A 144,179-nucleotide genomic window follows, 5' to 3' on the forward strand; every position below is an offset into this window, starting at 1 on the left:
CCCACGGGACATATATACATACATATACATATGTATATATATATACATATACATATATATATATATACATATATATATATATATATGTATATATATATATATACATATATATATATATATGTATATATACATACATATACATATATATATATATATATATACAGTGCAATAATTCTTTCATGCTAAATGAAGCTCTGTTGCTTGGATATCACTAGATCCTGTTACAGCGTAATATAAAAGTACATAACGATTGATGTGTAAATTAGCATAATTACTAGCTAACCGCTAGCTGCTAACTGCCGCCTCGTTAATATCAAATCTATCATAATAACAAACCATTACCATGCTGTCATGAACGTGCGGTGCTGTTACGAGTACGCAAATGGACGTGCTTGATGTGAACGAGCATTTTGGGGGGCATGGTTAAAGTTGCGCATACGCTATGAGCGCACATACGGGTACTTCTCAGGCATGCCGGGTAATCTGTGACGTTTCGCTCTCTCAAAAGTTGGGCCATTTTATCATCATGCGCGAATGAGCAACTCTCATAGGAATGAATGAGGCCCCGCCTCCCACGCTGTATCCAGTTCTTATTATACATCCATGCTTGGGACCCGTTATCGTTTGTGGGGTCCGTTTCTATCGTTTTGTTGCGGCCTCGTGTAAATAATAGGGCTATACGCAAGAGAAACTATGCAGATACAAGCCGTTTCGTTCTCGTGTAAAGGGGGTCTAATGGCGCGTTTCCACTACAGCGCGGAGCACGGTTTAAGAGGGCTGTGACGTCAGCGGCCCGTCTTTGGTTGCGTTTCCACTTGGCCTAGTACCGGCCGGCGGGTCCTAATTCACAGTTTTTCTGGCCTCATAAAATTGCGGGTCTAGGGCCAGAGACAACGAGGCTGAGTCGGGCTGAGTATGCTAAACTAGAGAGAGCATCGCTGGCAAGGGGGCTACAACTACAACAAGATGGACATATTTGACCGTGATTTAATTGTAATACACGTTTCAAAATGATGCCGAAGTAACAACATACTGATACCGGTTAATAAAAACCATGAATTAATGCTTTGTCAAGTCTGCAGACAGACGGCAGGCGAAAAACCTTTTAAAATGCGTGTTTTCTAAATGGAGATTGGCTAAGCTAACGCAGTATATGCTCCGACCGTCCACACTCACAACAACGGCCTATACAGACATAAATAAAGCAGCGACTGTATTCACCATGACACAGGCAGTCTGTGGTTTGTACTTGTTTAACTTTTGTCTAGTTTCTGAACATATATGAGGAGCTGTGAGCTCTGAGTGCTAACAGCTAACGGCTGTGTTGTTTTTCTGTGGTTCTCTGAAGATCACGTCACGGCTCCGCCTACACTGCGTTACTATAGATACTACCCCAGTTCCTAAACTGTAATGGAAATGCGCCATAAAGTGAGCCAGTCCTAACGAGGCCCAGCCATACCGAGCGGGGCCGAGCGAGGCCGTGTAGTGGAAACGCGCCATAAGTGACACAGGTCCACATCTTTCCAGCATTCATAAACACGTGGTAGGTGGCAGATGGAGCACGAGCAAGAGCCCAAGGGGGGAGGAGGTCGTCACACGTTTAAGAATAGGACACCCAGGACTAAACAAACGCTAGACTGTAATTAACTGGAAACTGTTGAACATGTCTTAATAGATGGAGAAAAATATGATGCGCTGACCTCCTGACCCCGTCGCATGCTCTGTCGGACCCACGTCATCCAGACCATGGCCTCGTTTCTCTGAAGCACCAGAGCAGAGAGGGAGGGAGGGCATGGACTAAGAGACCATCTACAGCTGCAGGGAAAGGATCTCCAACTATTTTAACGGATTGATAAAATAAATGTTTTTAATGCAGAATTTCTTTAACCCTCCTGTTGTCTTCGGGTCAAATCTGACCGATTTACTACTTTCATCAATCATAACTTTTTTGTTTTACATTCGATTGCATTAAGGCTTTATGATATCCTTCACAGTAGACATTTGAACATATCAAATTGCTGATCACCACTTTCATTGAATTTTGGATGATTTAGTCAACTTTGTAACACCCATGGTGTTCCCGGTCACAAATGACCGCCATAAAGAAATGGAATTAGTAAGCATCCGGATCAGATAAAACACACACACACACACACACACACACACACACACACACACACACACACACACACACACACACATACTCTAGATGTGTCCCCCCCCCTTTATGTGCCCATCCCCCCACATCGATCACACCTGGCACACGCAATATGTTCAGTGTCTGTTCTTTGTATATTTACTGCAGTTTTTCAAGTACACCAGTAGTTTGATACAGTTTGAAAGGGTGTTAAATGAAATGTGGTGATGATTAATGGTTTTTGTGTTAATGTAATAGCAGTGTAAACAGGACCGGACAAATTTGACCGCGAACACCAAAGTAAGGGGGGGGAAACGAAGACAATAGGAGGGTTAAAGACTGATTCCTACGGTGACCGACCGGTTCAAACGCGCTACACAGCCCCAAAGATTTGATTATGAGGAGAAATGCAGTGCAGCTTGAGAAACGATGCAGATGTTAAAAACAAATGTTCCAAAACACATGAAGAAACATCTTTAGGAACTTGAGGAAACATTCTTTTGTAGATTAAAATCATAATCATAATCAAAATGTTCCTTTATTTGTGATGTTTACTTTAACCAACATCTTAACAAAAAATTACACTCTCTTTTTATGGCCTTATTTGTTCTTTGATGTTTCCACTCAAACGTTTGCGATATTTTTTAGCAGTCATACACTTTATGTATGTCATCATTTATTCACAAAATATGTTATCCATAAATCAACTTTCACACCTCGGTTGAGAGGAAAAACCTAGACATGTCTTGTGTTTTTTTTTAGGATTTGTTAAATTGTTCTGCATTTCCTCCCAATTTAGTTTCCCTTTCCACTTTATCTTTTGTCAATTCCACTCAAACTTTTTCACTTTTTTCTTTGTCATTTTCATTCACTTTTTTTAGAAGACACATGCTTCATGTATGTCATCATTTATTGATTAAAACTTGTATTAATTCATCAACTCTTCAGAGATGAAAAGTATATAAGTAGATTAACTCATGTACTTACTTAAGTTACATTTTGATGTACTTATACTTTACTTGAGTATTTCCTTTTTCTGCTACATCCTTCACAGATCTGGATGAATGATGTGAAATATAACCAAGTGTTAAATCAGACTTTAGTTCCACCTGGAGTAAATCCACAAGCTACCCTGCAGTATACAAAGTCATTCAAACTAGCTGCACCTTTACCAGCTTTGAGAACACTTTCATGATCAATCATTATAAAACATATCATATATATTATTCTGAAATGGACCAATCTGCACAATGACTACTTTTACTGTCGCTACTTTCACTATATTTTGATGAGAATACTTTTCTACTTTTACTTGAGGAACATTTTGAATGCAGGACTTTTACTGTAACAGAGTATTACTACACTCTGGTACTTCTACTTTTACTCAAGTACAAGATCTGAGTACTTCTACTTTTACTCAAGAACAAGATCTGAGTACTTCTACTTTTACTCAAGTACAAGATTTTTCAAGGCTTTTATTGTCATGTGTACATTAGCTACAGTGTAGTTATGACAATGAAAATCTTACTGTAGGTCACAGGCTCCTCCAACAGTGCAACACAATAAACAGATAAAATATTACAAGTAAATACAAAAAAAATAGAATAAAATAGAATATAATAGAAACAGAATATGATAGAAACTGTGCAGAATAGTCTATATACAGTAATTGGAATATTCATATGATATAAGTTGCAGACAGATGAATGTTCTTTCAAAAGTGCAGGTGTTTAATAGTCTTATGGCCTGTGGGATGAAACTATCTCTGAGTCTGGTGGCTTTAGACCTCATGCTGCGGTACCGCCTGCCAGACGGCAGCAGACAGAACAGATCTGAGTACTTCTACTTTTACTGAAGTACAAGATCTGAGTACTTCTACTTTTACTGAAGTACAAGATCTGAGTACTTCTACTTTTACTCAAGTACAGATTTAAGTATTTTTCCCACCTCTGATATTTACTGACAGTGTTATTGCACACATCAGGGGTATTCCAGTCTATGTGTGGGGGGTCTGCAGGTCTATTAGTACACATATATTATCATATTATCATATAATAACGTTATATTATATTTTACAAGAAATGTAGAAATCTTGTCTGCATGAGAGATTTGACTTATTCTTATAAATGGAAAAGTGAAAATATACTATTCATATTGTTCAACTTGACAGATATCACCACATTTTCTGATATCTTTAAACCTAACATTGAGGTTTGAATATTCCTCAAAGCACAAGTGTTTTTTATTGATTCAACACTAGGAGGAAATACAAGTTAAAATGATCTGTATCTTATCTCTGAGGATGAAGATTAGCAGATTTGGTTTCTGGGAGATTTGAGATGAGACGCTGATTTCTGAGAAAGAGACACTTCTTTGTTTTCCGTCATGAACAGTTTGAGGTGTTGACGCTCGTCACGGTTAATTGGGTGTTCTCTAAGTGACGAACACACAACGTCAGCTAACCTGAGGCTCCATTAAACTCCAAGCACTCTGCGTTCACGTCGTTATAGTCCATCATCACTGAGAAACAAGGGAAATACTCTGCAGCTAAAAGAAAGTATTCATGGTCCGGTGAATATTTATCTTCCATTACACGTCTTCCTTCAGATTGGTGGAAGGAAAACATCCATTTACAGATTCAGGAGTTTATTTGACTAACTTAGTGTATCTACATTTCTTCTAAAACTGAATAACCCTCCACAATTGGTACATATTGTACTCTAACTTATAGAATTGTACACAGAAAATGTAAACAAATCATGAAATAACATTAAAAAAAGGAACCAAAAGTTGTATATGCATGTATATGTTCACTGTCTGTAAATATCAGAGGTAGTAGAAGTACTCAGATCTTGTACTTGAGTAAAAGTAGAAGTACTCAGATCGTGTACTTGAGTAAAAGTAGAAGTACTCAGATCTTGTACTTGAGTAAAAGTAGAAGTACTCAGATCTTGTACTTGAGTAAAAGTAGAAGTACTCAGATCTTGTACTTGAGTAAAAGTAAAAGTACTCAGGTCTTGTACTTGAGTAAAAGTAGAAGTACTGAGATATTGTACTTGAGTAAAAGTAGAAGTACTCAGATCTGGTACTTGAGTAAAAGTAGAAGTAGTCAGATCTTGTACTTGAGTAAAAGTAGAAGTACCAGAGTGTAGGAATACTCTGTTACAGTAAAAGTCCTGCATTCAATATGTTCCTCAAGTAAAAATAGAAAAGTATTCTCATCAAAATATACTTAAAGTACCAAAAGTAAAAGTAGTCATTGCAGATTTTTCCATTTTAGAATAATATATGATATGTTTTGACGAGTATCTCAACATTTTATTTAAGTACAGTACTTGAGTATTGTGTACTTGTACATATCTGCTATTTCTGTTTTGGTTTTTTACTTATTGTGTTATTAATAACGAGTGCATATTTAGCCATTTAAAAAAAATTGCACCTCACCTTATCTGCACTATTTGCTGTTGTTATCATGTGTATTTCCCCGCTGCGGGACAAATAAAGTGTTTTTGATTCTGATATATATCTTAACATAACTAATTTTGTCATGTATGCACATTTATGCAAAGTATTTTACAAACTTAAATATAACTTAGATCTGAAAAGCTCCTCAACTTTTAATTCAAATATACTCTAAACATTATTAACAGTAAATTGTTATAGTTCTATTGTTTTGATATTGTAGGATACATAGTTTTATAATAGTTGCATTGACAGCTAATATAAGATAAATAAAATATGAAATAAAGTTAAAAATCCAGTAAAACTATAGATATTGTTCCAACGTTTTGGAAATAGTTGACAGAACTTCTGCTAAAATAAATGAAGTCTAAATAAATAAATAAATGTCGTACTAGACGGATACACAGTTATATGCACGTTTTAAAAATGAAACATTAAATCTGTAATCCGCGGGTGAGAGTCGCTGAGCTCAGCAGCAGATTGGTGTTCAGTGTCCGTCAATAAGAGGCGATCACATCACACAGATCATTAACTGTGTGTGTTTAACTGAGTGCTGCACTCACACACACACACACACACACACACACACACACACACACACACACACACACACACACACACACACACACACACACACACACACACGCAGGTTGGAGGTGTATATAAGGAGGGGAGGCCTTCTTCTCTGCCTCACATCCAACAGCTCACCTCCTCCTCCTCTTCTTCATCACAGCATCTCCTCCTCCTCTACAGGTGAGATACATTTCTTTATTTTTTTAAATGTATTTTAATTATATTTTTTGAGAACATCATTTTACTTTAAATATTTTTCCTTTTTTCCAATATTTGTTCTTATTTATTCATTTGAATTCATACCAATTTAAATATAGTACTCAATAATAAAATGGTATGTACTGCTCAGGTCTTACTGCTGTAAAGTACTGTAGTAAAGTGCAGTAAAGTACTGTAGTAAAGTGCAGTAAAGTACTGTAGTAATACCACAGTGTAGAAATAATACTTTAAAATAAATAATAATAAACAGATTGTTATGGTTAGAAAAAATTCATAGATGTTTTTGAGAGACACAACAGCACTACTGCTAAATCAAATGAAACGTGTATGTATTAACAAAGTGTGTGTGTGTGTGTGTGTGTGTGTGTGTGTGTGTGTGTGTGTGTGTGTGTGTGTGTGTGTGTGTGTGTGTGTGTGTGTGTGTGTGTGTGTGTGTGTGTGTGTGTGTGTGTGTGTGTGTGTGTGTGTGTGTGTGTGTGTGTGTGTGTGTGGTGTGTGTGTGTGTGTGTGTGTGTGTGTGTGTGTGTGTGTGTGTGTGTGTGTGTGTGTGTGTGTGTGTGTGTGTGTGCAGCTCCTCCACCATGACGGCTCTGTGGCTCCAGTCCGTGTCCCTGCTGGTTCTGGTGCTGGTCTCTCTGCCGGGCTCCCGGGCCGCTCCGGGCCCTCAACACCTGTGTGGGTCTCACCTGGTGGACGCCCTGTACCTGGTCTGTGGGGAACGAGGCTTCTTCTACAACCCCAAGAGAGACGTGAACCCCCTGATGGGTGAGACCCCTGAAAACATCCTGTATCACTACAAATAAAAAGTGCATTATAATGAGTCACAGTGAGGATTGAAGTTGTTGTTTTAAGTTACTAATTTCTTTCAAAAAAGTGCCTTCTATTGAATAAAAGGTATTATTTTATTGGATTATAATGTGTAAGCAGTTGCTTTGAGTCTATTTTGTAGTAGTTTTGTGTATCTTAAGTACTATTACATATTTTTCGTGTGTCTCTGTAGACATTTGAACTCTTTTTAACTCCGATTTTTGGGACGATATAAGCTTTATGGAAAAAATCAAACCAGGATCAAAGTTGCACAGTGACAGGAACACAAAGGTTAAATCCCCGACCCCTCGTCTTTTTCCCGCCAGGTTTCCTCCCCCCGAAGGCGGCTGGAGAAAACGAGGTGGCAGAGTTCGGCTTCAAGGACCAGATGGAGCTGATGGTGAAGCGCGGCATCGTGGAGCAGTGCTGCCACCAGCCCTGCAACATCTTCGACCTGCAGAACTACTGCAACTGAACCACTCTGTGTAGCCTAGCTTAGCATCTCAGCTAACTCTCTGAAACCTAACCACCCCCTACCCCCACCCCCCGAAAAGGATGAAATTATTTTTCCTAGAAAATAAAGTTTTGTGAATTAAGAAAACTGTGTGTTTTTTATTAACGTGATTTTATTACTGTCTTCATTTTCATTGTATTATTATAATATTATTTTTTATGTTACATTTTAATTGAATTAAAATTAAAATTATTATATAATTTACCTATTTTTTTGTTACTGTTTGATATTAATATTTTCTTATCATTTGTATTTAACTTACTTTATATAGACCCTTTTATTATTATTAGAAGAAGGCTATTGATATTATATAATTACTTTATTTATACATTTTTATAGCAAAACATCTAAGCAAAATCAACTTTTTTTAATTAAAATGTAAATGTATTATCATCAAAATAAACTTAAAACTAAAAATACTCATGTAATTATATTAATGAAATCTAATTATTTAAATATTTATCTATGCATTAATGTCTTCAACACGCTAATGTTGCAGGTGGTAGGATAATACATAAAAAGCAAAAAATAATGAAATGTAATTAATTAATGAGCGATAAAAGTAAATACGTATAATACCTAATAAAAAACAACAAGCTAGATTAGTTTTAAATGCAATTAAAAAAAATCTTTGTTTTAAAAGGTGACGCTTACTTTAAATAAAAAAAAAATAAGCAATTAAAGTACTTTCAATAATACATTATATATTATTAGTTTAGTGTGGTTTGTATTATAAATCAGACGAGTTAACGTTACAAAAGGGGTTAAATAAATAGTAGAAAAATACAATATTTACCTCTTGGATGTAGTGGAATAAAAGTTAAAAAAAAATCCAGTTTAATATTTGTATAGAGTGGCGAAGTCCCTCCCCTTCCGGTTGAGCCCCATGGGACCTTATTTCGGAAAAGTTATGCATTGAAGTCAATGGAGAGAGAAAGATTATCTTTCGATCCCGTTTGAATTGTGCCACGAATTACACATATGATGTTTGTCAATTTAAAAGATAATTTTGCAAGTAAAAAAAAAAAAAATGTGTCGTAAAACTGTGAAGTAACACATTTGTTTGTGTGAAACGCTAAATGAACTACATCTCTGGTCAACCACACACGTCACCAAGATGGCCGTCACTACTGTCTTGTCAACAAACGATTGACTATCACCACAATGAAACACGTCCTGAAGAATGTCATGCAAAGCTGCCTGCCTGCCTTCCTTTGATTCTCTCTGAACTGCCTGGTCGTTTTAATGTTTAATGTCAACCATTTGTGCAGATAGCATGAAGTAGAAAAGATCGCCGATGCTAACGTGATGCTAGCATTTCTCCCCCGGAATTAAATGGTGTATTATAGAATGATCACACCGGTGACAGTACTATTCAAAGGGTTCACGAAATATGACTACTACTCTTACTGTTTAACATTTTGGGTTACTTAATGTTACTTCATGTTAAGGCTAATAAAAATGACAAGGCTGTAATGCTAACTAACGTGCTAGCTACTAGCTAGGTAGCTAACTTGATCAAGCCACTCCTGGTCGTTTCATCAGACGGGAAGCAAAAGAACGAGCAAGACCCATTGCTGGTATAATAACAACCTGGTACTAAGCACACAGGCATCTTGTTAAAGTTATCTTATCTTAGCCAGCGCCATATAGATAGATTATATCTATATTGCGCTGATCTTAGGTATCTGAATGGTGGAGGTAAACAATTGTGACATCACTTACGCGACTCTGGGATTTGTAGTCTTTCTAGTTACGTATTTTTCATAGTCTTATATTTCAACAGTTTTACGACAAACTGTGACTTTTTTGACATGGAAATTATTTTTTAAGATTGACAAACATCATATGTGTAATTCATGGCACAATTCAAACGGGATCGAAAGATACGTTTTCTCTCCCCATTGACTTCAATGCATAATTTTTCCGAAATAAGGTCCCATACCCCGGAAGTAAGTGGGAGGGACTTTGCCACTCTATAGAGTGGCGAAGTCCCTCCCCTTCCGGTTGAGCCCCATGGGACCTTATTTCGGAAAAGTTATGCATTGAAGTCAATGGAGAGAGAAAGATTATCTTTCGATCCCGTTTGAATTGTGCCACGAATTACACATATGATGTTTGTTAATTTAAAAGATAATTTTGCAAGTCAAAAAAAAAAAAATGTGTCGTAAAACTGTGAAGTAACACATTTGTTTGTGTGAAACGCTAAATGAACTACATCTCTGGTCAACCACACACGTCACCAAGATGGCCGTCACTACTGTCTTGTCAACAAACGATTGACTATCACCACAATGAAACACGTCCTGAAGAATGTCATGCAAAGCTGCCTGCCTGCCTTCCTTTGATTCTCTCTGAACTGCCTGGTCGTTTTAATGTTTAATGTCAACCATTTGTGCAGATAGCATGAAGTAGAAAAGATCGCCGATGCTAACGTTAGCGTTAGCATTTCTCCCCCGGAATTAAATGGTGTATTATAGAATGATCACACCGGTGACAGTACTATTCAAAGGGTTCACGAAATATGACTACTACTCTTACTGTTTAACATTTTGGGTTACTTAATGTTACTTCATGTTAAGGCTAATAAAAATGACAAGGCTGTAATGCTAACTAACGTGCTAGCTACTAGCTAGGTAGCTAACTTGATCAAGCCACTCCTGGTCGTTTCATCAGACGGGAAGCAAAAGAACGAGCAAGACCCATTGCTGGTATAATAACAACCTGGTACTAAGCACACAGGCATCTTGTTAAAGTTATCTTATCTTAGCCAGCGCCATATAGATAGATTATATCTATATTGCGCTGATCTTAGGTATCTGAATGGTGGAGGTAAACAATTGTGACATCACTTACGCGACTCTGGGATTTGTAGTCTTTCTAGTTACGTATTTTTCATAGTCTTATATTTCAACAGTTTTACGACAAACTGTGACTTTTTTGACATGGAAATTATTTTTTAAGATTGACAAACATCATATGTGTAATTCATGGCACAATTCAAACGGGATCGAAAGATAAGTTTTCTCTCCCCATTGACTTCAATGCATAATTTTTCCGAAATAAGGTCCCATACCCCGGAAGTAAGTGGGAGGGACTTCGCCACTCTATTACATTTTTTAATATAATGTTTCCCACCTGTAGGGGGCATTTGATTGTTTTCACCTGCTGCTCCCGGCGGGGCGGTGCAGGGCGGGGTCAGGTGTCGCTTTGTTTACTAATCCTCCTCTCTGCAGAATCACTTTTTTCCTCCGTGGAGAAGGAAACTCACCGGGACTAGAGAGCCTTTGAGTCTGGCGGAGAGCAGCCTCAGCCGGCCTCATGCACAGGAGCTGCTCGGTGCACTTCACGGTTCTTTCCCCCGGAGTTTCTGCGGAGAGTTTGCCCGGAAACAAGCAACGCGATGCGGGATGTTCACCTGGACAACGAGACCTGCAGGAACGGTACAACTCACTTCTCTTCTTTATCCGTTAATAGAGTTTCTGCCTCTTTATCTCACTAAGGGAACTGTTTGAGACCGTGTTTAAAGCTACATTTTCTCAGTTTAACATGTATTTCATTACTATTTAGAGTTATTAAATGCAGTGGCGTCATGTAATGAAGTGCATTTACTCAAGTACTGTACCTAAGTACAATTTAGAGGTATATTATATACTTTATACTTCTACTCCTCTACTTTTCTGTTGGTAGCCTACTATAAGTATATTTTGAGGCCAATACTTTTGTAGTTTTATTTCAGTAACATTTTGAATACAGGACTTTTACTGTAACAGAGCCTTTTTTATTTTACTAAGTCTGTGCACACACTGAAAACATTTTTCAGAAATTGTTCAAATACCCAGAGGCTGGCAATTCATTGGTTATATATAATAGGGAGAAGACTGAACATCAGTAGGAGAGGACTCTTTAAAGTAGAGACACTATATACTGATATACACCTGAACATCAGCAGGAGAGGACTCTTTAAAGTAAAGACACTACATACTGATATACACCTGAACATCAGCAGGAGAGGACTCTTTAAAATAGAGACACTACATACTGATATACACCTGAACATCAGCAGGAGAGGACTCTTTAAAGTAGAGACACTACATACTGATATACACCTGAACATCAGCAGGAGAGGACTCTTTAAAGTAGAGACACTACATACTGATATACACCAGAACATCAGCAGGAGAGGACTCTTTAAAGTAGAGTCACTAGATACTGATATACACCTGAACATCAGCAGGAGAGGACTCTTTAAAGTAGAGACACTACATACTGATATACACCTGAACATCAGCAGGAGAGGACTCTTTACAGTAGAGACACTACATACTGATATACACCTGAACATCATCAGGAGAGGACTCTTTAAAGTAGAGACACTACATACTGATATACACCTGAACATCAGCAGGAGAGGACTCTTTAAAGGCCCCTACACACCAGGCCGATATCGGCCGTCTTGCGTTGTTTGGCGACAACGGGTTCCTTGTCGCCCAAAGTCAATTTGGTGTGTCCCGAACCCTCGGCCGTGACACGCCTTATTTGGCCTTTCACGGTCGACACCCGGCCGATTCAACATGTTGAATCGGCCGGGTGTCGGACACAAGCTATCGGGCCAAGAAACCACTCTGATCAGCTGCTCAGCTAGCAAACGAGAAGCGAAACGGAAGTGAGGGACGTAAACAAACGATTAAAAAAGGCACAGGACAGCAGCTAAACCCCAGCAGGTGATACTTAAAAGACATCAAACATAGCCCTTAAATGTCCTCTCTTACCTCCCACACATAGCAGGGACATCTCTGATATCGGCGGGAGCGTCCCCGGCTGTCCTCTGCTGAGAGCTCCGTGATTTGTTTGGTCAAGTCCGGTTTTTCATCTCATCGTAAATTTAGCAAGAAGTGGCCATTATTACATTGCTGACTCAATAAACTACACACCCGCCAGAACACTGCGATCATCAGATGCAGGTCTATTAACTGTGATTTTATAGTATGTCTGCACTTTATGTGCTCATTTCATCATGCATGTATTTTTATATTCTAAAACATGTTTTCGATGGACCAGAGTGAAAATGGAACGCACACGCTATTTGTTTGTTTAGATCAGTCTGTTCTTCTTCTCTGTCTTCCGGTTGTTGCCTATTTTGAATGACGAATACACACACCACCGCCTGCTGGTAAGGAGAGTTATTGCCACTCACGCATGCGCAGTTCGTACGTGCTCGGCTGAAGTCTTTGCGGTGATTTCCAGTGCGACACACGGCCAAGACGCAGGAGAACTCGTCGATGGAACTGTCGGTGTCGGGTGTCGGCGAGTTCTCTGGTGACTGCCTGGTGTGTCAGGGCCTTAAAGGAGAGACACTACATACTGATATACACCTGAACATCATCAGGAGAGGACTCTTTACAGTAGATACACTACATACTGATATACACCTGAACATCAGCAGGAGAGGACTCTTTACAGTAGATACACTACATACTGATATACACCTGAACATCAGCAGGAGAGGACTCTTTAAAGTAGAGACACTACACACTGATATACACCTGAACATCAACAAAATAATAATAGTAGTTCATTACATTTATTAGAGCGCTTTTCCGAGTGCTCAAAGCGCTTGACATTACATTTGACACATACCAGACATGTAACAGTGAATACTATCGACAATACCCACAGGAGCAAATTAAAGCCCCTTTAATCGTATTCCCTCGATATCAAATTATTTATCAGACGTGAAACATTTCCCTCCGTCAGTGAGCACAGGGCCTCCGTGTTTGCAGAGTAAATATTGATTTTCTCCTCTTTGTTATGCCAGCTCTCCTCATCAGGTTACTCTGAGTCTGTGGTCAAACCAGTATTACTCAACTCTGCACACACACACACACACACACACATACATTCACGGGTCCACAGGGAGCAGAAACACACTCGGCAAACAACACTCACAGGAACATTTGAACACCGGTTTGTCTCCATGCTTTAATGTTCAAAAAGCTCTTTATTTTTCTCATACTGCCTGTATGAGAGAATGTGTATATCAGCACCTCTTTTCACCCTCTGTCTGAAACCAGATCGCATAATATGGCCCCTTTAACTTTATTTTGTCCTGTGTGCAAGGACTACACTGTTTTTTAGGGCTTTATGTGCATTAAACTGAATGTGAGAAGGACATCAACATCCAATATATTGTATTGTTTCTTCTATGGCTTTCTATGTATTTTTTTTTTTTGTATCTTGTGTTGGAATTGTCGTTGTTTAAGGAACTGTTTTAAGAGTCTTCTTAGGTGTAAACAGGATGTCAAAATTAAATTAAAAGCTTCTGCTCTGCAGGGTCGGGGGTGCGACTGTGGTGCGGCCCTCATTCTGTGGTGTGTTCAATCTCTGGAGATCAAACAACGCTACACACACACCTGGAGAACAGCACACTTACTACAGGTAACACACACACACACACACACACACCTCCTGCATACCTGTGTTCAGGATGGGAGGGGTCTTTGTTTAGGGTTAAAACTCTTCTCACTGCTTGTGTGTAAACATCCGTATTGTTCCAGGATCTCATTTAAAATCTGTTTATTCAAGAGGCAGGGTGTTTTTATAAAATCTAGTTATTGAATAGATTAAAGATTACAATTAGTATTATTATAATTATATTTATTCATTTTTTCCCCAGGTGTGATAAAGTGATTGTATTCTGTCTGCAGATGTGTATTCAGACAGCAGCTCTTACAGGCCGTGGCTCGGTCTCTCTCTGGCGCTGCTGTCGGCCGTCCTGATTGGTGGAAGCGTCATCCTGAAGAAGAAAGCTCTCCTCCGATTGGCCGACAGCGGAAACACCCGAGCAGGTGAGCAGAGGGAGGTCTCAAGTACAAGATCTGAGTTCTTCTACTTTTACTCAAGTACAAGATCTGAGTACTTCTACTTTTACTCAAGTACGTGCAGTAGTATACACCGAGTGCTGCCCTTAAAGGTCCCATGTCATGGCCATTTCTACTGATCATATTTCCATTGTTGAGGTATACTAAAATAGATTTTTATTGTGCAATTTTCCAAACTCACATTGGTTTCTCATACAGCATCTCTGTATAGTATGTGTATTCACTCTCTGTCCTAAACGGCTTGTTGGAGCTCCTGCCCCCCCCCCCTCCCTGTGAGCCCAGTGTGCTCTGATTGGTCGGGACGTTGCGAGGCTCGTTGCTGCGAGGAGCGGACAGGTTTCCGGGTCGGCGATACAGCGAGAACAAGCGAAACTCATCCTGAGCACACACAAACACTCACAGCCGAAGTAAAAACAATAAGTGTGGCTTGATATTGAGTAAGAAAAAGGTTTATAACGCTGTGAGAATGGGTCTGCGGAGAGCATTTCTCCGCCATCCCAACTCGTCTATTACCAGCGTTCAGGGAACTCTATGCAAGTCAATGGGGACTCCCTGTTAGTTAGCCAAGGGATCCTCGTGTGTGAGGTGCTCCACGGATTGGTCCATTTGGGCCTCCTCATCAGTCCACAGTTTCCCTAACAGGAAAAGGACCGGAGCTAGCTTTCGTTCCTGGGTGCGTTGTGCGAGGTGCATCCAACCCCCTGCAGCACATACTTTCCACAGCTGAGGCCATGGGCTGGCATTTCCCAAATTCCCAGACAAGCACCTATCAAACAAAACGTTTATCAGGAAACCGTATTACATCTCTCTCCCCCCCTTCGTTCCTCTCTCTCCCCCCCCTTCGCTCCTCTCTCTCTCCCCTCCGGTACACAGCACCGTAAGACGTAGTGTGGAGTTGCATTAGGTAACGCGAGATACGGCTGAAGCTTGCGCATTCGTTTCTGTTATGGATCAGTATCAACAGTCCTGCCAGTAACGTTACTATATTATCAATACTACTTTAGTTATAGCCTGATATATGATAGCTAACTTTACAATGTTGTGATGTGACCGACGTTAGCTAACATTAACTGTAGCTAATGCCGGTCACTCACCAAGACAGCTGCCCAGTTCTCCACTGATTCTCCTCACACCACAGCTCCATTTCTCTCCGATGGCCGTTATTTCTTCTAATCCTTGGCTGCTCCTGGTCTCTTGGCCGCCTAGCAGGCTCATAATTATAAGGTTGTGGTCCATCATATGCATACGAATATACATTTTCAACCTCTTCTTTGTCAAAACTAGCATTGTGATCCATGTTTATTAATACGGCCGCTCTCCCCCATGTGTCGTCACACGCCGGTGGTCTTTTTTTATGCGGAAGTAAAAATGTCTTACAAAAACGACGCCAGATGTCACTGTAGTGTATATTTCTGTATATTTTTTTGAAAATCTAGTGTATACATAATTTTCCTACACATTTATTCACTGGGGTCTCTAACCTGCAAGTTGCTCTTTAACCTGTTAAGCCCCATTCCCCCGAGGGCGGGGGGAAAATCGCAACATCTGCAAGAAACAGCGTCTGAGGGCTTCTTAACATTTAAAAACCTATTAATGTGTCATACCCACTTAACGGGAAGAAACTCAGCTATCAGACAATATTACCCATTTTTAGCAAAACGAAACATAAGGGTAATAACGAAGGCTCTGAATTAGCCCTGAGCGAAAACATGCTAACACACTTAGCACAGAACTCACGTTAAAATACCCTTATTACTTAGTGTATCTGCACAAACAAGATATCAATTAGCAAGCTGAGATTCCACAGATTCTACAGGTATTAGTATCATTACTGACCGATCCGAACTCGCGACATGAGAAGCTAACGCAGACATCACACCACGTAGCATTAGGTAGCCAACACGGCAATATGTCTTACCTTTGTTGTTTTCTGATCAAAAGTTGTCTTGGCAATGGCATTAAAATGATAAAAACGCTGCTGAAGGTTAATCCATAGGTTAATCCAATGTGTCTGTGTCACTTTGAAATGATTTCTGATAATCCATCAGCAATAAACCTAGTTTTCAGTTTTCAGATTTCAAAGCGTAAGATAGGTTTCGCTTTGGACAAACTGCGTGCGCATAGCTCTGACTTCTCAATGGTAACGTGTGTATGTGGAAATTCCCTTTCGATTCTATTGGCTCTAACGGTTCAAAAGAGTCAATCATCAAAATCGACCAATGGGTTCCCGAGAAACGGCAAATACACCCATTTCCACCCAAATGACCCCAGAGGTCTAAACCTTTCTAAAAAGGTCAAATGTCACTTGTTTTGCATCAATCTTGATACAGGGTACTTATTATATGTTATAGTTTGGATTCCTAAAGCTTTTTGTCTACTATCCCATCATTCAAGGGTGGTTTTCACTATAAGTAATGGTTTATCTTTGGACAGACACTATAATTTACATTTTTTTACTATGTTCAATCTGAATTTACTTTAAAATTTAAAAAAATCTATATTGATTCTGACTCTTCTACATCCAACTCACAGGTTTATCATTGCTTTGAGAAAAAAGATTATTAATTTACCCCTTTTAGAAGTGAAGATATAGTCATTTGTTCTGGGAATGTCATTTTCGAGCCTGAGACCTGAAAAACAGGCTCAGGGCTTAACAGGTTAAATTCCTCTGTGCTCAGGGGACGGAGGACACGGCTACCTGAAGGACTGGCTGTGGTGGGGAGGCCTGCTCACCAGTAAGACGTTTATTTTATTTGTATTTTAAATGTTTTTTTATGTGAGCTATTTCTGAGTGAGTTGTATTTGCTATGTTACGAAGAGTCCAATAATAAGATGGATTTATTAATGAAAAAAGTGGAGATCCCTGTAGCAAATGACCCACCTGAACATGTGATAAAATCCCAATTACTAGTTCAAATTATTTACAGATTATTTGTCAAGCTTTTACATAATTGAGATTTTTTAAAGACAGATTTATGATCAGTTCAAAAAGTTTAAAAATATCATGATATCCAGGGTTTTGTCTGCACCGGGTAACAGTAGCGCCCTCAAACCAAAAGGCAGATTTTCCCCGTCACGTTGTTGTTTACGTCAGGAGACATCTTGTTTACTGGCGTCATGTAATCGAGATAATTGATATATTTTATAAACAAGATCAGAGACACAGTAATCATACTATATCTTTCTAGAGAAACCCTGAAGTTATGACATTGTTGTTTGCTAAAAGCCGTTCTTTGAGCGCATCCTCGGCTGTAAATAAACCTTCTTTAAGCTTAACTAAATAAATGAAAGGTATATTAATGGTTCTGTGTATGTGTGTTTCTGCAGTGGGAGTTGGAGAGGTGTGTAACTTCGCCGCCTACATGTTCGCTCCGGCCACGCTGGTGACGCCGCTCGGAGCCCTGAGTGTCCTCATCAGGTAGCCGTAGCTCTCAAAATATATTCACATCTCAGTTAAAGTATTTTAGTTTCTAGAAATTATGTGTCATGATAGTTCCCCATTTTAGAAATTGAAAAATGAAAGAAAATGGAATAAAACAGACGTATATAAACAGTGAAAAGGTGAAATATAACAAACTGGAATACAAACATGTATACAACCATAAGAATGTATAGAAGAAATGTGCAATACAAAGATGTAATAGAATAAAAAATAGTAAGGTAAGAAGTTAATATATTGGACTAGAGATTTCTTTCCCCATGTTTTGATGATGAATAAATAAGCATATTTGCTGTGTTTCAGTGCAGTTCTGGCACCCTACCTGTTGGGGGAGCAGCTGAACGTGGTGGGGAAACTGGGCTGTTTGTTGTGTGTTTTGGGAAGCATCCTGTTGGTGATCCACGCCCCACAGGAACAGGAAGTGACATCACTACAGGACATGACCGACAAGCTGCTGGACCCCGGTGAGTTTTAGATGAGTTTTATAAACTAAAGTTCAGAGGATCCAATGTTGAGAAACCAAAGATGAAATGTTAAACCAAAGATCCAAGTTTGAGACACCTGTCGCGGCTTCCTTCCTCTGCTCTAATGCAGAATGTTGCTATTGTGAAGTGTTTACTCAAAATAAAATAAACTTTTCACACATTCAACAAAGGCCTTTAGTCAACACAAAATAATAAACAACTTGGGTGGTCTTTCTTTCTTTCTTTCTTTGGCGTCTTTGGGTCTGGTTGCCCATCTCAGTCTCTTTAGAGCAGGGGTGTCAAACTCAATTTCATCGCGGGCCACATCAGCATTATGGTTGCACTCAACGGGCCGGTTGTAACTTTAAGACTATATAAAAATACATATATAAATATTTAATATATTTTAAATAATGTATTATATTACATTATTGCCTCTGCATTGGATTATTATGGGATAGGGTAATAACTTCATAATTAACTATGTCTGAAAGCAGAAGTCTAGGGCAAATAATTGCAAGTCTCTTCAGTGCGCATGTCACAAAATGATTTAAAAAGAAAAGCCACATTCTGGAAAAAAAAGTCAAACTCAAAAAAAAGGAAATGAAATTTAAAAAAAAAAGTAACATTTTGAAAAAAAGTCTAATTTGAGATGCATTGTGGGAGATGTAGTTTATGGGCAACCTGCTTCTGTAAATCGGCATGTAACCGTATAATAAACATATTATATTCTTTGCAAGCTCTTGTGGGGCCACAGAAAATGAAGTCACGGGCCGGATTTGGCCCCCGGGCCTTGAGTTTGACACCCCTGCTTTAGAGCCTTGGAGTTGTAGTAATTTATACTATCTTGACTACATACGTCAATTAGCTTGCCCCTTTTATAAAACAAAACACCGGCTCTAACAAAACCAATTCAATGTTGAGAAACCAAAGCTAACTTACTTAGATTACAGACTTTAAAGTGGTATCATTCTGAACATGTGACTCCAAAATGTTGAATCTTAAAAAGGCTTTTATGTATTGTTAAATTACAACAAGTAAGTCTCTTACTAAATACATTTCCTGCGTCAAAACAAGAAACATGGTCAAATGTAACTCAACATTTGGCAAACAGAGAGTCACCGGCTGTTATATCAATAAAAGATTCACATATTTATTGTATTTAATAACACGTCTTAATTTCTCCTCGGCAGGTTTCCTGGTGTACTTGTCGGCGGTGCTGCTGCTGTGTTCTGTGCTCGTTTTCTATTTCTCTCCTCGGGTCGGTCGCTCCAACATCCTTGTCTACATCAGCGTCTGCTCGCTGCTCGGGGCGTTCACCATCGCCTCCGTGAAGGGCCTCGCCATCGCCATCAACACCGGTGAAATAACAGAATACAGAAACACCATCTCTCTGTTTCTGCTGCATCAATTTGAACTACGGTTTTATTGTCATATGCACAAAGCTACAGTGTAGAAATGGCAATGAAATTCTCCTGACCTGAGCTCCTCCAACAATGCAACATATATAATAACATACAAAATAAAAAGTAATGCAAGAAGTCTATGTACATATGTAAATAGAATATGGGATATACAAGAACAGAATATGAAATTAAATATTGTAAAATAAGACGAAATTAAATGCGATTCTTTGATTTTAAAACATGCGTCATCCTCTCTCTTCTCCTCTGTCGGTAGTGGTTGATGATGTTTCCGTGCTGGCGAACCCTCTCACGTGGATCCTGCTGGTGACGCTCATCGTCTCCATCGTAACACAGGTGAGCTCCAAAGTTAATTTGTGCATTTTCTGTATTGGAAACTTGTACTTGTTACAGAGTATTTTTACAATGTGTGTTAGAGCCATTTTCCTCTCATCATTATGAGAGCTGAGTTTTTGACCGTGTTCTTTTTGTTGTATTTTGATACGGAGAACTTTTAGTTACTTTGAAGCGAGGACGTTTGTCTTCATGTTTGTATGCCGCCATGATCATAGAATAAATCTGATGTGATTCAACGATACAACGATCTCCGCAAAATGTGTTTGAAAGCAAAGAGAGGCGCGTCATAACCCACAACCCCGATAGAGGAAAGAGATTATTAAATGTAGACACGGATTAAAACGCCACAACAATGTGGTATTAGTACTTTTACTTAACTAAAGGATCTAAATACTTCTTCCACCTCTGGCTATGCTCCGGATGTTTCTTCCCGCAGGTGAACTACCTGAACAAGTCTCTGGACACCTTCAACACGCTGCTGGTGTATCCCATCTACTACGTCCTCTTCACCTCCGTGGTGCTGTCCACCTCCATCATCCTCTTCCAGGAGTGGAGGAGCATGAAGCCCGTAGACGTGGTGACGACGCTGGGATCCTTCCTGGTGATCGTGGTGGGCGTCGCCATGCTCCACCTCTTCAAAGAGCTGAAGGTGTGTGTCCACGCCCCACATTCGCCACCTTTAGCTTAGCGGTGGTGACGTGAAGTCATGTGACCGTGCTATAGTTCCTTTATAGCCCAACATTAGCCACCTTTAGCTTAGCGGTGGTGACGTGAAGTCATGTGACCATGCTGTAGTTCCTTTATAGCCCAACATTAGCCACCTTTAGCTTAGCGGTGATGACGTGAAGTCATGTGACCGTGCTGTAGTTCCTTTATAGCCCAACATTAGCCACCTTTAGCTTAGCGGTGGTGACGTGAAGTCATGTGACGTGCTGTAGTTCCTTTATAGCCCAACATTAGCCGCCTTTAGCTTAGCGGGGGTGACGTGAAGTTATGTGACCGTGCTGTAGTTCCTTTATAGCCCAACATTAGCCACCTTTAGCTTAGCGGTGGTGACGTGAAGTCATGTGACGTGCTGTAGTTCCTTTATAGCCCAACATTAGCCGCCTTTAGCTTAGCGGGGGTGACGTGAAGTCATGTGACCGTGCTGTAGTTCCTTTATAGCCCAACATTAGCCACCTTTAGCTTAGCGGTGGTGACGTGAAGTCATGTGACGTGCTGTAGTTCCTTTATAGCCCAACATTAGCCGCCTTTAGCTTAGCGGTGGTGACGTGAAGTCATGTGACCGTGCTGTAGTTCCTTTATAGCCCAACATTAGCCACCTTTAGCTTAGCGGTGGTGACGTGAAGTCATGTGACGTGCTGTAGTTCCTTTATAGCCCAACATTAGCCGCCTTTAGCTTAGCGGTGGTGACGTGAAGTCATGTGACCGTGCTGTAGTTCCTTTATAGCCCAACATTAGCCGCCTTTAGCTTAGCGGTGGTGACGTGAAGTCATGTAACCGTGCTGTAGTTCCTTTATAGCCCAACATTAGCTGCCATGAGCAGAAACAATCCAAATGCCTATAGACAAATATTTAAAGTGAACACAACTAATGCGTTACTATTAGAAGAAAACAAATGTGTTTTGTTAATTTATGTCCTTTTAACCGCCTTCCAGTGCACCATGAAGCAGCTGACCAATCAGCTTTCGGCTCCGGTGGAGAGGGCGGGGCTTGCAGAGGAGGTTTCAGCCAATGGAGCAGCAGCAGCAGCAGCAGCAGCAGCAGCAGCAGCAGCAGCAGCAGCAGCAGCAGCAGCAGCAGCAGCAGCAGCAGCAGCAGCAGCAGTAAGCAGGAATAAGAAGGAGGATAAATACGGACTGATGGACAACATGGTGATCGAGAGTCTTCCTCCCATGAGAGAGGAAGGGCCGAGAGTCTTCATCATCAGCTGAAACTAAAGAAGAAGAAGAAGAAGAGACAGGTTTCGGTTTCCTGTCTAGACTTTGTAGTTCTCTTCTGACTGATTTAAATCTATGGGCACTTTTTATTTTAAATGTTTTTGGTAGGGCTGTAAGTCGATTAAAATAGTTAATCGCGATTAATTGCAAATGAATACCTACCTTAGACTTAGAGGAATATTTTTCAAGTTTTAAATCTTATCAACATATGAGTGGACAAATATGCTTTATGCAAATGTTTGTTTATTATCATTGGAACAATGACAAATATTCTCCTGAATATTCTCAACACAACAATCTCTTCACTCTCTCCCAACCCTGTGTACTTCTCTGCACTGAGCCAGTTGCTCAAACAGACGAGCCTGTTTACAGTTGTCGGCGAAATGCCGCTCCTCTGTCTTCATAACAGTCAAAGCATGAGACTGAAGTTCCCACTGTGGGTCAAAATAATGCGCTGTGATGTGCAGTCGACACGTTGGATGCGATCCGAATTATCTAACGCAGCCCCACGTCCTCCACAATGTTAAGCTGTAGCCACCCATTTAGCTATCGCTGTTGAAAGCTTGCTGCTCGTAGACGTGTCCAGGCGTCTCCCCGGCAAACTTTCAAGCGTGTTCTGCCGCAAGCGAGCGGCAGGTGCGGGGCTGTCAGCATCAGCTGTGTGCTTGGCTTGCTGTTTAAAACACCTTTTTTGTATCCATATCTCTCGCTAGAATCTCCCACCATCCAACTAACAACAACAACAACAACAACAACGTCAAGCCTTTGGGCTCTGAAACTACGGGGCGGGCCGAGGACAAATACACATGCGTTAATCGCACGTTAAAATAATTAGTTGCGTTAAAAAATGTTTGCGTTAACGCGTTATTAACGCGTTAACTTGAAAGCCCTAGTTTTTAGTCATAGTTCACCATTCATGTCCATTATGGAACAAATCACATGTACCTGGATGTCCTGAACCAGAGAGAAACTACTTCACACGGAGTCACTTAATGCGTCTAACGATGGGATGTTTAAACAAATATAATGTAAACGCATTCAAATCATATTAAAGACTGATTTAAATGTGACTCTGGAGGAGGTTTGAGAAATGTTCTGGTATAAATCTATTACTAAGGGGGCCAACCGGGTTACAAGAGACTTGAATAAATGAAATACATGAAAAACAACTACTTAACTACTAAACTGCCGCAAAGGCGCATACAACTCTGATCTGATAATGTGGAGCTATTTTTGTTTTTAGTTTTAACAGCAGCTGCTTTATAAGATGTCACCTGACACCTCTTTGTACAGGGATTATTGTAAATGACTAACAACCTGCAGGTATTTTTAGGACACACACACACACACGCACACACACACACACACACACACACACACCTGCTTCAGTGTAACCTGAGAGCTCAGACTTATAGTGAATGCTGAAGACACTACACCTTAAAAACTGTTTTATTTGTAAATATAATACCTCCTTTTATTACTTGTTTTTTTACTTCTAAAAACAAACAACAAATGATATTCTTAGTACGCAGACAGATGAAGTTGTTGGCAACTATTGTAATAGTAAATATAGTTTAATAAGTTATTTACGAATATTGTTCGTTCATCCTAAAATTCTTTTAGAGCTAAATCAAAATAAATTTGACTTTGTGTTTTCACACATTTTGGATTAAAATTTGATATTTTTTGGACTATTATTTAAAGGACCCATGTCATGCTTTTCTGGTTATTACCCGTCCCCTTGTGTGTTATGAAAGTTTTTCTGCATGTAAACGGTCTGCAGAGTCACAAACCCTCAAAGTGCACCCTGTAGAGAGTAAAACTCTAACACAGAAAAGACCTGTCTATGCTGCCCCAGAACGCCTCGTTGGGGATTTTCTTTTTCCATTGTTTACTTCTTGGGTATAGTGACGTATTTGGGTATAGTGACGGAGCGTAACGGCTCCGCAGATTGGTCCATTCCGCGGAGCCGTTACGTTTGGACCAATCCGCGGACTTCCTCACACACACACACACGGCGGGACGTTGCGAGGCTCGCTGCTGCGAGCAGCGGGACAGTGTGAGCTGGCTCACTGGTGTGGGGTCGGCGAGACAGCGAGACACCGCGGAACTCAGCCTGAGCACACACACAAACTCCCAGCCAGGCTGCGGGTGTGTGTGTGTGTTTCGGGCTGGGTTTCGCTGTGTCTTGCTGTCTCGCAGACGGCCACTGGGCTCACAGGGAGGGGGGGGGCAGGAGCTCCAACAAGCCGTTTAGGACAGAGAGTGAATACACATACTATACAGAGATGCTGTATGAGAAACCAATGTGAGTTTGGAACATTGAACAATATAAATCTATTTTAGTAGACCTCAACAATGGAATTATGATCAGTAGAAATGGCCATGACATGGGACCTTTAACACATTTTTGTCAGCACAACACGACTGAACATGCTTCAAATTTAAATGTAAATTATTTCTATAAAAACTGGTGAAGTCTTTGTATTTCTAAATGTTTTCAATGTTTTTTATTTTAATGCATCTTTATATATTTAATGCATATTGTTTCACTAAAGAAATTAATGTTACATTTAGACTTTTTTTCACTGTTTATTAATTTGGTCCTTTTTTTACAACACTCTTTGCTTTTAATCAGTGGTGATATTTTTAGTACAATTATTATGAGGTGTAATTTAAATATTTGCACCATTTGTATTCTAATTCTTTCTCGGAGGAAAATTACTTTTGATTACTTTTTTTCACTACATGTAGCTTTAATCATTGAACAAATGTAGTTTATAAGATCTGATGTGTTAAATATTAAATATATTAATTATTGTCAGCAGTTGTAACTATTGTCAAATTATAAATTGACATATTAACTGGAAACGTCATTATTAAATTAATTATAATGTCATTGCTCCAGCTTCATCTGAGGATTTGCAGCTGTTTTTAAAGGTTTTTTTGGGGTATGTTTCTCCATTTAAAAGTTACATTTTTGAAGTACTTTTACAAATATATTTTACAGCAGTCAAACGTTTTAAACCTTCATCTTCCTTTAAACCATCATTTATTATATAATTATTAAACGGGTTGTTTCAGCTCTTCTGAAGTGTTTCTAAATGTCCACTTGGTGTCGCTGTGATACAGAACATTAACTATAGTAGTGTTACTGTTACAGGAGCAGAATATGGATGTAGTGTCTCTACTTTAAAGAGTCCTCTCCTGCTGATGTTCAGGTGTATATCAGTATGTAGTGTCTCTACTTTAAAGAGTCCTCTCCTGCTGATGTTCAGGTGTATATCAGTATGTAGTGTCTCTACTTTAAAGAGTCCTCTCCTGCTGATGTTCAGGTGTATATCAGCATGTAGTGTCTCTACTTTAAAGAGTCCTCTCCTGCTGATGTTCAGGTGTATATCAGTATGTAGTGTCTCCATGCTTTAATGTTAAAAAAACAAGCACTATAACTCTGCTTATGATGGAATAACTCCTTTAACATCAAACTGAAAATAAGTATTTTTTATGAATTTCCTGTGAAATATTGAGTAAAAAGAGTGACGCAGGTTTTCCTCCCCATGATGGTCAGCTCCAATAATTGCAGTTATTATAGCGGCTATAATCGCAGCTCTATCTGCGGCGGCTGATAACGAGTCTCTCTGTCAACCAAAGGACCTTAATTACATTCTGCACACTTTGATTGGCTTTCCCTAATTCCCTGACAGCCAATCGGCTCCTCTCGTGATTGACGCTCACGTTAAACTCCCATAATCCTCTCTGAGAGCGTGAACTCCTTCTTCCTGTTAGTCTCTTCTCTTCTTATCTGACGGTTTTCAACAGATGTTTTCTGCATAAATCGTCCGTAAATCGTCCGTCATGTGAGATATTTATAATCCCTCGATACAAAGCGGAGCTCATCACATATACGAGAGTGGTTGATTAACATTAATGTGGTTATGTAAGTGTGTATTGTGACATTACATATGATTTCTGCTCCTCTGTGTTCCTCCCACACAGAATATCATGGGCTGTGAAACATGTCAGTAATGTGTTCAAAGAGGAATAAGTTGCTGTATTTAATGTGTAAATGAATCGTTGGAAACTCAATTTTTAAGGAAATAAAAGAGAAGATTTTGCTCTAAAAATATCTTTATAACTTTGGAAGATATAAACCAACAAAAATAACTGAAATTGTTATTCATCCACCCAAATTCAACTTTATTTTTCCATCTTTATTGTGTTCAAATCTCATGTATACATGCTTTTTTTAAATAGCATCCTACGGAGGCCGACAGGTGCAAACGTGCTGCATCTTCAGAAACGATGCAGATATAAAAACCCAAATGTTCCACATGAAGAAACATCTTCAGCAACTTGACAACACATGCAGCTTTTAGAGGACATTCAGCAACTTGAGGAGACATGCGCAGCGTTTACCAAAAGCTGCAGAAAGCAAACGCTGAAGAAGCTCAAAACACAACGGAGACCAGGGGACACTAAAGAGTGACGCACACAGCTGGAGACCAGGGGACACTAAAGAGTGACGCACACAGCTGGAGACCAGGGGACACTAAAGAGTGACGCACACAGCTGGAGACCAGGGGACACTAAAGAGTGACGCACACAGCTGGGATTATAAAGCTGAACAACTGTCTCTGGCCCAATCCCAAACCGCCCCCTACACCCTACCCCTACACACTACCCCTCCGTTTGCGCGTTCGCGCGGAGGGTCCGCCACATTAAGTGCTGTTCCAAACCAACGAGTGTGGAGCGGTGTGGAGGGGGAGTGGGCTATCAAGCCCTCAAACAGCGAGTCTGCAGCGGTGCTGACTTGAGACCGGTCTCTACCTGACCGGAGTCACGCTGTGTGTGTCCATCAGGAAACACGCTGTTAAAAAGTAGTTCCAGCAAACATCCACTGATAAACTGCGATGTTAACAACGTCATGATAACCTCATATTTTTTTAACTTAGGATCGTACCTGTGTTTAGTCTAGAAAAAGGTAAATGTGTGCATTTTATTATAAAGTTGTGTATATTTACAGACTGTTGCAAAAACTAAGAAGCTTATAAACATCAGGTTTAAAACTAAAAGAGCTTTACAGAAAAAGTAACACAATGAAAGATGTTTGTAGTTGTATTTGAGTTATTAATTTACATTTTTGGTCTAAGAGATGCTGATTTGAAACCGTTGTTACATACAGTTACGGCATTTCCTGTTTCTGCCGGAGAGAGGGGAGGCCGTCCCAAAGCTTGCCGCTGTATTTACTCCCTCCATCTGACAGGAGGGAGCCTCGTTGAGCTGCGAGTGTGGCTACAGACGGAGTTCACTCCGTCACGGAGGGGTAGGGTCGAGGGAGTGGTTTGGGATTGGGCCTCTGTCTCAGAGTGAGTCGTCTCATAACTGTAAAAGTTTGTCAGTATATCTGAAATGACTAGGTTAGCTACGTTAGCTTGATAGCTTACAGCAGATCTGCAGTAACACCTCCTCCTCTTCCTCTTCCTCCTCCTCCTCATCTCCGCTGTTCTTCTGGAAGTTTCCACAAGGGCGAGCAGTGGAAGTTAATGGTCCACAAACACTGTAATCAGGGTCTTTTCTAGGTCTAATTGTCAGATTTGTTTGGACCCCGTCTGTCGTCCCCCTCAGCCGGAGGAGTAATGAGGTGTTACGTGATATGATGTCCCCCCTCCGGACACCACAACATTAAAGAAAAGGTCCTGGGAGCAGAAGCTAATGGACAGAAACACGGATGAAAGGCATAAAGACGATCGGGGGGTTTGAGTCCAGAGAGAATAAAGCAGAGAGTAGACTAGACTTTGTTCCAGGACACAGATCCATGAAGCAAAAAGAACAGAAAGAGCCATCAGGGATCGACTCCTTTTACTGAACTCTATATTATGAAACACATTATTTTCAAAGCCTCCTGTTTGTCAGTAACTTTAAAAACGTTATACACAAAACCGGGACAGGTTCTGATCCATTTATATAAAAACCTGTCTGAAAATGAGCTGATCAGATTTTGGCCACTTTATGATGTCATAATGATTTGTTGTCTTGTGTAACCATTAGCCAATCAGCAACCAAGGTATGCTTGAGGCAAAGCGGAACAATAGCTGAGGATTCTGGGTAGTGTAATGCCATCCACACACTACGAAAAAATATTTGTTTCTCCGAATCGAAAGTGTAAAATCCTCCGTTATCCAATGGGAATGGACGCTCACATTGCTCTCCGTAATACAATAAAGGGGACTTGATCAAATAGGAATATAATTATCTTTTAAATAACGTTAACTAAAGGGAACAATCTATTTGACACATATCATTTAATAAAAATCACAGTTGTATTACACACAATGCACTGTTTTTTGAGAACAAAAATTGGTGAATAATGCACCATAATACATTCTGACGAAAAATAAAAATTATTATGAATACAAATAAAATAAAAGAAGCCTCCCGTGAGTTACTACAAGCTATAAAGTAGATTTTAAAAACGTTTTATAGAATAAAAGCTCAATGTTGGACGTTGTAGAAATGCGTGTGTGCACCACGACAAAGGAGCCTCATTCACTTTACATTGGGGTTGTTTGCGTGGTGCAGACACGTAAATGTAGCAAAGTTCGTGACTCCACCACGCACTGCGGTGTTAAGGAGTTGTGGTGGGGTCACGCATTCTGGTGAGACCAGGTTGCATTAGGCGCTTTCACACCGGAGTACTTTTCCCGTTTAGTTCCGTTAGTGCCTGGAATTTTGCGTTCACACCAAAAAGAGAACTTAGTTCAGAGAACTTTTACCTGCAAGAGGTGATACTATCCTGGGGAGAAAAAAGTACCAATTTCTGATTGGTTGGGCGAATTGCAAACCACGGCCCGTAAAACTCTGAAAAGTTTTTTGAAGCCGCCATTGTATTTGCTGGCATTAGCATTATTACCATTAGCATTAGCCCCGCGCACCAACGGAGAGAGACTAACTTATGGCAACACAAAAGAAAACGTGGGAGCGGTGGAGATGAGGAGGTGTCGGCGTTCTGGCGATTTACTCGGAAGACTTCAGTAGAAGCTGCTGGGAGTCCCAGCAGCTTCTACTGAAGCCAGTCCCCAACTCCGGGGACTTCCGGCCGGGTGGCAGTATATGCCGTGAAGTTGTTTGCGGCCTGCCAGTAAACCCAAAGCAGAAGAAGAAGAAGTGTGAATGCGATCGGCTCTTAGTTCCATGGGGGTACTAAGTGCTGGGAACTAAGTGCTGGGAACTAAGTGCTGGGAACTAAGTACGGCAAAATACTTGGTGTGAACGCGGCTATTGAGTTCTTTTTAACCAAATATCTCTCAGAGGGGCGTGGGGAGTGGCTCCTTATTTTCATCTAAAGTAACAGACAGAGAATCAGCACTTTGGAAACAGGGCTGAAACAGAGGGGATTATGGGATGCTGCAATGATCTGTTTGGTGTTTCAGCCAATCAGAGACAGGTTCTGTATATATCTGAGACAGTATAATAGGGGACCTTTAATTGGGTATATGAAACCATCTTATATATTTGTCGCTGCCCCCTGAATTGAAACTTGAAATTGTAAAAAATGTTGTTAAAAAGATCCCAGAAGGCCTTATTTTATGTTGTAAAAAGTATGTAATAAACGTCATAGTATTGTATGTTGTACATTAGCTGCCTCTCATCTCAACCCCAGAGTCTCTGTTTGGCTTCAGATTCCCCGTCAGTCGGATTTGGAAGAGATGCTCATCAGAAACGTCTCCCGCTGTCAGATATAATCATGCAGTTTTATATGTACGTCTTTACATCTCCTATAAAGTGCCATTTCTGCCAGTTGGTCATGCCAGATAAGTAAGTGGATATCAGTCTCTTTTATCTGACAGCTACCGTCACTCTGAGAAGATTTTGTTCACTATCAATAGACGTGAAATAAAGAGAGTTAATGAGTCTCCCGTCCAGCTGGAAATAGGAGATACATCTGATTTAACTTCCTGGTGTCACCCTCAGAGTATCAACACATTATTACATAACATGACGAAGGAGAAGGATATTAAAGACACCGCTCAGGGAATATCTCAGAGACAATGCTGGGGGAAGTCAGGCTGGAAATCAACATTTTTCATAAGGAAATGTAATAAATATATACATGCCTATTTTCAGTAGTTAAAGTTCGAGGTTATTTTATATGACACACTGCATTGTGATTTGTATATGACTTACAAAATCATATTATAGTACGTTGTCAAAGATAACCTTAAATATGTAATCGTATAGTATGTATACATATATATATGGGCAAATTGTAGTATGTTGTTAAAATACCGTAAAATATGTCGTATTATAGTATGTCGAAAGAAATATCTTAAAAACAGTCATAGTATTTTGTAAAAAATTGCATACAAATGTAATTGTATGTCCTTACAATTTGATCAAATGTCTTAATAAATCAGTGCATACATCATTGTAATACATATCATGTAACATGTGGAGTATTTTGAAATATAAAATTACAAAAATGTATTTTGAAAGAAATATCATGAACAAATGTCATAAACATGTCCCTGTTAAGGCCCTGACACACCAAGCTGACACCAAAGAACTGACACAGACGGACCCCCGACTGTTGTGTCGCCTCACGTCTCCTGCGTCTTGGCCATGTGTCGCACTGGAACACACCGCAAAGACTTCAGCCGACGGCCAAGAAGCACGTACGAACTGCGAACAGAGTGATTTCTTTGCCGACTGCCTTTGGCCGACTGCCGGTTTTCGGCCGAAAAGGTGTCGGCCCGGCTGAAAAGACACGACGGTGCGGGACACACCAATCTGTGTAGGGCGTGCCGACGCTCATCGTCGGCCTGACGCCCACCGACGGCCAAAATCGGCTTGGTGTGTCCGGGCCTTTACTGTATACAAACTACTGGTCTCCCATATGTACTGCAGCTGTTCAGCCATAAAACTTATATATTATTAGGGTGGTCCTTAAAATTGAAAGTCGGAAAGTTTTCTTGACTAATAGAATGAATTCTGGGGGTTGGAGCTTAGACTTTCCCACTTTCAATTTTAAGGACCACCCTACTGAGGCTAAACTTCAAGGTTGATGAGGGAGGGGTACATGTTGTTGGAATTTGAATACAATTCACCAGGAGAGTTTTCTTGACTATCATAATGAATTCCGGTGGTTGGAGCTTAAAATAAATGAATTTGAAAATGTACATGGCACTAAGGACCACCGTACTGTTTCAGTCAGACAAGTCACGTGTTTCTTATATGTTTATTAGAAGCAGCATATAGTTTGAGTTAGGCGTCTAGGCTCGGGCCTCATCGCTCCACAGATTAACAAAGAACATTGAGTGATGATTAGATAACTATCCCCCAAGCCTACAGGTGGAAGCTGGGGTGGTGGTGGGGCAGGCGAGCAGCAGCACGTGAACGCATCAGCAATGTGACAGAGCAGCAGCATTAGCGAGGCAGAGGCAGGCAGATCTGGCAGCTTAAATAGAGCGGCAAGTTTAGGAGATTGTGTTTGGTTGGTTGTAAGAGGGACGCGTCATGTGTTAATGTATCATTGGTGCTCAAGTTGACTGCCTGAACTATCTCGCAGGCTTCGCCCCATATTATAATATGTTGTGAAATGAATTATGAAGAATGTCAGAGTATAGTATGCCGTAGAAAATGTGGAGTAACTGAACCTTAGTTAGGGTTCATCCGAAGGAATATCTGAAACTACAAAAGACGACAAACTTGGATTTCATGTTCAGAGTTTTTATTAAATAGAGTAACTGGTCTGAATGAAGTTAACAAATCAACAAGATAATAAACAGATAAATCAATACAAAATAACATTGTTCAGACAAAGTGTTTTTCATGAATCATTCGTATCATAAAATGTGAGCGTTTTATTCCTGATGTTCAGTTTCAGTATCAAAAGTGGACCGAGCTGCAGAGAGAGCTTTTTATGACATTAAGAGGAAGTTTAAGATCAGCTGTAACATTAAAATCACAAATCAGTAAAACTATATGAATTTACAGCTTCAGTCTCTATGGTTTGTATTGTTTTAAATGTATTTTAGGAAACACGTGCAGTATTAAAATAGCATTTTAGGAATTAAAATACAGCAGATTTGACGTGTTTTATAGAGTTTTTCCCCTGGAATCTTTATCTGTCACTGAAAATGATATTATAATAATAGTTTTCCAAGATTAAGTGTCAAATGTTCCTTTCTGCTGTTTGCAATTGGAATATTCATATTTTCCGGTTTTTTATTGGAAGATGTTTCACGTATTTCTTATTTATAATTGATTTCAATTACCTCTCTTTAATTCAGTTTATGTTCATCCTGCTTTGTATAGAGATGTTTTTTTTAATAAATAAAGCACACTGAAATTCCCCTGTGATTAAAATGAAAATAAAAGTCCTGTGACTACAAACAGTTTGATTATTGACGCAGGAATTTCCAATTACTTGCAGAAATGAATCATATAAAGTAATTATTTGTTGACTTGATGTCAGTTTTCTGGGTGTTTTCTGAGGAAACAGCTGCTTGTTGTCGTCATGCTGCTGCAGGAATAAAACATGTGCAGAAACTCAGCGTGGGACACACCCGTCTTTAAACTTATTATTATAATAATAATTCATATTATTAAAGAGGCAAACACTGATCAGATATCATCATCAGCAACATGTGTTTAGAAAGTTGAACATGCTCTTCTCGACAAAGTGCCGTGAACGTGTGAAGGATGAGGATATAGTCAATAAAATAACCCCCCCCCCCTCCTCCGGGTCCGTTATTGCAGAAAAGGAGGCTTTAAGACAGCGCTGTAGAAAAAGAGTTTGTTAAGCCCTCGTTAAGCAGGAGCTCGTGGTGTGTTCAGGTGCTCTCTGTTCATCAGAGTTTCAGGGAACACTCCTGCTGCCGCTGCAGAGACACCGTCTGTCCTCTCGTTACTCCCGTTACTCCCATTATACTCTCATTACTAGCATTACTCTCATTATACTATCATTACTCTCATTACTCTCATTACTCTCATTACTCTCATTACTCTCATTACTCTCATTACTCCCATTACTAGCATTACTCTCATTACTCCCATTACTAGCATTACTCTCATTATACTATCATTACTCTCATTACTCTCATTACTCTCATTACTCTCATTACTCTCATTACTCTCATTACTCCCATTACTAGCATTACTCTCATTACTCCCATTACTAGCATTACTATCATTACTCTCATTACTCTCATTACTCTCATTACTCTCATTACTCTCATTACTCTCATTACTCCCATTACTAGCATTACTCTCATTACTCCCATTACTAGCATTACTCTCATTATACTATCATTACTCTCATTACTCTCAATACTATCATTACTCTCATTACTCTCAATACTCTCATTACTCTCATTACTCTCATTACTCCCATTATACTCTCATTACTCTCAATACTATCATTATACTCTCATTACTCTCAATACTATCATTATACTCTCATTACTCTCATCTCACCTTTATCTCTTCTCTAAAAACCTGGTGTTTCCTGATGAGATGAAAATAGACAGCACTCAGTTTAAAGAACCTGAATGCATGTTTGACTTGATATACTGCTGTTGGATATCTTAAAGTATAATTATATTAAATAATGTATTTACGAGTGGATTTATATTTTGCATTAGCTAATAATCTGAATCTGTAAAAGCTGTCAGATAATATGTATTTAAAGGAGAAGGTAGCTTAAAATAAAGTACATTTGTGCGTCTCATTTTTCAACAGAGAATAAAAAAAAAAGATTTAACAGGATTGACGGAAATATTCAATATAATCTCATTAAAAAAATAAGTTTATTTCGACTAAAAATTAAAATATTTGCTTTTTTCTTTGACTCAGATAATGCTCTGACTTTTACTCGAGTAAACGAGTGTCAAAGTCAAAGTGGAAGAGGTTGTAAAGTGTAAATAAAAGATACATTTAACTTTCTTTAAACTAAATGACTCAGTGTGTTGCGGGACGTAAAGCTTTGGGGGAAACACCAGGTTTTTAGCGAACCCTAATCTAACCTTTACTACCCTGTTTTTCCTCACCCACAGGCAGACAGGCAGGAGCGTCTCGTCCAATCAGGAGCCTCCGTTAGGGTCACATGCCGGTGGAGGCCAGTCCCATGCCGGCAGCTTTCCCCATGCAGGGCACACCCTGAGCGCCGGACTTTGGGAAATCATGCGTCACAACGCGTCCGTTCTCTCCGGAGGCTCCGCCCCCTCTCCCTCCCCCATAAGCTCCTCCCCCTCTTCCTCCCCCATAAGCCCCTCCCCCTCCCCCTCCCCCTCCTCCTCCTCCCCCGAGGTTGGAGCTCAAGGCGGCATCGATGAGTTCCTGCAGGAAGAGAACATTTAAAGATTAACACGGAAACTCTTTATTGTTTTACTTCATAACAGTTTTTAAATAAGTTCTATATTTGTTCTCTCCCAGACGTGCAGGCAGGGCAGAGCGTCACCTGTCATACTCCAATGTAACGGAAAAAAAACTAAAGAAAAACTAAATAATAATAATAATAAAATGTCTCCACTGATCTGTGTTGTAAGTCTGATTTATGTATGATTCCAGTCGCTTCTTATAGCCAAAATCGGCAAATTTGCCGAGCTCCGCTACAACTAGGCTACATGGGAGCGATGAGGAGTGAGGCAGGGACGAGCTCTGCCTCACGTAAGCCCACATAAACTGGCTGGAGCGCGGACACTCATTTATTGCGAGCACTTATTTTGTGCCCACGCTCCAGACAGTTACTGTGGGGTAAGGTGAGGCACAGATGAGCTCTGCCTCACTTCAGAATGCGTCACCTCACAGAAACTGTCTGGAAAGCGGGCCCTAAGCGCATGCCTGTTACCATCTCACTGTAGGTCACCAATGTAATGTTTGTAGATCCCTTTATTACATTTATCCTCGCCATCCATAGTCTCTAAATAACTTATTTCACGTATATATGATATTTAGGCTCGCTGCTCTCATCGTACAACGGCAATGAAAAAAGCACCAGGGGAGGCAGCCATAACCTCTGCCGCACTGAAGGGGGCGCACGTGAGCCCACAGGTTCTTGTTGCTACTGTTATTCTACCGCAAACAACAAACTAGACTTTTGAAACTACAGGAAGATAAGGAGAACTTTTACAAAACAGTAATAGAGATTGTTGTCCAGAAGGATAGCATGGACTTCATCTTCAAGTCAAGGTAAGACCACATTTGTAATGAAAATGGGATCTTACTAAGAAAGAACAATCCAATATTTAGATTTTGGGTATCCTTTTGTTGAACGGTCTGTTTAGAAAGAATCGAAGCATCCGACTAAAAAAGCTTTTGAAAATAACAGAATATTTATTTGTAAATCGGACTCTGAAAGAGTCAGTGCCTCACCAGCCATGAACCTCACCGCACGTCACTGAAAATACAGATGCAAATTTGAGAGTTACCTAAATGTTTAAAGATGCCAATAAAGTGCATATTTTAAATCCAAATTGTGTTTGAAGCACCTTCAAACACCTCGATTAGCCAAACCTCAACAATAACTATCTTGTTTAAAAAGTTGTAGGGTTTGAAAACAAATGCACGCAGCTTTCACATCACGCAGTAAACTTAAAAGTAATGCAGCCGACACCATCACCTGATTTTTGTTTATTTATTATTAATACTATTAATAGTGTCTTGCTCTGTCGGGATATTTTATTGGACTACAAGCCACTGTAAGAACTATCCACTTAATCACTTTAAGAGCAGTTGCCGCTGCCAAAGAAACATTTCAATTTTACATAAACTTTGTAGAGCACATGCAGTCTTATGTGTTTGTATGTGTGTGTGTCTGCGTGTGTTTGTGTGTGTGTGTGTGTGTGTGTGTGTGTGTGCGTGTGTGTGTGTGTGTGTGTGTGTGTGTGTGTGTGTGTGTGTGTGTGTGTGTGTGTAGCCACAGTGAAGTTGTTTTTGAGAGCGGTCTCTCCTCTGTGAGGTTAATGATGTGTATCCAGAGTTAATCTGCTGCAGCATCAGCACTGAGTGTTGGAAATAAATCCGTTAATTCACTTCCTGCAGCGCCTCCTGATTCCACCTCCGCAGCAGGAAGTGAGCGCAACGCTCCTCGAGAGGTTTTATTATCTTCACAGGTCTCCATGTGCTTTAAAACTAAAGGGGAGGAATTCAAACTATTTGTCTGGATATGGATGTGCTTCAGTTGTCACTATTTAAATAGTTATTAGCAAAAGTCGACGCGACTGTGACATGTCTCCATGCTCTAATGTTCAAAAGGCTCTTTATTTTTCTCATACTGTCTGTGCTGCAGCACCTCTTTTCACCCTCTGTCTGAAACCAGAGCCCAGTCTGCTCTGATTGGTTAACCGGCCGGCTCTGTTGTGATTGGTCAACCGCTTAGAGATGTCCCGCCCCTTTAGCCTATTACGTACAATGTGTTGGAACACTAGCCAATAGGAGATAGAGTGTTACATAGTGATGTCACTATGTTCCAGAAGTAAACAAAGGAGTCCAATGGTCCAATGGAGGCGTTTCAGGTGGGAGGGGGGTGGGGGGGAATTGTCAGACTTCATGTTATTATAAAGTAAAAACCCGCACTCCACTTTATAACATAATACACTATAGTTCGCCATATTCCTAATACAGTATATGTCTTTTTTTTCCTACCTACTTTGCAACTTATTTTTTTATTTTTTTATGTTCGCACCACCAGATACCAAAGCAGATTCCTTGTATGTGTAAACGTACCTGGCAATAACAATAAAGATAAGATGAGATAAGATAAATATAAGATAGGAAGTACTTGATCCCAATTTGTGAAATGTTTGCGTTGCAGCAGCATGAAAAGACATGGCATTGTACAACAACAATTAAAAGACTAGAAATAAACAAGAAAGCAGAAAATATACATGTTGAATTACAAAATGTACAATAACAAATATAAGGCAAGTTATTATATATACATAAGTATGTGAGGCATGGAATATTAAATATTAAGTTGAATATAAATTGAATGTACGTGTAAGTGATTTTAAGTCCAAGAGAAGCTTTGTAGCAGAGAGTTCTCTCCAGCCGGAGGTGATTTGTTATAGAGAGTTATTGCAGTGGAATGTTTTCCTGTATCTGTCCTTCTGACTTGATTCTGATTCTAATAAGTCATAATGCCCCTCAAACCATGCGTTTACTGCCACTATTAGAGCAGGAGAAGAAGAAGGAGAAGCCGGATGTAAACAAGTCTGGTCCGAAGTCTCTGGTTATGACTAGAAAGGATCCGTCTTGTGTACAACTCAAGAGAGAGTTTGTAAGTCACGTGGCTGAATGTTTACGTTTGGCAGGCAGCCTTTCAGTTACGATCGTTAACATCAGTGGGCCACAGCAAAGGATGGTGAGTAGCTCAACTATCTATTCATTATGTAAATGTTTTCCTGTATCTGTCCTTGTGACTTGATTCTGATTCTGAGAAGTCGTGTTGAGTTCTCACCTTCATCCGGCGGGACTCGATGCGGGACTTGTAGCAGAACTCGACCAGCGCCACCAGCATGGCGAGGCCCAGTCCTCCAATCAGGATGTAGAACACGCCGGCCACGTTGCTCAGACTGAGCGCGCTCGTCTTGTCCTATCAGAGCAGGGGTCGGGATCAGGGAGAGAGCCAATCAGGGTGCAGATAGAAATGACATCATCAAAATCCCCCCAGAGATAAAAACTAATAAAAAAAACCCCAAAATGATCTTTCAAAGGCTGTGATGAAGAGGCTTTAGAGACACGGATCGCTAAAGGGAAACTCCACTCATTTTACACGTGATTTTTATTTGATATTTTATTATTTTATTGCTGTACTACATTAAAGTTATATACAATTATCAATCATCTTTCCTTGCAATATGATGACACCTTGGAGGTTCTTAAGCAACAACTACAATAATATACTTAATAATAAGTATACACTACTCCTACTACTACTATTACTAATAATAATTACATGTATTCTAGTGTTACTGACTACAATTCCCATGGTGCACTTAACATCCACTCACAGAGCTTTAAATTATGTTAGGTGTGCTGCTAAATGCTGAACTAAATTATCTTTTATTCCACGACAACATTTTTGGAGAGGCTCTTTGTCCATGCAAACAGGAAGCAGAGACTCATGGGTAATGTAGTATTAAGATCAGTTTGTGAAGTGCCCTTTTAATTTTCATCTCGTACTGAGGATTTATTATCGTCTTTGTTGCCTCAGATCACAGCCGTTGACAAACCGTATATCTATATTTCATACAAGCAACTTCATGCACAAAAATGCAAAGTGAGGGGAAACAAAGAAAAAAAACATATCTATATCGACTTTTAGTGTTAATGTTTTGTCTTAAAGAAAAGTAACTTATCTACCAGTTCCCATTATCATCACAGTGTATAATACATACCTTCTGTCTAATCAATATATAAAAAAAACTAAAGTTAACTCTAAAATCCTTCTTTAAAAACTGGGATTTTGTTGTTCTTTAGTTTCTGGTTGTTTTTCTGCATCATGCGTCACGTGTTGTTGTGGGCGGGCCTTAGCCCCTCTCATCCAATAGCATGCAGCCTGTTCAAAAAGAGGCGGATACAGCACTCAAAGTGGGCGGGGCCTCTCTTCAACAGGAAGTGATGGGGAGTTGGGGAGAACCTATCAGAGAGCTTTCCTCTCCAAACTGTCATGTTTAGCCTCAACCAATCAGGACTGTCAAATTATACTAACAGACGGTTCAAAGTCAGACTGAAATTCAACCTTTTTTTAATAATCAAGGCAGCTGAAAACACATAAGAGAAAAGTAAATTCCAGGGCAAAGCTTTAATTACTTTTTTGGTAGTTTTCTGTAGTTTACTTTTTTGGTAGTTTTCTGTAGTTTACTTTTTGTAGTTTGCTTTTTGTAGTTTACTTTTGTAGTTCATTTTTGGAAATTACTGACATTTCCTTTTCTTTAGTTTTCTGAAGTTTACTTTTTGCTAATTTACTTTCTAATAGTTTCCTGTACATATATTTTTTGTAGCTTCTTTTATAAATACATATTATATTTTATTTCTTTATTATAACATCGGCACTTTTCCGAATGTTCATGTCTTTACAGAAGCATTTTTGGCAGAAGCCCGAGATCAAGACTTTTATTTCCAACGACTGTCATTTTTTGTGTAAGACAAATTAATATTTTGAAAGCCTCGATTGTCAACATTGTACAATTTAAAAGTAAATCAGCAACAGAAAAAGTAGGGAGAAAAAGATGATTTTTCAAATTAATTAACGTTAATTTGGTGTTTTCTTGACAGCAGCTTCAGTCTGAGGCACAGATGAAGGTTTGTTAGAGACGGGCTGCCGCACAGCCAGTTCAGAAACAGGAGGTACATGACAGATTGGAGACAAAAGTGTGTGTGTGAGTGTGTGTGTGTGTGAGGGGAGGAAGAGGAGGGGAGGTAAAGCTGTGGGCTGTAGCTTCAGTCTCATCAAGTGTTGGTGAGCAGCCACAGACAGACAGAGAGTCAGGAAAATATATTTGCATTTTTAAAATCTGACTTTTTACATCTGACGTGAATGTAAAATAAATCTGGAGCTTCTCTTCTCGGCCAGATTGTGACGCAGATTGGCTTCTCTCGACTAAAAAACTCTTCTGAAAACTTTTCTCCAATCTCCAGGATGCAGGCTGGTCTGAAATGTAAATGTAAAATAGATAATAAGGATGCTTACAAAGGAAGTGGTGATTAAAAGTGATGTAAAAAGTCACATTTTCCAGCATGGTCTGTCTGTCTGTCCGTGGCTGACACAGTGCTGACCACAGAATATTCTGGAGAACAGAAGGAAAGCTGAGCAGAGAAAAGCCTCTGAAGGAATCTGATGTGCAGACATGAAAACCTCTTATCTCGGAGAACGTCTGTCAGAAGGAGCTGAAGTCCGGCTCATTTTCTCATCAATTTGCAGAGTTTTATCTGAGGGTTTACGCAGAGTTTAGAACAAGTTTTGTTGGAGCAAAGTTCATAAACTGAACTCGAGTTCAAGTACACATTGAAATCAGGAGGTTTTCACATGTTATCAGAATAGTTCATGTTTGATTGGGTTTTCCTCCAGCGCTTCAGAAGGATCAGCTGAGCAGCAGTGTTACACTCTAAAAACAAAACGTTTTTCAACAAAACAACGTTCACTCATTTTAATCGCTAAGCGAGAGTTTTGTGCGACCCGGAACGGAATTTAAGTTCTGAATCTGAATTTGCATTTTAAACTTCAGTAAACATTCTTATTTTCTACTTTATACTCAAGTGTTAGACTTTCAAAGTAAATATGATGCAACCCAGGCCAGACCCCAGGCATTACAGATATTTTACAAATTGGACGTCTTATCCATTTAGGGTTCAACAATCATCTTTAAATGGGCTCTTCTGGGACCTTTGGGTCATCTGTTGCTTTTATTCATCTTGACGGCATGATGCTACCAGCAGCAGATGGTTAGCTTACAGTAGCACAAAGGCTGGAAACAGGGGGGAACTGCTAGCCTGATTCTGTCCAAACTTAACGAAATGTTACAGGTTTTAACGGCTGTCAAGCCTCAAAAAGCTGACTCTGAGTTTGAGTATCTGAAGTTAAAAATCTTAAAGAGCTCCTTAACTTCAGCCTGAAGAGTTGTGTCAAACTGGCTTCTCTGGTCAAAGATCTTGAAAATACTGAAACTGTTCCGATTAAGTACAAAATAAAAATTCAACACGTAAAAATATCCGTCTAGATAGAGGAATGTTGGACTTTTTACACTTTCTAGCGGCAGATCTTTTAAACAAAAGGGTCCACCAACTAACAGGATCCGTACAACTCATAGAAACTATAATTGCATCTAGGTAACTGACTTGGACCAAAATAACATCAAATTTGCAACGAAAAAGAAAGTTAAAACCGGTGAAAAACGTTTTATTTCCAGAGTGTACTTGCTGAAGTTGGGGGGTTTTGGGGGTGTGGGTCTGAAGGGGTAAGGTGGGTGGGGGGGTAAACCAACACATGACCTCAGGACCAGGCCGAGCATCCTCCAGAACTGACCTTTCTGCCGGAGTCCTTGTGTCCACACTCCCCTTTGTCATACCACCATTTGTTTTTCAACTTGTCTAAGATGGCTTGTTCATTGAGCTTCAGTACTGCTAGGTTTACTGGGATTCTTCAAAGAACCATGGGAGGAAGGGAGGGGGAGGGAGGGGGTGGAAATAACATAAATAACATTATGCACCTCCATGTTATCTTATGTTATTGTTAAAGAGCTGCGGCGGCTACAGCAGCACTAAAGATCTTATAAAAAAACTGTCATTTTCAGTACAGATGTTTCGGTACGCTACAGAGAACACCTCAACAACAACAACAGAAAGAAAAACAAAGAACATCACACATAAAACTTCTCTTGGTAAATGTCAGCGTAAAAGTGATATGCGTTAATACTCCATCTAGCTTGGTTTGGCCTGACTCCCTACGTGCGAGATGTGTATTACTATATCACTTTGGGTAACCGGCAAGAGCTGAAAACACTCCGGGAAACGAAATCAGTCCGCTGGCCGAAAACAGGAAACATGTCCTCTGTATTTTGTGAAAGAGAGACGTTTAAGGACTGCTGTCGTTTCACTTTTGGGGGGATGAAGTCAAAACTGTCCGAATACAAGGAAGTGGCTTCAGAGGTAAGATGATCAGAGGGGGTATTTTACCAAGTGAGCTCATGTACCTGGATTATCCTGATGTATTGTCTGTCAGCTTTTATTCATTTATAGACTTTGCTGTACAAATACTATGTTATATTATACATTTGAAATATACCAGGAGGCGTGTGGTGCAGTGGGCTAGTGCGTTAGTGTTGGGATCAGGGGAGCACAGGTTCAAACCCCACTGCATGTCGTTGTGTCCCTGGGACATTTCACCCGAAATTGCTCCTGTGGGGGATTGTCCACAGTATTGAGTATGTAAGTCGCTTTGGATAAAAGCGTCTAACAAGTAACATGTAATGTAATGTAATACCTGAACCTGGTTAAAAATTAAGAAATTACTCTTTTAAAAATGATTGTATGAAAAGCGATCATGTTGAAAATCTGCTGCACATTTTCATTAAAGGACTCTAAATGTAATCCTGTTTCCTGATGAAAATCTTTCTACGTGTTTGTCTGTAAAATACTCCCTGGATCAGAAGCTGGGAAGTCTCCAACAAGGTGAATAAACCTGATGGATCCAGAGTTTCTACAACTGTTTGTTTTCTGTGGGGCCGTCCGGAGTGTTTTACGCCTGGTATTTTAGCGGTGGGTTGTTGCCGGTTACCCCGGTGTGGCATTGCCTGTCGTTACCCGTTGGGGTTACGGTGATCTGACCTTGGAGTCCCCTCCCCCGGTGCCGCACTCTCCCTTGTCATACCACCATCTGTTTTTCAATTTGTCCAACAGGCCCTGCTCGTTCAGTTTTAAAACTGCCAAGTTAACAGGGTTTCTACGGGGATGATGGTGATGGGGGATAGAAGGGAACTACGTGTTAATGAACAGAGGACTGCCATAGTGAAGCAACATCAGTACAGGAGTCTACTTACGACAGGCATGGTAATATCTTATCTTAAAGTTAGCACTGCTCTTCAACCCAGACTTTGGTCAAATGCTGTTTCCCTTTTGTTTGAAGTTATCTATATAATGTTAGTGTTAAAGACTCACTGGCTTGAACACTATCTGTGCCAGGATCATTCAGGCGTCCGAAGAACAGATTAAATCTTCTTTTTCTAAGTGGCAAAGCTCACAGACAATAGTTGTATAGGTTTACCAAAAGTAAACTGCATTTCCATTTTGGTGTCCAGACAGTTTGGAATCCAAATGTTATTGAGATCACAAATGGTCTAAAGTTAAAACGTGTTTATTCACTAAGAGACAGATGCTACCATAAAAGACCAACTGCTCACCAGGAGACTAACACCTGTTGCCCATGCCAGGTATAAAATAATGGTTTAGATTATTGCCCAAGGAAACTACGATCCTAAAGGGACCAAGGATCCTACCACCGACCCTCTGATTGGTAGAATCACTGCCAATCAAGAGCACCAAACACTGTATTCATCATTTATAAGAAATGACTGCCCCGTGAATGAAAACACCATTATGTGAACATGTGGCATTATTTCACCAAACTTTCATTTTCTGATTGCTTCATTCAAGATTCAATTTGGTTTAGGATCCAAATGATTTAACAGGTTGGTCTAAAATGTAAATCTTCAATTGACCGTTTGCCTAAAGTGTTCTGGTCCGATGAACTTTGTCTACCAATCTGAGCCTTAACTGGATACGATTCACCGTTCTATATAACTTTCATTAAGAGCCATGTTTTCAATCCAGCATCAGGGATCGGAGATATTTTGTAATTATTTCAATTTACAATGCAATCTTGGTTCTGATCAAATTAAGAAATTGGACTATGGTTAAAAGCGGCAACTACAGATACGTTTGGTACCAAGTTGCAGTAATAATTCAGAAAACGTAGTTACTTACAAGGTGGTACTCAGTGGTGTCAACAGAAAATCAGTTTTTGCAACTCAAAATGTATGCGATCAGGGGACTATTTGTTCCCTGATAAAGCAATTAACATAATATTTACAGCTGTAAATCAAGTCAGAAATGAGTAATAGGCGAGGGTAAATAACGTCAACATGATGAATATATTTGCTCCGCTGGATTGTATTGAGCCTAATCGGCTGTACCAGAAGGTTCCTCATGTTCAACACAGCTGAAGGAAAACAACATTTCATTATGGTCTGGGTTGAAGAACAGCAAATGCATCCTACACTTTACTACCGGCAGCAATCCTCGACTTAGAATACATTCATGACCTGATAAATAAAAAGGAACAACAGTCACATGCTTGATAATAAGTAACAAGTGGAACATAGAATAATATTCTTAATGTGTTTTACAGTTTAGTATTCTGTACATTATACATTAATACACAGTTCTCGTTGTTCCCCTTTAAATACCAGTGGTGATAAAAGCTCAAGAGGCAGACGGTAGCAGAGATGTTTTTAAAGAAACATGAATTAATAGAATGATTATTGACAGGCCAACCAGTAAATGGACGATAACAATACAATTATTATGATGACGTCAAAAAGAAGAGTTTTGTTCTAAAGGGATTCTGTTACATATTTTTTGTAATCAATCAATCCGAAATTGTAACGTCATTTTGGAACAAAAGGTCTCCAAATGATAGAATTGTAGTAATGGTCTTTCAAAGGGGAACTTCTGGATGTTTCAACCTGGACCCTTTTTTCCAAACGTTTTTGTTTCTAAGTGACAAATGTGTTCAGTATTGAGCGAGAGCACTACAGCTGCTAAACAGGCTTTAATGTAATCCTTCGTACGTTTACTAACGTTTGTTTTGCCTCAGATTGTTTAAGGATTGTTCCATAATTAGAGGAGAATTTAGACAAAAAAACTTTAGAAAAATGAACCCTTTATTTTAAAATATTCTGTTATGTATTTGAGAAAAACAGGTAGTAAACCATTACAAATAATTGATTTGGCTAGCTCAGGTATTAATGGTCAACTTTTTTTTTGTTTACATTAGTGAGATGTTAGACTAAAATAAAGTTATTTTTATATTTTTTAATTATACATGAACATTTAATTTGACTAAAGATAAAACATTGAACTGCAGAAACTAAAACCCTGTAACTGTAATTACTACAATAACAGTAACAGGGTTGCAAATCAATGCTAATGTAAGCCTTCACCTCAGGAATTAGTGAAGAAGTCTTTTTCTGAAATCATGCAATACTCCACATGTTGTCAGCAATGACATGTAAAATATTTCAGATTACTCTACGACAAACTATGACAACACTGGCGCAGATCAACTCTCCTAGTATTTTTCAGAAGAGACATGATTCATTTCTCTGTAGGCTCCCTTTCCATAATGTTGTCGGAGCCGGTGACAAAATCAAACCCTTTAACGTGACGTACATTACTATGAAGGATTTCATTACCGTCTGTTTTCTCTCTCAATACTGTGTTGGAGGGTTGATTCCTACCAGAGTTCCCCTTTTAGTGTGAGCAGAGCTGATGGCAGCAGTAGAGCAGAGTGTGATGGAGTTAGTCAGTGGAGACGATGGAGCTGTTGACTGGACACGGTCAGCTGTTAGCACGGAGAGGAACCCAGAGGCAGAGAACAGAGTCTGTTCAGATGAAACTAGTGATCTGTGTAACGCTGATTATCCAATATGCTCAGCATTAGGGGCTTTAACTCCAAATGTGTTGCTAGGCAACTGCTCAAAAATACTGGTGAGTAACTTTCTGATTTACAATCTGCCATCAGAAACCCTTCACTTCCTTTCAACAAACCAAAACACATTTGACAGCGAAAGGCAGAAAGCCAATTTGCTCGGTTCTGTTTTACTACGCTGATTGATATTGCTGGCCTACTAATTACATAACATACGTTATTATTATTATATTCAGCATTTACTAATCTCATCTGTGGAGCTCATCTCCGTTCTCCGGCTCTGGGTTGTCTGTAAAATGCTGACTTGAAGCAGAAAGAAAGAGGACAAGACGTTCTGATGAAGCATGGACAGAGAAGGAACATGCATTTCAAACGCTGCTGTCAGATAAACATGTAAAAATAAACTTGATTATATTAATGTTGTAACCGGGGTAAAATGTTTGGTTTCGTTCAATTGAAAAGCTAGCGTTCAGAGACCAACAACTTTATAACTGAATGAGGCGTCTACACAAATGGGAAAGAAGATCCTTCATCTTCAATTTGCAATGAATTATTCCGTCAAGTGTGGTCTTTGTATGTGAACTATACAATACTGTCTAAATGAGCATCTGCAGTGTCTTGCATTGAACCACACCAAAAACATATATAACAATATATTTATGTATTTCCCTTTTTGGGCAAAATGTGGTTGGACTAATTTCCTCTGGTGTTGCTAAATGTTCTGTAGGGCTTTACAAGATGGCTGCTGTGTTGTTGCTGATTCACTTTTGCTACCGTTGTTTTGTGTGTGGTCTCTACTGACGCAAAAATAAATGCTGGGCATTGGTCCTGCGCTGCTTAAGTGACGATTCTTTCCAACCATTCAGGATTTTGCAGTGTTTGAACCTGTACCTTGTACTACAACATTTACCACATACAAAGTTTGCTTATGAAAACCTATAAAACATTGATCTGAGTTGGAATGTGCCATTAAACAAGACAAGAGGCAACAAGTAGGCACTCATTTCTTCTCATATAATAAGGATCCCGAAAATGATGGAAACCACTTGTTCCATATTTGACTCCGGCGAGGAGATTTTCCTGTTGAGGTTTGTTTTGTCGGCAGCATTACAGAATTATTACTGGCCCAATTTTAATGAAACTTGGTGGACGGGTGTAACAAGGGTCGAGGAAGAACCCAATTAAAGTCACTGAATAAAAGGGCCTTAGCAAATTTGATTCAGTACAAAGTCTTATTTAACGACGATTCAACACATTTATAAATAATACACGTTTTATCTGACAGCAGCAATGCTCATGTAGGGATGAATGGATAGATAGAGAGATAGATAGATAGAGAGATAGATAGATAGATGGATAGATAGATAGATATAGATAGATAGATAGATGGACAGATAGATAGATAGATAGATAGATAGATGGATAGATGGATAGATGGATAGATGGATGGATGGATGGATAGATGGATAGATAGATAGATAGATAGATAGATGGATAGATGGATAGATGGATAGATGGATGGATAGATGGATAGATAGATAGATAGATGGACAGATGGATAGATGGACAGATAGATAGATAGATAGATGGATAGATGGATAGATAGATACATAGACAGATAGACAGTTTGTTGTGTTGTTGTTAGCAGTCAGACAGGCACAACTGATAACCACAGACAGGTAGACGGGCCGACAGGCAGACAGAAACACTGAGACAGACAGACAGAGAGACACACATATAGACAAAGACAAACACAAAAGAGAGAGAGACAAGACAGACAGAGAGACAGATTAAGAGACTGACAGTCAGACAGACAGGAAGACAGACAAACACACAGACAGTTATCTAAACCTGAAACTGACCTCCAGTTCTGTGGGTCAGTTTTAGTATTTCAGTTCGTTGTCATAGCTAGAATCTGGATGTACTGTTCAATGGTTCTCTGCAGAAGTGTGGACTCTAGACTCAATTTGACAAAATTAAATAAAGCCTTGCAACTCCACTTGGACTTAAACACCAACGACTTCAAACCTTGCTCCTCTAACCCCAAAGAATAATAAAGGGTATGTTTTTTAAAAGGTGTGCCACATATCAATTACTTTACTGAGCCAATTAATGCCGCACATTCCTCAGAAGTCCTTTGTTAGAGCCGACAGCAGCCAATCAAGTTCCAGGACAGAAACATATGATGAGTCAAACCAAAGAATCAAACAATATCTGTGCCGAGTTTAACAGAAAACTAGTTTTAGTTCATATTGACCTTTACAATTGGTGGTCCAAGTGGACTTTGGACTGAAATGGTTTTCATACATTTTGTTGAAAGTCAAGGGTCAAAGAATAACCCGGGATATATTGGGGCGGGTCCGAATCACAGGAGACATTTGACTGGTACTTTTAATACATGTAGCTGATAGCGCTTATGTACTTTAATTAGTTTGAGTCCAAGAAATACACTCTTTTGTATTTTCACCTAAAATACTTCTTAACAAGCTAGTGTCGACTACTGTGTAAAACACATTAGGGCTGCACCATTTTTAACTTCTCTTTATCATATATATATCAATATATTAAAATGATCATGGTGTGATTTATTTACAAGGATCTGAACCAAACAAATATGTTTTATTAAGTGTGTAGAATACCATTTGTAGGCTGGAGTAACTCCTCAAAGTGGTATTTAACACACATATAATCTTTTACAAATACTGTGCTTCCTGCGATTTAAATATACTGCACTAGTCCATAGTGAGATTATGATACAAATTGGATTCATGTGCCTAAATACACCAAATATTTTATCAGGCAACACGCTACCCTTTCCCTTTTCTGTCAGTATCTTTCTTTAAAGTGAAACGTCGTGGATTAAACTATCCAAACACAAACTGCTTTAACTAAGAGTCTCTGCTCTGTCTTGTCTGGTCCTTTTGTTTTTATCAAGTCGATCAAAAGTCCACACCTCTGCACACCAGACCTGCTGTGAGATCAGCAACTCTGGCATGTTATAAGACAACGTTTAAAACCCTTAAATGTGTTTGAGTTCATGCAACCAATGCTGTTTCCTGTATAAATCTTATAGGCACAGAATAATAATATTTCAACATGTGCATTGTGTGGATGCCGTAGATCACCCGTAGTACATTTAGTCTAAAGGTGTGCTTGTCCTGATGTCCCACAGAAACACACAACAGGACCCCACAGACTGTGAGTTTACCTGAGGGCGGATCCTTTGGGCGTGGCCACCCCGTAGCCTTTGGAGTCCAGGTTTCCTCCGACCTTCATGGTGTCACAGGGCTTCCTCTGCTCGATGTACTCGTTCATGGACGACTCCAGCAGGTAGGCGTATTTCCCCTTCGACTTGCGGACGCGGCTCACGCCCTCGTTGGTGTTCTTCACGAACACTGTGGGGTCCGTGCTGCGCATGTACGACCACATCTTCTCGAAGACGGCGATCTTTGACCGCTAGGGTTAGATATTGGAGATACAAACTGATTATTAGGGTCTCCATGAGTAAGGAGTATAATAGTGTCCATTTACACTCACTGTACCAAGACCTGCTCTGATCTCAGATTTAGGAAAAACACATTTGAATATTCAGAATCTAATTAGTTCATGCATGTGTCCAATGTTCCACTGTTAAAAAGTACACATCTATCAAGTGTTCACAATGATGGTAAGTATGGAAGTTTAGACAGCATGAAACCATTAGCTGTCGTACAGAAGCCAATCCAAATGCAGTGCAAATTATAGCTACATTTCTAGACATTTCCAAAAATATAAAATATGTAAGAATGCTTTTTTCTAGCAGCCATTTCAAGATGTGACTGACACATCTGAAATGCCAGATGAGCAACATGGCTGCCCACACTGAACTGAACCTTGGAGAGTCAAACTGTCACACATCTGGATGGGAATTAAAACGGTGTGTGTCCTCACCCTGAAGAACTCTTTGGTGGAGCCGCCGTCCAGCGTCCCGTAGGCGATCTCTGTCTGCTTGGCCAGGTCCTCGGAGCCCTCGATGGGCGAAACCATCCTCTCCACCGTGAGGAAGGCAGCCAGGTTAGCGGTGTAAGAGGAGATGATGATGAGGGTGAAGAACCACCACACCCCCCCCACGATGCGACCGGACAGAGACCTGAGGAGACGCATCGATAACAAGCTTTAAACATTAACAAACACTTGGATTTCAACAGGTTTTGGGATAGATGATGCAACACCACTGTTTTTATATTTAAGATTGTTGGAATAAAATCAGCTTATAAGCAGAGGCCTGTACTACGAAGCTGGTTCAACATAACCTGGATATGTTTGAGTTAGCCGGTTGGCCTAATCCAAAACATACGCGCTCTCGCTAAGCGGTCCTACGACGCTGGTTATCAAGTGGATCGCTCAAGCCAGCCGTGTCCTATCTAGTTAGGTGCGCGTTCACATGAAAGGGGTGGTATTTGGAGCATTCGACCAATCACAAACATGAACAAGCGTACTGACAGCGCAGCGTCATACTTCCTGAATGAAAAGTGAACTTTAATATTAGTCAAATATGAAGAAGTTAAACTTTAAACATCCATGACTTAAACACTTTATCCAGGATCAAAGCCACATAGCTGCACCTGCAAGGTGAATACAGCTGGTAACAGAAAAAGCGTTTGAATGCGTACATTAACAGGTTTATGATATCACTGCCCCGTCCAAGACACGATCTGACTTTCATTACATTTGACTCGAGTGTTTCGTCAACTTAATGTGCTGCTTAAAATAATACTTCTGCATACAGTATGTGACACTGTGAGTGTTGCACGGCCAGATACGGCTCAAGAAGCTGACTCAGATAAGGAAATATATGATACATTATGATGTGATATGATGTGATATGAATGATAATGGGACACATCGACGTCTGCACTCACAGTGCCGCGGACTGTACTTAATGTTACTCTGATCCAGTTACTTATGTCGTGGCAGATATTTAAGTAAGCTTTCTTAACGCTAATGTTATAATAGTCAGATTGCTCTGAAGATGGGAGGGGATATTCTATTAATTTTCACGTTCACACAGTCAGTTGATTTTTGCCGGCCGTCTTTCTGTATTTCCTTTCTCCTGTAATATGAATTGATCGCTTTAAACTCTGCACACGGAGCTCTGATTGGTCAGCAGGCGGTGCTTTCACTGAGTTGATCTCTTAGCCTGCAACCTAACCTCCTCCCGAGGAGGTTAGCCACTCAGCATAAGTTACCATGGAGATCTAGCCTGCTAAAAAGAGAACCAGCGTCGTAGGACCGGAAACCCAGAGTTTTCCCTGAAGTTAGCCCGCTAAGCGAAAATCCGGCTTCGTAGTACAGGCCTCTGGTCTCTTTGTAGATGTAATAGTGGAATATGTATTATTATTATGTGCTTGAAGAGTGTAGAAGCAATGATGTGTTTTTCAAAAAAAGGGGCAAACCAGTGAATATTTTGTGTTCAAACCTTTCCAGTTTCATACATGTTGAAACTCCAACATTGCAATAATGAGAAAAACACACACATACATATTGACATCCTCATACATGTATACACACACACACACACACACACACACACACACACACACACACACACACACACACACACACACACACACACACACACACACACACACACACACACACACACACACACACACACACACACACACACACACAGGCGTAGATCAGGAATAGAAAGCCTCAGGCGTTCACACAGCGGTAACATACAACAGGACCCGGCAGCACGTCACATTACATGTTAGCTTCATGATAATGTGTGTGTGTGTGTGTGTGTGTGTGTGTGTGTGTGTGTGTGTGTGTGTGTGTGTGTGTATGTGTGTGTGTGTGAGTGTGAGTGTGAGTGAGTGTGAGGATATGTCAGAATGAATAAGTTATATACATCACTAGTGGTATGTTTTTGTGTGTGTGTATCTCGCTGTTTTTGTGAGGACCGCTGTGTGTTAAGATTTCAGTTAGCTTAGCTTAGCATAAACACTGGCAGCAGAGGGAAACAGCTATAGCCTGGCTCAGCCTAGAGACACACACACATCACCCTGAAAAACAATGTTGTTTTTAGATGTCTGATTATTTAGAACAAAAATGTTAAGAAGTGTTTTCCTCATTTGTAAATAGAAAAAAAAAACATGCACAAAAAAAGCAAACATTTCAGAATCAAAGCCTTGTGTTAATAAATAAAGCAGTTTGTCTACAAAAAGAATGCTGAGGACTTTTATTTTGAAAAAGAAATCAAATAATTGATGAATAAAAAAAACACAGTTACATAAATGTATTGCACATCTGTGACATATTAGAGACACTGAAACTATGGTAATGTTGCTGGTATACTTATATATATATATATATATATATATATAGATATATACTGTCCAATGATCATGTTGTTGTGAAACTAGCTATTGGAGAAAAAGCCAAAACCTTGAAAAGAGATTTATTTCAAGCAAGACTTTTTTTCTCTACATGTTACAGTTTACAGTAGCATGGTTAGTGAATACGTTCAATTCAAAACAGGTTTTTTTGACCAACAATCTTCAATATTTCTATCTAAAAACTGTGTCAAAGAGTCCTATGTTTGTAATCCTTAGTTTCATGAGTGTAAAATATTCTACACATGCAGCCATTTAAATTGTAGTAATATTGCTGGTATGATGTATATATATATGTATATATAAATACAAGAATAGTTGAGACCTTATACCTCTCGCATGTTTTTTAATTGTACATTTTGTTAGAGCTTTCTATCAGAGGGCCTCATAACAAAGAACACAATTATCAAAACATCTTAACTGCAAATGCCAAAGCATAACTTAAAAAATAGACAAATAAAAAAAATTGAATTAGTCGAATGATAACATGTTTCGACCTCAGATATTTAGAGTGTTGTACCTGGGGGAGATGTCGCAGCCCTGCTGCATGAAGGCGCCCAGAGAGAACCACAGAGAGTTAAAGATCCCAAAGTCGTTGGTGTATTCAGGAGAATCCTTCTCCTTCTCCTTCTGATGGCTCTGGTTCTGAGACTGGGAGAACCCTGAGGAACACAAGCAGAACATCACTGGAGAACCAAGGAGAACAGAGACTGAAGGAGGAGGAAGAGGAAGAGGAGGATGACAAAGAGGAGGAGGAGTAGAAGGAACAAGAGGAGGCAAAGGAAGAAGATACCTGGAGAGTGAGTGAGCTCAGAGGAGGAGGTGGGCAGCGCTCGTCGTGATGAAGAGGAGGGTAGAGTTTCATCTTCATCGTCAGAGTCTTCACCTTTCCACTCATACGGACTGAATCGACTCACCTGAGACAGGAGCAGAGTAGTCAAAGTACAGCAGCACTTTGTTTGCAGTAACAATAGCCAACTAAAAAACCTCTCCCCCCCTCCCCCCTCCCCCCTCCCCACTGGGCCTAGGGTCTAACACCACACACACTGAGACACAGACATCCAGCACCACACACTTGTTACCCTGCTATGGACAGTCTGGCACTAATGTACATTTTTCACAGAATTGTAAGTGACTGTTATTTTGTATATATTGATTGATGTGCTTTTATTTATGTCTTAATGTGTGCATATGTATACATGTGTCTGTTGATTGTGTATATACATATTTTTATATATATATATATTTGTATTTTGTATTCCTCTGATTTTTGGGAAACGGTATTTTGATATCTCTGTCTGTAAAAACAAACTGAAAGATGAACAATAAAGTTGACTGTGACCCAGGCTCCTCACCAGGAAGAGCACCACGCTGACTCCGATGTAGGCGAACACGATGCACATCCAGATCTCGTAGGCCAGCGGGTCGAGGAAGGAGAACACCCCCGGTTTGGACTTGGTGGGTTTCTTGATCATGATGGAGATACCCAGAGACATGAAGGGCTTCGTGAAGTCGATCACCTGCTCCCTCACCAGGGTGATGGTGAGGGGGGCCACCGCCACATCTGCCTTCTGCAGGGGAGAGAGGGAGGACAGGTAACAACACACACCTGAGAGAGAGGAGGACAGGTAACAACACACACCTGAGAGAGAGGAGGACAGGTAACAACACACACCTGAGAGAGGAGGACAGGTAACAACACACACCTGAGAGAGGAGGACAGGTAACAACACACACCTGAGAGAGGAGGACAGGTAACAACACACACCTGAGAGAGGAGGACAGGTAACAACACACACCTGAGAGAGGAGGACAGGTAACAACACACACCTGAGAGAGGAGGACAGGTAACAACACACACCTGAGAGAGGAGGACAGGTAACAACACACACCTGAGAGAGAGGAGGACAGGTAACAACACACACCTGAGAGAGAGGAGGACAGGTAACAACACACACCTGAGAGAGGAGGACAGGTAACAACACACACCTGAGAGAGGAGGACAGGTAACAACACACACCTGAGAGAGGAGGACAGGTAACAACACACACCTGAGAGAGAGGAGGACAGGTAACAACACACACCTGAGAGAGGAGGACAGGTAACAACACACACCTGAGAGAGGAGGACAGGTAACAACACACACCTGAGAGAGGAGGACAGGTAACAACAACAATGCCTGAGTAAGGAAGCCTGGAGATCTGAAGTATAGTACATATTTTTGACAATGAAAAAACTAAAACCTTTGCCGCATGAACAAAGTTTTGCTGAGTGAAAAGAATAAAAACGTTTTGCCAGACGAAAAATATATTTCAAAATAAAGAAAAGTTTCATATAAAGTTTTTTTTTATTGTTAAAGTTTTGCTTAAAGAAAAAACATGTATTTAGCATGGTGACAATATTAAAGTTTTGCCATGTGAAATAAAACTAGCTTTTGAAAGTTGATACTATTTGAAGTTGCTGCTTTGCATGTTTGTTGTTGTAGTAATCATTTTGGCCACAAGAGGCTGAAGTATAATCAAACAACACGTCCACACTCTGATGAAGGATTCTCTCCTGTTTTAATAACTTAAGATTTTCCTTCTTTATTTTCATTATAAAAGCAGGGGAAACCTTCTGCCTGGATAATCCGGCAGGTTCCTTGATGTATTGATAACCAGTTAAAAGAGAGGGAGAAATAAGATTGTGTTGTTTCAAAGCTAACTTCAGGCACAAGAGTTTACAATATTGATTTGTCGCAGGGAGTTAATGTCACTTACAGATACTTTTTTAAGCTTTTTTATAAATGTGAGTATTATATTATAGTGTTTTAGTCTGTGAGATGCATCCCCCCACTCACCCCGTACACCAGCTCTCCCACCATGCCGTTCCACATCTTGGTATCTCCGTCTCTGGATCCGTACTTTCCGTCCCCCACCAGCTCCAGGCGGTAAACGAAGCCCACATGTTTGGCGATCTCAGCGGCCAGTTCTGCGCAGTAACCCTCGTAGCGCTCGTTCCCTTCGTACTGCTCGTGGTTCTTCTTCAGCATCATGTAGGGGGCTTCCTGCACGGAGAGCCAGGTATTACTTCAACCAACACGCTCAGTTTTCACATCACGCGTTCCCGGTCCTACCAGGATGGTACTAAATGCCTTCTTTACTGTATTTATGACTTCATAACAGGTGGAATAGTTAACTGTTTTTACCCTAATTACCGTCCTTTGTTATGTCATCTGAAAAAACGTCTGTAAAAATTGTTGCCAGGAGGAAAATATTTAAGTTGTACCGGTTTACAAGTGAACATAGAACGTTTTTCTAGGTAAAACAGGAAGGTTTATTGTTTGCCATGTTTGGTGTTGTAATACTAATTTCAGCCACAAGAGGACGGTTCAGGGGAGATTGTGGCTGCGAGGGAGTGCTGTCGTCTTTAAACCAGCAGGTTGTTGGTTCGATCCCAGCCCCTCAGTCAACATGTCGATGTGTCCTTGGGCAAGATATTGAACCCTGAGGTGCTCCTGATGGCCAACGGTGTATGAGTGTGTGTGAGTGTGTGTGAGTGTTAGCTTCCCTAGAGCAAGTGGTGCTGCTCTGCATGAATGAGGTGTGAATGACTCGTATTATGTAAAGAGCTTTGAGGGGTCATAAAGCCTGGATAAAGGGCTTTATAAGTACAGTCCATTCACCACAACACACACCTGGATCATGTAGGGATCGCAGGCGTTACTTTAACCAACACGTGTGGATGTAATCACATGACGTGTTCTTACCAGGATGGTGGTGACCACGTAGGTGCGGTTCTGCAGGCCGTGGAACTCCTCCTGAACCGGTTTGTAGATGGCCGTGTTCACGTAGCCTCTGCGCTCGCTCCAGTAGCCGATCTGAACACAGCAGATAATCACTTCATATTTAGATTGCTAACTTGTAAGAGTATGTAAAGATGATTAAACATACTTAAAAAATGCTTATTTAAAGCTTAAGTACTTGCAGGATGATTAGTCCTGATGGTGTCTTTGGATAAAACCGTCAGCTAAATGAATGTATTCTAAATTGTGGTTTTGCTACTTTTACTAAATCCTAAGGCTTCCTCCTCCCTGGAGTGGAGCAGAGCGCTGACAGTCTGCAGGTTTTAGCGCTGCAGCAGCTGATTCCACAGATTATCTTTAATCAGAGGAGCGGGAGCTAATTATTGAAAGGAGCTGACTAAAGTGAATCCTCCTCCACACAGAGGCTCTGTTAGAGAGCAGCAGCCTCACCTGTCGGGGCGTGTCCAGGCCGAGCTCCATCACCCTCAGAGAGAAGTTGGTGCGCTGCCCCCGCTCATCGAACTGCACACGGCCCGTCAGACCCTCCAGACGCACCTGCACACACACACACACACACACACACACACACACACACACACACACACACACACACACACACACACACACACACACACACACACACACACACACACACACACACACACACATGAATATTGAATACGTATTTCTGTATATTTCTGTGTATTTTCTGACCTGTTGCAGAGCCCAGTTGATGCTGTCTTTCTGTGTATTTTTCTTTGTATATGGTAGTATTTTTGTATATTTCTGAATATGTATGCATATTTTTGTGTATTTTCTGATCTGGTGTTGGACCCTCTACATGTATTAGTGTGTATATGTTTGTATTTCTGTGTATTTTTCTGTGTATTTTTCTGTGTACATTTCTGTGTATTTCTGCGTACGTGTTAGTATTTCTGTATATTTCTGAATATGTATGCGTATGTTTCTGACCTGCTGCGGGGCCCTCTGGATGTTCAGTATGTGTGTGTATTAGTCTGTATTTGTATATGTTTCTGACCTGCTGCAGGGCCCTCTGGATGTCGATGCCCTGTCCCCAGGGGGCGGGGGGGTTGGCGAGACACTCTCCGGCGTTCCCGCGGCGCGAGATGTCGATGCGCTGCCTCCGCAGGTTCTGGAAGGCGGTGGCCATGACGGTGACGCCGTCATAGGTCAGAGCCCCGGTGTACTGAGGGAGGAGGAAACATTAATATCAATATTAATATGAAACTGATTTAAGGTAAATGAGGCCGTTCATGGTCAGACATTTATCAGTAAAAGACGACACAACGGTTCAACAATACAAGTAATATTTCAAGATTTGAAAAAAAGTTATAGTGTTTTGAGAAAAGTGTTGACAAGAAAAAGCTGTGTGTGTGTGTCTGTATGTCTGTCTGTCTGTCTGCATGCGTGCGTGCATGCGTGTGTGTGTGTGTTACCCTGAGTTTCCTGCGGGGCAGTTTCAGGTCTTTGTTGTCGAACTCCAGCCAGTCTCTGTCGATCTTCTCAAAGGTCGGATCGGACCGGTTCACCAGCTGGAAGCCCGTCACGTTGCCACCGAGCTTCTGGAACTCTGTCATGTTCAGGTCCAAGAAGCCCTGAACACACACACACACACACACATATGAAACTTATCTTCTCTATCAAACACTGCATAGATTCTGCATAAAACCCTGAAATGAGTCAGCATATCATCACTTTCTGTACCCTGGCTTGGAGGTCAATGGTTTTCTGAATGTGTTTTGGGTTGTTAGCCTGCAATAAGGTCTGTGGTTAACACAAGCGGAAGAGATTTTTATTCTACGACATAAAATACGTTAGTATGGATATATACATTAGCCGCCTTTAGCTTAGCGGTGGTGACGTGAAGTCATGTGACCGTGCTGTAGTTCCTTTACAGCCCAACATTAGCCGCCTTTAGCTTAACGGTGGTGACGTGAGGTCATGTGACCGTGCTGTAATTCCTTTATAGCCCAACATTAGCCGCCTTTAGCTTAGCAGTGGTGACGTGAAGTCATGTGACCGTGCTGTAGTTCCTTTATAGCCCAACATTAGCCTCCTTTAGCTTAGCAGTGGTGACGTGAAGTCATGTGACCGTGCTTTAGTTCCTCTATAGCCCAACATTAGCCACCTTTAGCTTAGCGGTGGTGACGTGAAGTCATGTGACTGTGCTGTAGTTCCTTTATAGCCCAACATTAGCCTCCTTTAGCTTAGCGGTGGTGACGTGAAGTCATGTGACTGTGCTGTAGTTCCTTTATAGCCCAACATTAGCCTCCTTTAGCTTAGCAGTGGTGACGTGAAGTCATGTGACCGTGCTGTAGTTCCTCTATAGCCCAACATTAGCCACCTTTAGCTTAGCGGTGGTGACGTGAAGTCATGTGACTGTGCTGTAGTTCCTTTATAGCCCAACGTTAGCTTTTCACTTCAAAATTCATAAAGTGGTGTTAGTATGTGGAGATTATCCTGCTGAACTAAACGTGTAAGTATCATAAACCTTTGTTCGACACAGATATTATTTTCTGCTATAATCCAAAATCACATGGAGAAATCCCATTGGTCCAGGGCGATGCTGCCTTCAGGGCAGAATGACGTGATCCCTGCACCACTCTGTACACGACTCCCCTGCAGTAAACACTCACCAGATTGTTGAAGACGTAGTGGTACATCTTCAAGTTTCTCTTCTGAGCAGCAATCTGAGGAAAAGTCAGAATAAATTAGATGCTAATTACACTTCTCTGATGCTTCTAACGATGATAAAAAGCACCCATTAGGCATTCATCACCCCCATCTGTGTGTGTGTGTGTGTGTGTGTGTGTGTGTGTGTGTGTGTGTGTGTGTGTGTGTGTGTGTGTGTGTGTGTGTGTGTGTGTGTGTGTGTGTGTGTGTGTATGTATGTATGTTTAACAGCTGCTAATTGGAGGATTCAAATGGTCTTTGAGGAATTAATTGGCCATCAGAAAGAGTGAGGGTGTCCTCCGCTGGATGAAAGGAGGAGAGGAAGAGAGGAGGATAGAGGTTAGAAAGAGGTGAGGAGATAAACAGCTGTAGAGGAGGAAGAGGAGGAGGAAGAGGAGGAGGATGCATCAGTGGTTGAACGCTCACTAACATCTGGAGGAAGCTGTTTGAACATTTCCCCTCCTCTGCCTCTGGACCTCTTCCTCTTCTTGGCGTTGGACTGTATTACATGTTTGAATCCATTAAATCTCAGGATTTGTGATTCAAAAGTGATTCTGGATGAAGTTGTTATCAGTTAAGGCGATGTGGCAAATGATGGCATGAGAGCAGAGCGACGAGTGTAGAAAATGGAGTTTTTAACGAGTTATATTAAATGATTGCAATACTGTAAACACACCAACCTAAGACAGAATGTATTCATGATAAACCCGCACAAATAAACACGTTTTAAGAACAGGTTTTCTCAATTCAAGGTGACTTCAAAATGATATTTCGACTTAAATTCACTTGACTCAATGATTTTTCACTTTAACTTAAACATTATTCTCTCTTTTTATTATGTTGTTCTTGTTTTTTTTTAAATGGGACTCTTTTTTTTGTGGGTTTTTTTTGGCAGAAAATGTCATCTTTTCCCCTGAAAACATTATTCCTCAGAATAAATCCACTGTTCAGTGTTACCAGGTTGAGGATGGAGTTGAGTCTCTCCAGCTCGCAGTCGATGATGATCTGAAACTCCTTCTTGATGTCGAGGTCTGTGAGCAGCTTGATGAACCCGGCTTCAGTCAGAGAGTCCAGGTTTATGGAGGTGACCTGCCAGACCTTCTCCGCCGCCGTGTCCAAGATCCTCTGCAGCACCGACAGACCTGACGGATGAAGAGCGGGAGGATGAGAACTGTTTATATTCTGCAGAGATGCCTCACACAACGACACAGTTGACGTTGCTGTTGGAATACAGATTTGATGACGAACAACATGCTAAAGGACTTTTTGTATTTAAGCTGAGCTTCACCAGAGGAGATTTGGTTAAACCCATATTAAAGTGGTGGACTCTTTGAAGACTTGAGTTTGACATTTTGGCAGTCGCCATTTTTTTTTTGGAACCAAAAGACAACTGAACGTGAACACAGGGCCGGCCCTTGGCATAGGCAGTATAGGCGAATGCTAAGGGCGCATCAACCCATCGGGGGCGCTAAGAAAATTGGGGAGAAAAAAATAATTAAAAAAAGTTAGAAATTTAAAAAATATATTTTTTTTAATTTTATAACAACACAATTTCCCGATTTTGGATCAACAAAGTACATCTTATTATCTTATACTAACAGAACTACGCCTATATTGCGTACAGCGCAGAATCTATGGCACCCCCCCCCCCAAATCAAGTTGAACTGCCCCAGCCCCAGTAAAAAACAGAGGTTTATGTGAAATAGTTCTTTTTTTGGAATAATGGTTTTAGTGTGCAATTCTAGGTTTTAATTTTGTATTTGTGTTAATTTAAATTAAATCAAACTCCCGAAAAACATATACAGCTTTTGTGTGCTTTTATTAACATTGGAATTTACTGTGTAAGCGGCCGCGGGGGGAGAGCTTTATGGCGCATTTCCACTACACGGCCTCGCTCGGCCTCGCTCGGTATGGCTAGGCCTCGTTAGGACTGGCTCACTTTATGGCGCATTTCCATTACAGTTTAGGAACTGGGGTAGTATCTATAGTAACGCAGTGTAGGCGGAGCCGTGACGTCATCTTCAATGAGAACCCCAGAAAAACAACACAGCCGTTAGCTGTTAGCACTCAGAGCTCACAGCTCCTCATATCTGTTCAGAAACTAGACAAAAGTTAAACAAGTACAAACCACAGACTGTCTGTCATGGCGAATACAGTCGCTGGTTTATTTATGTCTGTAGGCCGTTGTTGTGAGTGTGGACGGTCAGAGCATATACAACGTTAGCTTAGCCAATCTCCATTCAGAAAACACGCATTTTAAAAGGTTTTTCGCCTGCCGTCTGTCTGCAGACTTGTCAAAGCATTAATTCATGGTTTTTACAAACCGGTATCAGTATGTTGTTACTTCGGCATCATTTTCGCCAGCTAAAATCTTGCCTAGGTCAGGGCCGGCCCTGCGTGAACAAGACAAGGTTTGATGATAGAAATGTAACAACTTACTTCCATCAAGTGAAAACTTGTTAGACGCAAACACAGACCACATTGTTGAATATAAATGTTTTTATGTTGTAATAAAAATAATGTCTAAATATGTCTGGCGAGCTAACCTAATCACAAGAGATGAACCGTTAATAAATCGTGGCTTTTTTCCATCTCCGTTTTGGCCGACATCCTGACACAAGAGGGTGGAGTTAGCTACAACCGAATGTGCACAAATGTTATCATCTGTTTTACTCTGAATGGGAGCATCATTGATTTAATAAACAGGATGCTGTGTTGAAGAAGACTTGAGATTGAGACCAACAACTCATCAGGAGAAAGTTTAGTGAGGTAAGAAATCAAGAGAGAAGAAGGAAAATGTTCTTATGGTTACAAGTTCCTGCAGGACTGCTGTTCAATAAACATGTGAATCAGTCGTGTGCGGCTGTTGGAATCAATGCTGTTTCAAAGCCTCGCTGCTCAGACACAACACTGAGATATTCTGCATGTGAGACGCTGAGGATCTGAAGAGAGAGAAGCTGTGCTGTTGCCGTCTGCCTGAGGCTCCACCCGGGTCAACGCTTCACAACTGGGATGCTTTTTACGCTCATTTGTACCTGCAACTGATTTTTTTATAAGGGGGAAGACATGTGTGGGCTTGAATGTATATATGTATGTATAAGTAGCATTTTCGTGATGTGTGAGTTTTTATTATCATACTATATTTTAGGCTCGTGGGACTAATGTTTTTATATGTCAATGTATTTTCGGAAAAAAAAAAGAATGAAATGAGAAGGCTAAATATAGTATGATGAGTAAAACAGAATACCAGAAAGTACAAGAAGCATAATAATGTTCAAAAGGCTCTTTATTGTTCTCATACTGCCTGTGCTGCAGCACCTCTTTTCACCCTCTGTCTGAAACCAGAGCCCAGTCTGCTCTGATTGGTTAGCTGGCCGGCTCTGTTGTGATTGGTCAACCAGCTTAGAGATGTCCCGCCCCTTAGCCTATCACGTACATGTGTTGGAGCGCTAGCCAGTAGGAGCGTGACTGTTACATAGTGATGTCACTTTGTTCCAGAAGTAAATAAAGGAGTCCAATCGAGTTATCTTCTTATTATAGACACATGCATTTCCAAACATTTGGTCCACCTACGCTGTAAAATGTATTATCTCTTCGATTTACACACAGCATCTATTGCACGTCTGTCCGTCCTGGGAGAGGGATCCCTCCTCTGTTGCTCTCCCTGAGGTTTCTCCCATTTTCCCCTTTAAACTGTGGGTTTCTCTCTGGAAGTGTTTCCTTGTACGATGTGAGGGTCTAAGGACAGAGGGTGTCGTATTGTCATACTGATATTCTGTACAAACTGTGAAGTCCACTGAGACAAATGTAACATTTGTGATATTGGGCTATATAAATAAACATTGATTGATTGATTGATTGATTGATTATTCTACCCTCTAATGGACAACACAAATCCTCACTTCATTTGTCTTTAAATGCCTTCTACTCTGGTTCTACAACCTCTGTGCTTCACAACCCAATGAGTCAACACACAGAGTAATAACATCAGCATTTTACAGGACACACACACACACACACACACACACACACACACACACACACACACACACACACACACACACACACACACACACACACACACACACACACACACACACACACACACACACACACACACACACACACACACACACACACACACACACACACACACCGTGTTCAGATGACAAGTCAGCACAATTCAGATAGACTTCAAAGAGAAGAGAGAGATGAACTGAGAGACACAGTGAAACAGGAACTTCAAAGTTACTGTCTGACACACACACACACACACACACACACACACACACACACACACACACACACACACACACACACACACACACACACACACACACACATACACACTGTGTCTCGGAGTCAGAGACAGAAATTGAAGTCTTAAAGAGTGTGTCTGTGTGTGTGTCAAGACATATTATTAGAGATGATAAATTGTCTCCTGCACAATAAAGCATTGTGTCTGTTATCTGTGAAACAAACTTGTTATCTATGATCTAAAAGTACCTTTTACTCGTCACATGTTTCCACACACACACATTCAGAGAGTGTTTATCTCCAGGAGGGATTCTTCTGATAATTGGTGCTGAAAGAGAGAAGATGTGATGACCTCTGATAGGTAACTGCTCATTAACTCAGCCCAGTGACACACACACACACTGAGCAAAACAAGTCAAGTGTGTGTTAGTGATAATGTATGTAGTGTAACTCCAGGAATACAGCAAATAGAGAAAGAGAGTTTTATCAACAGAGCTGTGCTCTATTCTGCATCTGATTAACGTAAACACCATGAATGCATGTCCTTTACTGTTATTGCACAGAGAGGAAGAGGAGAGGAAGAGGAAGAGGAGAGGAGAGATGGGAGATGATACAGGAGGAAAAAGAGAAGAAATTAGAAGAAGAAAATAAAATGCACAAAAGAGCGGAGACAAGAAAAGAGGAGGAGAGTCCTCAGAAGTGTTTGAGTGTTTTTCCCAGGAGAGTCTTACAGAGAGTTACAGCAGCCTCCATCTGTCCTCCGCTCATTAAAACACAACCAGCTCTGTTACAGCAGGGCCAACTGGGCCAACACAGGGCCAGATACTAGCCAACCTAGGGCCAAAACAGTGCTAACACTATGACAACAAGCAGTTAATACAGGGACAGAAATTGAGCCAACTTGGGGCCAACACTCAAATACCGGACTTAAACAGGGCAAAGCTAGAGCCAACACGGGTCTATTTCCGTGCAAAAAGAGGGCCAACAACTAGGGTCAACAACTAGGGCCATAACAGAGTTAACAAAGGTCCAGAAATAAGCCCAACAGAGGGCTAATAAGAGGACAACTTGGTGCCAAAACGTGTCCAATTCCGGGCAAAAAGAGGTCCAATATGGGGCCAACACAGATTTAAGAAATGAGACATTAACTTAGGGCCAAGACCAACCCAACCGATGGCCAATATAATGCCAACAAGGGGCCAACAGGGGGCCAACAGGGGGCCCTCACAGGACAAAATCAGGGTCAATATAGAGCAGACAAAGGGCCAATGCTAGGCCAAATCAAGGCCATCACAAAGCGAACACAGAGCCAACATGGGGCCGTTAATGCTGGACAACACGTAGCAGAGATTTCAGCAGGAAGACATCAGATGGAACAAACCATCTCTTGTACTAATGTGTAACAATGTCAATGTCTCAGGAACATGAGGGCAGAAAAAACACACAGAACAAACTCCAAACTATGGCATGGAACTGTGAAATAAAAGGACCCTCTCTGTCTGAGGCCGTAAAGGGTGAGTGTTACACGAACACATCTCTGTTCACGCTGAAGCTTCCTTCATTCTCTCAAAGATGCTCTGTTTGAAGAAGAAGGAGCTTTTCATTCCTTTAAAGCTCCCATGTCATGCTTTTCCGGTTATTACCCGTCCCCTTGTGTGTTATGAAGGTTTTTATGCATGTAAACGGTGTGCAGAGTCAAAACCCTCAAAGTACACCCTGTAGCGAGTAAAACTCTAACACAGAAAATACCTCCCCAAAACGCCTCGTTGGAGATACGTCACTGCCCATTTGAGTCTTCCATTTAGTTCCGGGTACCGCCTGATGTCATGCGGTACCCGGAACGAAATGGACCAATCCCGAAGAGCTATGGCCACACCAGCAGCGGCGTGTTCCTCCTCCAGAGGTTCGAAGAACCGGCATTTCACAGACGAAAGCTTCCAAAACATTGCCCAGTTTGAGGCCGGATATGCACAGCTTGTTTGGACCGTTTGGAGTAGGGGAAGATCTGGGTATACAACCTGTAAGTTTGCATTGTTATTTGTGTATTTATCAAACAAGACTGTTTAAATGTGTAAACTGTGTTGGACTGCTAAGCCATTGACACAGTGCTAACTGTGCTAACTAAGTTGCTAGAGTTTCCATATATCAACTCTAATATCAGCAGATGGCCTTGCATACATGTATCTCATAGCAGGAGAATGTCTGCATTCACACACAAAATACCTATTGACAGTATACTCCGGGTGATTTGCCGGTCAGTCGCGAAACGTAATTACATTATAGCTGGCGTAGCGATCTAACACACGGAGCTAGAGCTAGTTTTGGTCAGAAAAACATTTTTGTGATGCTACGTTGCTAGCGTTTAAATATATCAACTACAATGTCAGCAGATGGCCTTACATGTTTGTCATGGCAGGAGAATGTCTGCAGTCACACACACGGAATACTCATACAGTATACTGTACTGTGATTTACCGTACATTGTGACCGTACATATACTGCATGTAGCTAACGAGGCTAGCTGTATGCTAGCGCAAAACAATGTATTCATGCAAGTTACATTGTATGACCGAACGTAGCAGAATACCCGTATACGATTGCAATTATAAACACGTTATTGCTAGCCTAATATGAACCACTAGCTTTTGTTCATAGTAGTTTTATTACACTGCATTATAGTTGCCTTTCCTCCAAGCTAACGTTCATATCGTGTTAGCTACCAAGGTAAACAAAGCTAGGTTAGCATATTAGCAGGCAAGCTGTTCATTACACAACTACTACTAACGAGTCTAAAACAACTAAGTTTCTCTAATATTTTGTGATTTGCATTTGATTTCGTCCAGCCAGATCCTGGCGGACAATCCATGACGGGGAAGGGATTCTACTACTACTGAGGGTGCTAAAAGGCACCGCACCGACTGTGCGCAGGCAAGATGCGAGGAGGAGGAATGGATGATATACCGTGTATATATGTATATTTATGTTCATTTTGTACATTTCTAAAAATGAAGTTTAATGGAAATACTTAGTAGGCCTATCCTTTCTTCCCTGAATTCATATATAGCAAACCATGATTTGATTTCTCATCAAACAGTAGTAGTTTATAACGGGTAAAAATAACTTACTCTTTGTTATGAGAGTAGCTCGTAGGCCACAACGGAAAGACAAGGAGACATACACGAGTTTACAAAACCACGGCACATTTATTGTGGTAAATGCAGAGACAGGTGGTTGAGAGGATCGCAGAGTTAGTCTTCCTGCAGCCGCTTTGGAGAGAGACTGTGTCCGGAGGTGTCCGTGATCGTGCTGATTAGCCTCTTCAGCTCCACCCCATCGTAAGACAAAGGCCCTGGGGCCGTCACACTCTTCTATAACAACAGTTAAAAATATATATGTATATAAAATATACCGCTGTACCGACGCCATGATAAGACTGATGTTACGCTGAGAGCAGCCGGGAAAAGCACTGACATGGGCGCAGCCTCTCTGGTGGTTGACTAATCAGAACAAGTGGCCGAGCTGACCAATCGGAGCACACTAGGCTCACAGGGAGGGGGGGGCAAGAGCTCCAACGAGTCGTTTAGTGGAGAAAGTGAATACTGCTGAATACACATGCTTGACAGAGATGCTGTATGCGAAACCAATGTGAGTTTGGAAAATTGCACAGTATAAATCTATTTTAGTATACCTCAACAATGTAATTATGATCAGTGGAAATGGCCATGACATGGGCCCTTTAACACAAAACTCTCTCTCAGCAAAGACGGAAAATAATACTAAATTGTTTATTTAAACCCTTATGAATATTAAACAACAACCTATAGGTTAAAAGAGGAAAGGTTGAAGGCTCACCACAGGAGGAGGTTCATTGATATCATCAATGATTCAGGGTTCACCTTGGTTTGCAAATTAAAAAACGCACTGAACCAAACTGTGCAAATGAAGACACATCTTCAGCAACTTGAGCTTTACTGAACCAAACGCTGCAAGAAGCTCAGTGTCCCCTGGTCTCCAGCTGTGTGCGTCACTCTTTAGTGTCCCCTGGTCTCCAGCTGTGTGCGTCACTCTTTAGTGTCCCCTGGTCTCCAGCTGTGTGCGTCACTCTTTAGTGTCCCCTGGTCTCCAGCTGTGTGCGTCACTCTTTAGTGTCCCCTGGTCTCCAGCTGTGTGCGTCACTCTTTAGTGTCCCCTGGTCTCCAGCTGTGTGCGTCACTCTTTAGTGTCCCCTGGTCTCCAGCTGTGTGCGTCACTCTTTAGTGTCCCCTGGTCTCCAGCTGTGTGCGTCACTCTTTAGTGTCCCCTGGTCTCCAGCTGTGTGCGTCACTCTTTAGTGTCCCCTGGTCTCCAGCTGTGTGCGTCACTCTTTAGTGTCCCCTGGTCTCCAGCTGTGTGCGTCACTCTTTAGTGTCCCCTGGTCTCCAGCTGTGTGCGTCACTCTTTAGTGTCCCCTGGTCTCCAACTGTGTGCGTCACCCTTTAGTGTCCCCTGGTCTCCAGCTGTGTGCGTCACTCTTTAGTGTCCCCTGGTCTCCCAGCTTTGTGCGTCACTCTTTAGTGTCCCCTGGTCTCCCAGCTTTGTGCGTCACTCTTTAGTGTCCCCTGGTCTCCCAGCTGTGTGCGTCACTCTTTAGTGTCCCCTGGTCTCCCAGCTGTGTGCGTCACTCTTTAGTGTCCCCTGGTCTCCCAGCTGTGTGCGTCACTCTTTAGTGTCCCCTGGTCTCCCAGCTGTGTGCGTCACTCTTTAGTGTCCCCTGGTCTCCCAGCTGTGTGCGTCACACTTTAGTGTCCCCTGTTCTCCCTGCTGTGTGCGTCACTCTTTAGTGTCCCCTGGTCTCCCAGCTGTGTGCTTCACTCTTTAGTGTCCCCTGGTCTCCCAGCTGTGTGCGTCACTCTTTAGTGTCCCCTGGTCCCCCAGCTGTGTGCGTCACTATTTAGTGTCCCCTGGTCTCCAGCTGTGTGCGTCACTCTTTAGTGTCCCCTGGTCCCCCAGCTGTGTGCGTCACTCTTTAGTGTCCCCTGGTCTCCAGCTGTGTGCATCACTCTTTAGTGTCCCCTGGTCCCCCAGCTGTGTGCGTCACTCTTTAGTGTCCCCTGGTCTCCCAGCTGTGTGCGTCACTATTTAGTGTCCCCTGGTCTCCAGCTGTGTGCGTCACTCTTTAGTGTCCCCTGGTCTCCAGCTGTGTGCGTCACTCTTTAGTGTCCCCTGGTCTCCCAGCTGTGTGTGTCACTCTTTAGTGTCCCCTGGTCTCCAGCTGTGTGCGTCACTCTTTAGTGTCCCCTGGTCTCCAGCTGTGTGCTTCACTCTTTAGTGTCCCCTGGTCTCCCAGCCGTGTGCGTCACTCTTTAGTGTCCCCTGGTCTCCGTTGTGTTCTGAGCTTCTTGCAGCGTCTGGTTTCTGCAGCTTTTAGTAAACGCTGCGCATGTCTCCTCAAGTTGCTGAATGTTCTCTAAATGCTGCATGAGTTGTCAAGTTGCTGGAGATGTTTCTGCATGTTTACAGGAACATTTGTGTTTTTATATCTGAAGCTGAGTTGTGTGGGGTTTCCATGAACCTTATGAAGAGAAAAAAGGAAGCAACATGTGGATGAAGTGATCAGAGAGGAAGAGGAGTACTGTACTTCACTGTAACTCCACTGTATGTGTGCAGCAGTCATTGCACACTGTGCTGCAGGCTGTATCCATGGCAACAGAGCGATTATTGTGGGATGAGTCAGGTTGAGTAAAAGGTAGTGCCGCATACATGCAAAAATACTCCCTCTGTGCAAGTGTTTAAAATCCTTCTAATGCACGGAGACATCTGGAGATATTGGGCTGTCTCATGGCCTTTTTCAGACTAGTGTCAAAATCCACATGAGTTTATCTGCATGTTTGTGCATTTTTTAACATAACACGTCAGAAAGCTTGATGAGAAACAGACTCGTGTCAGTGTCAGCGGACGTCTCGTGGTGATATCGGTTTGTATTCACCTGCAGTGTTTTCATCATGTTTGGCTTTAAAGAACGTTTCCTCAGAACTCTACTCAGGACTCTCTTCCTTTGAACACACTTTTGTGTGACCTTAAAACTATCTGTTTCTATATTATAACCGTTGTTTTTCTCTCCTACCTCAGCATTGCTATGACCTTTTCCTCCAACTATTACATTTAGTTTAATATCATTTCTTGAATTCATTTTTTTGAAATATTTGAACCTTTTTTAGTCTAAATAGTCAAACCTTTTGTCAGATTTACAGTGCTCCTATTTCTTTACCTCGAAATGTTGTCTCCTTCTCTCTCAGTGGAAAAATCTTACACACACACCAAACTGTCCACTTTCATTCCTGTCTATATTCTGAAGCTGTACAGTACACACACCATTCACACACACACACTTTATTCCTAAGACATGCAGAACATAACTTTTTATTGCAGCATTTTCTGATTTATGGAACGTTTTAAAACCCCTTTAGTAAAACACGTCACTTCTCCTCTGCAGATAACAGTAGACACACAGTTACACAGTGTTATTTTAGAACTAATTCCACCATTGGTTTCTGGGCAGATGGAGAAGACAATAAGATTAAACTGCTCTGCTGCTAATTCTGTTTCACTGCAGGACTTCAGATAAACTCACAGCCACAGTTTGTGTCTCTGAATGTGGATTCTGTCTCTGCAGTTAGAGACCACAGTGAGTGACGAGCTGTGGAAGTCTGAGAGTTTTCCCTGTAAAATGATGCATGGGGAGTCGAGGTAAAAAGCTGACACCCTCGTGACATGTTTTTATGTGTTTCCATATCTGCTGAAAATAAAACTTGGGAGTAAATGTGTCAAAATATTACAACAAGCTCCTCTTGTCACCTCCTTTTCTTCTATACTCCTTTAGAAGGTAAAGTAACCTCTCTAGAGGTGGGAAGTATTGGAGTACAAATACTTTGTTACTTTAAGTACATGTTTCTGGTATCAGTACTTTACTCCACTTCTTATTTTTCTGACGACTTTCTACTTTGACTTCTTACATGTTGAACACAAATACCTGTACTTTCTACTTCTTACATGTTGAACACAAATACCTGTACTTTCTACTTCTTACATGTTGAACACAAATACCTGTACTTTCTACTTCTTACATTTTGAACACAAATACCTGTACTTTCTACTTCTTACATGTTGAACACAAATACCTGTACTTTCTACTTCTTACATTTTGAACCCAAATACCTGTACTTTCTACTTCTTACATTTTGAACCCAAATACCTGTACTTTCTACTTCTTACATGTTGAACCCAAATACCTGTACTTTCTACTTCTTACATTTTGAACCCAAATACCTGTACTTTCTACTTCTTACATTTTGAACCCAAATACCTGTACTTTCTACTTCTTACATTTTGAACACAAATACCTGTACTTTCTACTTCTTACATTTTGAACACAAAAACCTGTACTTTCTACTTCTTACATGTTGAACTCAAATACCTGTACTTTCTACTTCTTACATTTTGAACCCAAATACCTGTACTTTCTACTTCTTACATGTTGAACACAAATACCTGTACTTTCTACTTCTTACATGTTGAACACAAATACCTGTACTTTCTACTTCTTACATGTTGAACCCAAATACCTGTACTTTCTACTTCTTACATGTTGAACCCAAATACCTGTACTTTCTACTTCTTACATGTTGAACACAAATACCTGTACTTTCTACTTCTCACATTTCCCAAACAGGCTGGTTCCTTTAGTTTGAATGTGTGTTTGGTGGCGTGATCATTATTATTTAGAGTCATTGCGTGCCTATTGATTTGAACACGATCCGTGTATCCATCATTTCCTGGTCTTCTCTAAAGAAGAGGGACCAATGAAAACGTTGTCATGTTGCCGTTGTTCAGCATGGAAACATTCATTAGCTAACAATGACATTATTGTTCTATTAATATAAAGGGAGGTCAGGTACTCTTTAAAACAGCTGCTAGTTATCGGTACTTTTTACTGAAGTACATTTCAAAGCCCATACTTCTTTACTTTCACTTGAGTAAAGAAGTTTAGTCAGTACTTCTACTTTGACCAGAGTATTTTTAAACACGAGTATGTGTACTTCTACATGAGTAAAGGATGTGTGTACTTTTACCATCTCTGAACCTCTCAGGTAAAGGTCTCACCTGAGTCGGGGCTGTACATGTAGACGAAGCGGCTCCAGCCGAAGGCCTCCAGCAGGGCCATGATGGGCTCCTGCAGCGGGGGCCTCAGCTGGAGGACGAACTGGTTGTTGGTGGTGACGGGGAAGGAGGGCGTGACGAAGCACACGTGCAGAGAGCCGCAGAACGACATCAGCATGTTCACCGTCCGCCGGTCGTACAGACCCATGATGGCGTACACTCCTTTAGAGAACTGGGAGCAGACTGGGAGAAGAAGGAGGAGAGGAGGTTAGAACATTGTTTCATCAACAGCTTTTTGTTTGGCACTGCTACTTTTAATTATTTGATCAATTATCGGTTTGTGTTTTCCCTACTTATTGTTTAAGTCCATAATATGCTGACAACTGTACAAGGTAGTAACAACTACTATATGCTATTTAACACAGAGAAGCATCACATCTTCAGATTGTTTGGACAATTACTTTCCATTTTCCAAATATGTTGTGATTATTTTTGTGTCGATTGACTGAAAATGTATTATTGTTTCCAACACATTTTTGATTATATAGGAAACAAAGACTTAGTATTTATTACTCCGTTAAACATAACTGAAAAAATGCTTAAATGACTCCATTAATGATAAACGTATTTATTTATTTATAGACTAATCCCAGTTACTCAAATTCCTTCCTGAACATAGTGTCAACATTATTCCAGTGTATGATGATATTATACTTGTGTGTGTATACTGTATGTTTGACTAATGCTATTTTGATTTCCCCCATGAGCCTCTCTGTCTGTCAGTTTGCATCCCTCTCTCCCCCCCCCCTCGCCTCTCCTTCACCTTCTGTCCTCTCCCTTTATTTTCCTCCATCCAATACTTTCCCTTGTCTTGTTGTCTGTCTTGTTTTTCAAGCTCCAGTTCATCTTTGTCCGCCCTGAATTCCAGGTCAGCAAACAAACCAAAAGTGAAATATAGTTCACACACGCTCTAAAGTGTGTAATCTCCTGACACACAGGTCTACACACTGCGCTTTATGGGAGAGTGTTTTGTTCTTTTTGTAAAAGTCAGGTATTATTTTGTATGGAGGGTTTGTTTTGTACATGGAGAACTAATGGTGTGCAATGGTTCATGCAGACTGACAGTAGAGAGACAAAGAGCCTCAAAGAAACAGTTCGATATGAATAGAAGCAGAACAGAAATGTTAACATCAACGTATGTACAGATTTAAGGGATTCATACAGTATGTAACATTTCTGCACGGAAATGTGTAAAATCTACTATAAATATGTGATATATTCAGTGGAGCTCTTCCAATATCCCAAAGGTTTCAAATAACATCATTATAATCAAGGTAAGGTAAAAATATAAAAATAATATTTGATTGAATTTATTTTAAAGTATTTTTTATCAAATTAAGAAGTCTCAGGAGTGTAAATAAATCCAAGAAAAATGTGTAATTCATGAATGAAAACACAAAAACTTTGAAATATTGATTGGTTGTTATTAATAATTGAAGAAAATAAGAACATCATCATCAAGAAATCAGATGATTAACAACCCTTTAAAGGTCCCATGTCATGCTTTTCCGGTTATTACCCGTCCCCTTGTGTGTTATGAAGGTTGTTCTGCATGTAAACGGTCTGCAGAGTCACAAACCCTCAAAGTACACCCTGTAGCGAGTAAAACTCTAACACAGAGAAGACCTGTCTATGCTGCCCCAGAACGCCTCGTTGGGGATTTCTCTTTTTCCATTGTTTGCTTCCTGAACACCCAAATCAACTACAAATGACCGGATTGGCCCAAATGGACCAATCAGTGGAGCACCTCACACACCAGGATCCCTTGGCTAACTATCAGGGAGTCCCCATTGACTTGCATAGAGCTCCCTGAACGCTGGTAATAGACGAGTTGGGATGGTGGAGAAATGCTCTCCGCAGACCCATTCTCACAGCGTTATAAACCTTTTCTTACTCAATATCAAGCCACACTTATTGTTTTTACTTCGGCTGTGAGTGTTTGTGTGTGCTCAGGATGAGTTTCGCTTGTTCTCGCTGTATCGCCGACCCGGAAACCTGTCCGCTCCTCGAGCAACGAGCCTCGCAACGTCCCGACCAATCAGAGCACACTGGGCTCACAGGGAGGGGGGGGAGCAGGAGCTCCAACAAGGCGTTTAGGACAGAGAGTGAATACACATACTATACAGAGATGCTGTATGAGAAACCAATGTGAGTTTGGAAAATTGCACAATGTAAATCTATTCTAGTATACCTCAACAATGGAAATATGATCAGTAGAAATGGCCATGACATGGGACCTTTAAAGGTAGAGGCCATGTTACTTTTGGACATTACTGTAGTCTTTACAATTATTAACACTGGTTCAGCAACAAAAGATACACATAATGTTTAATCAAAACAATGTGCTTTTTGGAATATATGTGTTACTTAATGAACCAAAACATAGCAGCTTTAAGTAATTTTTCTTTCTTTTGTCTCCTTCATTTGCAGCGTTTATGATTGTATCTGTACACCATGAGAGTGTTATCTCCTCGCCACGGAGGAGACGTGATTTCAGCGCCTCACTTATCTGCTGCTGATAAACTGCAGTTTGCTGTTTCCACACAAAAGGCTCCTCGTGCCGAATCAAATGACTCCTCCCGCAGCAGGATTAAGACCAAGTATTCTCATTGCTCCAGGATCGCAACTCTGTAGAACCACCAGCTTATTTTACGCAGAGATCTCGTTTTGGAATATAAAAACATGTTATCATTCAGAAAATCTCTGGATAAAAGATGTGAACCTGTCACTCTAACTTTCACAACCAAACAAACCCCTCTTTAAGGCTTAATGTCCTTTGAGAATAAGTAATACAAGTCTAAACATCATCACAAATCACAACACAGTGCTGTAACTGTCATATTTCAGATTGTCTTTACTGCAGGTGTCTTTTCAGATATCATGTCAAAAGTGTCCTGACGTTGGAGCTACAAAGAAGGTCATATCTTTGAGACAATAACACATTGATGATGGAATCGGCTGATCATTAATGCAAATATACACAATTCACCATGTGTTGTAAAAACAAATTAACATTAAAAAAAGGCTAAAGAAATAGTTTTTTTGTGGGATGTTCCTGTATTCATTTTGTATCTAGTGTGTTTTGTGTCATTTGTGTAACCCTGTGTGGTTTCTGTAGAATAAAGTAGAAAATGCCCTTTGTAGTTAACAAAGACTGGTGTGTGGTGTGTGTGTGTGTGTGTGTGTGTGTGTGTGTGTGTGTGTGCGTGTGTGTGTGTGTGTGTGTGTGTGTGTGTGTGTGTGCGTGTGTGTGTGTGTGTGTGCGTGTGTGTGTGTGTGTGTGTGTGTGTGTGTGTGTGTGTGTGTGTGTGTGTGTGTTGTGTGTCCTTGGTGCAGTGCTAACATGCTAAATCCGTAAATAGCTCTTTCCCCGGGGTCATGCTATCATGCTAACGAGCTATCTGTCTGTTAGCGTTAGCGCTGCTGTCCCGACGGAGGCCGGACAGATGCTCCCTGCTGGGAACATGTATTTATGTTCAGGTCATCAACATGGTCCAGATGTGATCATCCTTCAGGAGGAAGCAGTGAAGTGATCTCTGAGTTATCTTCCTGTAATCAATCACATGTGTTTCTACTTTCTACATGTTCTTGTTGTGATGGGATTTCTACAACCCAGGAGAAAAGGTTTTGATATCCTATCGTAAAAAATAACTAAATATCATCAAATGGTGTTAAATAAAGACACAACACATTGATCCAAAGTATTTCTAAATGTAAAAGCATGAATATTCCTTAGCGCTACAAACCTTTTTTGAACAAAGTTAATTTTTCTTGTTTCTGTGAAGTGCTCACTTTTCTGAGCAGCGTATTAAAAATGAGCATAACTCAAAAATATGCAAGTAACAAAATCAGGGTATATGCATGAATCCTGAAGTCAGATGTAAAACCTTTTCAAACCTTTTTTAAGACCCTTTCCATACATTTTAAGACCTCATCGGCACTTGGAGTTCTAACCGGTTACCTTGGCGACACACTTTACCTCACATTTACTATATACAGTATTGATTGTCCTTCCTCCTTATCTTCCAACCATTTGGACGCAGACTTGCATTTCCCCATAACCATGTTATTTAGCAACCGGCGTAAACGGGCCATCGCGCGCTATCAAGCAGAGCGCGCGATGTCCTGTTCAGATGACGTCAAACCCAACGGGATGCCATAAATAAACTACACAGAATCACACTACACACCTACGCAATGATTACATTCAGGCAGACTGTAGAATACAACCTCTTTGGACAATTTATATACTTATTGAAAACTAACTACAAAATGTAATACCTTGGAAAATGCCGTTTAATACTTTTTAATACTTTTTAATAGCCTTCATTTTTGCTTAATTGATTTATCAACGTTTAATACTTGTTAAGACCCCGCGGACACCCTGGAAATCATTTTGTCCAAGTTTCTACATTTAGGAATCTTTTGGACCAGTATGTTTTGTGTTTATTCAGTAACTATTGAAGACAAAACACTTACGGCACTATTTCAATACTTACAGTAGAAACACATGTGATTGACTACAGGAACATCACTCACAGATCACTTCACTGCTTCCTCCTAAAGGATGATCACATCTGGACCATGTTGATGTTGTTGACCTGAACATAAATACATATTCCCAGAAGGCTCACAGCAGCTGTGGACGACTCACAGTATCATAAACATACATTAAGCCATCATCAACATCATTTTATTTACTTTACATGAATGTCTCAACACAACACTGCTGTAAGAATAAGATAATGCCCAGATCTACAACAATCTGCTAACCAATGGATAGTCAAGACTTTAATTATTCATCTGTTATTTAGTTAATATCACCCACAGACAAAGCGGTATAGATACAGAAGTGAACCTTTCACAGCAATATAAAATATGTGGAGTCCAGCCAGTTTCATTGTATCTGAGAAAATGTGGGCTAAAGCTGAAGGAAGTAGGAGACAAGAGTTAAACTCTAGGTTTGAGTAATATATATATTTCTATATATTTTAATAGTCTATTGATGGGACCTCATTCATTTGAAATAGCCTAATAATCACTACAATATTAATCTACATACTTTTAAATGTTATTCTATATATAGTATTCCTATGAATTGTTTTTTGAAGCTCAATAATAAACATATTTTTTGCCTGGAATTTGTCTGGGACATGGAAATCATTGGCCATGACCATTTTGGAAAACACAGAATATCATCTACTAAATTCCAGTTTTCCTGTCATCCCTAGATCTATATTTATCTTGGCCCAGACAAGAACAACTTTCAGAACAACAACCCCCCCCCCACACCCCCGGCTCAGCTTCATCAATTAAAGTCACAGAGGAGAGAAGTTGACGTGGAGACACTGATCTGACCTCGTCCTCGCTCGGCGTCAGACATCTCGCTCCTCGCCTCCTCGGGCCTCCGTACCGAGCTTTATTTAAATACAGCCCAGAGACGGCAACCAGCACCAGGGGCCCCACAGCTGAGACCTCACCCCCCCTCCCCCTCCCAACCCCAATCCCAAAACAGAGAGCCTCGTCCTGATGACATCCGTCTATCCAACCGCAGATCTGTGTCTCTGTGAAAACTAATAATCACAGTATGCAGCTGAAGGGTTATCGGCAGGTAATCCTGGAGACGTGTTTTATCCTTGTTAGCTCACCATCATTCCCCCCCCCCCAAACTTACACACACACACACACACTTTTTGAGCTAGCTCTGCTGAGGAGACCGCCCGGAGACAAACATCCAAACATCAGATCACTGTTTCACTGCCGTCATGCTGCATTCACGTCACACGTTTACCCCAGAATGACATCCACATGCAACACACGGATACAGACTTTATATATGTTTCAGTGGAGTGACTTTCACTGAGCGCTGTGCTGACATTAAAAGCAGCCAGATACAGAAAAGTCCTAAGGTCAGAGACTGTGGACACTGAGTATGTCTACGTTCACATTAAACTGTTACAGAGTGGAGAAGAAATAAGTCCTTAAACCTTAACATTTGTAAGGATTTCATTACTTCCTGTCCTCTCGTCTGGATGTCAATGGCTTTCTGAATGTGTTTTTGGTTGTTAGGCTGAAATAAGGTCTGTAGTTAACACAAGCTGAAGAGATTTTAATTCTACGATATAACATATGTCAGTAAATACCCCACTGGTGAATTTACAAGTGTCTAAATGAGACAGCATTCAAAGAAGTCACTAGAGAAACAGTGACAATCAGTAAATGTAATAAATAAGATGTTTATGAACTGCTCAATGGAAAGTTTCTGTCCCGAGGGAAGAAGCGGGTGTTCTTGGTGCCTAAAGACTGATCCAAATTAATTAGCTCATCAAAACAAGTCCACAGGATCAACTGTGCTACACACCAGGGTGTATCTGCTCACACCAGATCTGTTCAGGAAGAAGAACTGAAGTGTGTGTTTTCCTGTGAGCAGGTCTGAGGCGCGGACACCGAGCTCAAACAAACGAGGTTTCCACCCGTCAGCGTGCACCGTCTCAACCTCAGGCTCTAATTAGTGTGTTTAGTAGCAATGCTGAATAATAGATTAAATGGCTGCTGCCTTCCTCAGGGCGACGTACCATCACACACACACACACACACACACACACACACACACACACACACACACACACACACACACACACACACACACACACACACACACACACACACACACACACACACACACACACACACACACACACACACACACACACACACACACACACACACACACACACACACACACACTCATACAGTGCACACATCCACATGCTGAATCACACACATACAGTGTTCAAAAAGCATTTTGGCAACTGCTGCCTCCGAGGCATCAGTGCAATAATCTCCTGCTGACACACACACACACACACACACACACACACACACACACACACACACACACACACACACACACACACACACACACACACACACACACACACACACACACACACACACACACACACACACACACAGACACATAGAAATGGAGGCTAACTAAAAGTGTTCCCCTGTGAACAGTTGCAGGTTTAAATCCCATCTGTTGGCTCAGAGCGAGTCTCTGCTGCCTCCGTGTCTACATTTACATTTTACTAGTCCACAAAGATTTACCCACAATGCACTCCAGAGACCACACAGCTCATGTAACCCTTTTTTCCAAACTAATGCAATCATAGACTTCACATCAACAGTAGAAAGACCCATTTATTTCTACTACACAGAAGTGAAGGAAAATATCCTGGATATGGGAGCGGCCATCTTGAGATTCTGACACCTGCTAGCTGCTAAATTAGCACTACAGTAGCTGTGTTGCTAAATAATATCTCTTATATACATTAATGATCAAACTGAGACATATAACTGTTCACATAATGTATGAACCAAAGAATCTACTCTATATATACATGTATATAAGACATACTTTAATAATCCTCAAAGGGGAAATTCTATTTCTGTTGTTATTGACATTACATTACACACAAAGGCCAGAAATACACACATGCCTTAGTGGAGAGGTGTCAGAGCGAGAAGCTTGAACCAATGGTCTGGCGCCATGCAGCAGAAGGGGGTTTGGTGCCTTTCTGAAGGACAGCTTGGCAGTGCAGAGGAAGCAAACTGGAAAACACTTCACACTTTCGGTCCAATCAAAAATGCAATCAACTCAATAAAAAAGCCAGTGGGATTTTGGATTATAGCAGAAAATAATCTCTTGGTCAGACAAACATTTATGATAGTTACACGTTAAGTTCAGCAGGATCATCTCCACATATTAACACCACTTTATGATTTTGGCTATAAAGGAAGGAACTACAGCACGGTCACATGACCTCACGTCAAAATCCTCAAAGGATTCAACATTTACAAACCACAACACTGCCAACCCAGTCTCACGGCATTTCGTGTTATAGTCACGAAATCAATGTAATCTATTGATTCGTGTTCACCAACACGATTTTCGCATTTTTTTCGTGTCACACTGAACGATTTTAAAAGCAATGTATTTCTATTGGTAGTATGTTTTGTGCCTGCAACACGTCTTTTTGTCCAGTCGGGTCTTGGAAGACCAGAAGCTGTGTGGTTCATAAAAACATTTTCTTACTCAATATCTTACCCTAAGCCTAACTCTATCCCTTTTATTTTAAATTGTATAATGTCTTGAGTTTTTTTTGCCGTCCGCGAGGAAAAGAAATGGCTCAGAGCCTCAGAATACTGACATCTGTATTTTATGTCATCTTTTTTTCCTTCTAATTTGTTATTATTTGGTGCAGGCACGAAACATACTACCAATATAAATACATTACTTCTAAAATCGTTCTGTGTCAGAATACTTAAATCTGTATTTTTTGTAATCTGTTTTTCCTTCTAATTTGTTATTATTTACATTGCTTTTAAAATCGTTCTGTGTGACACGAAAAAAATGGCGAAATCGTGTTGGTGAACACGAATCAATAGATTAATTTCGTGACTATAACACGAAATGCCGTGAGACTGTGTTGACACTGCTGCTTGAATCCAATAATTACATTAAGTCTTTTATTTCCTGCTCACAATTGAACCTCATTGGACTGATAATAAAATAAGTTAACCGTATCATGTATTTCTTCTTCTCTTGTGTTATCTCCCTGAGTTTCCTGGCTGTGACTCCGTCTTGTCTAACAAGGAACTACAGTTTAAGATGATTAATGAAAGATAATCCCCTTTTCTCCTCGTATCTTACCACCAGCTCTCCCTTTCTCTCCACACTGTGCAGTTGGAGATAGCGTCCTTGCAGGCGCTCCATGCAGCTGCATTCTATCCTCATTTCACATTTGAGGCATTTAACGGAGCGTGAAACTACAAGTGAGTCCTCAAGGGCAAAATGTCACCAGCTCTCTCCCTTTCCACCGGGCTTCCTGCCTAAATGTTCCCATTGTTATGCATTCTTTATTTTCTACACCAATAAGCAATAAAAACAACAATAAAGCGCACAGACTGTGGACTGTCTCAATCTGTGCGCTCCTGATAAGGAAGTCCTGGCAGAGAACACCGTTTAATTTCCCTCCGTCTCCCCCTCCTTCTCCTCCTCTTCCTCTTCCTCTTCCGTCTCCCATCTTCTCCTGCTCCTCTGGGAGGGCGGTGAGTTAAAATGTTAGTTAGCTGCGCCTCAGAGTTTATAATTAAAGTGCAAACTTAAAAAGGTTAAAGATACAGAGGGGGAGTCAGGGATGAAATTATTTTTAAATTTTGAACGCTCGTCTGTGGCTGTTTTTCTCTCCCTGTATTTACAGCAGGGGTGGAAAGTAAAAGCACATTTACTCAGGTATTGTACTTAAGTAGACATGTTTGTACTTTACCTAATATTTCTATTTAAAGCTACTTTATACTTCTACTCCACTGCAATTGAGAGGCCAATCCAACTCCACTAAATGTATTTGAACACCCATAAAAACACATATATTCTGATATTGTATTTTGCAGTTCAGTACGAATATACACAGAGTCTATATTTGGTCCACAAACTATAATACCAAAAGGAACTTACATGTATAAAAGCAGGATAATAACATATAAATATACGTCCATACGGATTGACAAGTAAACGGACTGATGAGGCAAAGCAAAGTAAAGATGCATCACATGTTGCATTTAACCCACAGCGAGGTCGAATGAGGACTTCTCCCTCTGTGAATACGTGTTTGACAACTTTGTTTGATCGTGCAGTTCTTCAGGTGAACACTTACTGAGCGAGTTAACCTGCAGACGTATTCCCTTACCTTAACAAAAAAGTAGAGAAACTTTCATTTCTGTGCTCTCAGGACTTTCCCTGCGTGTCTGTATTCTCTGCTGACGGATGGATTTTTCTGCCACTCAGCTCAAAACCCATTTGCTTGAGAGTTTTTAAAAAGAGCAATATTTCCTCCTGAAATGGTGCCGCCCTGGATTTGTAATGTGCAGCTGTGAGTTCATGAAGCCATGGGCACAGTATACACGAGTTCATACGCTGCATTCAAACCCTGTTACATGCTCTATTAGACGGAGACGCTCTCCTGATTCATTCCTCTCTATTCAGACCTCCATGCAGCCTGATCTGCTGGCAGCAGTTGGACGGCGACGTGTTGCCAAAGTGCCCGACTCCATTTGGGTTCCTTCATAACAGGATGTGTTTATTGTTGCAGCGACACATTCATTACCGTCCAGCTCTCCCTCTCTGCTCTGCTGGTGTACACTCTTGTCAAATTGATGAAGATGTTTTCTTAATTTGCACAGCGTTATGCTGTCTGGGCCATCCGACACACTTTAAGGCTGAAGCTCTGCTCAGACTACGGCTAACACAGAAGGAGAAACTACATTACTAGAGATCAGAGATACACATTCCTTGTAAATGACTCCTAAACAGACACAAAACTGCTTCTGGGATTAAGGTGCTGTTTATCAACATTGCAGGGAATGAATTGAACATCTCACTTCTGAAATGTGCAGAAGGCAAATACATAACATTAGCTGTTAGCTGTTAGCTGTTGGCAGCACAGTTCTACTGAGCTAAAGATGTTAAAGAAGAAGCTGCTTGGTGAGAATTATAGTTGAGATTCAACAGTATGCTAGCTAACGTTAGCCTCAAGAGCTAGAATATTTTCTGTCAGCTGCTCCGGCTTCTCGCTCTCATTGACTATTGTGGTCTGGCCTTGAAAGGACAGCTGTAGCATCGAGATCTTAACTCTTAAATATCCAAGTGGTGGAATTGAATTAGAGCCTTTGCAATGAGTATACAAACAGTTGTTGTGGTTTCAAACTGGATGAGTGAAACCCTCACACCTCATTTGAGTTAATAAATCTGGTTAAATTAGCATAACATATTCTATAATGAGTTCAAAATGTAGAAGCGAAGACGTGATCAGTGTCTGTTTTTAAAGTTGAACACCTGTCCCCCTCAGGTTATCTCCATGTTTACCACTTAGAGAGAGGAGAGTCATTATTCCTGCGACCACTGTCAGGAAACGTAGACTCACTGAAGAGCAAACAACAACTGCTGCTGTTTATCTGGTGAGGACAGACTGGCTTCTATGTCTGAACTGAGCTCAAAGTCTTCCCAGGCACAGGATATCTCCTGGACTTTAAATTAAATAACAAACTGAATGCAAGACAATAAACACCAAGTGAACAACAGCCCGCTGCTTAATAAGCATAAATATAATAACAGCGTGTTTGCAGTGTCTGCAGAATATAAGCAGGAGTCAAAGGAGCCACAGAGAGAGGCAATATCAAAAGCATGAAATATATGCAAATGAGAATTATCTAGCGAACAAATGTGAAGACGTAAGCAAAGAGGAACGGGTAATTCAATAAATTGGAGAAAATGAAGAAGAAAGACTTGAAAAGAGTCCAGACAGAGACTCAGACGTCGTCAGAGTTCAACGGCACAAACAGGTTCGTCACCGTCTGTCCGCCTGATGAAGATGAGACAGGAGGCTGGCTCTGCATTGTGTGTGTGTGTGTGTGTGTGTGTGTGTGTGTGTGTGTGTGTGTGTGTGTGTGTGTGTGTGTGTGTGTGTGTGTGTGTGGTGTGTGTGTGTGTGTGTGTGTGTGTGTGTGTGTGTGTGTGTGTGTGTGTGTGTGTGTGTGTGTGTGTGTGTGTGTGTGTGTGTGACGATGACTGTGTGACGCTAATAACCGGAGCAGGAGCAGAGAGCCTCTCCACTGCTGTTGTGTTTCGAGTGTCACTCAAAGTTTAGTCACTTCTGAACATTTCCAGAAACAAAGGAGGAATTATTTTTGGTCCGTTTGCCACTTTGATCCAGACTGACATATCTCAACATCTATCACGACATTTTGTACAAACATCTTCCAATTTTTCTTCCAAACAAAACGCTAATTCTAACCAAATGTCCAGAAAACTGTAGAAATTAAACATTATGAAATACCAAGTCATTGCCAAAACTAAAAACTTGATGAAAATAATGTTTCTACAGTCTCGCAGCTGAAATCCATTTTCATTTGTACAGTTATTTCCATTCATCACATAAATCTGTGTTTATTATATCTTACTCGGTGGGACCTCACCCTTTATGCTGCGTTCACACCGGACGCGATGCGATGTTTGGGGGCGGCGCGATTACATGTAAAGTCAATGCAGAGACGCGGACAGACGCGAATTCGCTCCGACGGCGCGCATGAAGCGGTGGACGCTGCGCGAATCACGCGATTGAGGCGATTGAGGCGATTGAACGGTGCCGCGTTAAACGCGAGAGTTCAATTTTTTCAACTCGAGCGTCAAATTCACGTGACGCGTTCTCGCGTTAGCCAATCAGCGGTGAGGATCTCAGCCGCCGTCACTGACGTTCAACCACACAACATCAGCCGTTAGCTGTTAGCAGTTAGCACACAGAGCTCACAGCTCCTCATATCCGTTCAGAAACTGGACAAAAGTTAAACAAGTACAAACCACAGACTGTCTGTGTCATGGCGAATACAGTCGCTGCTTATTTATGTCTGTAGGCCGTTGTTGTGAGTGTGGAATGAGTATATACAACGTTAGCTTAGCCTGGTTGACCCGATCTTCATTCAGAAAACAAGCATTTTAAAAGGTGTTTTGCCTGCCGTCTTGTCTGCAGACTTGTCAAAGCATTAATTCATGGTTGTTACTAACCGGTATCAGTATGTTGTTACTTCGGCATCATTTAGAAACGTGTATTACAATTTAATCACGGTAAAATATGTTCATTTGTTGTAGTTGTAGCTCCCGAGCCAGCGCGTCTTGTTTGAATGATGCGAGTAAACACAGCTGGCAGCCGCGGTGAAACTCCAGCGTTTAGAGCGATGCGATAGGAGCGATTAGAGCGAAGCGAATAGTCGCATCGCGTCCGGTGTGAACGCAGCATTAGGGAGGCGTGTGGTGCAGTGGGTTGTGCGTAGGTGTTGGGATCAGTGGAGCACAGGTTCAAACCCCACTGAAGTCAGCATGTCGTTGTGTCCCTGAGACACTTCACCCCAAATTGCTCCTGTGGGGATTGTCCACAGTATTGAGTATGTAGGTTGCTTTGGATAAAAGCGTCTAACAAGTGACATGTGATGTGTTGTGAACCAAGACTCAGAGAGGTGAAACAAATGTTTTGGGAGCGTTTAGTAGTGAGGGTTAAAGATAATCACATATCTCCATTGTGTCTTGATCTAACTGTATTTTTAACTGTTTGCGAATAAACTTAATTTAATTGAAGTACCATAGGTCGTGTTTTCGAGATGAGTGCTGTTAAAATCGGAAGGGATATCTAGCTACATTTTGATCTGTGAAATGCGTGTTAAAATCGGAAGGAGGAGATCTGTCTTAAACTTCTTTTAAGCTATTTTATAAATAAGGGCAGTAGGAGCAAAAGTTAACAAGTTACATTCAGTTATATTAAGGGGCGTTCTGTTCAGTAAACATGATCACAATATGTTCAAACGTAATCTTGTTAAATGTCGATTTTTGGTGAGAAACTTCCATAAATCCAGTTTTTTGAAGATTTCTCACAGCATATAAAGGAAGTGAATGAGAGTGGGAATTAGGAAGTGTTTAACTTCCGAGAAAAGCATGCAAACAGTAATAAAGGAGTGTATGTTGACATGGCATTCACTGTGTACTATGGTATCAGGAATAGTGGAATTTCACTGGTATTGGTATTTAAAACAGATGTTCTGGTATTGTGGCATCCCTGAAGTTGGTGGAACAAATTCTCTAGGAAGTACTCAGATCAGTTTAAGTAGAAAAGATGAAGTCTTGCATATACATTTAAATTATAAAAAGTACATTATGCTCAAGATTTCAGCCCTAAAATGAGCGATTCTGCTATTTGCTATTGGACCTGTCAGAATGATTTGATGATAGTTTTTACTTTAGTAAAACTCAGGGCTATTCAACTTTTTGATAGCCCCGGGGGAGATAAGCTCCACTTCATCCTCCACTCATGGGCTTTCATTTAATCGTCATTATTGTCTAGGCTGAACGTTTTGCATAACAGTTTTTAAAAACAACAAGTATTTTTAGCAGCAGATATAATGAGGTTACATCACAGATATTTTTAGAGCTCAGTGGAAGTGCTTCCTTATTTGGCGGAGTAGTAGGATGACAGATGGAAATACGTGAAAGTGTAAATACCATCACAGATCATGACCTTGTGTTGGCTGATGTGAGAACTACTGGACGTGTTTCTCCCTCTCTCTGCAGCAGCAGCAGCAGATGTGGAAGCAGCTGCAGGTTTGAATATGAAGATCACAGTTCATTTCATTCATATGATCAGAGTGAAGCTCCATGCCCCCCTTCCCCTGCACAGATGTACACTACTGTCTGTACTGTAAAATACTGTCTGTACTGTAAAATACTGTATATATACTGTAAAATATTGCCAATACTGTTCAAGCCGATACTGTAAAATACTGTCTATAGTGTAAAATGCTGTATATATATTCATATATTTATTAAAGTATAAAGTTAATGCATGTACTTTATGTAACTTTTTACTCCAGTATATGTCAGAGGCAGATATACTGTGTATCTACAATACATTTATTTTACATGTAGGACCATGGCGTTGACTTGCAAGTAAAAAGTCTTTGCACTCAAGTCCCGAGTCGTGTTCCCAACCAGACTGAGAAGTCCAGAGTCACAGTAAATACCGAGTCAACACAGACACATTCCACGTCCTTCACTTTGAGTCCAAAATAAATCATTATGCGTATTGTGTGAAAGGAGAACCTTTGCCCATGTGGCCTTTGGTTTATTTCATCAAAAAGTCGTGCATGCACAATAACGTTAAGCCCTAGAGATATAATCTTTTCATGTCATTTCCCTGTTGTGTAGATGCCTTAAATCTGTTGACATGTACGCCATATGTACAACATATGTTGATATATTGACCTAAAGGGCCTTCACACACCAGTCATGTGACAAACAAACAGCAGGAACATATAGAATACTCGTCTGCATGTCCTTTGTGTCGAGAGCTTTTGTTGTTAAGTGTAAGAAGGAAAAATGTGCTTTTATCAATGTTTAAAGGAGTAATAAAGTGTGTCTTATTGGTTTAAACTCTGTGTTGTTTTGTATCTGTTTGGTCGATGGCTTTATTCATGATGCAAAAGCTCAGAAATGTCCTCATAGTCGCTTTTTTCACAGCAAGTATTAACGTTTGGTGTGAAAGTATATAACAAAAGCAACTATTTGGAAGTATGTGTTGACATGCAAATTGATTGCATAAGAAAAAAAACATCTGCTGTGACTAAAGGGCGTTATCAATTTGTTTTATATTTCCCAGATGGGGTTCATTGAACCTTAAGGACCTGACACACCAAACTGACACCAAAGAACTGACACAGACGGACCCAATTGTTATGTCGCCTCACGTCTCCTGCGTCTTGGCCAAAAAGTCGCACTGGAACACACCGCAAAGACTTCAGCCGACGGCCAAGTAGCACGTACGCACTGCGTATGCGTGAGTGGCAATAACTCTCCTTACCAGCAGGCGGCGGTAGTGTGTATTCTTAATTCAAAAGAGGCAACCGGAAGACAGACTGCGTGATATAAACAAACAACAAATAGCGTGCGTTCCATTTTCACTCTCGTCCATCACAGACTGTTTCACATAACGACTTATAATCGAAAACATGTTTAGTGCGGTACTGGAAAATGAAAAATAATAGCCGTCTGTGTGTGCCTTCTTCACTTCCGTTTCGCTTTTCATGCACTGATTCGCTAAGCTGAACAGCCAATCAGAGTGATTTATTTTGCCGACAGCCTCCCGATTCAACATGGTGAATCGGCCGCGGAAGGTGTCGGCACGGCCGAAAAGACACGATGGGGCGGGACACACCAATCTGAGTAGGGCGACAGGACGCTCATCGACAGCCAGACATCTATCGATGGCCGAAATCGGCTTGGTGTGTCAGGGCCTTAAGAACTCGTCACCAGTGAGAAGGATTCCTGATCAAAGTGTCTGTTGTATTAAAGTGTGAAAGTGGAAGCTGCAGCTCTAAGACACATATTTGTTTTTCCACCTCAAAGCACGTTGAAGAGATGCCGCCATGCTGCTCTGCTTCCACTGTCTCACAGGAGGCAGAGCACAGTCTGTTTTACATTTCACACAACAACAGACCGAAAGGGGTGGGGGGGGGTTCATAGTAAGAGAAGGAGAGAGAGAGAGGTTGGTACACGCTCAATTCAAAGGCTGTATTTTCATATGCAGAGTAGCTACGGTGTAGAGATGCAATGAACATCTCAAGTCCCAGGCTCCTACACAATGCAACCTAAATATATATAACCCTAAAACAATAAAAATAGTGCAAGAAGAAACAGAGTATAATAAAATAGTGCGAGAGAATGCTACAAGTAATGCAGGAGAAGTAAACTATATACAAAAATAAATACAATAAGCTAAATGTGGCACATAGAATTCAAGGGACATCACTTACAGTAAGCAAGTTTCCATCAGCTTGTTTTTATGCACATGTTCAATCTTTATGCATAAAACACGAGTGAAATCGTAGAAAAAAAGTATTGCAAAAAAAATGATGACCATAATTTGTTGTGTGGTTAAAGCAGATTCAGTGAATACATGATGACGTTAAACATCAGAGAGTGCAGAGTGAAGCTTCACAGGAATAAAAGGAAATAGGAGCGAGCGGAGCGAGGTTAGTCAGCAGGGTCCGGAGGCAGGTGAGCTGCTCAGGTGCAGCTCCATCATTCTGTGCACGTCTGCCATGAAAATAACCTGCAGCGCTGCCAGGACTCACATCCTGCTTTAAAACTAACCCTGCTGCAGTCAGGGTGACAAGTTCCCAGTCCTTTACTCTGAGTTTAAATCAAATAAATCAAAATGCAAATCCATATAGCATCAAGTGACCAATGTGCAGGAAAATGTGTTATTTATTCAATTGACAGAAGAAAAAAAAGGAACCAAAAGGCCCCAGATGTTCTGTTTCCGACATGTGTAAACACTTCAATATCCTTACTATCATTTTCTGAATTGAGGGTTTTAAATGAAGGCATGTTGACGTAACAATCCAAGGTAGACTCATTTGTTTACAGTGTACACCTTTGATTAGGTTAGTTTTCACATTGCAATTAGGCATTAACTTGAGGCTGAAAGCTCTGGGAGAAGTATAAGGTGGACCTTGAATTAAGAAATGGATGTGTTTGAGTGTTCCTCTGGTTATCAATTACAGCTATACTTTAAAGCAGTTTACAAATACATGAATAAACACAACTATATTATGCTTTAAATGTTTAATAAGTGAGAGTTAAAGTGTTTTACTGGGTTTGTTTGGTTCTTGAGATACTTTAAAGAACTGTTCTTTTTAAATAAATCATGCAGAAAATACAAATGAACCGCTAACTATGAAAAACCTGAATAATTTAAAACATTTCGGAGACTTTCTTTGTGAGCATCTCTCTGTCTGCCGGGGCTTTTTAAAACATCAGATAACATGTGTGCTCCTGCCTGTATTTGACCAGAGGGCTGTGTTAGACGTACAGAATTGAATTCAGGTGTAATGAAGGCTTCTGAATGAAAGGAGGTCAGCACATTGTAAACCTGCTGCAGTGTGCTGAACGCTCCCCCGAGCCACAGTCCATTTACTGCTGCTGTCGGCTCTTTTAAAGCCGCCTGCTCTTAGTTCTGTTTTCTCCAAATCCCAAGTCTGCTGAATGAAGTCTGGATGGAGGGAGGAGGAGGCGCTGACCCGTGATGGAGAGCACCGTGGACGGCAGAATGCTATCCAACCTCCTCCAACCTGAAGCACATTTACCGTAACAACTCTTTTTACAAACCTGTAAAGTTACTAGACAGTCAAACATGCTCTCATCAACGTGACTAAGGGGCACATTATGGCTTCATACTGTCTGTGATCTATTGGCTTTTCTCTCTGCTGCCATGTCTGTTGCGTGTTAACGGGTTGTTACAAAGGGCTTTAAACTGGATATATGTGCTTTATTTGTGCAGCAACCGTGAGTCGATTCTTAAAGGTCCCATGTCATGCTTTACCGGTTATTACCCGTCCCCTTGTGTGTTATGAAGGTTTTTCTGCATGTGAACGGTCTGCAGAGTCACACACCCTCAAAGTACACCCTGTAGCGAGTAAAACTCTAACACAGAAAAGACCTGTCAATGCTGCCCCAGAACGCCTCGTTGGGGATTTCTCTTTTTCCATTGTTTGCTTCCTGGGTTCTGTGACGTGTGAACATCCAAATCAACAACAAATGACCGGATTGGCCCAAATGGACCAATCCGCGGAGCACCTCACACACCAGGATCCCTTGGCTAACTAACAGGGAGTCTATGCTGCCCCAGAACGCCTCGTTGGAGATTTCTCTTTTTCCATTGTTTACTTCCTGGGTATAGTGACGTGTCCATACCCAAATGGGCCCATTGGTCCAAATGGACCAATCCGTGGAGCCGTTAGGTTACGTCCGCGGAGCCGTTACGTTAAGTCCGCGGACTTCCTCACACACACACACTTAATCTTTTCTCAGCTGCAGCTCCGCCAATTTCTCCTCCCTGAGACGGTGGGACGCGGCGAGGCTGTGAGTCGGTGTGTGAGCACACATACAAACTCCCAGCCAGGCTGCGGGTGTGTGTGTGTGTTCGGGCTGGTTTCGGGCTGGGTTTCGCTGTCTCGCAGACGGCCACTGGGCTCACAGAGAGGGGGGGGCAGGAGCTCCAACAAGCCGTTCAGGACAGAGAGTGAATACACATACTATACAGAGATGCTGTATGAGAAACCAATGTGAGTTTGGAGCATTGAACAATGTAAATCTATTCTAGTAGACCTCAACAATGGAATTATGATTAGTAGAAATGACCATGACATGGGACCTTTACATAAATAAATATGAATGCAAACCAAACACCACATCTGAATGAATCGGTCACAGAAATAATGTGTCCTAATTAGTTTCTGATTTAAATAATAAACAGCATCACATTTGCATTGTTTGCTTTTAAAATGATAAGAGAAACTGGATCTTCTGTTCTGATTTTGGTCAGTCAGACCTAAACGGAAACAATTTGACATGGATGTATAAAGAGAGCTGGATACAGCGTTAAAGGCGGAACCCTGTTCATTCCTATAAAAGTTGCTCAGTGGTACATGAAGCCAAAATGGCATGTCTGGACACACCTGGTTTTCGCACTCTCAAAACCCACCCTGTATTTACAAACATTTAAATAAGGGAAATTCTAATGTTAGTACTGTTGGTTGGCTTACCAATGTCAAACTAAATTATTTTTGGGGCCCAATGATGTCACGGATTGACACGAGAGTTGTACAGTAGTAACACCGTTTGCCAACTCTGTTTTCCTTTCTAGCTATTTTACAGCTAACCTCTGGACAGGAAGTACATTTGCTGTTCTGGAAAATTGCATTGAATTTCTATCCAAACACAAAAAATGCTCCAAACTTTGCTGTCACAAAAACGTTGCTAGTTTCTGTGTCCTTCCTTCATTTTCTTTTAATTTAATATATTTATTTCAGAAACATGACACATTTTCATTGGAGAGGGATATCTCCTCAGTTGCTTTCCTTTAACTTTATTTTACTTATGCGCCTTATCTGTCCCACTTATCTGCTGCTAGGGTCAAAGTAAAGAGGCTCTTGTAAGTATGACAACATTCAACATGGTACCCTGCTTATAAAGGGTTTTTGATTGGACCATATCTAATCTAATCTGTCTGGCATTTTTAACACATGCCGAAAAAGACAAAAACACAATTTTGGATTACATTCGAAGCTCCCCATTTCCTGCAAATGTCAATAAAGGTTGCAATCTTGCACCAAAACCAGTCAAAGCCAACTCATGGAGAGAATAACTGGTGTCTCTAGCTCGAGATGTTTTAACATCTCTTTGATCCAATGATAAATCTGCAGCACAAGGCTCCTAACAGAGTGCAAGAGGCCAGCAGGTTGCTCTAAAACTCAGATCACATACATCTTAGAACACCAATCACAGCAATAAGAAAGGATCTATTAGCTCATTTTCTATTTCATATAAAGTATCAGAGACATCTAAGACAAGTATCTGACAAAAGGTAAGTCAATCAGTATTAGACACTTCATTATTGATCCCCAGAAATTCAATTTTCATAGCAGCACAAAGACAGAAACAAGATCGCCTTGAAACGGTTCATGACCCTGATATTATTCTAAATCAACATTTTAAAGCGGGTAAAAAGCAGGGATTCTTTTAATGAATTAATTAATTGAAGTAAAAAGTTGAGGATTTGTTTGAGGAGGAGTTTTGTCCTTTTTTTTTAAAAAGGACAAAACTCCTGAGACTGAACCAGAGAGCAAATATACCAAAGCAAAGAAACTATGAGATATTTGTAAAATCCAGGAGGGTGTTAATTATCTTCAGGGTCAACACTGTGAGCACTCTTTGCTATTCAAGTCAATTTGATTCAGAAGACACACAATTAAATCCAGAAAGGTCAGTGGATGTGAATACAACAGAGAGAGTATTTGGCTCAATTACGTAAAGAAAGACTCTGGCAGCCCACGGCCACACGGGGGCCGGGGGTCTATGATAGTTATTACAAATAAATGTTGATGTCCTTCACATTTAAAAAGCTGCAGCAACACAAGGTTATTCACAGAATACATCCCCAGCTATTCCATGTAGAAATGACTCCATGTGCTCTTCATTATGCTTGAAAGGTGAAATTAGCTCAGTCATCTCATGCAGTCTCAGTCTCAAATTGTATCTTGGGCGTCAGTTTGTCGTGAGATTAATACGTGTTTTGGAAAGATATACCTCGATATCCATACAACTGTTTTTTGATAAGACTCAAATTATGAACGTAGACATATACTGTAGGCACATTCTTGGAATAGCTTTGTATGCTGCTCTCGCCTCACAATACTCCAGAAATGGTTTCATTAAGATCTGCCTGATATCTTATTAGGTTGAAAAAATTATTGGAGAGGTTTTAATACGGAGGGACATGGATGAGTTTGTTAGGAACTGGTCCCCAAGAGCACCATACATGACAGAGCAATGGTCCAGTGTTATAACTATGGGCGTAAATATGACAGAATAAGTATTATTCACACATGAGTACCGCACTAGGTTGTTACTGCTGCTGTTTTAGTTTTTCTCTCCTGGTCTGTTTTAGTTTTGTGGGTTTTACTATGTGTTGGTATTGTACCACCTTTTAACGGTTGAAAATAAGACAAATATTGAAAGAAATGTGCTGCATCAGATATATAAAGACAGTGAACTTACAGGCGTAGGTCATGGCGAAGCTGCTGCCGGTGTCCACCATGTCCACCTGAGGGACCAGCTTAGGGATGTCCTGCTGCTGAGCGAGGGCGAAGCGAAACACCTCGTACTCATGGGAGGCCGAGGGGAAGAGACCTCCTGATCACAGAGAGACACAGCGGGGGTTAGACACTGACACAGAACACAGAGGAGGGGCTGCAAACACCAGAGCTGAGGAATGTGAAGGAAAACATACAATCTGTCTGAGCAAATATGTGGCGGATTGAGTCCTAAAACCCAGGAATGAGTCTGCATTTTAAGACTTTCTGTCCCCTGGTATGGAGGTCAATGGTTTTCTGAATGTGTTTTTGGTTGTTATCCTGAAATAAAGTCTGTGGTTAACACAAGATGAAGAAAGTTTTGTTCGACGACACAGAATACTCGAAAAAGAAAAGCCCCAAATCTCCACCTTCAAGAGACTTTAAAGAGTTTAGCAGTAATCCAAAAATGGGGGATTATTTTCTGACGATTGACTCATCAATTTGTTGAATAAAAGTTGCATCTTCACTATAAATAAACTTTAACATTCTGAATGTTTTGGTATTTTTTCCGACTCTTTGGACCTTGGAGGAGGGTCTCGCAGACAGAATTATTCTAATATCTTATTATAATAATTCCTCCACAGCTCTACTGACGGTCTAAAACACAGAGCGACGTTAAGGATTCACAAAGTTTGGCTCATAGTTGCATCGTGCAGCACAAACAGTGATGACACCACGGGCTGAGTTCACCCCTGAAACTAAAAATAACGCGTCTGGTTTGCAGTAATTGCCGTTAAAAGCCTCTTTTCTCTGCACTCACACACTCTCCACATGACAGTTTTTTAGGGTCACGGTGAAATTATATGACTACTTAAACTCTGACTGATTGAGCTACTTGTCTTCTCCCTGGTGAAGTAGGAATACATGTTTTTTATTTGAGTAAAAAGCTGATAAATTATCTTTTACTGTCTCTTTTCAAAGACGCTGTCACGAAGAATAACACATCATTTGGTTCTGTCTCAGGTGGTTCATCGTTTATGGGGCGAAGCCTGCGAGCTAGTTCAGGCAGTCAACTCGAGCACTTATGCTGCATTCATACATAACTTGCCACTCTACAACCAACCAAACAGAGTCTCCTTAATATGCCGCTCTATTGAACCTTCCAGATCTCTCTCCATGCATTGCTTGCTGCAGCTACTTCTACATCGCAGCTGCTTGCCTGCCCCACCACCACCCCAGCTTCCACCCCAGCTTCCACCTGTAGACTCGGAGGGTTAGTTATTTAATCATCACTCATCGTGCTATGTATATCTGTGGAGTGATGAGGCCCGAGCCTAGTCTTCCTTTTTACCATGACAGTAAATTCAATATATTCGGAGTATTTTACCGCTGGATGGACATTTCAGAGTTTTCTCATGCTCAAATGACTATAAAATTAATCAACACTTTAATAAATACTGAAAATAATTGCTAGATAAAATGTGATTGTCCTCTAGTGAAGTCTACCAATTGTTAGAAAAGACTAAAGAGGTTATTTATTATCATTATTTTAGGATTCCTTCCTCCTGAAAGAAGACTGTGAAACAAAATGTCATTAGGCCCGTAGGGTGTGCATTATCACAGTAAGCCTAATAAAATGAAATATTAGACCCCAAACTTTTATAATTTTATGATCATACCAGGGATGGATTCAGATCAGTTAATGCAGTTAAAATAATGAGCTAAAAGCAACAAAGCAGCCATTTAAATAGCTAGCTTAAAGTAAAGGAGTAATTAGATTCAGAATTTAAAGAATAGTTTAAAGTTATAGAGAAACCGTTGGGAAAGCCTTTAAAGGGGACCTATCATGCAAAATGCACTTTTTGATGTCTTTTCTACATAAATGTTCTCATAACTCACGCAGCGTCAGAAAATAAAACCCTCTCTCTTTTCCTCCGTACCCACATCTTTTAAAAACGGGGGTACAACGGAGCTGATCCAGATTTGCTGCCGATATGATGTTCACACCTCCCACAGCCAGTTGGCCAAAGAAAGTCGGCCAAAGAAATCACTCTGATTGGCTGTTCAGCTTAGCGAATCAGTGCATGAGAAGCGAAGCGGAAGGGAGGGACCAAAACAAACGATTAAGAAGACACACACAGACGGCTAATCTTTTTCATTTTCATCTCACCCGGACGCAAGAGTTTCTTTTTTATCATGGCGGCCTGGAATGAAGAACGTGAAGACCAACTAATCAGCTTGATCCAGGAGAGGCCACCTTTTTTTTTTTACAGAGTTTTTTTTTTTTATTGTATTGCACACTATTGACTCTTTTGATCGTATTGTATTTTTGTATTGTCTGTACACTGTACAGTTCTTTGGATAATAATAAATAAACCACTTTTTACCGCTACTGCAAAATGCAAAACTTTATTTCGTACCTTCATACTACAGCCATTAGAGAATGAGGATACAATTAGCTATACTACAATAAAAGTCAGAAGATACATCATTTGCCTGTCAGTGTTATTTATATATATCTTTGATTATAATGACTGATGCATGGAGTGTGGTAGCAGCAGTACTTTAAGGTTGCCAGCCACAATGCTTAAGTTTCTTTCTGCTTCAGAGAGCTGAAGTGGAGGAGCTGATTTAAATGACATTATATACTGCTGGGTAGCTTGTGAAATTCACCATGGAATCAATAACATTGTATCTTAACCTATAATAATAATGATAAACAATTTCTTGATTATATTTTGTAGTATTCTGAATCTTCAAAGTTACCAAATAAAAGTAGCCTACACCATTTGCCTGAATGGGAGTGGAGCAGTACAGTACTTAAGTAAATGTACTTTGTTAATGTCTACCACTGTTCATTGTTCATTTACCTATTGTGAGCATCACATGGAAATGTACATTTGCAAGACGGTTACGATACATGTTTTCGATCGACGAGAGAGTGAGAACGGGCCCCAGACGCTATTTGTTGTTTGTTTATATCACGCAGTCTGTTCTTCTTCTCTCGGTGTATCGCGCAGTCTGTTTTCCGGTTGTTGCCTCTTTTGAATGACGAATACACACTACCGCTGCCTGCTGGTAAGGACAGTTATTGCCACTCGTCGACTGAAGTCTTTGCGGTGTGTTCGTAGGCGGGCGGCGTAGCCGACGTAAAAGTCGGGACGCCTTCGGTACGCGTTCTTTGGTCTCAGGTGGGTGTGTAGCGGCCTTAAAACGTTTAAAAAGACGCTCAAATGTCATTTTTTACTGAACACACAAAACAAAACACGGACAAACCTCATGCTTTCACCAGCCAGCTGATAAACCATCCCATAACTCCACCCTTCCTTAGTTTGGAGAGGTTTCACCCTGCTAACCTGTCACCGGCGATGCACCTTCAAAATAAAAGCCCCGATTTTCAAAGTAAAACTAAAGCCACAAATAATTTCACCTTCTCAAAAAAAATAATGAAAACCAAAAATTAGAAGACGATCTTTTACATGTTTTACTTATTATTGATGGATCCCTCTGCTTCCACTCCTACTGTTATTTATTCATTGTTTTACTTTATTATTTGTCCCTTTTGTTTGTTTGTTTGTATTTTTACAATACAAAAAAGTCTTATGAAAGTATTAAATGTAGATATCCAAGTCAAACTGATACGTGCCATACTTGAATACATTTACTTTCCTCCACTGGATGACGTTTTTTCTGTCATTTGTTTTAAAAAACTTAATTTAGATTCAAAGTTTTGTTCATTTTATCCAAACAAGAGATTTTCCTATAAACATGGACATTTGTATTTATGTGTAGGCAAAGTGTGGCGTGCCTTTATCCTATTTAATTCACATGTATTGCACAGAAAGGCGGTTAACTCTGCTTTAATGTAAAACAGAAACAAAGAGTGGAGATTATTCCCAGTATCAATATTCACACAGCGTCTCTCTCCAGAAACTTCCTCCACCGTGAGATCCTTTCCAGCAGATGAATCCTCCAGCTGCTCTTTTGAGTCCCTTTTTAACCTCGGCTGGTTTACTTCACATTCAGCGTGGATCAGCTGCAGAGTGGGAGTGTGACTCTCCCAAAATGAAGTTATAATGTGATTCTGCGGACCACTGGCTCGGTGCTGATGTGGCATCACGTTGAACTAACCTGCATTTCTACAGGAAATACAATCTGACCTGCATACCAACCACAGGCTGCACAGCTCAGCAGGAACATCTAACTTTAGGGGTGGGCGGGGGGGCCTTCTGTCCCGGCAGATGGACCGCTTCCAGCCTTTAAAACGCCTTGAATAAATCATATATCTAATAATATTCCAGTAATGTCCATGTATTATAGTGCAAGCAGTTTTTGGAGTGGGTAAAACACATATTACTTGACCTAATCATGTGGCGTGTGTTTTATTCATGGTAGCTTTAATACTCAACCAGCAGAGGTGGATTAGAAGTATATTTAACTTGTAAGTACTTGTAACTGATGACTAAGTATTTAATACTTACTTGGCAATGGGAGACTGAATAAAATACATGAACTTAAATGGAAAAACTACAAATGTGTAAGCATCAATACCAAAAGTACCAAAACAATAGTACTTGCAGAACTGCAGGATAATATAATGTATATAAAAAAGTCCAAATATACATGTACTGTATTTGGATTATTGAATAATGTATATGTTGCAGCTGGGTAGTCATTTCCCCAAGGGGATCAATAACACTACTCTTACCTTAAAAAAAACCTTCATCATTTATTTATTTTCTTTTATTTTGGAGTTACGAAAAAACGTAAAAAAAAACATGTTTTTAAAATAGTAGTTTTTTTTTCTTTATTTCATGGCATGTCTTCTGTCCGACTGGTGGAAATAAAACACATCCAGGAGTTTATCTTACTAACTTTGTCTGTTTGTGTCTCCTACATAACACGTCAAAAAACGTGTAATATAACAAATGATTGTGTTAATGTCATTAATGAAGTAGTGAAGGCTGTGGCTCAGTGGATAGTGTGCTGGACTTCGAATCAGGGGATAGCAAGTTCAGACCCCACTGCAGTCAGCATGTCGTTGTGTCCCTGAGACACTTCACCCCAAAGTGCTCCTGTGGGGATTGCCCACAGGATTGAGTATGTCAGTCGCTTTGGATAAAAGCATGTAACAAGTAACATGTCATGTAATGTAATGGGAAGCTTCATGGTGATATCTGTTAGTTACATGTTTTACCCTATTCACCTGTAAGTAATACGTGCATTTCCGTTGTATTCTAATGTATGTACTTATCATAGAGTTTGTGTATTTTATGTTGAGTGTTATGTTATTTAAATGCCCCTGCAGGGACATGCATTGCACATAAGCTCATGCTGTAAATGCATTACAATGGTTTCTGCTTCCCATATATAATACGTAAAGAATGAATACATGTACACAGTATCAGTCCCAAACTCCCAATAGTCTGCAAGTCTTACAGAATGATTATAGGAACCTTAAACACAAGATGATTTGCAAAGATATGCACTGTTTCTACTTAGATAAGTGGGTTATTAATTTAATATATTGTTATTATTCATATTCTTAATGATTAAATGTGTACATTTACAAAAAGTTGGTCTGAAGCAAACGTAAAAATAAATACAGAGTAATGTTTGTTGATAAGCACTATCAATTAAATGTATTATTATTATCATTACATTTATGTCCTGAACGTTGGCATGACACAGATTTTATTTTTTTAACTGGTCATAAACTAATGACTACAACACTGCTGAAACACAGCATTACAGTTCATAAGAATTCATTCTAATCACAATAATAAAACAAATGACTGTGACTCTGTCCATGGGGCTGATTCAACTCTTGCTTCACTATAATAATATATTTCATTCACTTCCTGCAGGAATATCAAAGTGCAAGAGACACAAAAAAGAGTACTGTAAGTCTCATCATGAATATATGAATACTAACACACTGAGGGGAATCCCAACCGCAGGCAGCAGAGTGAGGAGAGGGGGGGCATTAACACGATTCAGGCAGGAAATAGCATTATAACAGCATTATAGGAACAGGTGCAGAAAGTCACTTTAGTTGAAGCATTAGATGTCTAAAAACATTTAAAGTGCACACTTTTCACAACATTACGGTGAATAATCAAGGTGTTTCTTGTATGTTGTTGTATTTTCCTAACTGCATTTTATTGCATATTCGTGATGAACAGTATTGTGGTTTCATGATAGGAAGATCTATTCAGTCTCTGGGCAGGCAGCGAACCAGTTTCATGCTTTGTATCATGTTGAAATGCAGTCCCCATCAATATTCAAATTCAATCAAAAACACTACTGGGATATAAAGGGGAGAGCCTTACAGCCGCTGGTTTGATATTAAAGAAAGTGTATATTTTATCTCATGTAAAAGCTACAAGAGTTGTAAAATAGCAATATCTATATAATCTATGTGCAGAAAAACAGTTGCATGCTTTGTTTATATGTTTAAATGCAAATACAAATACAAATACATTAAAATCAAAATGCATGGGATGTAAAGCTGAGCCTCAGTGCGTCATTATGTGGATGCATGCTCATGACTGATCAGAAATACAGGGAAATTAAAAAGTCGTATACATACATATATAAGATATTGCAGTATTCCTGCAGGACAGGTGCCCCCTCCCATCCCTCACCCCTCACTCACCTATGTGGATGTTACTTGGGAAACTTGTGCCGCTGCAGAGCCTCAGCAGCAGCAGCAGCACCGGGAGAACCGGGAAAACCGGGAGGACCGGGCAGCTCCGCATGTTTCCTCCAGCAGATGCGGACCGACCGGCGGAGTCCCATTCACCGCGGGGCCGCCTGAGAGTCACCGCAGCCCGGGGAAACTCTCACACATCCACCGGTACTACGCTCTCTCTGCGGAGCTCCGATAACACATCCAGAGACTCTGAGCCTCTGAAACCTCTCTCTCTCACCCCTTCTTCAAATCTCTCTCTCTCTCTCTCTCTCTCTCTCTCTCTCTCTCTCTCTCTCTCTCTCTCTCTCTCTCTCTCTCTCTCTCTCTCTCTCTCTCTCTCTCTCTCTCACCCCTTCTTCAAATCTCTCTCTCTCTCTCACACACACACACACACCTCCCTCTCTCTCTCCCCTTCTTACAATCTCTCTCCTCCTTTTCTGTGTATCCCTCCCTCACTTTCTCTCTCTCTTTCTTCCAATCTCTCTCCCTCCTCCTTTTCGGACCTCTCTCTCTCTCTCTCACACACACACACACACACACACACACACACACACACACACACACACACACACACACACACTCACACACACACTCACACACACACACACACACACACACACACCCTTATCTTTACCCTCTCTCCCCAACTCTTCCTCCCTCTCCCATTTAATTTGTGTACACTTTTACTAAAGGCTCAAGACACTTTTCAGCCCGAAAAACTGGCAGGATTTTCAGAGAGAGAATACTTAAACGTTCTCACTTCCCCTTTCTCAATTCATTTAATTAAAATAGACAAGAGGCAAAACTGATGGATAAAGGGACATGTGAAATATTAAAGTTGTAAGCGTAACGCCACCTAGCTGCTGCATTTGACTCGAATAAGAATGAGCGCCGACTCCAGCTTACGTTATCAACAAAATATTAAAGCCAAATTCTGAATTATACTGAGACCTTAGTGAAATATTTATTTGGTCACACCTGTTGTGTATTTATGTTGAGGGCGATGGTGTGAATCTATTGTTTTGAAGGTAAGAAAATGATTTTCTTTTAATGCCGTTAGTTCTGCTGGTATTTGGTACAAAAGCCAATATTTAAAAACGTTACCTGATGTTAGAGCCACATGAAAAAGTCAGAGGATCACCAAAGTCCTCACGAGTTGCCATGAGGGGAATATGAATGGGTTTACCACATGTCATGGCAACACAAAGAATAGTTGTCGAGATACAGTACGCCAATCAAACAAATTGGTGACCAGGAAATGGTTTAGTGTCCCGTGTGTTTCTCACATTGTTGGATCATCGTTCATACCTTCAGTAAAAACACCAGCATGTCTTCTTCATCAGCGGCAGAACAGCCACATGTTAACCTGTTGGTTTCAAATCAGAGAATGGCCGTCCTCCTACACAGTTAGCCCACACGAGGAATAATGGGAACGCTGGTAATCCCCCTTTTTATTATTTGTATTCTCTCTATATCGAGCCAATTGACTTCCATAAAGCAGAGCTTTTTCATCCACATCTCTGCCTCAGTTATGTATCTGCTCTCACTAACAGGCAGCGTAGGAGGATCCACTGGAAACTAGTGGTGACACAAGTGGAGAATGAAACGTCTTGTTTATCTGTTTGTAGGAAGCAGAGCCCTTTTGATGTCTAAATCAAGAAATTAGCTACACAAATTAGTTTGATTGAACACGTTGTAGAAAATCTCCCTGACATGAAAAACAGTTAAGACTATAAATGATCCGTACTATCCAATCCAATCCAATCCAATCCAATCCAATCCAATCCAACTTTATTTATACAGCACTTTAAACCCTCCAGACCAAAGTGCTGTATGAGAGATACATACAATATAAAATCACACAGCTCAGCTCACAAAACATAAAAATAAGTATAAAATCACATAAAAGATACGAAACACAAAACAAACAAGAATAAACGTAACAATTACAAAATACAAATAAAAACATAAAAACAACCATATAGTAAAAACAATAGACCACGGAAAGCAAATAAAAGCAACAATCTACTTGTTTACGAATGCTAAGGAGAAGAGGTGGGTAACAGACAGTGTGGGAGCCTGTCTGATTAGCAAGGGCAGGTTCAAAGTTATACTTATGCTAATATGACTTTAGGTCCAAAGAGGGAGCCAAAATAATGTCTTAATTACATATTTGGCGTGAAAGCAGCAAGGTGCATCTCCATGATATTTGGATGATTGGCAGCAGCTCTCTAAAAAGATGTTGATATGACAAACTGTATACATGTTTGCAACTCAATGCAATTCTCCGTGGGGCGAAATATGAATTTGAGCCAGAAATAAAGAAAGCAGAACAAATAGCAAAGAGTAGAAGACACATGGGGTCCAATGGAGGCGTTTCAGGGGGGTTTGTGGGAGAGAAACTCCCTCTGGAGGGACACAGGGATTTTAGCCTCTGCTGACCATTTACATGCACTGAAACCTATTGAACACTACAGGAGAGGGAAAAGCCCAAAAAGCAAAATAGGACCTCTTCGAACATGACAGAGATTGGACTATTGTTTGCAAAGGTGACAAGTGTGCCAGAAACTAAAACCTTTACAAACAATAAAAACATCATCAATCATTAAAGGCTGCCAGGATCAGGGAAAGGGCGTGACCCCCATTATAAATGTGCATTTGTTAGCACGAAAAACCTTTCTGTGTAGCTGCAGGTGGCTGATCTTTGGGAATTTCACTGTTTTTGCAAAGGCTTCTTTTTGTGCAAATGTCTTTTTGCATCAAATCCATGCATCGTGCCGAAATGAAATAGTGGCACAGGACTGCATTTGCTTGGTAGTGCAGTTAGAGGTGCATTTCGTCCTTTAATAAATGCAGGTTGTTTTTGTCTTCGCTGTGCACGTTTAGTGGCCTCAACATTTGAACTGAAAGGTCTGATGAGTCAGTAGCGGCAGAATCAGAGGTTGTTAGCGCTGTAAATCCTTCATTGTTGAGTCTGCTGTCTCCTCGCCTCATTGAGACTGTAATTAGCTCTGAGTGTAATTAGCTGAGGCGGCACATGAGCATCAAACAATAATCTGACGGCTGCTCAGCGATATGATCAGGAAGAGATTCAGCTGCGATTGGACCCCAACGAGAAGAAATGTCATCATACAATAGCTGGAGGTCAAAAAACTGAACCGAGGTGTTGGAATTTAATAGACCTTGTTATTCATTCATCCTACACTTACATTTATGACTTTTAAAGGTGAGTTTTGACAGCTTGAATGCAAATTGAGTGTCTATTCCCACTTTGTAAAATGATGTTCTTGCTAAATTAGGGTGAGAAGTAATTTTCTTTCTTTCTTTACTATCACATTCCAAAAGCAGTTTCTTCCAATTCTTCACAATAAAACAAATTCTTTAGTTTTTCAGATAATTCGGGGAGATAATGTTGATCTGATGATGGCGCTGGATTAAAAGTCAGCCGTGTTCATCCTCTGCGGAACATGAGTGTATTTGTAAAAGTGTAATGCAAATCCAAACGTGGCTGAGGTATTTTAATCTGGACAGAAGTTGTTGACCAACCAACAGCATCACCTTTCTTAATGCAGTAAAAGATAATGCTATTCTGGATTTAATTACATTTTGGCTTTGATTTTAGGTTTAGGATCTTGACTAGTTTGGCACTAGCAAACACCCCAATTCAGATCAGTTAAAACATGTGATGGGTTTAGCCAATGCTTCACCCTCTCACCAAGTCTTAGAAAGATGGGACTTGTAGTTTTCCTGTAATCCTGTTGATGAACAAAACAACTGAAAAGGCTCAGACATAACCTGGAGGAAGTATTGAGGGTTTGGGATATATTTATTTGAGTCAAACCAACAATCAATGGCTCTAACCCCAACCCTTTCCAATCCACGTTACTGTCATGTAATCTGTAGAGAAGCACTGAAGTCTCCCCATGTTTCTCGTCACTATAATCTGCTTTAACTCGAGACCTCACGTCCGCTTTGTTCCACTTTGTGCTGTTTAGTTGGACATGAATCGTCCAGATGCAGCTTTGTTTGCCCTCAGGTCTGACAAACAATACTCCCATACATTAAATTATCTGAAAGCGCGCGAAGCCTCATGAAAGAATTATGATTTTAATCTGTTTTCCATACAGGATGATGGGAAGATGAATAAATGATGGCGCATTGTGCCCACACAGCGCTATTGTCCGCTGCACAGAGTATGTAAAGTGTGTGTACAGCGCTCAGAGTGTAAATCATAGATGGACTCTGCTGATGATGTAGCTTTGTTGTTCTCCCCCCCTCACCTCCCCCCTCTCCCCCCCTCTCACCTGTCACTTATATTTACACTGATGTGCCCTACACAAGTTCACATGTTGTAAACAGACATGTAATTATACTGCTGTAGAGATGCTTTATTCCTTCTAGAAGTTCTTCACACCTGCTTCGGTATCAGTCCGCTGAAATCCATCTGACGGCCATTAAAGAGGCCCTTTTCAAAGTCAAAGTCAACTTTATTGTCAATCTTTCAGTTTGTGTGTACGGACAGAGATCGAAATACCGTTTCCCACAATCCTGAGGAATACAAATATGTATAAGAATATGTATAAAATATGTATATACATATATATACACAATCAACAGACACATGTATACATATGCACACATTAAAGGTCACCTATCATGCTATTTTTAGGCAATAGCATAGGTCTCAGATATATACAAATATATAAAAAACATGTCTATGAAGTGTTTTGCTCAAAATACCAAACGGATCACCCATTCTAGCCATGCCTCATATCCCTCTATTTCACTTCCTGTTTCAAAAGTGCTGCTTCTGGGTATAAACAGGTCTCTCTTGAGAATGAGACCCTGTGTCTCAATGAGATGTTCACCTGTATAAATAAAGGCTAAATTAAAATTAAAATAAGAGGGGGCGGAGCTTATGCCGGCTCATGCAGGACCTGGCAGATACTGTCTAAAATGCTGCGGTGATGAAACGCAAGGATTATTAGATCAAGGATTATCTCTGAAACAGTATGGAGCTCAAAGGCTTTCTCTCTTGCCGGTTATACCACAAGGTGAGTTCCTTTTTATTTCCTGCTTCTTCACACACATGCTCTCCAGTACAGGTTAGCTCTGAGTGTTAGCGATGCTAATGTAAACACCAGAACAACCAGAACAACATTTCTGATAGGGCTGTGGGTCCGCATTTTCCGATATTACGTCATATCGGACGCAAATCTGGATCAGCTCCGTTGTAGCCCCGTTTTTAGAGATTTGGGTACGGAGGAAAAGAGAGGGTTTTATTTGCTGATACTTTGTGAGTCTCCTGACACACCGGGGACACATCTTTATGTATAAAAGACATCAAAAAGTGACTTTTGCATGATAGGAGACCTTTAAAGCAAAGACTTTAAGACTTACATGCTGCTTCCCTGTAGTGTGTTCTACAGGTTTTAATGCATGTAAATGGTCTGCAGATGCTAAAATCCTTGTGTTCCCTCCAGAGGAGTTATTCTTTGCTGCATGGACACTTCTAGCAACAAACTTTTATCCCGCTATAATAATTTCCCTTCAACGTAAAATATAGCTCGTTATATTCTGTGGTTTGGCACAAAGGCTCATCCATTACCTGTGGCAGCCGGTTCGTTATAATTGTGTATAACGGATCTCTGCAGCCATTGTTGTTATTGATCCTTCCTGCAGAGGAGCTACAGAGGACTGAGGAGTGTTTGTTTCACTGTTTTAAAACGTGCAGGTGATCTGCTCAGAGAAACAATGGGTTTCTGCTCTCTTTAAAAGTGCAAACTCTGCAAAAAAGTGCAATAAAGGTTCAAATATAAGTCTAAATGATAGGTTGCAAAGATGCAGAGTTAACAAATATAAGTATTATCAGTCAAATCTACTGAAACAGACTTGACTTTCTAAAGGAAACAAGAAGAGGTTATACTTTTAAATAGTTGTTTTCGAAACATTTCTGGAAAAGTAATATTTTATTTGAATGCTCTTGTTTTTTTTTTGTTATCTGTGACATCAAGTCATTTAGTACTTTTTGAAAGAGAACAACCCTACCCTAACTTTAAGGAGAGTGGAGATGTATTTTAAGGGAGGGCATTTCTTGACCCTATCAAAGTAAAACAACATTTATATAAACTACTGCAGTGAGTGGAAGTGATACAGAAACCATCAGACTGTAAAATGCTGATTGTGTAAATCTGCTCTCGTATGAACCATAATTACCATAAATCAGTGTCTCATTAACACAGACGTCAATTCACTTCTTAATCTTAAATCATTCAACAGTTTAACGGTTCCCATCCTCCATCAGATCTCTCTCCTCTCAGTTTCTTCAAAGTGACCTTCATTAGTCCTTACAGTGGCAATACACAGCTAAACAATGACACAAAACGTTTAGTGTTTTCACCATCAGGGCCACCATATCACCATCTGTAGATTCACAGCGAACCACCTGGAGACTCTCACTTCAGCATGAAGATACAATACAATTTGGTACGATACAATACAAAACGACATATAGATCTCATTTGACACAATACGATTCAATGGCAATCAATTCGATAACACGCCAAGATACAATTTAAAACAATTAGATTTGGTTTAGGTACTCTAGGTAACTTGGTTAGTTTTGAGGATTTCAATTAGCAGGATCAACTAAGAGTTGGTTTGACTGCTTTGTAGTCAAGGATGTTGTTTTTTGGGGTTAATAAGCTCTAGTTTGTTCTTGTTGGGAGATACAATTAGATATGATTCAATAAGCTACGATACAATTGGATCCAATATGATACAATCCCATAACATTTGAGATGATACAATACGCTTCGATTTGTTTTACGATACAATTGGTTACGATTAGATTCCCTACAACGATGCTCTCTTGTCAGATCGAGTCTAAATGTGTGTAGCGTCGCAGCAGCTCCATGTGCAACATCAAGGAGAAATATTGAATACAATAAACAAGGAAACAGACATTTAACATCACTGAACATGTTCAAGATTCTTTAACATACATTTGACCTGGGATGAAACTCTGTGTTTCCTCGAGTATTGACTCTTTAAACCCTCCAGACCATTCTTCTGAAGCAGATTCACAGGATCAACGACAACACATGATTTGAGAAAATAAACTAATGTGCGAGCAGAAAGAGATCGGAGAGCAGCGGAGGTTCAAACTGAAGAACTGTTTTATTCATCATTGTGTGGCAGGACATCAGGGGGGGGGGTCTCAGGTTCACGTCTACTGCCTTTACAACCAATCCTGCAGCTATGCAGTTTTTAACAAAAGCACTTAACACATAAAGCACTCTGCGGAGGGCCAGGAATAAACATTTACTGCCGACACATTACGGGACAATGAGCGCGTGTGATTCCACTGCAGAGGGCTCGGAGGAAACTGTCCTCTTCAACAGCTCCACAGGGGGAAGAAGTACTCTTTACTTCTGTGAAAGTACTAATACTATGAAGAAAAGGCATTGTCCTTCATTGTAAAGTACATTATATATTAGAAGTATACAATAATCTATGTGTTACACACACACACACACACACACACACACACACACACACACACACACACACACACACACACACACACACACACACACACACACACACACACACACACACACACACACACACACACACACACACACACAAACTCCCCCCATGAATATGAGTGACCTGATATTATTTCAAACATTAATAACGGTTTATATTTATTCTGTGGACAGTGTCTGTATTATACTGTATATTTGTATACCTGATTTATTGTGTTTCCAATTCCTATCCTGCTGTTTAATAATGTGTATACCTCCTCATAGTGTTCATAGTGTAAATACATCAGTCTGTTTATACCCGTCACATGTATATATATATTGCACTTGAACGATTTGAAACGATACGATATGAAACGATACGATATGAAACAATACGATATGAAACTATACGATTTGAAACTATACGATTTGAAACTATACGATATGAAACGATACGATATGAAACGATACGATATGAAACGATACGATATGAAACGATACGATATGAAACAATACGATATGAAACAATACGATATGAAACTATACGATTTGAAACTATACGATATGAAACGATACGATATGAAACGATACGATATGAAACGATACGATATGAAACAATACGATATGAAACTATACGATTTGAAACTATACGATATGAAACAATACGATATGAAACTATACGATATGAAACGATACGATATAAAACGATACGATATGAAACAATACGATATGAAACAATACGATATGAAACTATACGATATGAAACTATACGATATGAAACGATACGATATGAAACTATACGATATGAAACGATACGATATGAAACAATACGATATGAAACAATACGATATGAAACAATACGATATGAAACAATGAAACAATACGATATGAAACGATACGATATGAAACGATACGATATGAAACGATACGAAACAATACGATATGAAACAATACGATATGAAACAATGAAACAATACGATATGAAACGATACGATATGAAACGATACGATATGAAACTATACGATATGAAACTATACGATTTGAAACTATACGATTTGAAACTATACGATTTGAAACTATACGATTAGAAACTATACGATATGAAACTATACGATTTGAAACTATACGATTTGAAACTATACGATTTGAAACTATACGATATGAAACTATACGATATGAAACTATACGATATGAAACTATACGATATGAAACAATACGATATGAAACTATACGATATGAAACTATACGATATGAAACTATACGATATGAAACTATACGATACGAAACTATACGATACGAAACTATACGATTTGAAACAATACGATATGAAACTATACGATATGAAACAATACGATATGAAACTATACGATATGAAACTATACGATATGAAACTATACGATACGAAACTATACAATACGAAACTATACGATTTGAAACTATACGATATGAAACTATACGATATGAAACTATACGATTTGAAACTATACGATATGAAACTATACGATACGAAACTATACGATACGAAACTATACGATTTGAAACTATACGATATGAAACAATACGATATGAAACTATACGATATGAAACTATACGATATGAAACTATACGATACGAAACTATACGATACGAAACTATACGATTTGAAACTATACGATATGAAACTATACGATATGAAACAATACGATATGAAACTATACGATATGAAACTATACGATTTGAAACTATACGATATGAAACTATACGATATGAAACTATACGATACGAAACTATACGATACGAAACTATACGATACGAAACTATACGATACGAAACAATACGATACGAAACTATACGATACGATACGAAACGATACGATACGAAATGATACGAAACTATACGATACGAAACTATACGATACGAAACAATACGATAAGAAACAATACGATTTGAAACAATAATATATGAAACAATACGATATGAAACAATACGATATGAAACTATACGATATGAAACTATACGATATGAAACTATACGATACGAAACTATACGATACGAAACAATACGATACGAAACAATACGATTTGAAACAATAATATATGAAATAATACGATATGAAACAATAATATATGAAACTATACGATACGAAACTATACGATATGAAACTATACGATTTGAAACTATACGATATGAAACAATACGATTTGAAACAATAATATATGAAACAATACGATTTGAAACTATACGATATGAAACTATACGATACGAAACTATACGATACGAAACTATACGATATGAAACAATACGATATGAAACAATACGATTTGAAACAATAATATATGAAACTATACGATACGAAACTATACGATATGAAACTATACGATTTGAAACTATACGATATGAAACAATACGATATGAAACAATACGATTTGAAACAATAATATATGAAACAATACGATTTGAAACTATACGATATGAAACAATACGATATGAAACAATACGATTTGAAACAATAATATATGAAACAATACGATTTGAAACAATACGATATGAAACAATACGATTTGAAACAATAATATATGAAACAATACGATATGAAACAATACGATATGAAACTATACGATATGAAACTATACGATATGAAACGATACGATATGAAACAATACGATATGAAACAATACGATATGAAACAATGAAACAATACGATATGAAACGATACGATATGAAACGATACGATATGAAACGATACGAAACAATACGATATGAAACAATACGATATGAAACAATGAAACAATACGATATGAAACGATACGATATGAAACGATACGATATGAAACGATACGATATGAAACTATACGATTTGAAACTATACGATTTGAAACTATACGATATGAAACTATACGATTTGAAACTATACGATTTGAAACTATACGATTTGAAACTATACGATTTGAAACTATACGATATGAAACTATACGATATGAAACTATACGATATGAAACTATACGATATGAAACTATACGATTTGAAACTATACGATACGAAACTATACGATACGAAACTATACGATACGAAACTATACGATTTGAAACTATACGATACGAAACTATACGATACGAAACTATACGATATGAAACTATACGATTTGAAACTATACGATACGAAACTATACGATACGAAACTATACGATACGAAACTATACGATACGAAACTATACGATTTGAAACTATACGATACGAAACTATACGATACGAAACAATACGATACGAAACTATACGATACGAAACAATACGATACGAAACTATACGATACGATACGAAACGATACGATACGAAACGATACGAAACTATACGATACGAAACTATACGATATGAAACAATACGATACGAAACAATACGATTTGAAACAATAATATATGAAACAATACGATATGAAACTATACGATATGAAACTATACGATATGAAACTATACGATACGAAACTATACGATACGAAACAATACGATACGAAACAATACGATTTGAAACAATAATATATGAAATAATACGATATGAAACAATAATATATGAAACAATACGATTTGAAACAATAATATATGAAACAATACGATTTGAAACAATACGATATGAAACAATACGATTTGAAACAATACGATATGAAACAATACGATATGAAAGGATACATTATGATTCAATACAATTCTAAACATATGAATTCACAGTCTATTGTATATGTTCTGCTGTTTAATGCTGTTTTAATTCTATTTTGAGATGTTTAAATTCTAGAATTGTTTATATCTACTCTTTAATTTCTACCTATGTGCAAGGCCTTGTTTTGTTTTGTTGTCGCAAAAATGTCCCAATTTGGGATCAATAAAGTACCTCGAATGTAATGATTTGATTTGATAGCGATCTATTAGTAGTAAGGTGGAAAATGAAAATACTCAGGTAAAGTACAAATACCTCAAAAGTGTAGAACAGCTCAGTAAATGCAGGGTGGAAGGAGGTTGTTAAATACTTCTTTAAAAATGCAAAGTTTGAACTAAAGTAAAACAGGAAATCTTCACTTCCTCAAATATCACCAAACTCCAGATTCTGGCACATCTCACATGAAGGGAAGAGCTGCAGCTTTTTAAAAGAGGACGTTTTATTTTGAAGAGTTTTGTTGGAGCGGCTGTCAGTCAGGATCTGACAAGGCTGCTAATTGGTGAAGATGAGGGTGAAGACTTGCTCAGAAGAGAGGAAGAATAGACAGAGAGGAAGCAGCCTGTACAGCAGAGTGACCTCTTCAGGGCATTTTGTGGGAAAAACACATTTTTCTTTGATGGTATTTCTGCTTTATTAGATGGATATGTAGGTCAACACACACACACACACACACACACACACACACACACACACACACACACACACACACACACACACACACACACACACACACACACACACACACACACACACACACACACACACATTAAATCCGTCTCATGTCTGAAGAGACGGAGAGTTCAGAGTCTGAACGCACGTTAATGTACAGGAAGACACACAGAGGGTAAATCATCCGTGAGGACAGGAACATAATACGGCATAAAGAAAGAAATTATGTATAGAATACGGAAATAAAAAGACAAATTAATCCATAATTACATACAGAAATAAATATATATATGTAAATGCATTATATAGCCTACGATAATATGTAAAAACATAGATAAATTAGTTAATAAATACAGTTGGTATTTAAAATGACAATATCTACCTTTATTTTCTTTATTTTCTTTTGACACTTATTTATTTCTAAAAATATTGATTTATTAACGTTCCATTTATTTGACACATGCAGGGTTTGCAGCTGATTGTTGTCCTCTGGCCTCTCCATTGTTTTCTCACATTTCAAGTCATTTTGCATCTGATTCCAGGTGTGCGTGAGTTGTGTTCCTTATGTCGTTGTTCTTATCTCTAAGTGGTGGTTGAGCGTACCTTTTTTGGTCATTTCCTGTTTGTTTGGCATCATTTGGCTTCTCTGATTGTTTTTCACCCATTTTCAGTCATTTTGTCAAAGTGTTGCATCAATGTTTTGGTAATGTATGCGTCCCTTCCTGGTTGATCTGCCTCTCTATGGAACCATTTGGCTTCTTTTTACTGTATGGTTGTTTTGCATGAAATGTATTGATTTTCCTTCGCTTTGAAACAAATCTTCTATTTTGGGTAATTATTCGTCCCTTTGGAGTTATCATTTTGGCTTTTTTTGGAATCTGTGTTTATTTTGCATCTTCTTTTGTTGTTTTGTATCCGTTTATATTGGTTTTGCAAAAATGTCTGTTAATTCTGACATCATTTGGCAGTTATTTGTTTACTTTGTTGTTGTTTACATTCCCTGTGATTGATCTTCATTCATGGTTAGTTATTTAGCATCTTTTTATTGTGGTTTTACAGTATGTCTAACTCCGGGTTACAGAAATATTTGTCCGTGTTTGAGGCTGTGACAGTCTTGGAAAAGGATGTAAAAATGTTGAAACAAACAAACACACACACACACACGCACACACATACACACACACACACACACACACACACACACACACACACCATACACACACACACTTCTTGTTGAACCATTAGCGGCCGATCAGCTTCTCAAATCTCTTTCTAATTGCCTTTTTATGACAGTTGTCACGGCAACCACGCCGCTGTTTGAAGCCATTTGATGTTTTTTTGGTTCCTTCGGGGCTCCATGAAGATACACAGATTTACTGGGACACAAAATAACTCTCACACACACACAATGCACACACACCGTATACACACACATACACCCACACACACACCCACACACACACACACCCACACACCACACACACACACACACCACACACACACACACACACACACACACACACACACACACACACACACCGTATACACATACACACACACACACACACACACACACACACACACACACACACACACACACACACACACACACACACACACACACACACACACACACACACTGTCCCCGCACACAGACAGACAGATAGACTATTTTGCATCCCTGTTTCCTCAGTTTCTCTGCATTTATAGTCATTATTCATTTGTTTTGGTCATTTGGAGTCTCTTCATGGCCAATGTGTACTTGCTTTGCTTGTTTTTGTTGCAACATTTGGCATTTCTTTGATTATTTTGCATCACTGTTTACTTATTTTGTGGTTGTTGTGTGCTCTTAATTTTCGCTACATTTTGCATCTCTGTGATTGTTTGGATCCGATGTTATGGATGTTTTTGCAGTTTTGTCATGCTCACTTCCCTTTGCAGTTGTTTAGCTCTGATCTAATTGTGTGTCTCTTTGTGGTTATTTTCTAGTCTCTTTGATATCACTTGCAGGACTTGTTTGCATGTCTTTCTGGTCATTTTGTGGTAGTTATCTTTTAAGGTTTGGTGTCCCTGTTTAGTCCCCAATACCTTTGGAGTAATATTGTTTCTCCTTGGCATCATTTTCCATCTCTAATTGTTTTGCATCAAGTATGAGCTGTTTCATTATCTTTTTGTGGTCCTTTTGCGATCATTTTGCATTGTTATATGAAATCATTAACTCACTACCTAAAGGTGTGTGTGTGTGCGTGTGCATGTGCGTGTGCATGTGTTTGTGTGCGTTGGTGTTGGAACAGGAGTGCACAGGTTCAAACCCCACTGCAGTCAGCATGTCGTTGTGTCCCTGAGACACTTCACCCCAAATTGCTCCTGTGGGGATTGCCCACAGTATCGAGTATGTAAGTCGCTTTGGATAAAAGCGTCCAACAAGTAACATGTAATGTAATGTAATGTAATGCAATACAGTGCATAGTTAACACTTATAATTATATATTTTATGAATTCATCTCCCTGTATTGTCTTGAATTTGTGATTTTGTGACTACATTTTTGCCATAATAGTCTAGCATTTTATTTAAATTGTTGTGCCATTTGGTGAAATTGCCACTGTTGAGGTGTTTCTTTTAACCTCTATTTAACATCTCTAAGGTTTACATATTAACATATATCGTATTTGTTAAATCTGGAAACTGGAAAATTCTCCAAAAATCGACATTACAACGGAACAATGTACAGTTTGGAGAAACAATCTTTTCCCTCAGCCTTTTTATATTTCTGAGTCAGAAACATGAGAGATGACGCGCTCATTAGAGAGCTGCTAATCCTGCTGTTTCCAGCCTGTATGCTAAGCTAAGCTAATCACCTGCTGTACCAGCATGCAAATAAATTAATTCCCCAAATTGTCAAACTATAACATTAACTTCCAAACAAACAAATGAACAAATGTTTTCCACACTTCCTGTTGTTTTCTAGAACTATAAAGACATGATTTGGCTGCTTCAAAAGGCGGTAACAAAGGGCGGTAATGGTGCACTTAAAGCTCAACATGAGTTTGTTTCTGAGATCAATCTGAGATCACCACAGCATGGCTGCACCTGGCAGGAAGCAGCGCTCAGAATGGAAATGTGGAGATCATTAGGACGTCACACTGTACCACAGAAGAAGAAGCTGGAGGGAGCTCTGCACAGGAAGAAGCTGCTTGACAGATTGAATTACATCCCAAAATGTTGGCGGATTAAAGTCATGCAAATCAGGAGGCGACGCCGTGATGAAGGAAACTGTCAGACAGGAAATAAAAATCCTCTGCAGACAGAAAGGGAAATCTAACAATGCTGAGGAAGACGAAGTACAATCAGGTGAAGACGGGACATCGAGAGCTCGGGGCAACATTTCAAATCTATTTCCATCTTTCATTTTTACACTTTTGGATGCCCGTCGCTAATCTGTGCCGATGTAGAGTCGACAGATTAATGCCTCAGCGGGGGGGCAACGCGTCTGAGATATAGTTTAGGCCTCCTCAAAACAGAGGCTGTAGAAATTCAGAACACGAATATTACATATTACATTTATAAAAATCAGGACAGTCGTTCTTTCCGTAATCTTACTCAAATAAAACCAAACCAACACATTTACATTTGATCTTCTTGGTGAAAGGAATACTAGTTTTTCTTGCAGCCATTCGCTAAATTAACCTGTGACTCATAGCTGGTCTTCATCAGAGGAGGGAGAAGTACTCAGATCTGGTACTTGGGTAAAAGTAGAAGTACTCAGATCTTGTACTTGGGTGAAAGTAGAAGTACTCAGATCTTGTACTTGAGTAAAAGTAGAAGTACTCAGATCTTGTAGTAAAAGTAGAAGTACTCAGATCTGGTACTTGAGTAAAAGTAGAAGTACACAGATCTTGTAGTAAAAGTAGAAGTGCTCCGATCTTGTACTTAAGTAAAAGTAGAAGTACTCAGATCTTGTACTTGAGTAAAAGTAGAAGTACTCAGATCTTGTACTTGAGTAAAAGTAGAAGTACTCAGATCTTGTAGTAAAAGTAGAAGTACCAGAGTGTAGGAATACTCTGTTACAGTAAAAGTCCTGCATTCAAAATGTTCCTCAAGTAAAAGTAGAAAAGTATTATCATCAACATATATATATATAGTAGCGACAGTGAAAGTAGTGATTGTGCAGATTGGTCCATTTCAGAATAATATATATGATATGTTTTATAATGATTGATCATTAAAGTGTTCTCAAAGCTGGTAAAGGTGCAGCTAGTTGTAATGACTTTGTATACTGCAGGGTAGCTTGTGAATTTACTCCAGGTGGAACTAAAGTCTGATTTAACACGTGATTATATTTCACATCATTCATCCACATCTGTAAAGTAACTAAAGGTATTAAATACATGTAGTGGAGTAGAAGTACACCATGTACCTCTGAACTGTAGTGGAGTAGAAGTACAACGTAGCAATAAATTGTGCTTCAGTTGAGTACTTGAGTAAATGTACTTTAATCCGCTGGTCTTCGCTGTGACTTCCTCTTCTCTGCAGGGTGAATAAATGAGTTTCCTGCGGCGTGTTCTCGAGGTTCGTGTCCAGAGTTTCTTTAATGTGAGGTGAGCAGCGATACGCCTGACTGACTCCTCTGGGCCTAATGGAGGTCTGCAGCTCCAGAGTTTAATGAGCCGAGAGTCTCCGTCCCACTCAGAGACCTCCTCACGGCAGGGACACGCTCACCTTGTACCCAACGCATCACACAGCCTCAGGGAGGGACCCAGGACCACAGGGGTTACAAACAAATTCAAACAAAGGGGTCGCTCTGCAGTGAGCCGGCCCAAAGGATCCAAGGTGCTGAACACATTCCTCGTTAGAAAGTCAATGACTATTCCGAGAAGAGAAGTCAAAAGCTTACATGACAGCAGAAAACAACTACAAAAGGTTATAAAACTGCCACTAACCAAAACAACCATAAAAAGATCAAACAAAGGAAAATAGCTTCAATGAGTTGCTAAGAGACAGGAAGAAGAAGCAAAATGACTAGAAAGAGTCACAACATGATTACAGAGACGTACAATTACCAAAAAAAGAGACATACACCAGAGGCCTGTACTACGAAGCAGGATTTTGGCTTAGCGAGCTAACTTCAGGGGAAACTCTGGGTTTCCGGTCCTACGACGCTGGTTCTCTTTTTACCGGGCTAGATCTCCATGGTAACTGATGCTGAGCGGCTAACCTGCTCCGGAGCAGGTTAGGTTGCAGGCTAAGAGATCAACTCAGTGAAAGCACCGCCTGCTGACCAATCAGAGCTCAGTGTGCGGAGTTTAAAGCTATCAAGTCATATTACAGGATAGAGGAAATACAGAAAAACTGCCGTTGCAGGAAAGACGGCCGGCCAAAATCAACTGACTGTGTGAACGTGAACATTAATAGAATATCCCCTCCCATCTTCAGAGCAATCTGACTATTATAACATTAGCGTTAAGAAAGCTTACTTAAATATCTGCCACAACATAAGTAACCGGATCGAAGTAACAGTACAGTCCGCGGCATATCACATCATAATGTAGGCCTATCATATATTTCCTTATCTGATTCAGCTTCTTGAGCCGTATCTGGCCGTGCAACACTCACAGTGTCACATACTGTATGCAGAAGTATTATTTTAAGCAACACATTAAGTTGACGAAACACTCGAGTCAAATGTAATTAAAGTCAGATCGTGTCTTAGCCGTCTAAGACACGGCAGTGATTTCATAAACCTGTTAATGTACGCATTCAAACGCTTTTTCTTTTACCAGCTGTATTCACCTTGCAGGTGCAGCTATGTGGCTTTTATCCTGGATAAAGTGTTTAAGTCATGGATGTTTAAAGTTTAACTTCTTCATATTTGACTAATATTAAAGTTCACTTTTCATTCAGGAAGTATGACGCTGCGCTGTCAGTACGCTTGTCCATGTTTGAGATTGGTCGAATGCTCCAAATACCACCCCTTTCATGTGAACGCGCACCTAACGAGATAGGACACGGCTGGCTTGAGCGATCCACTTGATATCCAGCGTCGTAGTACAGTTTAGCCAGAGCGCGTATGTTTTGGATTGGGCCAACCGGCTAACTCAAACATATCCAGGTTAGGTTGAACCGGCTTCGTCGTGCGGGCCTCAGGCCTCTGAGGCAAAGAGCCAACAAGTGGCTAACAAGACACGACTACAAAGGTGTTATAGTTCAAGTAAAACTAGTTCAAGAACTGGCAACCGCAAAGAGAAGCAAAACAACAACAAACAGAAGCAAAACAACAACAAAGAGAAGCAAAACAACCAATAAAACCATCAAACAAATACATAGAATCAAGAAAAAACGGCATGAAGACACAATGCCACCGCAAAGACAACAAAAATAAGCAAACGAACAACAAAAACACTTAAAACGATGGCAATAAACAACAAAGAGACACAAAACAACAGAACACTGTAAATACATATAAAGCAGAGAGACGCAGAATGAAGGAGACAGAGAAAGGACTGCTAGACATGGAAGTGAAGTTGTTTTTGGTCCCAGAGTAAAAGGTCCTGTCTGCGATGAATAATACAAACAGGAACATAATGAAGTCTGTTTTAAACACTTCCTCCACCTCGGCCTCTCAGGCCAGAGCATTAATAAATCATCCAATCATGTGATGAATCATTTGTGACTAATAACGCACTGCTAACTTCCCTCAACCTCAACTTAACCACATCTTAGTTTCAGAGGCTGTTAGCCACAGAGGAGAGAGGAGAGAGGAGAGAGGAGAGAGGAGAGAGGAGAGAGGAGAGAGGAGGGTCACATGACCAGAACCAGATTTAATACGAGATAATTCAACAATAAGAAGAAACGCTTATAAAATAAATCAAAAAGTGAAGATTATTACATAAAAATGTCCAAACAAATGGAATGACTTCTTCCCTTGAATACTGATTAGTCCATATTTGCCAGTATGCCTAGTGCTGACTTATTAGTGACAAAATGTTGGTGTGTTTTTACCTAAACGTTGAGGTTTGTAAACATTTGGGTTTTGTGAAATTGGGACAATGTTGTTTCATGGGAAACGGACAGTACTTTTATAGAGCTTTAGCAGGTGTTCTCCACCCCTCAAAGCTCTTTACATGCTACGAGCCATTCACCCACACACACACACACACACACACACACACACACACACACACACACACACACACACACACACACACACACACACACACACTCTCTGTTTCAGGTGATTTCCCTTTCCTGTAGGAACGTGCTTGTATTCCACTTAACGGATCAAAAGGGAGTCCCTCTAACTACACCATGAGAAGAGTACGAGTATACAGTCGAGTGCAAGGATCTGAATCGAAACAAGAGAGCATCAAACCATTACATTAGAGGTGTTTTGATTAAATCTCTATAAATAATAAGAACAATAACAAGCTTCCTCTCTCCTCATACCAAGCAGAGTTGATAGAGTCCTTTCTGGTTTCCTCACAACAAAAGGTGTGTTTCACCATCACATATGTGACTGCCGCCTCCCAAAATAAAACGTCTGGATCTATTTTAGCCGAAGCACGGCTCTTTAATCAGGGCGAGAACAAAACCACGAGACAACAAAACAGTCTGCTGTCCGTCGCGCCTTTTATTCTGCTGAGACTTCAAAGACCTTTCTGCTAAAATAAGACAAATCAGAGCGGGAGATTTTGTAGTGACCCAACGTTCCTCCGTCATCGAGTCCTTCTATATCTCTTTACTAAATATATGAATTCATCTACAGCGCCTTAAGACTGCTGTCCTGGTCGACCCTTAAATCAGATGATAGTGCACGTATTATTACAGTCATATTTGCAGTGAGTATACTTGACATGTTTGGTGTTTTTGGAATAAATAATTAGTCTGTTTTTTTCTTTTAATGCACCAACACTTTATCATAAACAGTTTTTGGCTATGTGAGTATTTCTTAGATCTCCTCAGAGATGAGACCCTCACAGAGCTCTGTGCATTTATTGTTTCATGGAGGATCATTAATGTAATTGCTTCCTGTTGGTGTGATTCCCACTCTCCTGCTGATTCTGCTGAGCTGTGTGTGTGTGTGTGTGTGTGTGTGTGTGTGTGTGTGTGTGTGTGTGTGTGTGTGTGTGTGTGTGTGTGTGTGTGTGTGTGTGTGTGTGTGTGTGTGTGTGTGTGTGTGTGTGGCCGTTTCACTGTGTCGATGATAAAGTGACACCTGGAAGTTTCCGCTTTCACACCCCGTGATCTGGGGTCTGCAGAGGTGAGAATATGCTTTTAGCCTTGTTCACACACACACACACACACACACACACATACACACACACACACACACACACACACACACACGGTAAAATCCATTACTACAGGGCCAGAGAGAGCAGCCGACAGCAGCAGCTTTCCTATCACACACACACACACACACACACACACACACACACACACACACACACACACACACACACACACACACACACACACACACACACACACACACACACACACACACACACACACACACACACACACACACACACACACACCACACCACACACACACACACACACATCTGTATAGTGTTTGCTCGTTTTATGTGCGTTTTCCAATAGAGATGTCCAGACATTTTCTCTTGTTTTACAACCTATTCAAGAAAAAACAAATCAACTTTAGGGTTTGAATGAATACAGAAGAGGAATTACGCCACACATAAATTACAGCTCGGGTTCAAAAGACTGCGGAAGTCGTGAGGTTATGTGAAAATCCATCTTTGTAATTCATCATTATGGTCAGAATAACTACAGAAATGGTGTTAATAAACTATGGATAAGTGACATTTTGTTAATGATAACCACAGTGTTATGTGCTTGTGTAACTTGATAAATACTACAAAATCACGGTCTTAAAAGGTCTTGGAAATAGCCATTTAACACACTTCAACTTAAACACTAGAAATTGGCAAAATTGCAAGAAATTAATTTGTTGTTTTTACTTTACCTCATCTTACTAAAGAAGATCCCTCATGTATCATTTTACGCACCATCTGCTCTGGGAGAGTGAAATGACCTCGACACGTGATTAGAAGCACGCAATGGGTTCTTGATTTGAAAGGAATTGGTCCTGGAAAGCCCTGGAAAAGTCCTTGATTTTGATGTGTAAGAAAGTCTTGGATTCATGTTTTTGCACCAACCCATCCTCCCACAACTCCTTCCAATTAAGTGATGACATGAAATACATACAAGTCTATTGAGTGGGGTGTAAACCACAGTGCATTACTGTGACTGTATGAAAGCAGTCTGTGAACATCAACAGCTCAGGATTTGTGAAATATCTTCTGTGTGAAAATGTCTCAGCATCGTCTCCTGCAGCTTCATTAGCTTCAACACAGATAAACATATTTACAGCGGGAGTGTTGCACATAGTGTGTGTGTGTGTGTGTGTGTGTGTGTGTGTGTGTGTGTGTGTGTGTGTGTGTGTGTGTGAGATAAGTTAATAATCCATGACTGCATGTGTATTGGTATGATGTGTGTACATGTGATGTAGCGTGTAAGCATGTTTCTCCATTAACGCTCCACTGATCCCTGGCATGTTCGGGAAAACATGGAAAGCTTAAGGATTATCAATAACACACACACACACGCACACGCACGCACACGCACACGCAAACACGAACACACGCACGCACGCACACACACACACACACACACACACACACACACACACAAACACACACACACACACACAAACACACACACACACACACACACACACACACACACACACACACACACACACACACACACACACACACAAAGACGTATTGAAAGGGTTGATTGAATGTGTTCAGCTCACTGCTCTGGTTTCTATATCTCAGCAGTTCGACCCCCACTTCCCTGTGACCGGTTTCACACCATGACGCCTTCACAGAGAGGTCAGAGGTCAGAGGTCAGCCTGCAGCAGGACAGAGGTTTCAAGGACGTTCAGACGAAGAACGAGCCTCCATCCATCCAGCGAATAACTGACCTGTCTGTCTGCCAGTATCTGTCTGTGACACAGATACTGAAGCAGAAGGGTCTTTAACCTGCAGTCTGTCTGACGCGAGGCATTGGGCGACGTCTGGATGTCAGATTGTATAGAAGACTATGAGGAAATGTAATACCTCAGTAAACATTTTCCAGATGAGTTTATGCTCTCAATCTGTCTCTCTGTAACTTGAATTTGGTTCAAATGTTCACTGCACTTTGATGGAAATCTGGCTACGGATGGAAATGAAAATGTGCAGAGGAGAGACACACAGGATCGTCTGTGTCTTTGTACATATTTTTGTTTGATTTCCAAATTTGCTTTAGTGGAATTTCGTGTATTTGATTGATTCAGTTTGTTCGGTTTTATAACTTCAGTTTATTTTGCCTCCTCTCTGTTTCCCTCAGAAAGATGCAGCGATGGGGTGAGGGTTGTGGGGGGGAGGGTTGTGGAGGGGGGGGATCTTGTTGTCAGCTGCCCAGCCTAAGGGCCTCTCTGGGACACTTCTGCTCAGCCGGGGGACAATCCTGGAGAAACAGCTCAGTCTGTGTGTACTCCTCAGCAGGAGATAATATCATCGCAGGCACTCAGAGCTATATTTATCCATCTTTACAACCGTGTTTCCACCTATCCTCGTAGAATACAAAGCAATACAAACACTAACATTTTCATCTTAACCGCAACTTGAATAATTATAACTTTGGTTATCATCTGAATTTTGATCTTGCGCCATCATGTAGTAACATTTGTATCTGTCCGATAGTAGAGAGATTTGACAAAAGTATAGAGAGAATGAACGTGTCAGGGTTGAGCGAAGCAGGCAGGACCCAAATGCAGGTTTAACTGAAAAAATACCTTTATTTCAAGGATACAACTGGACATAAAGAGCATTCGTTCTTAACGACCCGACCCAACAAGACTCGAAAATGAGTGGAAATGTCAGGAAGAGACAAGACCGGAGTCTCGAAGAACAATAACATAGAAAATGTCTGGTCGCGGAAAAGGTGTTTTCTGCTAACCTAAACAGAAAACGTCAGGAAGAGACAAGACCGGAGTCTCGAAGAACATTAACATAGCAAATGTCTGGTCGCGGAAAAGGTGCAGTTCCGTTTTGATGTTTCGTCCTGAACGATCCGTTCCAACAGACTCAAAATGACTGGAAGAGGAAAGGAAGGAGGTGAAAAAGGGTGAAAAAATACAAAAAAAAAATATATATATATATACACAACAAAAAAAAAAAAAAAAAAAAAATGTCTCTCCCTGGAAGCGTGCCATCTTTCGCTTCAAAATTTGGACAGTTTTGGGTTCGCCTGAACTTCACAGGCTCAGGAGAACCCCCTAGTCGTGAATATGTCGGAGAATCACTGTTATTTGATACCTGCTGGATCAATACAAATGAAGTATATTCCTTCATAGCACTGCCAAATAGAAAGGAGTTTGAACTCTGCTTTTTGCTAGAAGCTCCACTGAGACGTTTCCTTGACGTTCTCACAACTAAATCCTCAGATCCCAAATGGAAAGACTGGACTTTTGAATCTTCCATTCAAATGGACATCTCAAACATTATTGTTAAATTCTGGACTGGCCGTATTCCAGACCATGATGTTGAGACCTATTTGAAGAGATATGGAAATATAATCAGCAAATACAAACCAGTAGATAAACTTGGGATATGGTATGGAGTGAGAAAATACAAAATTAAGATGAATCGAAACAGTGATGGTGAGATCCTAAATCTCCCAAATTCGATATCTCTCGGCCCCTATAATGGCAGAATAATTTATCCAGGGCAATCCGTCACCTGTTTCATCTGCAACTCAGCTGACCATCAGGTCAGAAAATGCACCACAGTGAAATGTTGGAGATGCAATGAACTGGGCCACAAGGCTAAAGATTGCGATTCAGACAGTCTCTGCAACCTGTGTGGAAAGATTGGACACAACTTCTTCAACTGCCCATCTTCTTATGTAAACAAGGCAAAAACCCAGCAGCAGCCTCGTCCTGCAGCCCAAATGCAGCCTGGCCCTCCTTCAGTTACCCAGCAGCAGACTGGTCCTCCTTCAGTCACCCAGCAGCAGCCCCGCCCTGCAGCCCAGCAGCAGCCCGGTCCTGGTCCTTCGGCTCAGCAGCCCGGACCCGGTCCTCGACCTGCTGACCAGCAGCAGCCCGGTCCCGGTCCTTCAGCCCATCAGCCCGGTCCCGGCCCTCGACCTGCAGCCCAGCAGCAGCCCGGTCCTGGTCCTTCGGCTCAGCAGCCCGGACCCGGTCCTCGACCTGCTGACCAGCAGCAGCCCGGTCCCGGCCCTTCAGCCCAGCAGCCCGGTCCCGGCCCTCGACCTGCAGCCCAGCAGCAGCCCGGTCCAGGTCCTTCAGCTCAGCAGCCCGGACCCGGTCCTCGACCTGCTGACCAGCAGCAGCCCGGTCCCGGCCCTTCAGCCCAGCAGCCCGGTCCCGGCCCTCGACCTGCAGCCCAGCAGCAGCCCGGTCCCGGTCCTTCAGCCCAGCAGCCCGGTCCCGGTCCTCATCCTGCAGCCCAGCACCAGCCCGAGCCCGTTCCCGGTCCTTCAGCCCAGCAGCCCGGTCCCGGCCCTCGACCTGCAGCCCAGCAGCAGCCCGGTCCCGGTCCTTCAGCCCAGCAGCCCGGTCCCGGTCCTCATCCGGCAGCCCAGCACCAGCCCGAGCCCGTTCCCGGTCCTTCAGCCCAGCAGCCCGGTCCCGGCCCTCGACCGGCAGCCCAGCCTCGTACTTCAGCCCAGCAGCCCGGTCCCAGTCCCGGTCCTTCAGCCCAGCAGCAGCCTGGTCCTGGTCCTCGTCCTTCAGCCCAGCAGCCCGCTCCCGGTCCCGGTCCTTCAGCCCAGCAGCAGCCTGGTCCTGGTCCTCGTCCTTCAGCCCAGCAGCAGCCTGATCGTCGTCCTGCCAGCAAGGATGTCCCTCTCCCTTCATCTCCTGAAGACGACTCTACACCCCTGTCAGGTGAAGGCAAACTAACCATTGACAGTGATGTAGAGAGTGAGTACAGCTCTGACAGTGAGATTGGAGATGATAAATACTATGAGAGTGTGAGCGAAAGCCCAGGTTCTGACTCTAGCTCTGACAGCCTTACAGCTGGTCAGCGAGTCAACATGCCCCTCTACTCGCCCCCTGAGAGTCACTCTGGGTCTTTTTCACCTACTCCGGATTATCTAGACCCCCCGAGTGAGGCTCAGAGGGAAGCCCCGTTTGAGGTCTCTAAAAAAAAGAGACCTGCAAGTAGAAACTTGAACGAAATAGACAAACGGGCTAATTTAGAGACAATATAAATCCAACATGAGCTTCATAAACGTCGCTACTTGGAATGTACGTGGTATTCAGTCTAAGAACTTTCGAGAGAAGAAAATGAAATATTTATTGGACACTGATTATGACTTCCTCTTTGCGCAGGAACTTAGACTGAGTACCACCGGAGATGTTGACGATGTGTGTAAAATGTGGCACAAAGGAGAGTGTATTATCTCCATCGGAGATAGCAGAGCTGATGGAGTTGGCATCTTCTTCAAGGAAAAATACATAACTATTATTAGAAGAAGGGACATAATTCCAGGAAGGCTGCTTTTGGTGGATTGTTTTTATAAAAATGAAAAATATCGTCTTATTAATATTTATACTGCCCCTGACGCAACAAATAAGTTACACATATTTAGAAAACTTAGAGAAGTTTTAACAGTTGGTTATAAAATTATATTATGTGGAGATTTTAATACAATAACGGAAGATATAGATAGGTGTAGTACAGTTGTTTTTAAACTGAGGGCGGAAGGAAAACTGCTGAAAGAAATCTGCAGCGATGCAGGCCTAATCGATGTCTGTCGCTCACTGAATCCCTTTGGAATAGATTTCACGAGATATGACAAAACAACTAAAACCCGTATAGACAGGATTTATGTATCGAATCACTTCTCTGTAACCAACTACAGAACCATTTTTAGTGACTTTTCTGATCATCTTTTGGCCCAAACGTCGTTGTCCTCCGGAGCCCCTTCCATTAGAGGCTTCTGGAAACTGAACACACAGTGCCTAAAAAATACTTGTGTTTCAACAGAATTAAAACTGGAAATACAAAAAATTATACAATTGAGATGCTTAACAAACTCTGACATCAAATTATGGGAAACATTAAAAAGTAGGTTAAAATGTTTTTTCAAATTTAAATGTAGGGAACTCAATAAAGCAAAAAATATTAAATATGAATCATTAATCAAACAATACATTCATTTAAAGCAGATGAAAGTTAAAACTAAAACGACATAAAGAGCAGAACTCTCTCCCCTGTGAACACATTCAAAAAACAACAAGGATCTCACAACGACAGACAGAGAAAGCAGAACCTAAATGCACACAAGACTAATCACACAAACAAGACACAGGGGGGGGGGTGAACACTTTTCAAAATAAAACAGGAAACCAAAGACAGATCGTGACAGAACGTAAACAACATTTTGGTGACGCCCAGAAACAAAGCCAAGATGGTGATGATGAAGATGAGGTCAGATTGTATAAAAGACTATGAGAAAATAACCCTAAAAAAACACAAAGGTGAAAGCCAAATACAGAAATGGGGATGGCTAAAAGCTGGAGATGGTGATGTTCAACAACAACATGGCGTGGACCAAGAAGATGTCAGATTGAATAAAAGACTATGAAAAATGGAAAGTGAAATAAACTGGATGAAAACGTGAAGATGACAACAACTCTAATAAATGCACAGATTTTTGGAAAGACAAGGCCTCAGAGTTATATACAAAAAACAACGACAAACAGATGTTTCTGGTTCTGCTGCACTGATCTGATTGTAATGTCATATTAAAGGGCAGCTGGCAGCTGAGGATCACACATGACTTTGACTTGTGATTCAAACTTCTAAGCACTAAATGAATCCTTACAGTTGTAATTTGTTCTAATATTCTGTGTCTTTCCCTGAAGTGTTCCCATCTGCTCCTCCTCTTCCTCCTCTTCCTCCTCTTCCTCCTCTTCCTCCTCTTCCTCCTCTTCCTCCTCTTCCTCCCGCTGATGATCTCATTAATATCTGAGAGGAATGACTAACGAGGGTTAATAAGCCGCCCAGCAGGACTGCAGCAGGAGGAGGGATCAATAAAATTGCAATTAAAGTTAATAATAATATTAATAATAATCACTACAGTCCTGTTCAGTGTGAGCTAACATGCTGCTCGTTAGTTGCCATGACAACTCTGAAGGTAATTAAAAGCTCGTAAGCGTTTGCTCCTCTGTGATGTTTGCACACTGCATCAGTAGAATCAGATAATAAATCACAGAAACTACGTCAGATTTTGGGTTGGATAAATTGAGATTACATCAATAATAACTGTTTGTAGATTAAACTAAACTAGACCAGTTTAAACATGATAAGCTTGGACAGTAGAGTCATACATGGTGTTCAGAGAGGAGTTTAGACATAGGGCTGAATAACTATCCCATTCACAGGATTCACATTATTTGTTATAAGCAATTATATGCTTGTATTATTCTGCATTATATACATAAACACCTCGTGCTCAAAACGAAAGGTCCAGTTGACTTTTCTCTGGTTCCTCGTTCCTCTTCTCTTTCCTCACGTCTGTTTCTCCTCTTATTTACAACCACTTCCTGTTCTCCATGACTGATCCCTGAGCTCCCATGATGCATTTCTGCACAGTTCCACCTGTCCAGAGGCCATTTCACCTCCAACACACTCTGTTTACAATAGGTCTCACACACACACACACGCACACACACACACACACACACACACACACACACACACACACACACACACACACACACACACACACACACACACACACACACACACACACACACACACACACACGTCTGTGTTACGAGGTCCAGCTGACAGCACATTAATAGGAAAAATCTTTCCTTCCAGATGGTGTGTGTGTGTGTGTTTGTGTGTGTTTGGGTACTTTGGAGTGAAGTGGTGCTTTTAGCTAAAACAGCAGTGTCAGCATCCCTCTAAGCATTTCACCTGCACAAACACACAAACACAAACACACACACACACACACACACACACACACACACACACACACACACACACACACACACACACACACACACACACACACACACACACCTGTGAGGAGTGGATAGGAATATAATATATAGAAATATATTGAGAAACATTAACCTTTTAGAAAAAATATGTATTCAGTCAAAAACGTTCACTTTTGTTTCATTTGTTTTACTGTTTCCAGCTGTTTTTATTGAGAAACACAAGTTTCCTTTCACTTCTTTCCTGGTTTTTGATGCATCTTGAAAACATTTGTAGCTTCTTGTTCTCATGTGTCTCCGTGTTATCAGCTATAGTAATAGAGAAAACAATGCATCTTCCATTCTTTCTCTGTTTTCACCTGTATTTGGTCAAATAACCTGTTTCTCACCTGATACAGCTGAACACACTGGCTCCTGGTTTCCCCCTGTTTGTACTTAGAAACACTAATTACATATTTATATATACAGTACAGTGTACATCCCCATGTTTCCAGCTGCATTGAGTGAGGAAACATTGCCTTCTTTTTCACGTCTGACTGTGTCTTCAGCTGTTCTGGTTGAGAAAGACGGTCTTCTTTTTCAACGTCACTTGTAGTTTTACACACACACCCGGGGGCTATGGGGCTTAACAGGTTAAACACACACATTTAAACACGCTTCATTACACAAACAGCATTTACATTCCTTTATTGTGAAACGCAGGTTAAATGTTTTATCATCCCAGAGGCCCTACAGACCTTCATAATTCATATCCACTGATCAATAAACCATAACCGGTTCATATAGATCAAACCAGTCGTGTATACAACACACACACACACACACACACACACACACACACACACACACACACACACACACACACACACACACACACACACACACACACACACACGTCTGTGTTACGAGGTGCAGCTGACAGCACATTAATAGGAAAGATCTTTCCTTCCAGATGGTGTGTGTGTGTGTGTTTGTGTGTGTTTGGGTACTTTGGAGTGAAGTGGTGCTTTTAGCTAAAACAGCAGTGTCAGCATCCCTCTAAGCATTTCACCTGCACAAACACACAAACACAAACACACACACACACACACACACACACACACACCACACACACACACACACACACACACACACACACACACACACACACACCTGTGAGGAGTGGATAGGAATATAATATATAGAAATATAACAACTTAAAGTCAATGGAAAGTTTGAATGTATAATGCAGTAAATGCTGCTGTAATCTGTGTAAACCTGATTTTTTTATATATGTTTTATTGGCAGTATTGAGTTTTATTTCCTGTTTCCTGTCAGGTGAGGTTTTCAGATTGGATGAATTGTGTGTGTGTCCGCACATCCAGGGGATTATCCTTCTGTTAACGGTAACGATTTCATCTTAATCCAATTACACCAACAGGTTGAAAACTGCTCCCCATCATTCATCCCATTCCTTATCTCTATACTTTTTACCTTCTAGTAGGACTTTTTTCCTGCTGTCACATATTATCCTGCTCTCCTCCCCCTCTTCCTCCCCCTCTTCCTCCCCCTCTTCCTCCTGTGGAAGTGACAGTGAAACAGCAGCTATATTAAGCAGCGTGCAGGAGCGCTGACTGTTGCGTTATTGTTCACCGGGAAATAACAGCTGTCATCTGAGAGGACACAGCGGAGGAAACGCTCTCCATCCTAACCCCCGTCACAGGGAGGATTAACAAGCTGAACAGATACAGACAGTCAATAAACTCACAGTGAAGTAATCTGATTACTCTCCAGTTTCAGCACTAACCTGTTTCAGAAACGTTTGCATTAGCAGGAAATCAGCTCGCATTTTTCAGATTAAGCGAATAAAAATAACCTCGTTAAGAAGTGTAATTATACCTAAACCCATTCTATGAGAATCTGACAGTTCTTTTATATTCATGACAAATTCCTAGGACACGCAGGAAATGTGCCAGAAAAGTACTTGTGATTATATATGATTTTCTACATTTACTGACTTCACCTGCAGATTTCAGATGGATTTGATGCACATTATCTCTCACTGGCCCAACACTTAACATCTCATGCTTTTAAATACAACACATCCCAACACTGAGATAGTGACTTGTGTTATTACCACTCCTCTGGTGTTCAGCTAATGGTCTCATCAGAAATTCATACCGACTCATAATCTAGAGCTGCTGCAGCTCAAATGTCTCTCTAAGCCAGGGGTGCCCAATACGTCGATCGCGATCGCATGGCATTGAAAAAAAAAGAAGTTAGCCTATCATCATCCTTACTATGGCATTTGCCACTTGAGTGACGTACAGGTATGCCAGTCTGAGATCTAATCTTTTCTAACACGCAGTTCACCACGCATGCGCGGTCAACCGCGCCAGCTGCAAATCACCGGCGAGCTGATTACCTAGTTAGCCTTCCAATTTATACAATTCTACTAAAGAAAGGGTTTAAGGGGGGCCTCACCTCCTCATCTGAAGCGCAAATGCGGCACAATAAGAGTAAGCACGCCACAGTCTCTCCGCCACTTCGAGGTTCCGGTGCTCGCAGTCCACTAGCACCCGCCCCCCCCGCCCTGCTCGCGACACACAGGGCCTCACCACATGACTTTGGGCAGGGGCGGCCCTGTAGGTAGATCACTTTAACTTGGTCATTTTAAAAGTAGCTCCCAAGCTGAAAAAGTGTGGGCACCCCTGCTCTAAGCCGTTGACCAATCACAGCAGAGCCGGCAAGCTAACCAATCAGAACATGAGCATAATAGGGCCCCTTTAAGATGGGCCAAAAGATTTTCAATAGTATAAATATCCAATAAAGGCGTGTAGCATCTTTGACGTTATAAAGACAATATCTAGATTCGTAAATGTCCCCTCTGTGGGACTAATAACGGTATTCTGATCTAGAACAACTAGATGGGCGGACCTGCACCAGAGTTTTTGAATTTTTCCAACGATGAAGGTCTCTTGCTTGACTCATGATACACACTTTGACCAAGTTTAATAAAGATTGGCAAGTCGTTTTTTGATAATCCGTCAGAGAGGAAAACAGACTGAACTGAAAACAGAACCTTCTTTATTCAAAAACACATTTCTCTCAGTATAGGCCGACCAAGAATTGTCCATGTTCTCATTTGTCGTGTGCACAGTCATTCATGCACACCACCTCACCACAGCTCACACCAGGAGCTTTGATCCCCACTGAAGCATCCACTCGTTAAATGTCCATCGACTCCAGTCCGAACATCACTTCCTGTCAGCAGCAGCTGGACAAAATGTCTTTACACAGCTCACTGACATTGTGGACATTTTAATGTTATTTCCCCCGCCCTCTGTAGCTTTACAGTAATCCCGGAAAGGGGTTGATGGATTATGAACACATGTTCATAACGTGTAGACAGTAGAGATATGTGGGAGGGCTGCGTGGGGGGGGGTTCTGCTTCAATAGGCACAAAGGAAGAAATAAACATGGCTTGCACATTAATATACTGCTGTTTTCAAGTCCAGATGGATTTAATATGTATTTGTCTCCTGCAAAGCAAGATTAATATAGGCATTAACATAGAACAACTGATTCTATTCAATGTGTTTTGGATTAATCCTGAGCTTCCTAGTCTTTGTGTTGTTCCACCATCTCCACCAAGCCTCTGTCAGGCTGTATTCATCTCTCAAGGTGCTTTAACATGCCAACTGAGGTCTGCTCTAATAGAAACATCATGCGGTTCATTTGTAGGGAGAACACCACTGTACAATACTGTTGAGACCCACTATCATTTAACCTCTTCCACTGACAGATTTCTGACCAAAAATAAAGATAACAGAGCATTAAGTAGAGTCCTACCATGTTCCCCCTTTTTATTTGGCCAACTTTGATGTGTGCATGTCGGTAATCATGTTTTTCTTCTCAGCTCTTGTGCTCTCAAACTAACCTCCCCAGCTTCAGATGACGAACCCCGCGCCAACATGGCTTATTAGGTAATACTTTCTATCTCCCTTTTTTGACACGTCTCCAATCGCAGCTTCACCTGGACATTGTAACGCCCACCTTCCCAGAATGCAACATTTTCTCCGCCTGTCCTCCTTCAAACGAGGCTGCCGGAGGACTCTTCACCTCTCCACCTCTTCTCCACTTTCCTCCCGTTTCCTTCTTACATTTCGTTCATAGTTTGCAGACTTCCCTTCCCCCTGAAGCGAGCTTTAATAAGGCTGTGATGATGCAGACATATTTTGGCATGCTTGCTTACTTGGCCTCATTATTGCAAAGCCTTCATCATCATCCTCTTTGTCTTCCTCCTCTCCCTCGCCTTCACTGGAACAGCCCCAGTAACAGGGTCTTTCTTTTCTCCCACTAATGAAGTAGTTATGACTTCTCTCTTGACCAGGGAGCTGCTTAGAGGTAAACTTCCACATTAGAGGACTTCACGCTCAGATATGGTCTCATAGCTCTAGGTGGATCGGCTTAATTGCTGTCAGATCCAGTTCTTCCTGCCCGGAGGGAGTTCCCCATCACACCCAACCAGAGGAACCCCTTCGTCTAATTCCCCCCTTGAGAAGCTTTACATGTAAAAGTATGCTGCATAGAGGAATATCATGAATATGTATTAGTTTCCACCGGCTGTCAGTGTTTGAATGCACTCTGAATAAGTTTATCTATGGATTATTCCTTCTGCTCTTTCCTAAAGGTCCAACATTATTCTGTTTTTGTTTAGTTTTCGAACAATCCCAAGGATAGGATCACTTCTCTTCGTGATGATCTGAAAAATAGATGGAAGTGAGTTTTAAAAAGGGTTTTGATTGAATACATAGGAGCGGTGTTTCCTAAAGGCAGGATAGTCATAATCCTACGATTTGATTGGCCGGTGGCGACTTAATATCAATTTAGATCAGAGATCAGAGAGATCTCTTTCAACGCCACCAGCTGAAGGATTATCAATCTCTGAAGTTCATAAATCCATCCCTAAGAATAAAACAGAGCAAAATAACTTTAAACTTAACTTGGAACTTTATTGCATAAAGATTTATAAAACATATCATATATATTATTCTGAAACGGACCAATCTGCACAATGACTACTTTTACTGTCGCTACTTTCACTATATTTTGATGATAATACTTTTCTACTTTTACTTGAGGAACATTTTGAATGCAGGACTTTTACTGTAACAGAGTATTCCTACACTCTGGTACTTCTACTTTTACTCAAGTACAAGATCTGAGTACTTCTACTTTTACTCAAGTACAAGTTCTGAGTACTTCTACTTTTACTACAATATCTGAGTACTTCTACTTTTACTCAAGTACAAGATCTGAGTACTTCTACTTTTACTCAAGTACAAGTTCTGAGTACTTCTACTTTTACTACAATATCTGAGTACTTCTACTTTTACTCAAGTACAAGTTCTGAGTACTTCTACTTTTACTACAATATCTGAGTACTTCTACTGTTACTCAAGTACAAGATCTGAGTACTTCTACTTTTACTACAAGATCTGAGTACTTCTACTTCTACTCAAGTACAAGATCTGAGTACTTCTACTTTTACTCAAGTACAAGATCTGAGTACTTCATCAGACATGATATAGTTGATGTAACTTCATAACTTGAGCATGAATACTTCTGCAGTGTTTCCAGATAACTGGTGATTGACGTGAAGAGAGACATCATGTATTCTCTTCTGTTGAACTAATTTATTGAAGACATTTGCTCTGAAACTGATTATGTTTCTCTGAGATTACTTACTGAGGCCTTTGAAGGACTGCACATTCTGCTTCAGGCTTTCACATTTTAATTTATTTTCTTCATAACTTGCAAAATTGAATTAAGTGTAATAAGCAGGTTAAAACATTATTATTGCCAGGCTTGCTTCATCATTGTGACACAGAACACAATGTACGGTTTCTCGGAGAGGCGCAGGAAATTGCCAATAAACTGGTTAGAGAGGAGAGTGAAAACCTGCAGCAAGCTTTACAAATGATCCAGGAGTTCTCCAATAAAGTCTATATTTCCCTCCTGCTGCGTGGGAATACTGCCTATCAAACAGAGTCTGCGCTCTTTTATGTAGTGTGTTTTATCAAATATGTGCTGAAGGCCAAACTCAACTCAATATTATTCTGCTGGTGTCACTCTAAACTTTGTGGCATCAGCCTGACACCGAGGTGACACGCAGCTGCTGGTTAGTTTGTACTTTATGTGATGGAGACACTGCATATTAATTATATTTCTGAAGATGCAAGTTTGCCATAAAAGCCTATGAGGGTTAGGGTTTAATCTAAATCATGTAAATGTGAAGCCAACATGAAGTCAAAAGGCTTGGTTAAGTAAAGAAAGGCATGCGTTAAAAACGTGGGATTGTGGGAAGCTATTTTCCTCAGATTTTCCAATATTTAGATTTGAAATCTACAAGGGACGGAGCAGAGGAGCAGAAAACGACACACACACACACACACACACACACACACACGCACACACACACACACACACACACACACACACACACACACACACACACACACACACACACACACACACACACACACACACACACACACACACACACACACACACACACACACACACACCCTCACATGCATTCTCTCCCACTTTAACAAATAAATAAAAAATCTGCAACCACAAGCAGAACAATAGCCTTTTATATTACATCCTTTTCCATCCAGCGGCTGTCTGAGCTACATTTAAACTCCGAAAACACACTTCCTCTCCTGTCTATCAGCACAATAATCAATCATGCAGCCGCACTCCATTCTGTGAGATGAGGTTATTGTGCATCTGATGCAGGATCCATAGCTTTTGTCCATCAGTGAATGCAGGCCTGCGGACCTCTAAACCCCCTCCTCTTCCTCTTCTTCATACAATGCTCTCCCACACACCTCTTTGTGTGTAATTCGATTACGCTGCACATACTTCCATGTGGCCCACATAATGTCTCCGGCGGCTCAGTTTTCAATTTCCATTCCTCAGCAGCTTTTCTGCCGCTCATTAAAGTGGAAATCGTCTTTGTTTTTGTTTTCTGCCTCACTATTTGATGGTAAATGCTTAACGATAAGACCCCCACATCTACCAGTTAATCAATCAAGGGCGGGCCGGACAGAGACACAATTTACTTTAAGGGGCCCTATCATGCTTTGTATGATATGGTTTTAGTGCATGTGTAACGGAGTTAAAAATGTGTATAAATAATTATTAGTTTATAAATTACGATTTATATATTTAATAGGTTGTGAATTTTATCTTTATGAGATTGTTTCCTTAATATTTTTTAGTAATGTTTCTAGTGGGAACACTTTCCCGTTGCACATCGTTTTCTACTTCCATGTCATCTCCGCTTTCCCCTCACACTAGAGATGGCAAATTCGGGATCCTTTTACGGACTCGAAGTCTTCTGAGTCAGTCATTGAAGAGATCCGGATCATACGAGTCATTTGAGTCATATGAGTCAGCATCACCAAGAGCGTAGAAATCCTACCGGTGAAACCGAAAAGTTGTTGCATTTCACGAGCATATTAAACTAACGTTACATTAAGCTCCGCTACACAGTGTCTTTTGCTTTAATAAAAAATGTTGATCACAAAAAAGGGTTATTTTGCGATTTGGCGAATCCGAGTCTGCTGTTGACTCGTGCATGACGACGAGTCTGGATCTCTGGATCTGCTGCTTTACGGTTACGGCTCTGAGTCCCCACGAGTCTGCAGGAAGTGAAGGAAGTTCCCTTGATTCAGTGAGTCAGGATTTGCGAATCTGAATCTGCTGTTGACTCGTGCATTATGAGTCTGCCTGGATCTCTGGATCTCTGGATCTGCTACGGTTACGGCTCTGAGTCCGCACAAGTCTGCAGGAAGTTTCACTGATCCGCGTCCCCTGAGCCAAACGATAACTTCTGGCAGCTATCCTATTTGCTAAAGGCTAGGCAGATGGACTGGGGTACGTTGTAATGTGATTTTACATGTTATAAGGAGAGTAGCGAGTGATGCAATTTATAGTTTTAATTTGTACGTCACCAGGTGTAGGACTCAAAGGACTCGGCTTAATCGAGAGGGGAGACTCGTCACGACCAGCTCATTACTAGGATCCGGGTTAATGATCCGGATGAATCAGGACTCACCCATCTCTACCTCACACTGAAGTGAGGATTGCTGAGGGTAGGTTGTGCTAGGAATTGTGTTACAGTTTATTACAATTTTGTGTGGTAAACCGGCTATTTAAGTTGATGAAAGTGATGTATGTTGTTAAGTGTCAAATTGGGTACATTATTAACTATTTTTTGTTAAGTTTCCACCGTAAGAAATGTTTTTTTGAGTGATATTTACGGTGTGGTTTTGGCGGGAAATAGACGCGATCTGCGCCATTTTGTTTGTTTACATGGCAACACTTTCTGACTTTTCTTTCTTTTCTTTTGTAAAGATGTGCAACGAAGATGTAAAGGACATTTTGTGTTTGTTCTCAGGTATGTTTGTGTTTGTATTTTGTGTGATTACTTAAAAATAAGATTTTCTTTGTCATTTAAAGGTAGGGTAGGTAATTTTGGAGAAACCGGCTCAAGATCGCTAGAATTTGAAAATACACAGCCGGAGAAAATCTGCCACTTCCTTATAGAGCCCCTCCTCCAACACACACGAACGCGCACATGACCAATGAGGGGACGAGATAAGTTTGTGCACAGATGGAAGCAGGGGCGGACTGGGACTAAAATTCAGCCCTGGAATCTGACCCAGACCGGCCACATCCGGGGGGGTCGGCATCAGAAAAAAAATACAGTAGCCTACTATTAGTTATTAGAAATCAGCTGTTTATTAGGCTTATGCAGTTCAAGGGATAATCCTCACCTAAAAAGGGAGGACACTCAGATGTCTTAAACACATGGGACATCATAAAACAGTAAACACACAAACATACAGTACTATTTGTTATTAGTTATTAGAAATCAGCTGTTTATTAGGCTGCATTTATGCAGTTCAAGGGATAATTCTCACCCACCTCTTGCTCTTGCCCTGCACTTGTATGTGCCAGTTGAGCTGGTTCTTCCACCAGCTCAACTCTCTGTCCCTCATCATGAATGCAGCGCAGTGGCGGCGCCAGAGTATTTTTGTTGGGTAATGTATGGTTGGGCTAACCCATACAGTGGTGGGGCTCAAGTCAGTATTTGCAATGTAATTACATACACGCTATATCGCCCCCCTTGACAGTGAAACGCCATGCGTGAGGTTTAGATTATTTCCCTGTGTCAATCAAAATGGAACTGTATGAAATAAAACGGCACATTTGTCTTGTAGTAAATAAAAAGGGATCACTGTGAACGTGACGTATGATAGTACACGTTGAAGATCCAATGGGGATACTGAATGGCGGTTCCGATAGATGCATAATGCAGACCCAACGTTTCGTTGCTCTGATTGGCTGTAGGTCTATTCAAATTGCATTCGGAGGCATTTTGATCTGACCGCGGCCGCGCTGATATTATAACGCCAGAGAATTTTATTATTTAATTTAATTTGCTTACTTTAACATAATTTTTCATGGTGGGGCTAAGGTGGGGCTAAGCCATTTCTTGGTATGGCTGTATCCTACCCCAGCCATACCCTGATGCCGCGCCACTGAATGCAGGAGGCTGGCTGTATATCTGAACTCGCGCCCTCCTCATTCTCTTCATCATATTGCACTTGTTCTAAGCTGCTGATGATAGTGCTTGTGGCACCGCTGCTGTCAAAAAGATCTGTCAATTTGCGACATTTATATGCTTCACCTGCGAGTGACTTCACCTTTTTTTCTCTTGCCTTCTCGGCCCCACCTTTTTCTTTTCGTTTTCTTTGATTTGTATCAATGTTTTTTCATTCTCCCTGTCTGCCGCGGCGTCTAATCCCTTCTCTTCGTGTGGCCGGTCTTTTTTCTTCTTCGTGTGTGATTATTTGACAGATAAGAACCACACAACTGCATTAGCGGCCGCTGTCGCCCTCTGTCGGCTGTCAGCGCAACCTAAAAGATGACGTTAAACACATTTCTTTTAAAGGGCCGGCCGGCCGTCAACGGCCCTTGACGACCGGCCGGGCTGTGGTTCTCCAGATTCTACAGATGGCCAGTCCGCCCCTGGATGGAAGGCTGACAGGCAGGTAGGCCATCCAGTTATTTTAGCCGGGCCGGCTAAAATGATTGGTCGTGCTTTTTACAGTATTACGGCTTCCACAGATGACATTTTTTTATGGATTTTTTGTCAAAGCACTTAAGATATTCATTGCTATCGGGATGTTAAGAGCATTCCATGGAATATAACAAAAAGTGTATCTCGAGCCGGTTTCTCAAACTTACCTACCCCACCTTTAATAATTTCTCTATTTCTATAAATAAGCTTTGTATAAATATATACTACGGACACTGAAGTGAGGATTGCTGAGGATGTGCAACGAAGATGCGGACATTTTGTGTTTGTTCTCAGAATAAATGCCAGAGAACACACTCAGATGCTTCGCTGTCCGTTTCCTGATCGATAACGAGTCACTTACGGTTGTGACCCGTTACCCATGTAAATGGTCTGCAAAGGCTAAAATCTCTGTGTCTCCTGCCTGAAAAGCCTCCATTGGACTCAAAGTTTATTTTTTTTATCTTTTGACATCACTATGTAACACTCGCACTTCTATTGGCTAACGCTCCTATCTATGTAGTCGTCAGCCACATGGATAACACAACAATAATAACAATCACACAGAAATGGAACAAAAATGACACAAAAAGATTAAATATGACAAAAATGACCCAGATAATCCAACGCAAAATGAACAAACAAATATGCCAAAAGGTTACACACAAGAAAAGACAAACATACCAGAAGATAACACAGAGCAGGAGCAGACCCCAAGCCTTTTTTGGTTTCCCTGTCGCAGGTTTCTATTTAAAGTCCTGATGTCGGACCTTCCCACCGGCGCATGAATGCAGCGTTTTAAAAGGGAGACATCTCTGTCTGTACAACTGGGTTTTTAAAGGGGGACCTTTGAAAGTGTTGTCAGAGGCTAAGATGAAAAACAGACAGATTGTTGTGTTTCCGTTGCTTGTTTTCGGGTCAGGAGTTTTGTCAGCAACATCCAAAAATGTAACTTTTGGCCAGATTTGAATGAAATTAGGCGGAAGAGTAATATGGCCCATGGAAGAACCCATTACATTTAAGAATGGATCCAAAAATCATAGATGAATACAAACAATATTTTGTAAATTTGCTTGTCTTGCGACCAGCTTATTTTATCTGCATAATCATAATAGTAATACAATCATAATATTCATAATACACACACACACACACACACACACACACACACACACACACACACACACACACACACACACACACACACACACACACACACACACACACACACACACACACACACACACACACACACACACACACACACACACACACACACACCTGCAGGGTTGAGTTCAGAGGGATGAATGGGGGAGTGATTACAGAGAGAGAGAGGGGGGGTTACTAATGCTTTCTCTCTCACCAGGTCACCAAAAGTGTTGAGCTGCAAGAATAATTTGAGATTTTTCTCTACCATCGGAGAGCTGTAACCATGGCAACAGGAATCAAACGATGAAGGCGACGAGTGGTCACACACACACACACAGTTTGAGAGCCAATTCTCGTCTTTACTACGATGTGTGTTTACAACTGTTTTTGCCATGAAAATGACGCAACAAATAAAGTATTAATTGCAACATAAATCACACAAAATTAAATGAATGATAGAAAAGACACAAAAAGGTAAAAAACACAGAAGTAATAAACAAATGACAACAAACAAGTGATAACAATAAGATTACAAAACAAAAATCTAACAGAAGTTACATAATTGACTCAAAAGTCTTGCTGCACTGATGGTCTATTACAGATATATGTTGGACTTGTATATGAATATTATATATATTATTAAATAATATATATAATATAGTAATGATCCCGCTGTACAGAAGTGTGACAGAGACTTGGCAGGTTGTCAGCTTTTCTCTAATCTAACGATTCAAATATTGTTAAAACACCAATGAGGTATTATCCGGGAGAGAATGAAGGACACATATTTCATTTTTGACTTTTTCTCAATATTCAGACTTTTTCTCAGAGTTTTGACTTTAATCTGAAAAAAGAAAATTCAAACTGTCTTTTTGTTTCAAAAATCTGTATGAATTTGTGTTCTCTTCTTTCTCTTTCCAGAGGAATATGAACACATTCTGCACTTTTTAGTTAGCATACATCAGCCTGTCAGCCGGTGTGTGTGTGTGTGTGTGTGTGTGTGTGTGTGTGTGTGTGTGTGTGTGTGTGTGTGTGTGTGTGTGTGTGTGTGTGTGTGTGTGTGTGTGTGTGTGTGTGTGTGTGTGTGTGTGTGTGTGGCCAGGTGTCCTGTCAGCCGGCTGCCACACAGGAGGAAAGTGAGTGAACACTAACCAACAATTACAGGAGGAAGAAGACAGGAAGTGAAGAGCTTCTGCAGACAGCTGCAGAGAGGAGAGTAGATAACTGTAGACAACTCACAACTAATTATATACACACACACACACACACACACACACACACACACACACACACACACACACACACACACACACACACACACACACACACACACACACACTTTACCTTTCATGTGAGGATTTGCCTTTTTATGCAGTCTTATAAAACGATTACTTTGATTATAACACATATATTTCTCTGTATTTGAAAACTGTTACAAACATTTTCCATAATGTTAACTAACTAAATACTATATAACATAGTTGAGGATGTTTTCAGTGTAGAAATTATGCGCATGTTATAATTCATTCATGCAAATACTGTTTCAAAAGCAACTCAACTAGAGCTGCCACTTATTGTAGTATACAATACCTCCAAGAAAAGACTCAAATAGAGGCTAATCAACTCTAAAGTCCTCCTCTCACTTCTATGTGTAGAGGGGTGAGTTTGTTCCTCTGTGCTTCACAATGCGCCCTCGCTCTGCAGATCTCATGCAGAACCAGCTGCAGGACGCAGAAACCCCCGACAGGAAAACGTTTTCAGCCGTGGAAACACATGAGAAAACAGTCAGCTAAGGAGTTCTGTATTAAAAAATAATCCATTCATTTTTCATTCATTGAGGAGGGATGTTCCCCAGCAGACAGCTGCAGGGTGAAAGCATGACGGAGCACTTAAAATACGTGAAGACATGACGGAGGACCTCAGAGCGAGTGGTTTCAGAGTCTGTTAACAACGGTAACCACCTGATTCACAAACTGCTCTGAAACCACTGCCAAGGAATCCTTTCTCAGACTCAGACGCCATGTGGTTTACACGGAAATCCACTTCCTGCTGAACTCAAATGAAATCTGTCCTCTCCGCCTCAGGAGCAGCACTTAGACCATATGCTCTCCAGAGCTTCAGACGCAAGTCGCCTGAGGGACCGTCGACTGAGAGCACGTTAGCATCGTGAAGAGCAACAGGCTCCGTCTGTCCGGGGGAACAAGCAACAACACGGAGATTCTGCATTAAAACCCAACATGCTTTTCTAAATAATATCATGGGTTTTAGGATGCATTTCTTCCATTTCCTTTGGTAAGTCTGGGCTAACCATTTGTTTGAGCCCCGTGAACGTGGGTAGGTTTCCACATTTTTTATTTTGAGAAAAGATTATTACTATAGGATACAACAAGTATTTGATAACTCGTACGTAGGATAGGTATCAGATATATACATTTTGGGATTTCAAAGTCCGTCTGAGGCTAAACTAAATATGAACCAACACAGAAATTCTACATTAAAACCTGACTTGCTTTTCTAAATAATATCATGGGTTTTAGGATGCATTTCTTCCATTTCTTGCTGTAAGTCCGGGCTAACCATTAGCATGTTTGAGTCTCTATGGCTCGACACGAATATTTGAACGTGGGTAGGTTTCCATCTTTTTTATTTTGAGAAAAGATTATTACTATAGGATACAAGTATTCGACAACTCGTACGTAGGGTATGTATCAGATACATACATTTTGGGATTGCAAAGTCCGTCTGAGGCTAAACTAAATATGAACCAAAACGGAGATTCTGCATTAAAACCTAACATGCATACGTTGTTCTAAATAATATGGTTTTTAGGGTGAATCTCTTCCATTTCTTGCTGTAAGTCTGGGCTAACCATTAGCATGTTTGAGCCTCCATGACTCGACACAAGTATTTAAACGTGGGTTTCCACATTTTGTATTTTGATAAAAGCTAATGGGAGATTCAGTTTAAACCGACAAGTAGTTTCTGCATTCAGTTTTTATTTGCATTTTAATATTTTGGATAACACACACATGCCATTTCTTGAGTTGGATCGATGCTAACCTATTTTTGAGGCTGCATGGCTCTACACGAATATTTGAACGTGGGTAGGTTTCCACATTTTACATTTTGAGATAAGATTATTACTATATGGATACAAGTATTCGACAGGGTATTAGGGTAGGTATCAGATATATTAATTGTAGGATTTCAAAGTCCCTCTGAGGCTGAAAGCTGAGGCTAAACTAAATATGAACCAACACAGAGATTCTGCATTAAAACCCAACATGCTTTTCTAAATAATATCATGGGTTTTAGGATGCATTTCTTCCATTTCTTGCTGTTAGTCCGGGCTAACCATTAGCATGTTTGAGCTCGACACGAATATTTGAACGTGGGTAGGTTTCTACCTTTTTTATTTTGAGATAAGATTATTACTATAGGATATTTATAGACGAATATTGAACGATTCATACGCATTGCAGGTAAGAGATTTTTACACTTTGGGATGTACATTTTAGTTTTGTGTGGCCCCTAGGGATTATAAAACCACCCTTTTTGAATATAGTTTTATTTGAAAAAAAAAGAATAATACAAAAGAAAGGTTTTATTGAATAATTGAACAAACAAGCATATGTAGAATAACACAATGAATAATGAATGCCCTTAATCAAACATGTATGACATATTTCAGCGCCATGCCGTCCACCTAACAGAGATTATGAAACTTTGGCATGGTCGTTTTCTAAATACATTCATTGTGTTGGATTGAAGCTAATCTTTAGCATTTTCACTTTGTCAGCGATTGTTTGACACAGATCTGCAATAACCCAAAATCCCCTGGACTTTTTATCGAGGGAGTCCTTTCGATGCTAATTTCGGGGTTGACCTACAAAAACATATGTCATCACTCTATGCTTTTCTTTGTTTAAACCTTTTGGGATTACAAAATGTGTATAAAATATAACAAACCTTTTGTAAAATGTTTTTTATTCTTCCTAACAAACAACAATACTGTAAACCATATCTGTCTCAGTGTTGATGTGTAGCACGGGGTAATGGCGAGAGAGTTGTTAATAGTAATTGTCTTCCACTAAATGTAATACCAATGGTAACACAAACTCTTCCGGAAATCTCCATCTTCAAACGTCTCATTCCTGATTTGTTTGTATTCATTTTGATCATGTTGCCATCTATTGTCATTTCCCAGTGGAATTGGAATTTAATAGTGTAGTAAAAAAGAAATCCTCTACATTATCTATGGCAGGAAACCCCAGCAGCAGATTAACCCAGAACACATGACATGATTTCCCAGAGTCCCTCAGAGCTCGTTAGGACTGTTTAAAGGTGATTAGGCATCTGACAGCATGTACAAACGTCCCCGTAGCAAACTGAGGGTGTCCAACGTCCCTTTATGGTTGAGTTTGGTACGTTTTCTGTGTGTAATAAAGCATGTTCTCAGGCCTGTGTTTACCGTTCAGGTGCAGATGAGTGTGTGTGTGTGTGTGTGTGTGTGTGTGTGTGTGTGTGTGTGTGTGTGTGTGTGTGTGTGTGTGTGTGTGTGTGTGTGTGTGTGTGTGTGCGTGCGTGCGTGCGTGCGTGCGTGCGTGTGTGTGTGTGTGTGTGTGTGCTGCTCCTTAATGTTTGATATGCAGGGAGTGGCGGGCGCTGCCTCATGTATTTTTAAAAAGGAAAAGTTACCGAGGCGCTCTCTCTGCTTTGTTCTGCCTTTTAGCTGCCCTACTTTAAACTTTGCTACAACAGCAGAGTCTGATGTGAACATTTTCACACCTCTGACGCACTAAAAGCTGCAACAATGCACGTACAAGTACTCATAACGTTAGGAGATTTTGAGATACTTGTACTTAACGCAAGTTTTTCCATTTTGTGCTTCTTTCTTGTTCCCCTCAACTATTTTTTATTCCACTTTTGTCGTAAAAACCTTAAATATCTGGAGAAAATTCAACTTTTTTAGCTAATAAACCCTCTGAAAAGCCTCTCAGATCATAATTGGGACCCTTTCGATTACTTTTCCTTAGCATTTGAATATTGATAAGAGTAAACATATAGGAGGTAGACTATTATTATCTATTATCTCAAATGCCTTGAAAGATAGTACAAACAGCTGCCGAAAAAATGCTTGAACATCAGCAGGAGAGGACTCTTTAAAGTAGAGACACTACATACTGATATACACCTGAACATCAGCAGGAGAGGACTCTTTAAAGTAGAGACACTACATACTGATATACACCTGAATATCAGCAGGAGAGGACTCTTTAAAGTAGAGACACTACATACTGATATACACCTGAACATCAGCAGGAGAGGACTCTTTAAAGTAGAGACACTACATACTGATATACACCTGAACATCAGCAGGAGAGGACTCTTTAAAGTAGAGACTCTACATACTGATATACACCTGAACATCAGCAGGAGAGGACTCTTTAAAGTAGAGACACTGCATACTAATATACACCTGAACATCAGCAGGAGAGGACTCTTTAAAGTAGAGACACAACATACTGATATACACCTGAACATCAGCAGGAGAGGACTCTTTAAAGTAGAGACACTACATACTGATATACACCTGAACATCAGCAGGAGAGGACTCTTTAAAGTAGAGACACTACATACTGATATACACCTGAACATCAGCAGGAGAGGACTCTTTAAAGTAGAGACACTACATACTGATATACACCTGAACATCAGCAGGAGAGGACTCTTTAAAGTAGAGACACTACATACTGATATACACCTGAACATCAGCAGGAGAGGACTCTTTAAAGTAGAGACACTACATACTGATATACACCTGAACATCAGCAGGAGAGGACTCTTTAAAGTAGAGACACTACATACTGATATACACCTGGACATCAGCAGGAGAGGACTCTTTAAAATACAGATTAAATCAAATCCAAATCCTCCAAAAACTCACCACATCAGGGCTACAGTACAGGATCATGTTGGGGTCTGTTGTGGTTGTTTATGCATTTCTTCCTCATGGATATGGGGGTGGGGGTCATGAAGAAGAAACACTCATCTAAAGCTCCACGTCAGCCTGTGAAAAAGGAAGAAACACAAAACTCAGCAGGATGTCGCGGTTCAGATATGATGCCGTTGTGTCAGTCATCTATAATGCAGGAGCTTAAATACACAAAACACTGACAGGAATGTGTGTGTAGCATAAAGGTGTGTATCCTGTGTGCATCATTAGGTTGCTTTCTGTCCACGACCCCAAAAAGATTTATTCATTTATGAGTATTTTTCTAACGCGTGTGTTCCCTTTTTCGTGATT

The 144,179-nt window shown here is 40.6% G+C and overlaps 3 protein-coding genes across 6 annotated transcripts; 2 read left to right on the forward strand and 1 right to left on the reverse strand.

Moving 5' to 3' along the window:
- Positions 1–6,315: 6,315 nt before the first annotated feature.
- LOC117469588 (insulin-like) lies at positions 6,316–7,793 on the forward strand. Its single transcript, XM_034114027.1, has 3 exons — positions 6,316–6,352; positions 6,963–7,156; positions 7,525–7,793. The coding sequence occupies exons 2-3, from the start codon at positions 6,973–6,975 to the stop codon at positions 7,671–7,673; spliced, it is 333 nt and encodes a 110-aa protein (XP_033969918.1). The 5' UTR covers positions 6,316–6,352; positions 6,963–6,972; the 3' UTR covers positions 7,674–7,793.
- A 3,166-nt stretch (positions 7,794–10,959) lies between these two features.
- On the forward strand, positions 10,960–22,440 carry nipal4 (NIPA like domain containing 4). Of its 3 annotated transcripts, none has more exons than XM_034113992.1 (11): positions 10,960–11,155; positions 14,046–14,150; positions 14,420–14,560; positions 17,272–17,328; positions 17,921–18,011; positions 18,336–18,496; positions 19,690–19,857; positions 20,177–20,256; positions 20,693–20,905; positions 21,915–21,994; positions 22,052–22,440. In XM_034113992.1, the coding sequence occupies exons 1-11, from the start codon at positions 11,116–11,118 to the stop codon at positions 22,188–22,190; spliced, it is 1,275 nt and encodes a 424-aa protein (XP_033969883.1). In that variant the 5' UTR covers positions 10,960–11,115; the 3' UTR covers positions 22,191–22,440. The 3 variants fall into 3 exon arrangements, with proteins under 3 accessions (XP_033969883.1, XP_033969881.1, XP_033969880.1); XM_034113990.1 differs by having other exon boundaries at positions 21,915–21,993; positions 22,045–22,440; XM_034113989.1 differs by having other exon boundaries at positions 21,915–22,440.
- An 11,498-nt stretch (positions 22,441–33,938) lies between these two features.
- Positions 33,939–98,858, reverse strand: gria1b (glutamate receptor, ionotropic, AMPA 1b). Of its 2 annotated transcripts, none has more exons than XM_034113983.1 (18): positions 98,609–98,858; positions 91,934–92,068; positions 70,657–70,896; positions 59,218–59,402; positions 58,224–58,277; positions 57,024–57,182; positions 56,606–56,773; positions 56,017–56,121; positions 55,531–55,641; positions 54,622–54,828; positions 53,138–53,353; positions 52,576–52,699; positions 52,303–52,444; positions 49,333–49,531; positions 48,611–48,858; positions 41,221–41,335; positions 37,654–37,788; positions 33,939–34,532 (listed from the first exon to the last, which is right to left on the reverse strand). In XM_034113983.1, exons 1-18 carry the CDS (start codon positions 98,709–98,711, stop codon positions 34,296–34,298), a joined length of 2,883 nt encoding a protein of 960 aa, XP_033969874.1. In that variant the 5' UTR covers positions 98,712–98,858; the 3' UTR covers positions 33,939–34,295. The 2 variants fall into 2 exon arrangements, with proteins under 2 accessions (XP_033969874.1, XP_033969875.1); XM_034113984.1 differs by lacking the exon at positions 41,221–41,335 and adding an exon at positions 42,522–42,636.
- Between the last annotated feature and the right edge of the window lie 45,321 nt (positions 98,859–144,179).

The sequence above is a fragment of the Trematomus bernacchii genome, unplaced genomic scaffold (genome assembly GCF_902827165.1).
Source record: "Trematomus bernacchii unplaced genomic scaffold, fTreBer1.1, whole genome shotgun sequence".
In the NCBI taxonomy this organism is placed as follows: Eukaryota; Metazoa; Chordata; class Actinopteri; order Perciformes; family Nototheniidae; genus Trematomus; species Trematomus bernacchii.

Bases quoted from the DNA above. Each gene is read 5' to 3' on its own strand.
- nipal4 (XM_034113989.1), top strand. From the start codon at position 11,116: ATGCGGGATGTTCACCTGGACAACGAGACCTGCAGGAACG. The intron at 19,858-20,176 runs GTGAAATAACAG...CTCTGTCGGTAG, and splicing joins CGCCATCGCCATCAACACCG to TGGTTGATGATGTTTCCGTG. The intron at 20,906-21,914 runs GTGTGTGTCCAC...ACCGCCTTCCAG, and splicing joins ACCTCTTCAAAGAGCTGAAG to TGCACCATGAAGCAGCTGAC.
- LOC117469588 (XM_034114027.1), top strand. From the start codon at position 6,973: ATGACGGCTCTGTGGCTCCAGTCCGTGTCCCTGCTGGTTCTGGTGCTG. The intron at 7,157-7,524 runs GTGAGACCCCTG...TTTTCCCGCCAG, and splicing joins AGACGTGAACCCCCTGATGG to GTTTCCTCCCCCCGAAGGCG.
- gria1b (XM_034113983.1), bottom strand. From the start codon at position 98,711: ATGCGGAGCTGCCCGGTCCTCCCGGTTTTCCCGGTTCTCCCGGTGCTG. The intron at 59,403-70,656 runs GTGAGACCTTTA...TTCATCCGTCAG, and splicing joins CATGTACAGCCCCGACTCAG to GTCTGTCGGTGCTGCAGAGG. The intron at 56,122-56,605 runs GTCAGAAACATA...GTGTGTGTGCAG, and splicing joins TCCAGAGGGCCCTGCAGCAG to GTGCGTCTGGAGGGTCTGAC.